The sequence below is a fragment of the Salmo trutta genome, unplaced genomic scaffold, assembly GCF_901001165.1.
Source record: "Salmo trutta unplaced genomic scaffold, fSalTru1.1, whole genome shotgun sequence".
Classification (NCBI taxonomy): Eukaryota; Metazoa; Chordata; class Actinopteri; order Salmoniformes; family Salmonidae; genus Salmo; species Salmo trutta.
In genome coordinates, this window is record NW_021822406.1 from 333,025 (window position 1) to 477,203 (window position 144,179).

General features: G+C 41.5%; 5 protein-coding genes and 1 long non-coding RNA gene across 8 annotated transcripts; all 6 read left to right on the forward strand.

The window, feature by feature from the left end:
• The first annotated feature begins 528 nt into the window (after positions 1-528).
• Positions 529-37,017, forward strand: LOC115182222 (zinc finger protein 883-like). The gene is made up of 4 exons (XM_029743845.1): positions 529-1,126; positions 10,077-10,269; positions 28,116-28,147; positions 35,347-37,017. The coding sequence occupies exons 1-4, from the start codon at positions 529-531 to the stop codon at positions 36,597-36,599; spliced, it is 2,076 nt and encodes a 691-aa protein (XP_029599705.1). The 3' UTR covers positions 36,600-37,017.
• Positions 37,018-40,039: 3,022 nt separating this feature from the next.
• LOC115182233 (gastrula zinc finger protein XlCGF7.1-like) lies at positions 40,040-62,179 on the forward strand. 3 transcript variants are annotated; one of them, XM_029743858.1, is made up of 3 exons: positions 40,040-40,119; positions 53,915-53,998; positions 61,247-62,179. In XM_029743858.1, exons 1-3 carry the CDS (start codon positions 40,092-40,094, stop codon positions 62,116-62,118), a joined length of 984 nt encoding a protein of 327 aa, XP_029599718.1. In that variant the 5' UTR covers positions 40,040-40,091; the 3' UTR covers positions 62,119-62,179. The 3 variants fall into 3 exon arrangements, with proteins under 3 accessions (XP_029599718.1, XP_029599720.1, XP_029599719.1); XM_029743860.1 differs by having other exon boundaries at positions 40,061-40,091; positions 53,887-53,998; XM_029743859.1 differs by lacking the exon at positions 40,040-40,119 and having other exon boundaries at positions 53,835-53,998.
• LOC115182234 (uncharacterized) lies at positions 40,161-46,915 on the forward strand. The gene is made up of 2 exons (XR_003873685.1): positions 40,161-40,200; positions 45,625-46,915. It is a non-coding gene; the product is annotated as an uncharacterized LOC115182234 (long non-coding RNA).
• Positions 62,180-63,000: 821 nt separating the features above from the next.
• Positions 63,001-83,852, forward strand: LOC115182223 (zinc finger protein 239-like). The gene is made up of 2 exons (XM_029743846.1): positions 63,001-63,037; positions 82,969-83,852. Exons 1-2 carry the CDS (start codon positions 63,001-63,003, stop codon positions 83,841-83,843), a joined length of 912 nt encoding a protein of 303 aa, XP_029599706.1. The 3' UTR covers positions 83,844-83,852.
• An 11,788-nt stretch (positions 83,853-95,640) lies between these two features.
• Positions 95,641-104,870, forward strand: LOC115182224 (zinc finger protein 850-like). Its single transcript, XM_029743847.1, has 2 exons — positions 95,641-95,647; positions 102,988-104,870. Exons 1-2 carry the CDS (start codon positions 95,641-95,643, stop codon positions 104,838-104,840), a joined length of 1,860 nt encoding a protein of 619 aa, XP_029599707.1. The 3' UTR covers positions 104,841-104,870.
• A 20,670-nt stretch (positions 104,871-125,540) lies between these two features.
• LOC115182225 (gastrula zinc finger protein XlCGF17.1-like) lies at positions 125,541-130,311 on the forward strand. The gene is made up of 2 exons (XM_029743849.1): positions 125,541-125,673; positions 129,463-130,311. The coding sequence occupies exons 1-2, from the start codon at positions 125,541-125,543 to the stop codon at positions 130,308-130,310; spliced, it is 981 nt and encodes a 326-aa protein (XP_029599709.1). The 3' UTR covers position 130,311.
• The last annotated feature ends 13,868 nt before the right edge of the window (positions 130,312-144,179 follow it).

Genomic DNA, 144,179 nt, shown 5'->3' on the forward strand with positions numbered 1-144,179 from the left:
TGGTGGTGGTGTGTAGCATCTATATACTGGGTGGTGGTGGTGGTGTGTAGCATCTATATACTGGGTGGTGGTGGTGGTGTGTAGCATCTATATACTGGGTGGTGGTGGTGGTGTGTAGCATCTATATACTGGGTGGTGGTGGTGGTGTGTAGCATCTATATACTGGGTGGTGGTGGTGGTGTGTAGCATCTATATACTGGGTGGTGGTGGTGGTGTGTAGCATCTATATACTGGGTGGTGGTGGTGGTGTGTAGCATCTATATACTGGGTGGTGGTGGTGGTGATGTTAGCATCTATATACTGGGTGGTGGTGGTGGTGTGTAGCATCTATATACTGGGTGGTGGTGGTGGTGTGTAGCATCTATATACTGGGTGGTGGTGGTGGTGTGTAGCATCTATATACTGGGTGGTGGTGGTATGTAGCATTTTCACTTTATAGCCTTTATTGGTTTTTACTGTCATAAAACAATTGTCAGAGATTTGAGGGCTGTCGGTGTCCACTGTATGATGTTAATAGGAGTCCACGGTATGACGTTAATAGGAGTCCACGGTATGAAGTTAATAGGAGTCCACGGTATGACGTTAATAGGAGTCCACGGTATGACGTTAATAGGAGTCCACGGTATGACGTTAATAGGAGTCCACGGTATGACGTTAATAGGAGTCCACGGTATGACGTTAATAGGAGTCCACGTTATGACGTTAATAGGAGTCCACGGTATGACGTTAATAGGAGTCCACGGTATGACGTTAATAGGAGTCCACGGTATGACGTTAATAGGAGTCCACGGTATGACGTTAATAGGAGTCCACGGTATGACGTTAATAGGAGTCCACGGTATGACGTTAATAGGAGTCCACGGTATGACGTTAATAGGAGTCCACGGTATGACGTTAATAGGAGTCCACGGTATGACGTTAATAGGAGTCCACGGTATGACGTTAATAGGAGTCCACGGTATGACGTTAATAGGAGTCCACGGTATGACGTTAATAGGAGTCCACGGTATGACGTTAATAGGAGTCCACGGTATGACGTTAATAGGAGTCCACGGTATGACGTTAATAGGAGTCCACGGTATGACGTTAATAGGAGTCCACGGTATGACGTTAATAGGAGTCCACGGTATGACGTTAATAGGAGTCCACGGTATGACGTTAATAGGAGTCCACGGTATGATGTTAACCTCTCTAGGACCGGCGGGACGAATTCGTCCCACCTACGTAACAGCCAGTTGAATCCTGTGGCGCGATTTTCAAAACCTTTGAAATGCTATTACTTCAATTTCTCAAACATATGACTATTTTACAGCTATTTAAAGACAAGACTCTCGTTAATCTAACCACACTGTCCGATTTCAAAAAGGCTTTACAACGAAAGCAAAACATTAGATTATGTCAGCAGAGTACCCAGCCAGAAATAATCAGACACCCATTTTTCAAGCTAGCATATAATGTCACAAAAACCCAGAAGACAGCTAAATGCAGCACTAACCTTTGATGATCTTCATCAGATGACACACCTAGGACATTATGTTATACAATGCATGCATGTTTTGTTCAATCAAGTTCATATTTATATCAAAAACCAGCTTTTTACATTAGCATGTGACGTTCAGAAAAAGCATACCCCCCGCAAACTTCCGGGGAATTTACTAACAATTTACTAAATTACTCACGATAAACGTTCACAAAAAGCATAACAATTATTTTAAGAATTATAGATACATTACTCCTCTATGCACTCGATATGTCCGATTTTAAAATAGCTTTTCGGATGAAGCACATTTTGCAATATAGTAGATAGCCCGGCATCACAGGGCTAGCTATTTAGACACCCGGCAAGTTTAGCCTTCACCAAAATCACATTTACTATAAGAAAAATGGTTTTACCTTTCCTGTTCTTCGTCAGAATGCACTCCCAGGACTTCTACTTCAATAACAAATGTAGGTTTGGTCCAAAATAATCCATAGTTATGTTCCAACAGCGACGTTTTGTTCGTGCGTTCTAGACACTATCCCAATGGTAAATAACGGTCATGCGCACGGCGCATTTTGTGACAAAAGATTTCTAAATATTTCATTACCGTACTTCGGCTGTTTAAAATCAATTTTTATGCCATTATTCTCGTAAAAAAGCGATAATATTCCGACCGGGAATCTGCAATTAGCTAAACAGCCGAAGGAAAATACTGCACGGGGTCGAATCGGGCACGCGCCTAATTCCATTGTCCTCTGATGGGCCACTTGGAAAAGGCGATCATGTGTTTCAGCCTGAGGCTGCCTCGTCATCGTTCAGGTTTTTCCCGGGCTCTGAGAGCCTATTGGAGCCGTAGGAAGTGTCACGTTACAGCTAAGATCCTGACTCTTCAATAAACAGAAGCAAGAACAACAACACCTTGTCAGACAGGCCACTTCCTGCATGAAATCTTCTCAGGTTTTTGCCTGCCATAGGAGTTCTGTTATACTCACAGACACCATTCAAACAGTTTTAGAAACTTTAGGGTGTTTTCTATCCAAAGCCAATAATTATATGCATATTCTAGTTACTGGGCAGGAGTCGTAACCAGATTAAATCGGGTACGTTTTTTATCCGGATGTGAAAATACTGCCCCCTAGCCCAAAGAAGTTAATAGGGTATGATGTTAACAACCCATCCTGGTCATGTTAACAACCCATCCTGGTCATGTTAACAACCCATCCTGGTCATGTTAACAACCCATCCTGGTCATGTTAAAACCTGTTGAGGATAGACGTTCCGCCATCGGGACCCCTCGCCAACAGCCAATGGAATAGCAGGGTGCGAAATACATTACAGAGGGAAAAAGAAGGAACGGCACGCCTGCGTGACCGCGCAGTAAAATACTCATTGGCCTCAGCCTAGCCCACTTGTTGAGTCCCCTCTTATTCTCTCCCCATTCACAGTAGACGCATGAAACAAGGTTCTAAAGACTGTTGACATCTAGTGGAAGCCTTAGGAAGTGCAAAATTACCCCACAGACACTGTAGTTTGGATAGGCAATCACTTGAAAAATTACAAACCTCAGATTTTCCACTTCCTAGTTGGATTTTTCTCAGGTTTTTGCCTGCCATATGAGTTCTGTTATACTCACAGACATCATTCAAACAGTTTTAGAAACTTCAGAGTGTTTTCTATCCAAATCTACTAATAATATGCAAATATTTGACTCTGGGCCCGAGTAGCAGGCAGTTTACTCTGGGCACGCTTTTCATCCGAACGTGAAAATACTGCCCTCTGTCCCAAATAGGTTCAACCCATCCTGGTCATGTTAGCAACCCATCCTTGTCATGTTAGCAACCCATCCTTGTCATGCATCCTTCACTCATGCTGCCAAACATACCCTCGTAAAACTGACCATCCTACCGATCCTCGACTTCGGCGATGTCATTTACAAAATAGCCTCCGACACTCTACTCAACAAATTCGATGCAGTCTATCACAGTGCCATCCGTTTTGTCACCAAAGCCCCATACACTACCCACCACTGCGACCTGTATGATCTCGTTGGCTGGCCCTCACTTCATACTCATCACCAAACCCACTGGCTCCAGGTCATCTACAAGTCTCTGCTATGTAAAGCCCCGCCTTATCTCAGCTCACTGGTCACCATAGCAGCACCCACCCGTAGCACGCGCTCCAGCAAGTATATCTCTCTGGTCACCCCCAAAGCCAATTCTTCCTTTGGCCGCCTCTCCTTCCAGTTCTCTGCTGCCAATGACTGGAACGAACTGCAAACATCTCTGAAGCTGGAGACTCTTACCTCCCTCGCTAGCTTTAAGCACCAGCTGTCAGAGCAGCTCACAGATCACTGCACCTGTACATAGCTCATCTGTAAATAGCCCATCCAATCTACCTCATCCCCATACTGTATTTATTTATTTATCTTGCTCCTTTGCACCCCAGTTTCTCTACTTGCACGTTCATCTTCTGCACATCCTACCATCCCAGTGTTTAATTGTTAAATTGTAATTACTTTGCCACCATGGCCTATTTATTGCTTTACCTCTTATCCTCCCTCACTTGCACATGCTGTATATAGATTTTTCTACTATATTATTGACTGTATGTTTGTTTATTCCATGTGTAACACTGTGTTGTTGTATGTGTCGAACTGCTTTGCTTTATTTTGGCCAGGTCGCAGTTGCAAATGAGAACTTGTTCTCAACTAGCCTACCTGGTTAAATAAAGGTGAAATAAATGTAAAAAAATTGTTAGTAACCCATCCTGGTAATGTTAGTAACCCATCCTGGTCATGTTAGTAACCCATCCTGGTCATGTTAGCATCCCAACCTAGTTGTTACTATTAGATTCCCCCTCTTTCTAAGTTTCTAGAGGAGATTTTCATCTTTGTCACATATTGAAATGCTCACAGAAAGTACCACAGTATGAGTCATAATACCCATAAAACCTAGCGGTCAAACAGGGGGAATGATTCCAGTCGTTTTTTCCCATAAGGGATTTTAGAAACTTAAAATAAGGGCTGTGTTTATGTAGGCTTATCCTGGCGTGACGTTCTGATAACTGTGTACATTTCTCTTGGACAAGGTAAGGTGTGTGTGCGTGTGTGTGTGCGTGTGTGTGTGTGCGTGTGTGTGTGTGTGTGTGAGAACTCAACAACAAAAAAGAACCGTCCTCTCACTGTCAACTGTTTTATTTTCAGCAAACTTAACAGGTGTAAATATTTGTATGAACCTAAGATTCAACAACTGAGACATAAACTGAACAAGTTCCACAGACATGTGACTAATAAAAATTGAATAATGTGTCCCTGAACAAAAGGGGGGGGGGGGGTCAAAATCAAAAGTAACAGTCAGTATCTGGTGTGGCCACCAGCTGCATTAACCTGTCTGGGGTATGTGGGACGATTTCGTCCCACCTACGTAACAGCTACTGAAATTCCAGTGGCGCGATTTTTGAATCGTTAGAAATACTATTACTTCAATTTCTCAAACATATGACTATTTTACAGCTATTTAAAGACAAGAATCTCGTTAATCTAACCCCACTGTCCGATTTCAAAAAGGCTTTACAACGAAAGCAAAACATTAGATTATGTCAGCAGAGTGCCCAGCCAGAAAAAATCAGACAGCCATTTTTCAAGCTAGCATATCATGTCACATAAACCCAAACCACAGCTAAATGCAGCACTAACCTTTGATGATCTTCATCAGATGACACACCTAGGACATTGTGTTATACAATACATGCATGTCTGTTCAATCAAGTTCATATTTATATCAAAAAACAGCTTTTTGCATTAGCATGTGACGTTCAGAAAACGCATAACCCCCGGCAAACTTCCGTTGAATTTACTAACAGTTTGCTAAATTACTCACGATAAACGTTCACAAAAAGCATAACAATTATTTTAAGAATTATAGATACATTACTCCTCTATGCACTCGATATGTCCGATTTTAAAATAGCTTTTCGGATGAAGCACATTTTGCAATAATCTAAGTACATAGCCCGGCATTACAGGGCTAGCTATTTAGATACCCACCCAGGTCAGCCTCCACCAAAATCACATTTCCTATAAGAAAAATGTTCTTACCTTGCTTGTTCTTCATCAGAATACACTGCCAGGACTTCTACTTCAATAACAAATGTAGGTTTGGTCCCAAATAATCCATCGTTATATCCAAACAGCGACGTTTTGTTCGTGAGTTCTAGAATGCTTCTTCCCGGTCTCGCGCATGGCGCATTGGCGTGTCAAAAATGTCTAAATATTCCATTACCGTACTTCGAAGCATGTCAACCGCTGTTTAAAACCAATTTTTATGCCATTTATGTCGTAGAGAAGTGATAATATTCCGACCGGGAGTATGCATTGAGCCTAAACAGCCGAATAAAATTTCTCCTCAGAAGCGACTCATGCACGCGCATCATTCAAAGGTCCTCGGAGCATCCACTTACAAAAGGCGATAATCTGTTTCAACCTGAGGCTCCCTCGTAAACCTTCAGTTATTTCGCGGGCTCTGAGAGCCTATTGGAGCCCTGGGAATTGTCACGTTACAGCTAAGATCCTTACTTTTCAATAAAAAGATGCAAGACGCACGACTCCTTGTCAGACAGGGTACTTCCTGCTTGAAACCTTGTCAGGTTTTTGCCTGCCATAGGAGTTCTGTTATACTCACAGACACCATTCAAACAGTTTTAGAAAATTCAGAGTGTTTTCTATCCAAACCTGAACAATAATATGCATATTCTAGCTTCTGAGTTGGTGTAGGAGGCAGTTAAAAATGGGAACATATTTTTTCCAAAATTCTCAATACTGCCCCCTACCCCAAACAGGTTAAGTACTGCAGTCCATCTCCTCATGGACTGCACCAGATTTGCCAGTTCTTGCTGTGAGATGTTACCCCACTCTTCCACCAAGGCACCTGCAAGTTCCCAGACATTTTTGGGGGGAATGGCCCTAGCCCTCATCCTCAGATCCAACAACGCCCCAGACCATGACGGACCCTCCAAATCGATCCCGCTCCAGAGTACAGGCCTCGGGGTAACGCTCATTCCTTCGACGATAAACGCGAATCCGACCATCACCCCTGGTGAGACGAAACTGCTCCTCGTCAGTGAAGAGTACTTTTTGCCAGTCCTGTCTGGTCCAGTGACAGTGGGTTTGTGCCTATTGGCGACGTTGTTGCCAGTGATGTCTGGTGAGGACCTGCCTTACAACAGGCCTACAAGCCCTCAGTCCAGCCTCTCTCAGCCTATTGCGGACAATCTGAGCACTGATGGAGGGATTGTGCATTTCTGGTGTAACTCAGGCAGTTGTTGTTACCATCCTGTACCTGTCCCGCAGGTGTGATGTTCGAATGTACCGATCCTGTGCAGGTGTTGTTACACGTGGCCTGCCACTGCGAAGACGATCAGCTGTCCGCCCTGTCTCCCTGTAGCGCTGTCTTAGGCGTCTCACAGTACGGACATTGCAATTTATTGCCCTGGCCACATCTGCAGTCCTCATGCCTCCTTGCAGCATGCATAAGGCACGCTCACGCAGATGAGCAGGGCCCCTGGGCGTCTTTCTTTTTGTGTTTTTCAGAGTCAGTAGTAAGGCCTTTTTAGTGTCCTAAGTTTTCATAACTGTGGCCTCAATTGCCAACCTTCTGTAAGCTGTTAGTGTCTTAACGACCGTTCCACAGGTGCATGTTCATTAATTGTTTATGGTTCATTGAACAAGCATGGGAAACAGTGTTTAAACCCTTTACAATTCTCACGTCCTGACCAGCAGAGGGCGTAATTGTATTAGTTTTGGTCAGGACGTGGCAGAGTTTTTGTTTTTCTATGTTTAGTTAATTGAGGTTGGACTCCCAATTGAAGGCAGGTGGGTTGAGTTGCCTTTGATTGGGAGTCCTATATAGTAGTGTGTGTTTTGGGCAGCACGGTTCACACTATTCAACAGCCAGTGAAAAATCAGAGCGCCACATTTAAAACCACAAATGTCATAATTCAAAGTTCTCAAACAAAGGACTATTTTTACACCATTTTAAAGGTACACGTCTCCTTAATTTAACCACATTGTCCGATTTCAAAAAGGCTTTACGGCGAAAGCATAAAGTTAGATTATGTTAGGACAGTTCCAACACAAGAAAAAGCACCCAGCCATTTTCCTAGAAAGGACAGGCGTCACAAAAACCAGAAAACCAGCTAAAATTATGCACTAACCTTTGACGATCTTCATCAGATGACACTCCTAGGACATCATGTTACACAATACATGCATTTTTTGTTCGATCAAGTTCATATTTATATCCATAAACCCCATTTTTACATTGGCGCGTGATGTTCAGAAAATATTTTACCTCCAATACTGCCGGTGAATCAGCACAACAATTTACAAAAATACTCACCATAAACGTTGATAAAATATTAAACTGTTATTCAAAGAATTATAGATGAACATCTCCTTTATGCAAACGCTGTGACAGATTTCAAAAAAGCTTCACGAGGAAAGCACACTTTGCAATAATCTGAGTATTGCGCTCAGAAAAATACACTAGGCAATACAGATACCCGCCATTTTGGAGTCATCTAAAATCATACATAGCATTAGAAATATTCACTTACCTTTGATGATCTTCATCAGAAGGCACTTCCAGGAATCCCAGGTCCACAATAAATGTTGTTTTGTTCGATAAAGTCCATAATTTATGTCCAAATAGCTCCTTGTTGTTAGCACGTTCAGTTAGCTACTCCAAGTGTAGGAAGCGCGCAGAAAATGTCACGACGAAAGTAAAAAAAAGTTATATTTACGTTTGTTCAAACATGTCAAACGTTGTATAGCATCAATCTTTAGGGCCTTTATCACTTAGAACTTCAATAATATTCCAACCGGACGATTCCATTGTCTTGAAAAACGTTTTGGAACACAGCTAACTCTCATGTCAATGCGCGCCAATGAACGCCAGTACCTTCCTGAGTCAACAACTTCCAACTTCCTCTGTTCGCTCTCTGTTCATCATAGACACCTCAAACAACTTTCTAACGACTGTTGACATCTAGTGGAAGCCTTAGGAAGTGACAAATGAACCCTAAGTCACTGTGTGTTCGATAGGCAATTACTTGAAAAGACTACAAGCACCAGAATTCTCACTTCCTGGTTAGATTTTTCTCAGGTTTTTGCCTGCCATATGAGTTCTGTTATACTCACAGACATCATTCAAACAGTTTTAGAAACTTCAGAGTGTTTTCTATCCAAATCTACTAATAATATGCATATTCTAGTTCCTGGGCCCGAGTAGTAGGCCATTTAATTTGGGTACGTTTTTCATCCGGCCGTGAAAATACTGCCCCCTACCCTAGAGAGGTTAAACCCTTTACAATGAAGATTTGTGAAGTTATTTGGATTTTTATGAATTGTCTGTCATAGACAGGTTCCTGAAAAAGGGACGTTTTCTTTTTTTGCTGAGTTTATGTATGTGTATACAGTACCAGTCAAAAGTTTGGACACACCTACTCATTCAACGGTTTTTCTTTATTTTTACTATTTTCTACATTGTAGAATAATAGTAGTGAATAATAGTGAAGACATCAAAACTATGAAAATAACACATGGAATCATGTTGTAACGAAAAAGTGTTAAAGAAAATAATATAAAATAATATTTTAGGTTCTCTGAAGTAGCCACACTTTGCCTTGATGACAGCTTTGCACACTCTTGGCATTCTCTCAACCAGCTTCACCTGGAATGCTCTTCCAACAGTCTTGAAGGAGTTCCTACACATGCTGAGCACTTGTTGGCTGCTTTTCCTTCACTCTGCAGTCCAACTCATCCTAAACCATCTCACTCGGGTTGAGGTCGGGTGATTGCGGAAACCAGGTCATCTGATGCAGCTCTCATCACTCTGTAGTAAAACAAGCCTGTAATGAGTAGGTGTGTCCAAACTTTTGACTGGTACTGTATATACAAAACCAACTCTTTCCAGGGTTTTTCTTTATTTTGACTATTTTCTACATTGTAGAATAACGTTGAAGACATTGGTGTTTACATGTCCTAATAATTATGTACCGTTCTAGTAACAACCCAACAATTGGCCACTATCTGTCTTTATAGCAAGTAAAGGGAGATTACATTTGAATAAATACATATTTTCATACATTTCTATTGAATAATAAATCTCAAGTTCTATACATATTTTCTGTACAAAAAGAATGCAGAGGTTAGATAGAAAGGTTTAGAACAAGCCCTTCTGTTACAAACCAAATGCTGGACTAGAAGCATGGGGTAATAATGTTGAGTTTTTTCCAGTGGAGATTAGTTTATGAACTGCCTGGCTGGGCTGTGGGACAGTGGAGATTAGTTGATGAATTTCCTGGCTGGGCTGTGGGACAGTGGATGTGTAGGAATGATTCAAATGGACCTGATAACAGCCATTTCCCAGGTAGTATTGTGAATAACTAATGGCTATTAACCAATCGGCATCCAGGATCCAAATGTACGGTTTTATAATGAGGGGATCTAGTCTAGATTAAATCTCATAGGAAGGACGTTTTATCATGTGGAGGTTTCATTCAGGTCTCTCTGTTTAACCGAATGCTCTGTCTTTGGCAGGAGAGAGACCAGACTCTCACTCTGACAGCAGTAAGAGTCCTTCAGAGGAACCAGACCCAGAGACTCCCAAACCAGTGAGACGACTCAACTGCTCTCAGTGTAATAAGAGTTTCAAGTTGTCATGGAACCTAAAAGAGCATGAGAGGGCACACACGGGAGAAAAGCCTTTCCACTGCTCCCAGTGTGGAAAGAGGTTTCCACGATCACAGAACCTAAAAATACATCAGAGGACACACACAGGGGAGAAACCTTTTCTCTGCTCCCAGTGTGGAAAGTGTTTTACCCAGTTATGGAGCCTGAACAAACATAATAGAATACACACAGGAGAAAAACCTTACCACTGTTCCCACTGTGGAAAGAATTTTAGGTTGTTGGATAAGCTGAAGGAGCATGAGAGGACACACACAGGGGAGAAACCTTACCATTGCTCTTTGTGTGAAAAGAGTTTTACCCAATTAGCTTACCGAAAAGAGCATGAAAGGAAACACACTGAAGAAAAGACTTACCAATGTTCCCAGTGTGGAAAGAGATTTTCACGATCACAGGAACTAAATTCACATGAGAGGACACACACAGGGGAGAAACTTCACCACTGCTCCCATTGTAAAAAGTGTTTTATGCACTTAGGGAGCCTGAACAAACATAATAGAATACACACAGGAGAAAAGCCTTACCCCTGTGCCCATTGTGGAAAGAGATTTTCTAGGTCACAGGACCAAAAATCACATGAGAGGACACACACAGGGGAGAAACCTTACCATTGCTCCCTATGCGAAAAGGATTTTACCCATTTAGGGAGCCTGAACAAACATAAGAAGAGAATACACTCTGGAGTGAGGCCTTACTCATGTTCCCATTGCCTAATGAATTTCAGGTTGTTAAATAACCTTAAGGAGCATGAGAGGACACACACATCTTACCATGGTCCCAGTGGAAAATATTTGACCAATTTAGGGAAACAATAAGATCATGAGAGGACACACGGGAGAAATCACGCAGTTGTTCCCAGTGTGGAAAGAGTTTTACCCAGTTAGGGAGCCTGAAAAGGCATGAGAACACACACACACACACAGGGGAGGATAAGCTCACAGCTTGGAAAGAGTTCTAGTTAGGGAACCTAATTGTGGGAAGACATTTTCCTAGACGGAGGACCTGAATTCACATGACAGAATGGACAGGCTGTGTTCTGACTTATAATGATTGTTGTTTTATGCTTTTTCCTCTGGAGACATGATTATGTCTAAAATCAGATAATTTTAAAATGTATTTTGTTTTGATTCTAGACTTTGATAGATTGGATACATGTAAGAACCCTTAGATGTTCATGACATGATTTGGATATGTTAAAATGTAAATTATTAATTGGATGAATATAGTGTGTATTTCTTGATTCTAACCTTGAAACCTCAGGAAATGTATTTTTGTTTCATTTAGTTCATTTGTGTTCTAGTCTCCAAGCTAAAGATGTATGAAAATGTCTTCAAAAAGAAAGGAGGACCAAGGCATCTTCATATAATTAATTAAAATGCCTTTATTAGTATGGCATGTTCAATAGAAACAATGTTTTTAAAAAACCGACGCTTTTCGGCTGCATGGCCTTCATCAGGGTGTACAAAGAAATAATACAATGTTCTCTGTTTAACAGCTTTTCCAATTAACCCTAATTAGAAGGGGGAGTGGTTAAAATTGATTGGAAAAGCTGTTAAACAGAGCACTCTGTAGGGTAGCACCATGGTGTAGCGTGCTCTCTCTCGTAGAGGGGGAATTTCATGACTCTCCTGTGAAGATCAAAAGGATTAGGTTACATAGGGTCCTCTACAGCATGCTCTCTCTCGTAGAGGGGGGGAGAGCGAGAAGTCGACTGTTTTATGGTCGGTCATAAAATACACTGCCCCTATGCTCTGTAGTGTTCGAGATTGGAATGTAAACTGTGAAACACGGAGAGACCCTTGGACAATAATTAAACAATATTTATATTTTTGAGAATATGGGAGTGGTCCGTGGACACTTAAGGGTCAGTCATGACGAGTGTGCTTTATTTAGTGATCTCATGAAGGACAGGAAACACTCCTTACTGTGTCTTTGGTTGTGTACACTTTTTAATTATTGGGGTTACATCTACATATTGTGAAACATATGTGATTAAACATGAAACTTTTTGTGAAAAGATGTAATGTGATGTTAACCTTCTAAATGAGAAAATATGGGTTTTCATGTAAAGTTTACCAAACCAGGGGCCACGGCCATGTGAGCATAGACATCATGTCGGCATCATGGACCACCCTTTTCTCAGAAGTATATAAAACCCACTCCTGACGAAATTTACATCAGACCACGCAAACGTAAGCTACGGTTGCAAATTGTTGAATTTCTAAGACCAGAAAATAAGAAGCGGTAGCTACAAGTTCAAATGGTTGCACTACAACTCTACCAAAGGACAAGACTATACAGCGTGGAGCATTGGCTACACGGCTGGAAATGGTTCAACTCTGAGACTATCGATTCACTACAGAAGTAAGAAGTCCTAGGCTGTCAACCTACCAGTCTGCAGCCAGAAATGTACGAAGCCTAGGACAAGAATACCGACAACCGCCGAAACATCTACAGTATTCTATGCGACAACCATGCCTGACGTATCCATTATGAACACAACCAGAGACTTTGTCGATTGACTCTCCAGCAGATGGACCGGCGACCACAGAGAGAGACAACAAGACAGTCATAAATATGTCAATTTCATTTATTTTCAAATGGGCGGTAGTTCATGTTAACTTCTTTTGGCTCAAATCCCGTTAACGGGATCGATTTGACAACAGCCAGTGAAATTGCAGGGCGCCAAATTCAAACAACAGAAATCTCATAGTTAAAATTCCTCAAACATACAAGTATTATACACCATTTTAAAGATAAACTTCTTGTTAATTATATGCAACGCAGGACACGTTAGATAAACAAACTAGTAATATCATCAACCATGTGTAGTTAACTAGTGATTATGTTAAGATTGATAGTTTTTTATAAGATAAGTTTAATGCTAGCTAGCAACTTACCTTGGCTTCTTGCTGCCCTCGCGTAACAGGTAGTCAGCCTGCCATGCAGGCTCCTCGTGGATTGCAATGTAAGGCAGGTGGTTAGAGCGTTGGACTAGTAACCGGAAGGTTGTAAAAACGAATCCCCGAATCCCCCCTTAACAAGGCAGTTAACCCACGTTCCTAGGCCGTCATTGAAAATAAGAATGTGTTCTTAATCTGACTTGCCTAGTTAAATAAAGGTGTAAAAAAAAAAAATGTAAAAAATACATATAAATCGGTGGCCAAAAATACCGATTACCGATTGTTATGAAAACTTGAAATCGGCCCTAATTAATCGGCCATTCCGATTAATCGGTCGACCTCTAGTCTACACCCCCTTTCCTTTGACTACCAAGCCGTCATATCAGTTTCGTCCACTAGGGACTTTTTCTTTGTATCATGTAATACCCCATGTATGAACTAATTGTGTGTGTTTTCATGTATTTCTGTGACTTGATTAGTTAGTTAGTAAATAAATAATTTTAACCAATTTGTATATAGCTGATTCATAATTTATGCTAGGGTTCATGCAGATATCCAAGGGTTTGCGACGTTCAGTAATCAGAACTGATGAGGTACAATTCATTAATAAGTGACTCTTTTGATAAGATATGAAAAGAGTTGATTTGGGAAATAGAGACTCTATAAACATTTTCTCGTGGTGCCCCGACTTCCTAGTTAATTAAAGTTTAAATGATTCGTATAATCACGTAATAATAATTACACAGAGAATTGATTTGATAAAATAACAGTCTTCACATTTTTAATGATAGTCACGGAATGACACTACCATGACATTTTGTCTTCTACAGTGGTCCTCCTTTATGGGATAAACCAGTCCTTTATGGTTATGGGTTTAACTGTATAGGATAAACCAGTCCTTTATGGGTATGGGTTCAGCTGTATAGAATAAACCAGTCCTTTATGGTTATGGGTTCAGCTGTATAGGATAAACCAGTCCTTTATGGGTATGGGTTCAGCTGTATAGGATAAACCAGTCCTTTATGGGTATGGGTTCAGCTGTATAGGATAAACCAGTTCTTTATGGTTATGGATTCAGCTGTATAGGATAATCCAGTCCTTTATGGTCATGGGTTCAGCTGTATAGGATAAACCAGTCCTTTATGGTTATGGGTTCAGCTGTATAGGATAAACCAGTCCTTTATGGGTATGGGTTCAGCTGTATAGGATAAACCAGACCTTTATGGTTATGGGTTCAGCTGTATAGGATAAACCAGTCCTTTATGGTTATGGGTTCAACTGTATAGGATAAACCAGTCCTTTATGGGTATGGGTTCAGCTGTATAGAATAAACCAGTCCTTTATGGTTATGGGTTCAGCTGTATAGGATAAACCAGTCCTTTATGGGTATGGGTTCAGCTGTATAGGATAAACCAGTCCTTTATGGGTATGGGTTCAGCTGTATAGGATAAACCAGTTCTTTATGGTTATGGATTCAGCTGTATAGGATAATCCAGTCCTTTATGGTCATGGGTTCAGCTGTATAGGATAAACCAGTCCTTTATGGTTATGGGTTCAGCTGTATAGGATAAACCAGTTCTTTATGGTTATGGATTCAGCTGTATAGGATAATCCAGTCCTTTATGGGTATGGGTTCAGCTGTATAGGATAAACCAGTCCTTTATGGTTATGGATTCAGCTGTATAGGATAATCCAGTCCTTTATGGTTATGGGTTCAGCTGTATAGGATAAACCAGTCCTTTATGGGTATGGGTTCAGCTGTATAGGATAAACCAGTCCTTTATGGTTATGGGTTCAGCTGTATAGGATAAACCAGTTCTTTATGGTTATGGATTCAGCTGTATAGGATAAACCAGTCCTTTATGGTTATGGGTTCAGCTGTATAGGATAAAATAGTCCTTTATGGTTATGGGTTCAGCTGTATAGGATAAACCAGTCCTTTATGGTTATGGGTTCAGCTGTATAGGATAAACCAGTCCTTTATGGGTATGGGTTCAGCTGTATAGGATAAACCAGTCCTTTATGGTTGTGGGTTCAGCTGTATAGGATAAACCAGTCCTTTATGGGTATGGGTTCAGCTGTATAGGATAAACCAGTCCTTTATGGGTATGGGTTCAGCTGTATAGGATAAACCAGTCCTTTATGGTTATGGGTTCAGCTGTATAGGATAATACGTGTTGACTCACCCCGTCGGCATCTCCGAGTTCCATCGGTCACTCACAGAGGCTTCGGTATGAAACCGCTACCCAGCTTACCAGCTTCACTTGCAGTCAGATCACTTCTTCCTGTGGAGAACACAATGTTCAGGACTTCAAACAAATGTCTATAGAGCTCAGCCTCCGGCATCTAGCCAGGAGCCCCCCCCCCCCCCCGTACTGAACTAAAACATCCCCTTAAATTTCCCAGGTGTGTTGTTCATTCTATAGTTTCTAGCCAAGCACACTGGTTGTTCATTCTATAGTTTCTAGCCAAGCACACTGGTTGTTCATTCTATAGTTTCTAGCTAATCGCACTGGTTGTTCATTCTATAGTTTTTCACCAATCACACTGGTTGTTCATTCAATAGTTTCTAGCCAATCACACTGGTTGTTCATTCTATATTTTCTAGCCAATCACACTGGTTGTTCATTCTATAGTTTTTCACCAATCACACTGGTTGTTCATTCTAAACAGAAATGGTTGCTATGCAGGCTGACGAACATTCTTCTCCCTGCTAGCTAGCCAACTAAAGCTAATAGTCATATCCGGCCAGGTGGACTGGGGACAGCAAGGAGTCATCATGCCAGGTAGTCCCGAGGCATGGTCCTAGGGCTCAGGTCCTCCGAGAGAAAGAGAGAATTAGAGAGAGCATATTTAAATTCACACAGGACACCGGATAAGACAAGAGAATACTCCAGATGAAACAGACTGACCCTAGCCCTCCGGCACATAAACTACTGCAGCATAAATACTGGAGGCTGAGACAGGAGGGATCAGAAGACACTGTGGCCCCATCCGATGATACCCCCGGACACGGCCAAACAGGCAGGATATAACCCCACCCACTTTGCCAAAGCACAGCCCCCACACCACTAGAGGGATGTCTACAACCACCAACTTACCGTCCGAAGACAAGGCCGAGTATAGCCCACAAAAATCTCCGCCATGGCACAACCCAAGGGGGGGGCGCCAACCCAGACAGGAAGACCACGTCAGTGACTCAACCAACTCAAGTGACGCACCCCTCCCATGGACGGAGATCACATTCGTTCCCTATGGCAGGGCAGAGATCACGTTTGTTCCCTATGGCAGGGCAGAGATCACGTTCGTTCCCTATGGCAGGGCAGAGATCACGTTTCAAAATGTCAACATTGTTTCTGTAGTGGCTTCAAACAACGTCCCAATATTCTAATTAGCCTCTTCCTTTAGACCTTTACAAGGATGTTTTAGCACGTCTCCATGTGTCCAAGAAAATGTCTAAGATAACAAAATCACATTCATTATACTTAAGGGTTTGTCACAGTTATTTTGTTGTTGAATGGTAAAGAAAACAATTTGTCCAGGTAAACATAGACCGGTCCCAGTTGGTAATGATGGTAAACACAGACCGGTTCCAGTTGGTAATGATGGTAAACACAGACCGGTTCCAGTTGATAATGATGGTAAACACAGACCGGTCCCAGTTGATAATGATGGTAAACACAGACCGGTCCCAGTTGATAATGATGGTAAACACAGACCGGTTCCAGTTGATAATGATGGTAAACACAGACCGATCCCAGTTGGTAATGATGGTAAACACAGACCGATCCCAGTTGGTAATGATGGTAAACACAGACCGGTTCCAGTTGATAATGATGGTAAACACAGACCGGTTCCAGTTGATAATGATGGTAAACACAGACCGATCCCAGTTGATAATGATGGTAAACACAGACCGGTCCCAGTTGATAATGATGGTAAACACAGACCGATCCCAGTTGATAATGATGGTAAACACAGACCGGTTCCAGTTGATAATGATGGTAAACACAGACCGGTTCCAGTTGATAATGATGGTAAACACAGACCGGTTCCAGTTGATAATGATGGTAAACACAGACCGGTCCCAGTTGATAATGATGGTAAACACAGACCGATCCCAGTTGATAATGATGGTAAACACAGACCGGTTCCAGTTGATAATGATGGTAAACACAGACCGGTTCCAGTTGATAATGATGGTAAACACAGACCGGTCCCAGTTGATAATGATGTTAAACACAGACCGGTCCCAGTTGATAATGATGGTAAACACAGACCGGTCCCAGTTGATAATGATGGTAAACACAGACCGGTCCTAGTTGATAATGATGGTAAACACAGACCGACCGGTTCCAGTTGATAATGATGGTAAAACAGGTTGTAATTGATGTTGATGGTAAAACAGGTTGTAATTGATGTTGATGGTAAAACAGGTTGTAATTGATGTTGATAGTAAAACAGGTTGTAATTGATATTGATGGTAAAACAGGTTGTAATTGATATTGATGGTAAAACAGGTTGTAATTGATATTGATGGTAAAACAGGTTGTAATTGATATTGATGGTAAAACAGGTTGTAATTGATATTGATGGTAAAACAGGTTGTAATTGATGTTGATGGTAAAACAGGTTGTAATTGATGGTAAAACAGGTTCTAATTGATGTTGATGGTAAAACAGGTTGTAATTGATGTTGATGGTAAAACAGGTTGTAATTGATGTTGATGGTAAAACAGGTTGTAATTGATATTGATGGTAAAACAGGTTGTAATTGATGTTGATGGTAAAACAGGTTGTAATTGATATTGATGGTAAAACAGGTTGTAATTGATATTGATGGTAAAACAGGTTGTAATTGATGTTGATGGTAAAACAGGTTGTAATTGATATTGATGGTAAAACAGGTTGTAATTGATATTGATGGTAAAACAGGTTGTAATTGATGTTGATGGTAAAACAGGTTGTAATTGATGTTGATGGTAAAACAGGTTGTAATTGATATTGATGGTAAAACAGGTTGTAATTGATATTGATGGTAAAACAGGTTGTAATTGATGTTGATGGTAAAACAGGTTGTAATTGATATTGATGGTAAAACAGGTTGTAATTGATGTTGATGGTAAAACAGGTCCCAGTTGATATTGTTGGTAACCCCTTATGTACCAATCTAGCCTCATCTTAACTTAACCCGTTATGCACCACTGGGGTAACCCATCTTAACTTAACCCGTTATGCACCACTGGGGTAACCCATCTTAACTTAACCCGTTATGTACCACTGGGGTAACCCATCTTAACTTAACCCGTTATGCACCACTGGGGTAACCCATCTTAACTTAACCCGTTATGTACCACTGGGGTAACCCATCTTAACTTAACCCGTTATGTACCACTGGGGTAACCCATCTTAACTTAACCCGTTATGTACCACTGGGGTAACCCATCTTAACTTAACCCGTTATGTACCACTGGGGTAACCCATCTTAACTTAACCCGTTATGTACCACTGGGGTAACCCATCTTAACTTAACCCGTTATGTACCACTGGGGTAACCCATCTTAACTTAACCCGTTATGTACCACTGGGGTAACCCATCTTAACTTAACCCGTTATGTACCACTGGGGTAACCCATCTTAACTTAACCCGTTATGTACCATTCTAACCCCATCTTAACCCTATATGTACCATTCTAACCCCATCTTAACCCCTAATGTACCATTCTAGCCCCATCTTAACCCGTTATGTACCATTCTAACCCCATCTTAACCCCTAATGTACCATTCTAGCCCCATCTTAACCCCTAATGTACCATTCTAGCCCCATCTTAACCCCTTATGTACCATTCTAGCCCCATCTTAACCCGTTATGTACCATTCTAGCCCCATCTTAACCCCTAATGTACCATTCTAGCCCCATCTTAACCCGTTATGTACCACTGGGGTAACCCATCTTAACTTAACCCGTTATGTACCACTGGGGTAACCCATCTTAACTTAACCCGTTATGTACCATTCTAACCCCATCTTAACCCTATATGTACCATTCTAACCCCATCTTAACCCCTAATGTACCATTCTAGCCCCATCTTAACCCGTTATGTACCATTCTAACCCCATCTTAACCCCTAATGTACCATTCTACCCCATCTTAACCCCTAATGTACCATTCTAGCCCCATCTTAACCCCTAATGTACCATTCTAACCCCATCTTAACCCCTAATGTACCATTCTAGCCCCATCTTAACCCGTTATGTACCATTCTAACCCCATCTTAACCCCTAATGTACCATTCTAGCCCCATCTTAACCCCTAATGTACCATTCTAGCCCCATCTTAACCCCTAATGTACCATTCTAACCCCATCTTAACCCCTAATGTACCATTCTAGCCCCATCTTAACCCCTAATGTACCATTCTAGCCCCATCTTAACCCCTAATGTACCATTCTAGCCCCATCTTAACCCCTAATGTACCATTCTAGCCCCATCTTAACCCCTAATGTACCATTCTAACCCCATCTTAACCCCTAATGTACCATTCTAGCCCCATCTTAACCCCTAATGTACCATTCTAACCCCATCTTAACCCCTTATGTACCATTCATCCCCCATCTTAACCCCTTATGTACCACTGGGGTAACCCATCTTAACTTAACTCTTTATGTACCAATCTAGTAGCAAACCAACAATTAGCCACTAAGTGTCATTATAGTAATTAAAGAGATTACACATAAATATATAAACATGTTCCATACATTGCTGTTTAATAATGAGTCACCAAAATAAGTTATATACATATTTTCTTTTACATACAAAATGTGTAACAATTGCCGAGGTTGGAGAGGCAAATAGCACGATTTGTACAAATCCCCTTTTTTGTAAACCAAATGCTAGTCTGTAAGCATGGGGTAATAATGGCTAAATGAGTCTTTGTAGTGGACATTAGTTAATGAATTGCCTGGCAGGGCTGTGGGACAGTGGAGATTAGTTGATGAATTGCCTGGCAGGGCTGTGGGACAGTGGATAATAGTTGATGAATTGCCTGGCAGGGCTGTGGGACAGTGGAGATTAGTTGATGAATTGCCTGGCAGGGCTGTGGGACAGTGGATGTGTAGGAATAATTCAAATGGAACTGCTAACAGCCATTACCCGGGATTAACATGAATAACTAACAGCTATCAACCAATCAGCATCAAGGATCCACATTTTGTGTTTCATAATAAGGGATCTAGTCTGGATTAAACCTCATAGGAAAACAGTTTTATAATGGAGGTTTCATTCAGGTCTCTGTGTTTAACTAAATACTCTGTTTAACAAAATAATCTGTTTGTTTTTGGCAGGAGAGAGTCTAGACTCTCAATCTGACAGCAGAAAGAGTCCTTCAGGGGAACCAGACCCTGAGACGCCCAATCCAGCGATGCAACACCACTGCTTCCAGTGTAATATGAGTTTTAAGTGGTCATGGAAGCTGAAAGAGCATGAAAGGAAACACACAGGAGAAAAGCCCTTCCAATGCTCCCAGTGTGGAAATAGATTCTCACGAGCACATGACCTAAAATCACACGAGAGGACACACACAGGGGAAAAACCACACAATTGCTCACAGTGTGGAAAGCTTTTTTCCCATTTAGGGAATCTGAACAAACATAAGAGAATACACTCTGGAGAGAAGCCTTACCCCTGTTCTCATTGTGGAAAGAATTTTAGGTTGTCAGGTAACCTGAAAACGCATGAGAGGACACACACAGGGGAGAAACCTTACCATTGCTCCCTGTGTGGAAAGGATTTTACCAAGTTAGGAAACCTGAAAGATCATGAGAAGAAACACACAGGAGAAAAGCCTTACCACTGCTCCAATTGTGGAAAGAGATTTTCAACATCATCGGACTTAAAAAAGCATGAGATGACGCACACAGGGGAAAAATCTTACCATTGCTCTCAGTGTGGAAATAGTTTTTTACGATCACATGACCTAAAATCACATGAGCGGACACACACAGGGGAAAAACCACACAGTTGCCCCCAGTGTGGAAAGTGTTTTTTGCATTTAGGGAACCTGAACAAACATAAGAAAATACACTCTGGAGAGAAGCCTTATCCCTGTTCCCATTGTGGAAAGTTTTTTAGGTCGTTAGATAACATGAAGGAGCATGAAAAGACACACAGAGGTAAGAAGCTTTACCATTGCGCCTTGTGCGGAAAGAGATATTCACGATCACATGACCTAAAATCACATAAAAGGAAACACACAGGGGAAGAAAACACACAATTACACACACAGGGGAAAAATCACACAATTGGTCCCAGTGTGGAAAGAATTTAACGCAGTTAGAGAACCGTTCCCATTGTGTAACTATATTTTCCTGATCACATTACCTAATTTCACCTCAAATCAAACCAAGCTATATTTATACAGCACATTTCAGACATGGAGTGCAACACAATGGGCTTCACAGGAAAAAATAATTGAAAAAAAAACCCTGAAATATTTACGACACAACAAACATAAGAGGATAAAAAAAAGAAGATTTGCAATAAAAACATTTGTGCCCAACTGTGGATAAAAACACTGTTGGGCTAGCACTGCTAGCATTTGTCTGCTCCGTTTTCATGATGGCTAGCAGCTAATTGCTACTTAACAGGAATCCAGGTCACAAACTTGCGGTGCCAGCCGTAAAGGCTGACTGCATTGCGGAACCAGTAGCAATTGCTACTGGTTCCCACAGGACCCACAGGAGCAACCAGGGTCAAGCATCCCGCCCATAGGGATGTCAACAGATCTCCCACCAAGTCAAATCGAGGACTCAAACCATTTATATATTTTGTGAAATTAATACCAAGTATGTCTACTTCACCATCAGCCCATTTTATAGGTAAACTACAGGGTCATGTATAAGCTGTATTTTTTAAAGATCCAATTCGTAATATTGTACACTTATCATAATTAGGAGTCCAGAAAAGTTATCAGATCTTCAATAAGATATTGCAGGGATCTAGCTTGCAGGCTTAATATAAAACGTGAGTCATTGGCATACATGGACACCTTGTTGTTTTTAAGCCTTGGATTTCTAATCGTCTAATGTTGTTGTTAGAGCCAATTTGGACATATTAGTATAAAAGACAGAACATACAGAGCTCCATGTATGTTTGTGTAAATATATTATATATTTATGTATATGATGAAATATCAGGTACCTTTATGATTTATATTGACCTGATTGAGATATATTCCTTTATTAGTGGAACTTCATTAGTGGAACAAGTTTTTGTTCCCCCTCTTGCCCATTCATTGTACTGTGGTAAGTGTGTTAGTGATAGGATAAAGGCAGGAAGTTGGGACTTCGGGGGAGGAGAGTCCTAGCTAGACACGGGTGCGGTATAGTCTTTTGACCATACAAACAGGCCATTTTATGTATTTTTCACATCAAGTAATCTATGCTTTAAGTTGATTGGAGAATAATTTTTTGTTAGATATAAAAAGAATAAACCTTTTTGTTGCACCATATCCCTGGATCTCATTGAATGTTTTTGCCATTTGGGAACTTTGAATGTGGACTGTATGCGTCCGAAACAACCCCGCTTCAGGCTTGGGCTGTGGCTGTGGTGAATTGGTAAGGAAGCCACTACAGTTGTTATCTGATTTTAAAAGCAAGCATTTCGATGGCCATAACGAATAGATATGTTGACAGCGGACACCCTTGTTTAACTCCTCTTGACAATTCAAAACTCTCTGAGAAGAAGCCGCTGTTTACTATTTTACACCTGCCGTTGTTATACATAACTTTTACCTATTGAATAAGAGACTCAACAAAAAAAATTAAATCCAGGCATGTATATATAAAATCCAGTCTTGCTTTATCAAAGGCCTTTTCAAAATCTGCTATAAATACCAGGCCTGACTTCTTAGATGTTTCATGGTGTCCTATTATTTCAAGTAGTATATTATATCCCAATGTATCGTCCATGTAAAAAACCTGTCTGATCAGGATGGACAATACCTGGTAAAACCTTTTTAATTCTGAGTGCTTTTCATTTTGCTAGTATTTTTGCATCAACATTGATGTGTAAGGGGCCTCCAGTTTTTTTAAATAGACTGGGTCTTTATATTTGCCATCTGGGTCTTGTTTTAATAATAGAGAAATCATACCTTCCTGCTGAGTACCTGACAGACTACCATTTCTATAGGAGTAGTTAAAACAAGCTAATAATGGAGCTTTGAGTATGTGAAAAAAGGCCTGATATACCTCTACCTGTATGCCATCAAGCCCTGGGGTTTTTCCAGACAGAAACGATTTAATAGCCTCAAAAAGTTATTCCTCTGTAATTTGGCCCTCGCAATGGTCTTTCTGTGCATTTGTTAATTTTCCATTTTATTTTTTAATATCTGCTTAAAATATTTAGCTTCCTCTTTTAAAATATCATTCAGAGAATCATAGATGACTTTGTCTTTAATAAGTTTCTTCCAATTATTTTGGTAGCGTTTCTGTGTTGGAGATTCAGAAAGAATTTGGTGCATTTTTCTCCATATTCCATCGTTTGCTTTTTTTGTAATAGATTACATTAGATCGTTCTTGAATAAGTTCCTCCAGTTCTTCTTGTTTTTCCTCTAACTTATTTTGTATCTCTGTAGTATCATTTCTATTGCTATCTACCTGAACTATAGGTTCATGTATTTCCATTGTTACTCTTGTCTCTTTAGACAGAAACTACTTTTTTTATTATTGATGAATATTGAATTGAATGATCTCTGAAGGTACATTTAAAGGTATCCCAAACAATAAGGGGATTTGCTGAACCTATATTGTACTGGAAAAAATCTGTTATAAATTATTTAGTCTTAGTTACGAATAAATTGTCCTGCAGTAGACTTTGATAAAATGTCAATATCCCCGTCCACATGAAAATTCTGTAAGAGTTAAGTGAAGGCCAATTAGATGATGGTCTGATCACATTCTGTCTCCTATCAGTAGTTGTTTAACCTTTGATGCGAGAGAGAAAGAGACAAGAAAGTAGTCAAGACGACTAGCTTAATTATGTCTCCTCCAAGTATATCGCAATAGGTCAGGGGTTGTTAGTCTCTAAATATCCACTATTTCTAATGAGTTCATAATATTTGTGATCTCCGTAAGGGCACGGTGATGAGTGATTAGCTTTACGGTCCATTGAGGTACTTAAAACTGTGTTATAGTCTACTAGCATAATAATATGATAATTTGTTGCCTGTAAGTTCAATAAATTGCTATAAATGTTTTCTATTAAGTATGGATCATCCTGATTTGGACCATATAGATTAATACCATATAGATTAATGAGCCAAATCTGTTTTTCCATCCACTTTCATATTCAAAAGGAGCCACCTTCCTTGCGAATCATTCTTGACTGTTTACACATTCGGATCGACATTTTTGATAATTAATATCATCACACCTTTTGAGTTCCTTTGTCCATGACAGAACATTTTTTCACCACCCCGTTTCTTTTGCCACGCAACTTCATCTCAGGATGTAGATTGAGTTTCCTGTAAATAGTATATGTTATATTCCTTTTCTTTCAGCCGCATAAAGACTGATCTTTTCCTATAATCTCTTAAGCCGTTACAATTATAACTGGCTATACTTATTGTAGCCCTTACTGTAACTATATACTATTCTCAGTCTAAATGGACCATAATTAGTGCTTGTAAAGTTACCGCCGTAAGAGGTATTATGACGATCAAAAATAGAGATTTCAAATGTCTGATGTTTAGAATTCAAGAAACAGGTTCTAGCAACATTTGTTTGGATCTGTTTGCCTGTGAGCCAATGCCACAGATGTTAGAAAATTGAGTCAAGATATTACGTGTGTAGTAGATCTGTGTAGGTTGATGTGTATGATACTGGATGTGATTTAGTGAGAGTGTGTACGATGTCTGGATTAGAGTAAGACTATAATGTGTGATGTCTAAATAAAGAATAACCCAGCCAGTTTGCATGGTTGAGTGTCTGTGTGTGTTTTTAATTATTTATTTTTTTAACTATTATTTTTACCAGGTAAGTTGACTGAGAACACATTCTCATTTACAGAAACAACCTGGGGAATAATTACAGGGGAGAGGAGGGGGATGAATGAGCCAATTGTAAGCTGGGGATGATTAGGTGTAACATGGAGTGTAGCCTTAATATTCATGATGATGATTGTAAACCGTATCGTATAATCGTCATAGTTACATTAAACTTCATTGTCATAGAAAAACACATCCCAGCATTTCGATAGTAATTGACGTTTCACATGATTATGAAAGAGACCTTGCATTACTATAGAGACGGCCTCACTACAGTACAAATGTATCCTGTACAATATGTTATTATTCCCCAACGTGTCTGTTCTGATATCTTCCCCTTGCTTGTTGTAAACATAAATAAACATGTAGACAAAGACACAAAAGATAGACAAACAAAAATCATATTTAATTACAGAAAAGTTCTCGACAATAGAGAGAGACAGAGTGAGAGAAGAAAAGAGAGGGGAGAGGAGAGAGAGAAGCTACTGGGGAATCCTCCACAAGCTACTGGGGAATCATCCACAAGCTACTGGGGAATCCTCCACAAGCTACTGGGGAATCCTCCACAAGCAACTGGGGAATCCTCCACAAGCTACTGGGGAATCCTCCACAAGCTACTGGGGAATCCTCCACAAGCTACTGGGGAATCCTCCACAAGCTACTGGGGAATCATCCACAAGCTACTGGGGAATCCTCCACAAGCAACTGGGGAATCCTCCACAAGCTACTGGGGAATCCTCCACAAGCTACTGGGGAATCCTCCACAAGCTACTGGGGAATCATCCACAAGCTACTGGGGAATCCTCCACAAGCTACTGGGGAATCCTCCACAAGCTACTGGGGAATCCTCCACAAGCTACTGGGGAATCCTCCACAAGCTACTGGGGAATCCTCCACAAGCTACTGGGGAATCCTCCACAAGCTACTGGGGAATCCTCCACAAGCTACTGGGGAATCCTCCACAAGCTACTGGGGAATCATCCACAAGCCAAGAGTGTGCAAAGCTGTCATCAAGGCAAAGGGTGGCTACTTTGAAGAATCTCAAATATAAAATAGATTTTGATTTGTTTAGCACTTTTTTGGTTACTACATGATTCCATATGTGTTATTTCATAGTGTTGATGTCTTCACTATTAAAGAAATAAAGAAATACCCTGGAATGAGTAGGTGCAACGTTTGACTGGTCCTGTGTGTTGGGTTGGTAACATGTGGAAAGACCCAACATATCAGTTAGTACTCACAGTAGTAGACATCTGTTGGGTTGGTAACATGTGGAAAGACCCAACATATCGGTTCGTACTCACAGTAGTAGACATCTGTTGGGTTGGTAACATGTGGAAAGACCCAACATATCGGTTCGTACTCACAGTAGTAGACATCTGTTGGGTTGGTAACATGTGGAAAGACCCAACATATCAGTTCGTACTCACAGTAGTAGACATCTGTTGGGTTGGTAGGATGTGGAAAGACCCAACATATCGGTTCGTACTCACAGTAGTAGACATCTGTTGGGTTGGTAGGATGTGGAAAGACCCACCACAGTCCACACACCACAATGGTTAGTTTTCTCCGGGTAATGAGTAATGCAGTTTAAGGGCAGTGGTGCATTTTGAAGCCACAACCCAGTCCCTCCCTGTTTTTCAACTAGACGCTCAGTACAGGACTGTTGACGTTTAATTGAATGTTCTACTACTTTTTTGTACTCAACATAGCTCAGTACTGTCACACCATGTAGGAGCAGTTTGGACCTACTCAGTACTTTCACGCCGTGTAGGAGCAGTTTGGACCTACTCAGTACTGTTACACCGTGTAGGAGCAGTTTGGACCTACTCAGTACTGTTACACCATGTAGGAGCAGTTTGGACCTACTCAGTACTGTCACACCGTGTAGGAGCAGTTTGGCCCTACTCAGTACTGTTACACCGTGTAGGGGCAGTTTGGACCTACTCAGTACTGTTACACCGTGTAGGAGCAGTTTGGACCCACTCAGTCCTGTTACACTGTGTAGGAACAGTTTGGACCTACTCAGTACTGTTATACCATTTGGACCTAGCTACCTTATTGGGATATTATCTGTTTGTTTGATTTCCTAAATGCAGATGTGCAGTAGTAAATTGTTTTAAATTCTCACTCATTAAAGATATTCACTAATCAACATATGCTTTTCTTTGTACGTCTCACTATAATAGTACTATATAATTAAATATAGGAAAAATCTAATTAAGTGTTTCAAAATAAAATGAGAATTTCCCTCGACTGTGTTACCCTTCCAGCCAGCAGATGGCGATGTGCCTGTTTCAGGCAATGCTGCCAGTGTGACGTATAATCTAATGGACGGGACGCTTCTTCAACAACAAAAGCGAGTTATTCACCTCGGTAGCTTCGAGCCAACATAGCCGAACATTTCAGCTCTTTAAATGCTTTCGTTGTATATTAGCCACTGTTTTTTAAACACACTTGTCGTATCTACTAGCTAGTTACACCATTTAATTTGATATTTACGTTGTTGTTAGTCAGCTAGCTAGCTGGGTAAATTAGCAGTAGTACTAGTCTAGTCACTAATGCTAACTAGCTATCTAGCTAACATCCCGACCATGAGCTCACTAAACGACTCCCCTTCTGAAGAGGGGATCTGCTGGACGGAGAAAGAAGCTCTGGGGCTGAACGTTGTCGTGAACGAGGAGAAGGAAGAGGAGGATGTCACAGTAAAAAAAGAAGCAGAGATTGAGGCTGTTACAGTGAAAGAAGAAGAGAAAGACGTTAAATTGACAGAAGATGAAGAATCTTTCAGAGTGAAAGAGGAGGAGGATGTTACAGTAAAAGAAGAGGAGAAAGAGGAGGATGCAGTATTTGGATTGGGGGAGATGACTGTCACAGTGAAAGAAGAGGCAGATATTTTTGGAATGAAGGAAGTGGGGGAGATTACTGTCACATTGGAAGAAGAAGAGGAGGAGACAGGAGATCTGATTAACAACAGTGAGTAATATCTTAAAAACAGGGGTACAAACTCTGCAGTTGTTGAACCGATGTGTGGTTTTAAAGGGGCATTCTACTGAAGTTCTACACTTTACTAGTTCTGTACTGTAGGAATTGTGAAAGCTACAAATAGTGGGGGGCGGCCAACAAAACGTTTATGGATCAAATGCTTCCCATTATATTTTTTCACAACATTTGTAAACATGTGAATATCTCTTTCTGTAGTGCTTTGCTCAGTGTCTATGCTTGACATCACATTAATGCAAAAATCAACTCATGTCTGATTTCAAATGATGAAGAGGACAGAATCAAGACAAGGAAGCGTAATTTTGATCAGGATGAAATGTAAAAAATTAAATGTATAAAAACAAAGATGACCCCAGGTTATTTAAAATCCTTAATAGTATTTTGACGCGTCCTTGCATCAATCTAAGTAACATAATAAAAATAAGAAAAAAAATATGATTTAATTAATATTTTAATAATAAAATAATCCACATGAGAATCCGTCAGTTTAAACTAGAGATATTGAGATGCGAGTCTTAATCCACCGCTTCCCCAATATAAGCATATATTTAAAAAAATGTATACTTTTGTTTGTCAAATGATATGTTTACAAATATGTTTTTGTATGTTTTGAAAAGTTATTTTGATAAATTTCATCCATTCCATGTTATTCATTCACAGTTTTGAGTTTCTGTGATACTCAGGCAGCTGAGCTAATCTGAGGACCTAAAATACCTTGATTAGATGAGGGCACTTCCACCGTAACGGAATTGTGCTGAGACTCACTTAAAATGTATGCCTAACAGAAACCATTGATTTCAGAGTTTAACAAACCATACAACTCTTTACACAAGGACTACTTTTAGTGCCCTACAAACCACTCGCACCCCTAGGGGGGCATGCCCCACAGTTTGGGAACCACTGCTGTAGCTTGCTGACAACGTTACTAGCGTGATTCATAAATCAGGGAGAGAAATGTTTAATTAGTGAAGAATGTATTCACTTTTTCAATGATAGTTAAGAATACTACAGTTAAACGTTTCACATTGGATTTATTAACTACAAAAAGGTAAGATGTGTTTTTAATTCTGGTGCTGCTCTGCACACACGATCTGGTTAGCTAGTAGCTCGGGCCCAACGGGAGGCCACCAGACATTCAAAGCTGTTCCTCCTAGGTATAATTCTGTGGGCCTCATTCAGATAATGTCATAACAAGATGCCCAGCTCTTCAAGACAAGTTTCCTCCATCCTCTCGTGCTCACTCCCCACCTGCAACATTTCAGTCACATCTCACTTCCTACGCTGGTCTGTCCATAGTGGCTGGCAGCTCACTCACAGGTCTGTCCATAGTGACTGGCAGCTCACTGGTCTGTCCATAGTGACTGGCAGCTCACTGGTCTGTCCATAGTGACTGGCAGAGCTCACAGGTCTGTCCATAGTGACTGGCAGAGCTCACTGGTCTGTCCATAGTGACTGGCAGCTCACTGGTCTGTCCATAGTGACTGGCAGAGCTCACTGGTCTGTCCATAGTGGCTGGCAACTCACTGGTCTGTCCATAGTGACTGGCAGCTCACTGGTCTGTCCATAGTGACTGGCAACTCACTGGTCTGTCCATAGTGACTGGCAGCTCACTGGTCTGTCCATAGTGACTGGCAGCTCACTCACTGGTCTGTCCATAGTGACTGGCAGCTCACTCACTGGTCTGTCCATAGTGACTGGCAGAGCTCACTGGTCTGTCCATAGTGACTGGCAGAGCTCACTGGTCTGTCCATAGTGACTGGCAGAGCTCACTGGTCTGTCCATAGTGACTGGCAGCTCACTGGTCTGTCCATAGTGGCTGGCAGAGCTCACTGGTCTGTCCATAGTGGCTGGCAGAGCTCACTGGTCTGTCCATAGTGACTGGCAGAGCTCACTGGTCTGTCCATAGTGACTGGCAGAGCTCACTGGTCTGTCCATAGTGACTGGCAGAGCTCACTGGTCTGTCCATAGTGACTGGCAGCTCACTGGTCTGTCCATAGTGGCTGGCAGCTCACTCACAGGTCTGTCCATAGTGACTGGCAGCTCACTGGTCTGTCCATAGTGGCTGGCAACTCACTGGTCTGTCCATAGTGACTGGCAGCTCACTCACTGGTCTGTCCATAGTGACTGGCAGCTCACTGGTCTGTCCATAGTGACTGGCAGCTCACTGGTCTGTCCATAGTGGCTGGCTGCTCACTCACTGGTCTGTCCATAGTGGCTGGCAGCTCACTCACTGGTCTGTCCATAGTGGCTGGCAGCTCACTCACTGGTCTGTCCATAGTGGCTGGCAACTCACTGGTCTGTCAATAGTGACTGGCAACTCACTGGTCTGTCAATAGTGACTGGCAGCTCACTGGTCTGTCCATAGTGGCTGGCAGCTCACTCACTGGTCTGTCCATAGTGGCTGGCAGCTCACTCACTGGTCTGTCCATAGTGGCTGGCAGCTCACTCACTGGTCTGTCCATAGTGGCTGGCAACTCACTGGTCTGTCCATAGTGACTGGCAGCTCACTCACTGGTCTGTCCATAGGGACTGGCAGCTCACTCACTGGTCTGTCCATAGTGACTGGCAGCTCACTCACTGGTCTGTCCATAGTGACTGGCAGCTCACTCACTGGTCTGTCCATAGTGGCTGGCAGCTCACTCACTGGTCTGTCCATAGTGGCTGGCAGCTCACTCACTGGTCTGTCCATAGTGGCTGGCAGCTCACTCACTGGTCTGTCCATAGTGACTGGCAGCTCACTCACTGGTCTGTCCCTAGTGACTCGCAGCTCACTCACTGGTCTGTCCATAGTGACTGGCAGCTCACTCACTGGTCTGTCCATAGTGACTGGCAGCTCACTCACTGGTCTGTCCCTAGTGACTCGCAGCTCACTCACTGGTCTGTCCATAGTGACTGGCAGCTCACTCACTGGTCTGTCCATAGTGGCTGGCAGCTCACTCACTGGTCTGTCCATAGTGGCTGGCAGCTCACTCACTGGTCTGTCCATAGTGACTGGCAGAGCTCACTGGTCTGTCCATAGTGACTGGCAGCTCACTCACTGGTCTGTCCATAGTGACTGGCAGCTCACTGGTCTGTCCATAGTGACTGGCAGCATTATGATAACACCATGCTGTTACAGAAAAATACAGTTAGCTCTTAACGACGTTCCTATACAGATTAAATAGCTTACCAGCTCCATAGAAAGCTGCTCTATCTGATTGGTGAAAAACTGTAATGTCAAGCTAAATGTTAAAAATAAAATAAAACATGTAGATTTCAGAGGTTTGAAAAGTAACAGAAAGGAACAATATGAGCTGTTACTTTTTATGGGGATTCGAACCGGTTCAGAACTTTATTTTGCTAGTCAGTTCAGTGGAACGGAGCGGGAAAAAAATCTGAATGGAACTACGACAAAATCGGTTGTATTTTATTATTTGCCTGATGATGTTTTGTGCCTTCTCAAATTATCCAGGTTTCAGTTTTTCCCAGTATATTTTCAGTTTTTTTCTCTCAAAATTACCCTTTTTCTTTTAATAACAAAATAAGACTTTATGATTTAAGTACACAACGATGCTTAAACCACATCAGGAGACCACTTTTGAGGTCTGGGAAAATTTTTCGAAATTACAATTTTTGGCTGTAGGTACCCTTTTAATTAATGTGTGCACCTAACAAGAGGCTATTTATTTAGCTGTGTCTTTGTAGCGCAATTGATGGTAGAGTTAGTGAAACAAATACCCACTGGATTGATGACAATAATCATGATACCATTCTGCCGCGTAAGCAGAGGCTACTTTTGAACTAAACATTTAATTAAGAAGGTTTTTGGGAAAGCCTTTCCATCTACCAGAAGACGTCAGCATCATCGCTAACGGCTATACAAAGTGGTAGACGTGCGGACCACACACACACACAGACATTCTACCAGAAGACTGTTTTCATTAACGTTAGCATCATCGCTAACGGCTATACAAAGTGGTAGATGTGCGGACCACACACACACGTTGCCTCTTCAGAAAGTTACAGGAAATACGAATCACTGATGCATTCTGTTCATGTCTTGTGATCAACTTGGGCAAATTAATACATTTTATATACATTTAGTTGATTCCCTACTGGATTTCAAATCATCATTACCACTTCTATGACATGGGACGTTGAAGCTCTCTCCCTCCTCTGTCTACAGAGCACACAGATTGTACCGGGAGGGGATACAGACTACGATTCCCTGTCAACATTCACTTTGTGAGGTGCCTCTCCTCTCAATAGATGACTAGAATATGCATATTGTTCATTCTAGCAGGAGAGGGCTCGACAGACTAGCCAGTTAAAACTGTTAGATGAAAAGTATACCTAGTAATATGAAGTGGGTAAAATAGTGGGCTGAAAATGAGTGGTAACTGGCTGATTAGCCGACGGCCAGCGATGATGGAAAACAGAGTTTAGTACAATAGAGCTCAGTACGGTACAATAACACACATTATAGTGTGTTCAACTCTAGTGTGTAATGAACTCTACTCAACTCTACTATACTGAGCTATACTCCACTTTTCTGTACTGCACTCTACTGTACAGAAAAGATTTGTAAATCTTAATACTCTGAACAAAAATATAAACGCAACATGTAAAGTGTTGGTCCCATGTTTCATGAGCTGAAATAAAAGATCCCAGAAATGTTCCATATGCACAAAAAGCTTCTCAAATTTAGTGCACAAATTTGTTTACATCCCTGTTAGTGAGCTTTTCTCCTTTGCCAAGATAATCTATCCACCGGACAGGTGTTGCATATCAAGAAGGTGGTTAAACAGCATGATCATTACACAGATGCACCTTGTGCTGGGGACAATAAAAGGCCACTCCACAGATGTCTAAAGTTTTGAGGGAGTGTGCAATTGGCATGCTGACTACAGGAAAGTCCACCAGGGTGTTTGCCAAAAATGTTATGTTAATTTCTCTGCTATAAGCCGCCTCCAACATCGTTTTAGAGAATTTGGCAGTATGCAAATTCCGCAGACAACCGTAACCACGCCAGCCCAGGACCTCCACATCCAGCGATCGTCTGAGACCAGCCACCGGACAGCTGATGAACTGTGGGATTGCACAACCAAAGACCACTGGCATGCTGGCATGCTGGAGAAGTGTGCTCTTCACGGATAAATTCCGGTTTCAACTGTACCAGGTAGATGGTAAATCCCAGGTATGGCGTCGTGTGGACGAGCGGTTTGCTGATGTCAACTAATTGCATTTTATCAATGGCAATTTTAATGCACAGAGATACCGTGACAAGATCCTGAGGCCCATTGTCGTGCCATTCATCCGCCGCCATCACCTCATGTTTCAGCATGATAATGCATGGCCCCATGTCTCAAGGATCTGTACACAATTACTTTAAGCTGAAAATGTCCCAGTTCTTCCATGGCCTGCAGAATCACCAGACATGTCACCCATTGAATATGTTTAGGATGCTCTGGATCGACATGTTCGACAGTGTCTTTCAGTTCCCACCCATTTCCAGCAACTCTTGCAAAGCCATTGAGGAGGAGTGGGACAACCTTCCACAGGCCAAAATCAACAGCCTGATCAACTCTATGTGAAGGAGATGTGTAGCGCTGCATGAGGCAAATGGTGGTCACACCAGATACTGACTGGTTCTCTGATCCACGCCTCTACCCTTTTTTTTTAGGTATCTGTGAACAACAGATGCATATCTGTATTCCCAGTCATGGGAAATCCATAGATTAGGGCCTAATGCATTTATTTCAATTGGCTGATTTCCTTCTATGAACTGTAACTCAGTAAAATCTTTGAAATTGTTGCATGTTGCGTTTATATTTTTGTTAAGTCTATTCAAATTCTACAGCACAACGGCAGAGTCATGTCTTAAGTGGAAACTAACAGCATAAGGTGTTTACATGTCCTGATAACAAACTTAACCCCTAATGTACCATTCTAGCCCCATCTTAACCCCTTATGTACCATTCTAGCCCCATCTTAACCCCTAATGTACCATTCTAACCCCATCTTAACCCCTAATGTACCATTCTAGCCCCATCTTAACCCCTAATGTACCATTCTAGCCCCATCTTAACCCCTAATGTACCATTCTAGCCCCATCTTAACCCCTAATGTACCACTCTAACCCCATCTTAACCCCTAATGTACCATTCTAGCCCCATCTTAACCCCTAATGTACCATTCTAGCCCCATCTTAACCCCTTATGTACCATTCTAACCCCATCTTAACCCCTTATGTACCATTCTAGCCCCATCTTAACCCCTAATGTACCATTCTAACCCCATCTTAACCCCCTTATGTACCATTCTAGCCCCATCTTAACCCCTAATGTACCATTCTAACCCCATCTTAACCCCTAATGTACCATTCTAGCCCCATCTTAACCCCTTATGTACCATTCTAGCCCCATCTTAACCCCTAATGTACCATTCTAGCCCCATCTTAACCCCCTTATGTACCATTCTAGTAACAACCCAACAATTAGACACTAGCTGTCATTATAGCAGGTAAAGGGAGATTACATATGAATAGATACATATTTTCCATACATTTCTATTAAATAATAAATCACCAGAGTAAGTTCTATACATATTTTCTGTACATACAAAATGCAAAGGTCAGATAGAAAGGTTTAGAACAAGTCCCTTCTGTTACAAACCAAATGCTGGACTAGAAGCTTGGGGTAATAATGTTGAGTTTCTTTTTTCCGAGTGGTTAGTTGATGAATTACCTGGCAGGGTTGTGGGACAGTGGAGATTAGTTGATGAATTGCCTGGCTGGGCTGTGGGACAGTGGAGATTAGTTGATGAATTGCCTGGCTGGGCTGTGGGACAGTGGATAATAGTTGATGAATTGCCTGGCTGGGCTGTGGGACAGTGGTGATTAGTTGATGAATTTCCTGGCTGGGCTGTGGGACAGTGGAGATTAGTTGATGAATTTCCTGGCTGGGCTGTGGGACAGTGGAAGTGTAGGAATGATTCAAATGGAACTGTTAACAGCATTACCCAGGTAGTATTGTGAATAACTAATGGCTATTAACCAATCGGCATCCAGGATCCAAATGTACGGTTTTATAATGAGGGATCTAGTCTAGATTAAATCTCATAGGAAGAGAGTTTTATCATGTGGAGGTTTCATTCAGATCTCTCTGTTTAACCAAATGCTCTGTCTTTGGCAGGAGAGAGACCAGACTCTCACTCTGACAGCAGTAAGAGTCCTTCAGAGGAACAAGACCCAGAGACTCCCAAACCGGTGACACGACTCGACTGCTCCAAGTGTAATAAGAGTTTTAATTTGTCATGGAACCTAAAAGAGCATGAGAGAAAACACACAGGTGGGAAGCCTTTCCACTGCTCCCAGTGTGGAAAGAGATTTTCACGATCACAGAACCTAAAAAAACATAGTAGAATACACACAGGAGAAAAGCCGTACCACTGTTCCCATTGTGGAAAGAATTTTAGGTTGTTGGATAAGCTGAAGGAGCATGAGAGGACACACACCGGGGAGAAACCTTACCATTGCTCCGTGTGTGCAAAAAGTTTTACTCAGTTAGCTAACCAAAAAGAGCATGAAAGGAAACACACCGAAGAAAAGCCTTTCCAATGTTCCCAGTGTGGAAAGAGATTTTCCCGATCACAGAACCTAAAAATACATCAGAGGACACACACAAGGGAGAAAACGTATCTCTGCTCCCATTGTGGAAAGTGTTTTACCCAGTTATGGAGCCTGAACAAACATAATAGAATACACACAGGAGAAAAACCTTTCCACTGTTCCCATTGTGGAAAGAGTTTTAGGTTGTTAGGTAACCTAAAAGAGCATGAAAGGAAACACACAGGAGAAAAGCCTTTCCAATGTTCCCATTGTGGAAAGAGATTTACACGATCACAGCAACTAAAATCACACGAGAGGACACACACAGGGGAGAAACCATACCACTGCTCCCAGTGTGAAAAAAGTTTTGCACAGTTAGCGAGCCTGAACAATCATAAGAGAATACACACAGGAGAAACGCCTTACCCCTGTGCCCATTGTGAAAAGAGATTTTCACGACCACAGGAACTAAAATCACATGAGAGGACACACACAGGAGAGAAACCATACCATTGCTCCCAGTGTAAAAAGAATTTTTCGCTGTTAGGGAGCCTGAACAAACATAATAGAATACACACAGGAGAAAAGCCTTACCACTGTGCCCATTGTGAAAAGACGTTTTCCCGATCACAGGACCTAAAATCACATGAGAGGACACACACAGGAGAAAAGCCTTACCCCTGTGCCCATTGTGGAAAGAGATTTCCACGATCGCAGGAACTAAAATCACATGAGAGGACACACACCGGGGAGAAACCTTACCATTGCTCCCTGTGTGGAAAGGATTTTTCCCATTTAGGGAGCCTGAACAAACATAAGAAGAGAATGCACTCTTGAGTGAATTCTTATCCATGTTCCCATTCCCAGGCTGTGTTCTGACTTATGTTTGACTGTTGTTTTATGCCACATTAAATCATATTGTTCATATTAAATCTTAATCAACAATAGGCCTGTTTTATTTTTTTCTTCTGGAGACATGATTATGTCTAAAATCTGATTATAATTTTAAAATGTATTTTGTTTTGATTCTAAACTTTGATAGATTGGATACATGTTACAATCCTTAGATGTTCATGACATGATTTGGATATTTTAAAATGTAAATTGTTAATTGGATGAATATTGTGTGTATGTAGTTGTTTGGTTTAATTTAGTTCATTTGTGTTCTAGTCTCCAAGCTAAAGATGTATGAAAATGTGGTGATGTTCTGATAACGTTAACATGAAAAACATTCACCACATCTTGACTGTTCCCATCAGTATTATTCCACTATGTTAGAGAATACACAGCTGCTGATTGTAAAACACATTTGATTAATGCAACATTTTTATCTGAATAGAAGTATAATGAATATTTTTAACTGTGTTAGCCACTAGTGGACATTCATTATATACATGTACAATTGAAGTCAGAAGTTTACATGCACTTAGGTTGGAGTCATTAAAACTTTTCAACCACTCCACAAAGTTCTTGTTAACAAACTATAGTTTTGGCAAGTCAGTTAGGACATCTACTTTGTGCATGACACTTGTAATTCTTCCAACAATTGTTTACAGACAGATTATTTCATTTAAAATTCACTGTATCACAATTCCAGTGGGTCAGAAGTTCACATACAATAAGTTGACTGTGCCCTTAAACAGCTTGATGAATTCCAGAAAATTATGTCATGGCTTTAGAAGCATCTGATAGGCTAAATGACAACATTTGAGTCAATTGGAGGTGTACCTGTGGATGTATTTCAAAGCCTACCTTCAAACTCAGTGCCTCTTTGCTTGACATAATGGGAAAATCAAAAGAAATCAGCCAAGACCTCAGAAAAAAATGTAGACCTCCACAAGTCTGGTTCATCCCTGGGAGCAATTTCCAAACACCTGAAGGTACCACGTTCATCTGTACAAACAATAGTATGCAAGTATAAACACCATGGGACCACACAGCTGTCATACTTCTCAGGAAGGAGACGCTTTCTGTCTCCTAGAGACGAACGTACTTTGGTGCGAAAAGTGCAAGTCAATCCCAGAACAACAGCAAAGGACCTTGTGAAGATGCTGTAGGAAACAGGTACAAAAGTATCTATATCCACAGTAAAACGAGTCCTATATCGACATAACCTGAAAGGCTGCTCAGCAAGGAAGAAGCCACTGCTCCAAAACTGCCATAAAAAAGCCAGACTACGGTTTGCAACTGCACATGTGGATAAAGATCGTACTTTTTGGAGAAATGTCCTCTGGTCTGATGAAACAAAAAAGAACTGGTTGGCCATAATGACCATTGTTATGTTTGGAGGGAAAAGGGAGGGGAGGGGGCTTGCAAGCCGAAGAACACCATCCCAGTCGTGAAGCACGGGGGTGACAGCATCATGTTGTGGGGGTGCTTTGCTGCAGGAGGGTCTGGTGCACTTCACAAAATAGATGACATGATGAGGAGGAAAATGATGTGGATATATTGAAGCAACCTCTGAAGACATCAGTCAGGAAGTTAAAGCTTGGTCGCAAATTTGTCTTCCAAATGGACAATGACCCCAAGCATACTTCCAAAGTTGTAGCGAAATGGCTTAAGGTATTGGAGTGGCCATCACAAAGCCTTGAACTCAATCCTATAGAACATTTGTGGGCAGAACTGAAAAAGCGTAGGCGAGCAAGGAGGCCTACAAACCTGACTCGGTTACACCAGCTCTGTCAGGAGTAATGGGCCAAAATTCACCCAATTTATTGTGGAAAGCTTGTGGAAGGCTACCCTAAATGTTTGACCCAAGTTAAACAATTTAATGGCATTGCTACCAAATACTAATTGAGTGTATGTAAACTTCTGACCCACTGGGAATGTGATGAAAGATATAAAATCTGAAATAAATCATTCTCTCTACTATTATTCTGACATTTCACATTCTTAAAATAAAGTGGTCATCCTAACTGACGTAAGACAGGGAATTTTTACTAGGATTAAATGTCAGGAATTGTGAAAAACAGAGTTTAAATGTATTTGGCTAAGGTGTATGTTAACTTCCGACTTCAACTGTACATCTAGGGACTTCCAGAAATGAGCTCTTGTGAGTGGAAGGTGGAAAACACAACATGTCAGTCAGAACATCAGGAGGGTTTTGACAGCCTTTGACCTTGTATTTAAATGACTTTGCTTCTTTAGTTTGTTCCCAGTTTAGAACAGAAAACAGGTAAACAATAAGTTGGCCTCCGTACACCACATTGGTTAGTATTCTTTGTAGTAGACACATCTGTTGGGCTGGTACTGTTACACCGTGTAGGAGCAGTTTGGACCTACTCAGTACTGTTACACCGTGTAGGAGCAGTTTGGACCTACTCAGTACTGTTACACCGTGTAGGAGCAGTTTGGACCTACTCAGTACTGTTACACCGTGTAGGAGCAGTTTGGACCTACTCAGTACTGTTACACCGTGTAGGAGCAGTTTGGACCTACTCAGTACTGTTACACCGTGTAGGAGCAGTTTGGACCTACTCAGTACTGTTACACCGTGTAGGAGCAGTTTGAACCTACTCAGTCCTGTTATACCATTTGGACCTAGCTACCTTATTGGGATATTATCTGTTTGTTTGTTTGATTTCCTAAATGCAGATGTACAGTAGTATGGTAGAGTGTTTTAAATTCTCACTAATTAAAGATATTCAATAATCAACACATAATAAAATAAATAAAAAATCTACCCTTTTGTTTCAAAATACAATGAAAATTTCCCTCGACTGTGTTACCCTCCCACCCAGCAGATGGCGATGTGCCTGTTTCAGGCAATGCTGCCGGTGTGACGTATAATCTAATGGACGGGACGCTTCTTCAACAACAAAAGCGAGTTATTCACCTCGGTAGCTTCGAGCCAACATAGCCGAAAACATTTCAGCTCTTTAAATGCGTTCGTTGTATATTAGCCACTGTGTTTTAAACACACTTGTCGTATCTACTAGCTAGTTACACCATTTAGTTTGATATTTACGTTGTTGTTAGTCAGCTAGCTAGCTGGGTAAATTAGCAGTAGTGCTAGTCTAGTCACTAATGCTAACTAGCTATCTAGCTAACATCCCGACCATGAGCTCACTAAACGACTCCCCTTCTGAAGAGGGGATCTGCTGGACGGAGAAAGAAGCTCTGGGGCTGAACATTGTCGTGAAAGAGGAGAAGGAAGAGGAGGATGTCACAGTAAAAAAAGAAGCCGAGATTGAGGCTGTTACAGTGAAAGAAGAAGAGAAAGACGTTAGTGTGAAAGAAGATGAAGACGCGTTCAGAGTGAAAGAGGAGGAGGATGTTACAGTAAAAGAAGAGGAGGAAGAGGAGGATGCAGTATTTGGATTGGGGGAGATGACTGTCACAGTGAAAGAAGAGGCAGATATTTTTGGAATGAAGGAAGTGGGGGAGATTACTGTCACATTGGAAGAAGAAGAGGAGACAGGAGATCTGATTAACAACAGTGAGTAATATCTTAAAAACAGGGGTACAAACTCTGCAGTTGTTGAACCGATGTGTGGTTTTAAAGGGGCATTCTACTGAAGTTCTACACTTTAATAGTTCTGTACTGTAGGAATTGTGAAAGATACAAAGAGTGTGTGTGGGGGGGGGCAACAAAACGTTAATGGATCAAATGCATCCCATTATATTTTTTACAACATTTGTAAACATCTGAATATCTCTTTCTGTAGTGCTTTGCTTGACATCACATTAAAACAAAAATCAACTCATGTCTGACTTCAAATGACAAAGAGGACAGAATCAAGACAAGGAAGGATAGTTTTGATCAGAATGAAATGTATACAATAATAATTTCCACAGGTTTTTTAAAAGCTGATGGAGTTAGTTTTGTGCCAACAGAAATAAAGAGTTAAATGTGTGTCATAGGGCGGCACACAATTGGCCCAGCGTCTTCCGGGTTAGGGGAGGGTTTGCTTGGGGTAGGCTGTCATTGTAAAATAAAAATGTGTTCTTAACTGGCTTGCATAGTTAAACATTTCTTTTTGCAAATTGCTAAATGATCAACGGCATAACCATCTTAAAACAATTCCATATGTTAGCTCAGTCTAAAAGCACCAACATTCCCAATGTTGGAAATTATGGAAAAATGACAATTTCTGTCAAACAGTAACACTGTTTCTTTTATTAACCTTTTGTAACACAAGTTGATGTTTTAAATTCCCCAAAAAGAGCATATATTAAAACATTTGTACACATTTTTTGTCAAATTTTGTGTTTACAAATATGTTTTTCATGTTTTAAACAGTTATTATGATATATTTCATCCATTCCATGTTATTCATTCAAGAGTTTCTGTGATAGGCTGAGAAATTGGCAATTGAGCTAATCTGATGACCTAAAATAGCCACTGATAAGGAACGCTATGTACTCTGGAACTCAACTCCGTTATGTCATGTCCTAAGTGTAAAACGAACAGTGACTCCATGATTCAGGCCTTCTGGGAGTGCTATAAAGGCCAAAAATTCTGGGCGAGAGTTAGAAAGTTGTCTGTCAGAAGTTTTACAATATGTACAACTTTTAATCCGTCTATCTTCATATTTCAAGACATGGCAAATGGGGGTGCGGTGAGATACCCAATGGGCTGAGTTGTACTTTTCTCCTCAATCATTTTGAAAAATGTTTAAAAACTGGAAATCAAATTACCCTCCATCGTTAAGACAGTGGATAAATTAATAAAAAAAAAAAAACTGAGATCCACCCGAAAAGGCCTGTGAGAAACAGAGCCAAACAGACCCGTGCTGGTTCTGATCCGAGAGACCCGTTCAGATCTGAGTAGAGAAAGAGAGAGAGAAATAAACCTCCCACTGGGTGATGCCAGGGCAATGAATATAGACCTATAGGCTTAGGAGTCCACTGTGGTATTAATAGGAGTCCACTGTGTGGTATTAATAGGAGTCCACTGTGTGGTATTAATAGGAGTCCACTGTGTGGTATTAATAGGAGTCCACTGTGTGGTATTAATAGGAGTCCACTGTGTGGTATTAATAGGAGTCCACTGTGTGGTATTAATAGGAGTCCACTGTGTGGTATTAATAGGAGTCCACTGTGTGGTATTAATAGGAGTCCACTGTGTGGTATTAATAGGAGTCCACTGTGTGGTATTAATAGGAGTCCACTGCGTGGTATTAATAGGAGTCCACTGCGTGGTATTAATAGGAGTCCACTGCGTGGTATTAATAGGAGTCCACTGCGTGGTATTAATAGGAGTCCACTGCGTGGTATTAATAGGAGTCCACTGCGTGGTATTAATAGGAGTCCACTGCGTGGTATTAATAGGGTTAGGAGTCCACTCTATGATATTAACAGATATAGGTGTACAGATAGGCTACTACTTTTAGGTTACTAGTGTTATAGATATAGGTGTCCATAAGGAGTTAAATAAATAAATACAATTGTATTAAATTTGCTGCTATATAAGTCTGTTCCAAACTTTTGTGAAGGTTTAAACCAGCTTTAAATACACTGCAACAAGTGTTTTGTTTAATTCTGTTGAGACATTTTCTGTTGTGTTTGAATGGTACATTAGGGGTTAAGATGGGGTTAGAATGGTACATTAGGGGTTAAGATGGGGCTAGAATGGTACATAAGGGGTTAAGATGGGGCTAGAATGGTACATTAGGGGTTAAGATGGGGCTAGAATGGTACATTAGGGGTTAAGATGGGGCTAGAGTGGTACATAAGGTTCGTTATCAGGACATGTAAACACCTTATGCTGTTAGTTTCCACTTAACACATGACCCTGCCGTTGTGCTGTAGAATTTGAATAGACTGAACAAAAATATAAACGCAACATGCAACAATTTCAAAGATTTTACTGAGTTACAGTTCATAGAAGGAAATCAGCCAATTGAAATAAATTCATTAGGCCCTAATCTATGGACTTCACATGACTGGGAATACAGATATGCATCTGTTGTTCACAGATACCTAAAATAAAAGGTAGGGTTGTGGATCAGAAAACCAGTCAGTATCTGGTGTGACCACCATTTGCCTCATGCAGCGAGACACATCTCCTTCCCATAGAGTTGATCAGACTGTTGATTGTGGCTTGTGGAATATTGTCCCACTCCTCTCCAATGGCTTTGCAAGAGTTGCTGGAAATGGGTGGGAACTGAAAGACGCTGTCGTACACGTCGATCCAGAGCATTCCAAGCATACTCAATGGGTGACATGTCTGGTCAGTATGCAGGCCATGGAAGAACTGGGACATTTTCAGCTTAGAGTAATTGAGTACAGATCCTTGAGACATGGGGCCGTGCATTATCACGCTGAAACATGAGGTGATGGCGGCGGATGAATGGCACGACATTGGGCCTCAGGATCTTGTCACGGTATCTCTGTCCATTCAAATTGCCATCAATAAAATGCGATTAGTTGACATCAGCAAACCGCTCGTCCACACGACGCCATACCTGGGGTTTACCATCTACATGGTACAGTTGAAACCGGAATTTATCCATGAAGAGCACACTTCTCCAGCGTGCCAGTGGCCAATGAAGGTGAGCATTATTCCACTGAAGTAGGTTACGACGCCAAACTGCAATCAGGTCAAGACCCTGTTGAGGATGACGAGCACGCAGATGAGCTTCCCTGAGACGGTTTCTGACAGTTTGTGCATAAATTCTTTGGTTGTGCAATCCCACAGTTCATCAGCTGTCCGGTGGCTGGTCTCAGACGATCGCTGGATGTGGAGGTCCTGGGCTGGCGTGGTTACGGTTGTCTGCGGAATTTGCATACTGCCAAATTCTCTAAAACGACGTTGGAGGCGGCTTATGGCAGAGAAATTAACATAACATTTTTGGCAAACACCCTGGTGGACTTTCCTGTAGTCAGCATGCCAATTGCACACTCCCTCAAAACTTTAGACATCTGTAGAGTGGCCTTTTATTGTCCCCAGCACAAGGTGCATCTGTGTAATGATCATGCTGTTTAACCAGCTTCTTGATATGCAACACCTGTCAGGTGGATGGATTATCTTGGCAAAGGAGAAATGCTCACTACCAGGGATGTAAACAAATTTGTGCACTAAATTTGAGAAGCTTTTTGTGCATATGGAACATTTCTGGGATCTTTTATTTCAGCTCATGAAACATGGGACCAACACTTTACATGTTGCGTTTATATTTTTGTTCAGAGTATTAAGATTTACAAATATTTTCTGTACAGTAGAGTACAGTACAGAAAAGTGGAGTATAGTAGAGTTGAGTAGAGTTCATTACACACTAGAGTTGAACACACTATAATGTGTGTTATTGTACCGTACTGAGCTCTATTGTACTAAACTCTGTTTTCCATCATCGCTGGCCGTCGGCTAATCAGCCAGTTACCACTCATTTTCAGCCCACTATTTTACCCACTTCATATTACTAGGTATACTTTTCATCTAACAGTTTTAACTGGCTAGTCTGTCGAGCCCTCTCCTGCTAGAATGAACAATATGCATATTCTAGCCATCTATTGAGTGGAGAGGCACCTCACAAAGTGAATGGTGACAGGGAATCGTAGTCTGTACCCCTCCCGGTACAATCCGTGTGCTCTGTAGACAGAGGAGGGAGAGAATTTGAACGTCCCATGTCATAGAAGTGGTAATGATGATTTGAAATCCAGTAGGGAATCAACTAAATGTATATAAAATGAATTAAAACAAAACATTTGTTGCATACCATTCTAGCCCCATCTTAACCCCTTATCTACCATTCTAGCCCCATCTTAACCCCTAATGTACCACTCTAACCCCATCTTAACCCCTTATGTACCATTCTAGCCCCATCTTAACCCCTAATGTACCATTCTAGCCCCATCTTAACCCCTTATCTACCATTCTAGCCCCATCTTAACCCCTAATGTACCACTCTAACCCCATCTTAACCCCTTATGTACCATTCTAGCCCCATCTTAACCCCTAATGTACCATTCTAGCCCCATCTTAACCCCTAATGTACCACTCTAGCCCCATCTTAACCCCTTATGTACCACTCTAGCCCCATCTTAACCCCTAATGTACCATTCTAGCCCCATCTTAACCCCTAATGTACCACTCTAGCCCCATCTTAACCCCTTATGTACCACTCTAGCCCCATCTTAACCCCTAATGTACCATTCTAGTAGCAAACCAACAATTGGCCACTAGGTGTAATTATAGCAAGTAAAGGGAGATAAAACATTTATATTCAATAATAAATCCCCCAAATAAGTTCTATACATATTTTATTTTACATACAAAATGGCTCAGTTGCAGAGGTCGGAGAGACAGATAGCAAGGATTAAACAAGATGCTTTTTTCCAGTGGAGATTAGTTTATGAATTGCTTGGCTGGGCTGTGGGACAGCGGAGATGAGTTGATGAATTGCTTGGCTGGGCTGTGGAACAGTGGAGATTAGTTTATGAATTTCCTGGGAGGGCTGTAGGATTGATTCAAATGGAACTGTTAACAGCCAACATTACCCGGGTAGTATTGTGAATAACTAATGGCTATTAACCAATTGATATCCAGGATCCAAATGTAAAGTTTAATAATGAGGGATCTAGTAATCAAATCAGATTTTATTTGTCACATGCACTGAATACAACAGGAATACCAAGCAGTTTTAAGAAAAATAAGAGTTAAGTAACAAATAGATAAATAAAAATAACTAATAATTAAAGAGCAGCAGTAGACGGTGGCAGAAACATTATGTACAAACTAAGTTACAAATAACGTGAAAAAACACACACAATAGCACAATTGGTTAAGAGCCTGTAAAACGGCAGCCATCTCCTCCGGCGCCACTATATATTACAACAGGGTAAGGGGTTAAACCTCATAGGAAGAGCAGGAGATTTCATTCAGGTCTCTCTGTTTAACTAAATAATCTGTCTTTGGCAGGAGAGAGACCAGACTCTCACTCTGACAGATGGAAGAAGAGTCCTTCAGGAGAACCAGACCCAGAGACGCCCAAACCAGTGAGACGACACCACTGCTCCCAGTGTAATTTGAGTTTTAAGTGGTTATGGAAGCTGAAACAGCATGAGAGGACACACATAGGGGAGAAGCCACACCACTGCTCCCAGTGTGGAAAGAGTTTTACCCTGTTAGGGAACCTGAAAAAGCATAAAGGAATACACACAGGAGAAAAGCCTTTCCAATGTTCCCAGTGTGGAAAGAGATTTTCACGATCACAGGAAAGAAAATCACATGAGATGAAACACACAGGTGATAAACCACACCACTGCTCCCATTGTGGAAAGAGTTTTACCCAGTTAGGGAGCCTGAACAAACATAAGAGAATACACACAGGAGAAAAGCCTTACCACTGCTCCCAGTGTGGAAAGAGTTTTATACAGTTAGGGAACCTGAACAACCATAATATAATACACACAGAAGAAAAGCCTTTCCAGTGTTTCTACTGTGGAAAGAGATTTTCAAGATCACAGGACCTAAAATCACATGAGATGATACACACAGGGGAGAAACCACACCACTGCTCCCATTGTGCAAAGAGTTTTACCCAGTTAGGAAGTCTGAACAAACATAAGAAGAGAATACACTCTGGAGAGAAATCTTAACATACTTTCCTGGACAGAGGACCTGAAATCACATGACAGAATAGAGAGGCTGTGTTCTGACTTATGTTTTGAGGTTGTTTTTAAATAAATGTTGATATGAAAAATATGATTTGGATATTTTAAAATTACAATTATTAAATAGATTAGTAGAATGTGCATTTCTTGATTTTTAACCTAGAAATGTTATGAATTTAGATGTGTTTCATTGAGTTAAATTGTGTAGTAGTCTTCACGCTAAAGGTGTATGAACATTTGATGACGTTGTTCTGATAACGTTGACAATTTTTTGACATGAAGAACACTCACTTCCTCATCAATGTTCCCACCAGTATTATTCCACCATGTCAGAGAAAACACAGGTGCTGATTTGATTAATGGAACATATTGTTGTCTGAATATAAATATAATGTGGAACGGCACTAGTGGACATTCATTATATACATCTGTGTATTGTTACATGTAGGACCATTATAGACCTAGGTGCTTTTTTGTTGATATACATGTTTGTTTGACTGAATTAATCAGAAATTGCCTAATGTGCATATGTGTAGTAGATGTTAAGTTTGTTTTCAACTCAACTAACTCATTAAAAATATTCACTAATCAATCAACACGTTTCTCTTTATACATCTCACTGCTTCTTGACACACTGCTCACTTAATCCGGAAGTCAGCCACACCAATGTGTCTTTGGAAACACAGTACATAGCAACTAAAATCACATGAGAGGACACAGCCGGGGAGAAACCTTACCATTGCTCCCTGTGTGGAAAGGATTTTTCATATTTAGGGAGCCTGAACAAACATAAGAAGAGAATACACTCTGCAGTGAAGCCTTACTCATGTTCCCATTGCCTAATGAATTTTAGGTTGTTAAATCACCTTAAGGAGCATGAGAGGACACACACATCTTACCATGGTCCCAGTGGAAAATATTTGACCAATTTAGGGAAACAATAAGATCATGAGAGGACACACGGGAGAAATCACGCAGTTGTTCCCAGTGTGGAAAGAGTTTTACCCAGTTAGGGAGCCTGAAAAGGCATGAGAACATACACACACAGGGGAGGATAAGCTCACAGCTTGGAAAGAGTTCTAGTGAGGGAACCTAATTGTGGAAAGACATTTTCCTAGACGGAGGACCTGAATTCACATGACAGAATGGTCAGGCTGTGTTCTGACTTATAATGATTGTTGTTTTATGCCACATTAAATCTTATTGTTTATATGAAATATTCATGAAGAATAGGCCTGTTTTATTTTTTTCCTCTGGAGACATGATTATGTCTAAAATCAGATAATTTTAAAATGTATTTTGTTTTGATTCTACACTTTGATAGATTGGATACATGTAAGAACCCTTAGATGTTCATGATATGATTTAGATATTTTAAAATGTAAATTAGTAATTGGATGAATATAGTGTGTATTTCTTGATTCTAACCTTGAATCCTCAAGAAATGTAGTTGTTTTGGTTTCATTTAGTTAATTAGTGTTCTAGTCTTCAAGCTAAAGATGTATGAAAATGTGTTGATTTTCTGATAACATTGATAAGTTGTTGTCATGAAGAACATTCACGACCTCTTCAATGTTCCCATCAGTATTATTCCCCCATGTTAGAGAAAACACAGGTCCTTATCAAATCAAGTCAAATAAATGTTTATTTGTCACATGTGCCGAATACAACAGGTGTAGGTAGACCTTACAGTGAAATGCTTACTTACAAGCCCTTAACCAACAATGCAGTTTTAAGAAAAATACAAAAAGAACAAAGTAACAAATAATTAAAGAGCAGTAGTAAAATAACAATAGCGAGGCTTTATACAGGGGATACTGGTACAGAGTCAATGTGGAGACTATATACAGGGGGTACCGGGAGAGAGCCTTTGTGCAGGGGCACCGGTTAGTCGAGGTAATTGAGGTAATATGTACATGTACAGTGAGGGGGGAAAGTATTTGATCCCCTGCTGATTTTGTATGTTTGCCCACTGACAAAGAAATGATCAGTCTATAATTTTAATGGTTGGTTTGTTTATTTGAACAGTGAGAGACAGAATAACAACAAAAAATCCAGAAAAACGCATGTTACAAATGTTATAAATTGATTTGCATTTTAATGAGGGAAATAAGTATTTGACCCCCTCTCAATCAGAAAGATTTCTGGCTCCCAGGTGTCTTTTATACAGGTAACGAGCTGAGATTAGGAGCACACTCTTAAAGGGAGTGCTCCTAATCTGTTTGTTACCTGTATAAAAGACACCTGTCCACAGAAGCAATCAATCAATCAGATTCCAAACTCTCCACCATGGCCAAGACCAAAGAGCTCTCCAAGGATGTCAGGGACAAGATTGTAGACCTACACAAGGCTGGAATGGGCTACAAGACCATCGCCAAGCAGCTTGGTGAGAAGGTGACAACAGTTGGTGCGATTATTCGCAAATGGAAGAAACACAAAAGAACTGTCAATCAACCTCGGCCTGGAGCTCCATGCAAGATCTCACCTTGTGGAGTTGCAATGATCATGAGAACGGTGAGGAATCAGCCCAGAACTACACGGGAGGATCTTGTCAATGATCTCAAGGCAGCTGGGACCATAGTCACCAAGAAAACAATTGGTAACACACTACGCCGTGAAGGACTGAAATCCTGCAGCGCCCGCAAGGTCCCCCTGCTCAAGAAAGCACATATACATGCCCATCTGAAGTTTGCCAATGAACATCTGAATGATTCAGAGGACAACTGGGTGAAAGTATTGTGGTCAGATGAGACCAAAATGGAGCTCTTTGGCATCAACTCAACTCGCCGTGTTTGGAGGAGGAGGAATGCTGCCTATGACCCCAGGAACACCATCTCCACCGTCAAACATGGAGGTGGAAACATTATGCTTTGGGGGTGTTTTGCTGCTAAGGGGACAGGACAACTTCACCGCATCAAAGGGACGATGGACAGGGCCATGTACCGTCAAATCTTGGGTGAGAACCTCCTTCCCTCAGCCAGGGCATTGAAAATGGGTCGTGGATGGGTATTCCAGCATGCCAATGACCCAAAAGACACGGCCAAGGCAACAAAGGAGTGGCTCAAGAAGAAGCACATTAATATCCTGGAGTGGCCTAACCAGTCTCCAGACCTTAATCCCATAGAAAATCTGTGGAGGGAGCTGAAGGTTCGAGTTGCCAAACGTCAGCCTCGAAACCTTAATGACTTGGAGAAGATCTGCAAAGAGGAGTGGGACAAAATCCGTCCTGAGATGTGTGCAAACCTGGTGGCCAACTACAAGAAACGTCTGACCTCTGTGATTACCAACAAGGGTTTTGCCACCAAGTACTAAGTCATGTTTTGCAGAGGGGTCAAATACTTTTTTCCCTCATTAAAATGCAAATAATTTTATAACATTTTTGACATGCATTTTTCTGGATTTTTTTGTTGTTATTCTGTCTCTCACTGTTCAAGTAAACCTACCATTAAAATTATAGACTGATAATTTCTTTGTCAGTTGGCAAACGTACATAATCAGCAGGGGATCAAATACTTTTTTCCCTCGCTGTAGGTAGAGTTATTAAAGTGACTATGCATCGATAAGAACAGAGTTGCAGCAGTGTAAAAGGGGGGCAATGCAAATAGTCTGGGTAGCCATTTGATTAGATGGTCAGGAGTCTTATGGCTTGGGGGTAGAAACTGTTTAAAAGCCTCTTGGACCTAGACTTGGCGCTCCAGTACTGCTTGCCGTGCGGTAGCAGAGAGAATCATCTATGACTAGGGTGGCTGGAGTCTTTGACAATTTCTAGGACCTTCCCCTGACACCGCCTGGTATATAAGTCCTGGATGGCAGGAAGCTTGGCCCCAGTGATGTACTGCACCGTACGCACTACCCTCTGTAGTGCCTTGTGGTCGGAGGCCAAGCAGTTGCCATACCAGGCAGTGATGCAACCTGTAAGGATGCTCTCAATGGTACAGTTGTAGAACCTTTTGAGGATCCATGCCAAATATTTTCAGTCTCCTGAGGGGAATAGGTTTTGTTGTGCCCTCTTCACGACTGTCTTGGTGTGCTTGGACCATGTTAGTTTGTTTGTGATGTGGACGCCAAGGAACTTGAAGCTCTCAACCTGCTCCACTAAAGTCCCGTCAATGAGAATGGGGGCGTGCTCAGTCCTCTTTTTCCTGTAGTCCACAATCATCCCCTTCGTCTTGATCACGTTGAGGGAGAGGTTGTTGTCCTTGCACCACACGGTCAGGTCTCTGACCTCCTCCCTATAGGCTGTCTCGTCATTGTTGATGATCAGGCCTACCACTGTTGTGTCATTGGCAAACTTAATGATGGTGTTGGAGTCGTGCCTGGCCGTGCAGTCATGAGTGAACAGGTAGTACAGGAGGGGACTGAGCACGCACCCCTGATGGGCCCCCATGTTGTGGATCAGCGTGGAGGATGTGTTGTTACCTACCCTCACCACCTGGGGGCGGCCCGTCAGGAAGTCCAGGATCCAGTTGCAGAGGGATGTGTTTAGTCCCAGGGTCCTTTGCTTATTGATGAGCTTTGAGGTCACTATGGTTTTGAATGCTGAGCTGTAGTCAATGAACAGCATTCTCACATAGGTGTTCCTTTTGTCCAGGTATGAAAGGGCAGTGTGGGGTGCAATAGAGATTGCGTCATCTATGGATCTGCTGGGGCGGTATGCAAATTGGAGTGGGTCTAGGGTTTCTTGAATAATAGTGTTGATGTGAGCCATGACCAGCCTTTCAAAGCACTTCATGGCTGCAGACCGTGAGTGCTACGGGTCGGTAGTCATTTAGGCAGGTTACTTTAGTGTTCTTGGGCATAGGGACTATGGTGGTCTGCTTGAAACATGTTGGTATTACAGACTCAGTCAGGGACTGGTTGAAAATGTCAGTGAAGACACTTGCCAGTTGGTCAGCGCATGCTTAGTGTACACGTCCTGGTAACCCGTCTAGCCCTGCGGCCTTGTGAATGTTGACCTGTTCAAAGGTCTTACTCACATCGGCTGCGGAGAGCGTATTCACACAGTCGTCCGGAACAGCTGATGCTGTCATGCATGTTTCAGTGTTACTTGCCTCGAAGCGATCATAGAAGTTATTTAGCTCATCTGGTAGTCTCGTGTCACTGGGCAGCTCTCGGCTGTGCTTCCCTTTGTAGCCTGTAATAGTTTGCAAGCCCTGCCACATCCGACAAGCGTCGGAGCAGGTGTAGTAAGATTCGACCTTAGTCCTGTATCAATGCTTTGCCTGTTTGATGGTTTGTCGGAGAGCATTACGGGATTTAGAGTCCCGCTCCTTGAAAGCGGCAGCTCAGTGCGAATGTTGCCTGTAATTCATGGCTTCTAGTTGGGGTATGTACGTACAGTCACTGTGGGGACGACGTCATCAATACACTTATTGATGAAGCCAGTGACTGATGTGGTGCACTCAATGCCATCGGAAGAATCCTGGAACATATTCCAGTCTGTTCTAGGAAAACAGTCCTGTAGCTTAGCATCTGCTTCATCTGACCACTTTCTTATTGACTGAGTCACTGGTGCTTCCTGCTTTAGTTTTTGCTTGTAAGCAGGTATCAGGAGGATATAATTATGGTCAGATTTGCCAAATGGAGGGTGAGGGAGAGCATTGTACGCGTCGCTATATTTGGAGTAAAGGTGGACTAGAGTTTTTTTCCCCCTCTGGTTCCACATTTAACATGCTGGCAGAAATGAGGTAAAACGTATTTGAGTTTCCCTGCATTAAAGTCCCCGGCCACTTGGAGCGCCACCTCTGGATGATCATTTTTCTGTTTGCTTATGACCTTATACAGCTCATTGAGTGCGGTCTTAGTGCCAGCATCGGTTTGCGGTGGTAAATAGTTAGCTACGAAGAATATAGATGAAAACTATCTAGGTAGATAGTGTAGTCTACAGCTTATCATGAGATACTCTACCTCAGGCGAGCAAACCTTGAGACTTCCTTAGATATCGTGCACCCAGCTGTTGTTTACAAATATACATAGATCGCCACCCCTTGTCTTACCAGAGGCTGCTGTTCTATCCTGCCGATACAGTGTATCCCGCCAGCTGTATGTTATTCATGTCGTCGTTCAGTCACGACTCGGTGAAACATAAGATATTACAGTTTTTAATGTCCTGTGGTAGGATATACGTGCTTGTAGTTCGTCCACTTTATTACCCAGTGATTGTACGTTGGCCAATAGTACCGATGGCAAAGGCAGATTAGCCACTCGTCGCCGGATCCTCACAAGGCACCCCGATCTGCTTCCGCGAAACCTCCGTCGAGTAACAATTAAACAATTAGTAACAATTAAACATAGTTAGTTTGATAAAATAAGTAACAGTCATCAGATTAATGATAGTCACATCACAACAATTTTTATCTGAATAAGAAGAAAATGAATATTTTTAACTGTGTTAGCCACTAGTGGACATTGATTATGTACATGTACATCTATGTACTTACAGAAATGAGCTCTTCTGAGCGGGTGATTGGATGGCTGGAAGGTAGACAACACAACACAACGTGTCAGTCAGAACATCACTAGAGGTCTTCTGAGTGGGTGAATGGATGGCTGGAAGGTAGATAACACAACATGTCAGTCAGAACATCACTAGAGGTCTTCTGAGTGGGTGAATGGATGGCTGGAAGGTAGATAACACAACATGTCAGACAGAACATCACTAGAGGTCTTCTGAGTGGGTGAATGGATGGCTGGAAGGTAGATAACACAACATGTCAGTCAGAACATCAGGAGTATTTTTCCAGGTTAGGACAGATGTTTCTACTATAGTGAATATTAACCAATGAGGTGGGTCTTTCTACATTCTACCAACCCAACAGATGTTTCTACTACAGTGAATATTAACCAATGAGGTGGGTCTTTCCACATTATACCAACCCGACAAATGTTTCTACAACTGGGATTACTAACCAATGAGGTGGGTCGTTCCACATCCTACCAACCCAACAGATGTCTACTACAGTAAGTATTAACCAAAATTGAAACTTCCCTCGACTGTGTTACCCTTCCAGCCAGCAGATGGCGATGTGCCTGTTTCAGGCAATGCTGCCAGTGTGACGTATAATCTAATGGACGGGACGCTTCTTCAACACTTCTTATCCATCTCTGTATCTTTCTAGCCAACATAGCCGAAAACATTCAAGCTCTTTATAAGCTTTCGGTGTATATTAGACACAGTGTTATAAACACACTTGTCGTATCTACTAGCTAGTTATCCAATTTAATTGAATATTTACGTTGTTGTTAGTCAGCTAGCTAGCTGGGTAAATTAGCAGTAGTACTAGTCTAGTCACTAATGCTAACTAGCTATCTAGCTAACATCCCGACCATGAGCTCACTAAACGACTCCCCTTCTGAAGAGGGGATCTGCTGGACGGAGAAAGAAGCTCTGGGGCTGAACGTTGTCGTGAAAGAGGAGAAGGAAGAAGAGGATGTCACAGTAAAAAAAGAAGCCGAGATTGAGGCTGTTACAGTGAAAGAAGTTAAATTGGCAGAAGATGAAGACGCGTTCAGAGTGAAAGAGGAGGAGGATGTTACAGTAAAAGAGGAGGAGGAAGAGAAAGAGGAGGTGACTGTCACAGTGAAAGAAGAGGCAGATATTTTTGGAATGAAGGAAGTGGGGGAGATCACTGTCACATTGGAAGAAGAAGAGGAGGAGACAGGAGATCTGATTAACAACAGTGAGTAATATCTTAAAAACAGGGGTACAAACTCTGCAGTTGTTGAACCGATGTGTGGTTTTAAAGGGGCATTCTACTGAAGTTCTACACTTTAATAGTTCTGTACTGTAGGAATTGTGAAAGCTACAAAGAGTGGGGGGGCGGCCAACAAAACGTTTATGGATCAAATGCTTCCCATTATATTTTTTCACAACATTTGTAAACATGTGAATATCTCTTTCTGTAGTGCTTTGCTCAGTGTCTATGCTTGACATCACATTAATGCAAAAATCAACTCATGTCTGACTTCAAATGATGAAGAGGACAGAATCAAGACAAGGAAGGATCATTTTGATCAGGATGAAATGTAAAAAAGAAATGACCACAGGTTATTTAAAAGCCGATGGAGTTAGTTTTGTGCCAACAGAAATAAGGGGTTAAATGTGTGTCCAAAAAAACAAAAAATATTTCCTTATCTTTTTTTATATCTGCTAGATCAAGGACAGACTTCAAAACCTTAGTCAAAATGTTGATTAATAAGGAATGTCTTTTTTGCCATTTATGAATGTGTTATTAAAATGCGTTTCTATGGGCTATAGTAGTAAAGGACAAATAAAAGATTTTATCAAATGTTTAAATATTTTTGTGGGGATACCTAAAGGGATCCTACAATTCTTAATCTAATAGCTAAATGATTAACAGCATAACCATCTTAAAACAATTCCATATGTTATCTTAGTCTAAAAGCACCAACATTCCCAATGTTGGAAATTATGGAAAAATGACCATTTCTGTCAAACAGTTACACTGTTTCTTTTATTAACCTTTTGTAACACAAGTTGATGATTTAAAATCCCCAAAAAGAGCATATATTAAAACATTTGTACACATTTATTGTAAAATGTTGTGTTTACAAATATGTTTTTCATGTTTTGAACAGTTATTTTGATACATTCCATTCCATGTTATTCATTCAAAAGTTGTGAGTTTCTGTGATAGTCAGGCTGAGAAATTGGCAATTGAGCTAATCTGACGACCTAAAATGGTCACCGATATGGCCGTTATAGGCAATGGAACGCTATTGACTCTGGAACTCTACTCCGTTATAGGCAATGGAACGCTATGGACTCTGGAACTCAACTCCATTATAGGCAATGGAACGCTATGGACTCTGGAACTCAACTCCTTTATAGGCAATGGAACACTATGGACTATCAACTCTGGAAGCTTAATTGGAATTTACATATTTGCGTTCTTTTTTATGTTATAGTGGCTGTTACTCTCCCCAGGGGCCAAATGTGGGGTGTCTCCACATCTGTATTTGTTCATACAGTACCAATAGAAAGCCTTCACCCCTCTTGGATTTATTTTCTTCAGTTTATTACAATTCTACAGCACAACGGCAGAGTCATGTCCTAAGTGTAAAACAAACAGTGACTCCATGAATCAGGCCTTCTGGGAGTGCTATAAAGTCCAACAATTATATTGTTAGATTAAAGGAGTAACTCTGTTAGACTTAAAACATTTTTCCCCACCTCAAGTTCAACTGTCAGAGTCAGTTGGAACACATAGCTAAGCCCAATAATATCCACACCAAACCATAGCTAAACCCAATAATATCCACACCAAACCATAGCTAAACCCAATAATATCCACACCAAACCATAGCTAAACCCAATAATATCCACACCAAACCATAGCTAAACCCAATAATATCCACACCAAACCATAGCTAAACCCAATAATATCCACACCAAACCATAGCTAAACCCAATAATATCCACACCAAACCATAGCTAAGCCCAATAATATCCACACCAAACCATAGCTAAACTCAATAATATCCACACCAAACCATAGCTAAGCCCTATAATATCCACACCAAACCATAGCCAAACCCTGTAATATCCACACCAAACCATAGCTAAGCCCTATAATATCCACACCAAACCATAGCTAAACCCAATAATATCCACACAGCTAAACCAAATAATATCCAAACACATAATACCCAAACACATAGCTAAACCCAATAATATCCACACCAAACCATAGCTAAGCCCAGTAATATCCACACCAAACCACAGCTAAACCAATAATATCCACACCAAACCATAGCTAAGCCCTATAATATCCACACCAAACCATAGCTAAGCCCTGTAATATCCACACCAAACCATAGCTAAGCCCTATAATATCCACACCAAACCATAGCTAAACCCAATAATATCCACACCAAACCATAGCTAAACCCAATAATATCCACACCAAACCATAGCTAAACCCAATAATATCCACACCAAACCATAGCTAAACCCAATAATATCCACACCAAACCATAGCTAAACCCAGTAATATCCACACCAAACCATAGCTAAACCCTATAATATCCACACCAAACCATAGCTAAACCCTATAATATCCACACCAAACCATAGCTAAGCCCAATAATATCCACACCAAACCATAGCTAAACCCAATAATATCCACACCAAACCATAGCTAAACTCAATAATATCCACACCAAACCATAGCTAAACCCAATAATATCCACACCAAACCATAGCTAAACCCAGTAATATCCACACCAAACCATAGCTAAACCCAATAATATCCACACCAAACCATAGCTAAACCCTATAATATCCACACCAAACCATAGCTAAACCCTATAATATCCACACCAAACCATAGCTAAACCCTATAATATCCAAACCAAACCATAGCTAAACCCAATAATATCCACACCAAACCATAGCTAAACCCAATAATATCCACACCAAACCATAGCTAAGCCCAATAATATCCACACCAAACCATAGCTAAACCCTGTAATATCCACACCAAACCATAGCCAAACCCAATAATATCCACACCAAACCATAGCTAAACCCAATAATATCCACACCAAACCATAGCTAAACCCAATAATATCCACACCAAACCATAGCTAAACCCAATAATATCCACACCAAACCATAGCTAAACCCAATAATATCCACACCAAACCATAGCTAAACCCTATAATATCCACACCAAACCATAGCTAAACCGAATAATATCCACACCAAACCATAGCTAAACCCAATAATATCCACACCAAACCATAGCTAAACCCAATAATATCCACACCAAACCATAGCTAAGCCCAATAATATCCACACCAAACCATAGCTAAGCCCAATAATATCCACACAGCTAAACCCAATAATATCCACACCAAACCATAGCTAAACCCAATAATATCCACACCAAACCATAGCTAAGCCCAATAATATCCACACCAAACCATAGCTAAACCCTGTAATATCCACACCAAACCATAGCTAAACCCAATAATATCCACACCAAACCATAGCTAAACCCAATAATATCCACGCCAAACCATAGCTAAGCCCAATAATATCCACACCAAACCATAGCTAAACCCAATAATATCCACACCAAACCATAGCTAAACCCAATAATATCCACACCAAACCACAGCTAAACCCTGTAATATCCACACCAAACCATAGCTAAACCCAATAATATCCACACCAAACCATAGCTAAGCCCAATAATATCCACACCAAACCATAGCTAAGCCCAATAATATCCACACCAAACCATAGCTAAACCCAATAATATCCACACCAAACCATAGCTAAACCCTATAATATCCACACCAAACCATAGCTAAACCCAATAATATCCACACCAAACCATAGCTAAACCCAAAAATATCCACACCAAACCATAGCTAAGCCCAATAATATCCACACCAAACCATAGCTAAACCCAATAATATCCACACCAAACCATAGCTAAGCCCAATAATATCCACACCAAACCATAGCTAAACCCTGTAATATCCACACCAAACCATAGCTAAACCCAATAATATCCACACCAAACCATAGCTAAACCCAATAATATCCACACCAAACCATAGCTAAACCCAATAATATCCACACCAAACCATAGCTAAACCCAATAATATCCACACCAAACCATAGCTAAGCCCTGTAATATCCACACCAAACCATAGCTAAACCCTGTAATATCCACACCAAACCATAGCTAAACCCTATAATATCCACACCAAACCATAGCTAAACCCTATAATATCCACACCAAACCATAGCTAAACCCTATAATATCCACACCAAACCATAGCTAAACCCTATAATATCCACACCAAACCATAGCCAAACCCTATAATATCCACACCAAACCATAGCTAAACCCAATAATATCCACACCAAACCATAGCTAAACCCAATAATATCCACACCAAACCATAGCTAAACCCAATAATATCCACACCAAACCATAGCTAAGCCCAATAATATCCACACCAAACCATAGCTAAACCCAATAATATCCACACCAAACCATAGCTAAGCCAAATAATATCCACACCAAACCATAGCTAAACCCAATAATATCCACACCAAACCATAGCTAAGCCCAATAATATCCACACCAAACCATAGCTAAACCCAATAATATCCACACCAAACCATAGCTAAGCCCAATAATATCCACACCAAACCATAGCTAAGCCCAATAATATCCACACCAAACCATAGCTAAACCCAATAATATCCACACCAAACCATAGCTAAACCCAATAATATCCACACCAAACCATAGCTAAACCCAATAATATCCACACCAAACCATAGCTAAACCCTATAATATCCACACCAAACCATAGCTAAACCCTATAATATCCAAACCATAGCTAAACCCAATAATATCCACACCAAACCATAGCTAAACCCTGTAATATCCACACCAAACCATAGCTAAACCCAATAATATCCACACCAAACCGAAACAAAAGTTTCTAAACTTTATTAGGGTAATATCAAACGTAGGCCTGAGTCAAGTCATTGTTTATGGGGAAAATGTGAACAGGTTTTTATATTGCAGCATTAAATGAAGTTTAGCATCTGTCATTAAATTACGTTTAGCATCTCACACTTTTTCCGTTTCATGGTTTGAGTGAGTAGCCCTATAGGCCTACTGGTAATTACATTATGTTGCAGAAAACACAACAGTAACTTAATTTTTAAAACAGAATTAAACAAAACACTTGTTGCATACCATTCTAGCCCCATCTTAACCCCTAATGTACCATTCTAGCCCCATCTTAACCCCTCATGTACCATTCTAGCCCCATCTTAACCCCTAATGTACCATTCTAGCCCCATCTTAACCCCTAATGTACCATTCTAGCCCCATCTTAACCCCTAATGTACCATTCTAGCCCCATCTTAACCCCTAATGTACCATTCTAGCCCCATCTTAACCCCTAATGTACCATTCTAGCCCCATCTTAACCCCTCATGTACCATTCTAGCCCCATCTTAACCCCTAATGTACCATTCTAGCCCCATCTAACCCCTAATGTACCATTCTAGCCCCATCTTAACCCCTTATGTACCATTCTAGCCCCATCTTAACCCCTAATGTACCATTCTAGCCCCATCTTAACCCCTAATGTACCATTCTAACCCCATCTTAACCCCTAATGTACCATTCTAGCCCCATCTTAACCCCTAATGTACCACTCTAGCCCCATCTTAACCCCTTATGTACCACTATAGCCCCATCTTAACCCCTTATGTACCATTCTAGCCCCATCTTAACCCCTAATGTACCACTCTAGCCCCATCTTAACCCCTAATGTACCATTCTAGCCCCATCTTAACCCCTAATGTACCATTCTAACCCCATCTTAACCCCTAATGTACCATTCTAGCCCCATCTTAACCCCTTATGTACCATTCTAGCCCCATCTAAACCCCTCATGTACCATTCTAGCCCCATCTAAACCCCTCATGTACCATTCTAGCCCCATCTTAACCCCTAATGTACCATTCTAGCCCCATCTTAACCCCTAATGTACCATTCTAACCCCATCTAAACCCCTAATGTACCATTCTAGCCCCATCTTAACCCCTAATGTACCATTCTAGCCCCATCTTAACCCCTAATGTACCATTCTAGCCCCATCTTAACCCCTAATGTACCATTCTAGCCCCATCTTAACCCCTAATGTACCATTCTAGCCCCATCTTAACCCCTAATGTACCATTCTAGCCCCATCTTAACCCCTTATGTACCATTCTAGCCCCATCTTAACCCCTTATGTACCATTCTAGCCCCAACTTAACCCCTATGTACCATTCTAGCCCCATCTTAACCCCTATGTACCATTCTAGCCCCATCTTAACCCCTTATGTACCATTCTAGCCCCATCTTAACCCCTAATGTACCATTCTAGCCCCATCTTAACCCCTAATGTACCATTCTAGCCCCATCTTAACCCCTTATGTACCATTCTAGCCCCATCTTAACCCCTAATGTACCATTCTAGTAGCAAACCAACAATTGGCCACTAGGTGTAATTATAGCAAGTAAAGGGAGATAAAACATATCTATGCAATAATAAATCCCCCAAATAAGTTCTATACATATTTTATTTTACATACAAAATGGCTCGGTTGCAGAGGTCGGAGAGACAGATAGCAAGGATTAAACAAGATGCTTTTTTCCAGTGGAGATTAGTTTATGAATTGCCTGGCTGGGCTGTGGGACAGTGGAGATTAGTTGATGAATTACCTGGCAGGGTTGTGGGACAGTGGAGATTAGTTGATGAATTTCCTGGCTGGGCAGTGGAACAGTGGAGATTAGTTGATGAATTGCCTGGCTGGGCTGTGGAACAGTGGAGATTAGTTGATGAATTTCCTGGCTGGGCAGTGGAACAGTGGAGATTAGTTGATGAATTACCTGGCTGGGCTGTGGGACAGTGTATGCATAGGATTGATTCAAATGGAACTGTTAACATTACCCAGGTAGTATTGTGAATAACTTATGGCTATTAACCAATCGGCATCCAGGATCCAAATGCAAGTTGAATAATGAGTGATCTCGTAATCAAATAAATAAAAAATACAACTGGAATACAGCAGGAATACAACAAGCCCTTAACCAACAATGAAGTTTTAACACTTATTTTTCTTAAGTAACAAATAGATAAATAAAAACAAATAAAGAGCAGCAGTAGACTGTGGCAGAAACTTTATGTACAAACTAAGTTACAAATAATGCGAGAAAACACACACAATAGCACAATTGGTTAAGAGCCTGTAAAACGGCAGCCATCTCCTCCAGCGCCACTATATATTACAACAGGGTAATGGATTAAACCTCATAGGAAGAGCAGGAGATTTCATTCAGATCTCTCTGTTTAACTAAATACTCTGTCTTTGGCAGGAGAGAGACCAGACTCTCACTCTGACAGATGGAAGAAGAGTCCTTCAGGAGAACCAGACCCAGAGACGCCCAAACCAGTGAGACGACACCACTGCTCCCAGTGTAATTTGAGTTTTAAGTGGTTATGGAAGCTGAAACAGCATGAGAGGACACACATAGGGGAGAAGCCACACCACTGCTCCCAGTGTGGAAAGAGTTTTACCCTGTTAGGGAACCTGAAAAAGCATAAAGGAATACACACAGGAGAAAAGCCTTTCCAATGTTCCCAGTGTGGAAAGAGATTTTCACGATCACAGCACCTAAAATCACATGAGAGGACACACACAGGTGATAAACCACACCACTGCTCCCAGTGTGGAAAGAGATTTACCCAGTTAGGGAGCCTGAAAAAGCATAAAGGAATACACACAGGAGAAAAACCTTTCCAATGTTCCCAGTGTGGAAAGAGATTTTCAGGATTGCAGCACCTAAAATCACACGAGAGGACACACACAGGGGAGAAGCCACACCATTGTGCCCTGTGTGGAAAGGATTTTACTCAGTTAGGGAACCTAAAAAAACATCAGATGAAACACACAGGAGAAAAGCCTTACCACTGCTCCCAGTGTGGAAAGAGTTTTACCCAGTTAGGGAACCTGAACAACCATAATATAATACACACAGAAGAAAAGCCGTTCCAATGTTCCCACTGTGGAAAGAGATTTTCACGATCACAGGACCTAAAATCACATGAAAGGACACACACGGGGGAGAAACCACACCACTGCTCACATTGTGGAAAGAGTTTTACCCAGTTAGGAAGCCTGAACAAACATAAGAAGAGAATACACTCTGGAGAGATCTTAACACACTTTCCTGGACAGAGGACCTGAGATCACATGACAGAATAGAGAGGCTGTGTTCTGACGTCTGTTTTTTTATTAAATGTTGATATGAAAAATATGATTTGGATATTTTTAAATTACAGTTATTAAATAGATTAGTAGAATGTGCATTTCTTGATTTTAGCCTAGAAATGTTATGAATTTAGTAAAAAGCATTTCATTAAAGCAACATATCTTTTAATATAAATCTGAATATCAATTAAATATGGAACACCACTAGTGGACATTCATTATATACATCTGTGTATTGTTACTTGTAGGCGTATTATAGACCTAGATGCTTATTTAGAAATATTTTGATATTATCTGTTTATTTGACTGAATAAATCAGAAATTGCCTAAATACAGATGTGTAGTAGATGTAAAGTTTGTTTTCATTTCTCACTCATAAAAATGTTTCACTAATCAATCAACACATGCTTATCTTTATACATCTCAATATAATATTGTTAGCTTTCTAGTAAAAAAAAAAATTATACTTTTGGTCTGAAAACAAAAATATATTTTTTTGTACCCCTTATTCTCCCCAATTTAGTGATATCCAATTGGTAGTTACAGTCTTGACCCATCGCTGCAACTCCCGTGCAGCCTCGGGAGAGGCGAAGGTCGAGAGCCGTGCGTCCTCTGAAACACGACCCTGCCGCACTGCTTCTTGACACACTAACCCAGAAGCCAGCCGCACCCAATGTGTCTTAGGAAACACTGTACAACTGGCGACCGTGTCAACGTGCACCTGGCCCGCCACAGGAGTTGCTAGACTGACACTCACAAGTGGCTGAATGATTTATTGCCATCATTGCCACCTTTGTCTACACCTCCCAGGGCATTTGAACTGGCATTTGAACTGATTCCAGAGGCCGACCCAAAACAATGCCGCCGGAGAAGAGGGTGCCGGAGCGGCCTTCTAGTGAGGCTTCGGATGCGCGCACACCACCCACCGCTCCTAGTATATTACTCGCTAATGTTCAGTCCCTAGTTAACAAAGTCAACGAAATCTGGGCAAGAGTTGCTTTCCAAAGAGATATCCGGGATTGTAACATACTCTGTTTCATGGAAACATGGCTAGCTGGGAACGTGCTGTCGGAGTCCCTACAGCCAACGGGATTCTCAGTGCATCGTGCCGACAGGAATAAACATCTCTCCGGTAAGAAGAAGGGAGGGGGTGTATGTTTGATGATTAACGACTCATGGTGTATTTGTAACAACATACAGGAACTCAAGTCCTTTTGTTCACTTGACCTAGAATTCCTCACAATCAAATGCCGACCGTATTATCTCCCAAGAGAACTCTCCTCGGTTATCGTCACTGCCGTGTACATCGACGTCTTGCTTCCAGACAAATTAAACAACTTCTTTACGTGCTTGAGGACAATACAGTGCCACCGACGTGGCCCGCTACCAAAGACTGTGGGCTCTCCATCTCCGTTGCAGACATGAGTAAAACATTTTAAACCTGTTAACCCTCGCAAGGCTGCTGTCCCAGACGGCATCCCTAGCCGCATCCTCAGAGCATGCGCAGACCAGCTGGCTGGTGCGTTTACGGACATATTCAATCAATACCTATCCCACTCTGCTGTCCCCACATGCTTCAAGATGGCCACCATTGTTCCTGTTCCCAAGAAAGCCAAGGCAACTGAACTAAACCATGAAGTGCTTTGAGAGACTAGTCAAGGATCATATCACCTCCACCCTACCTGCTTACCGCCCCAATAGGTCCACAGACAATGCAATTGCCATCACACTGCACACTGCCCTTTCCCATCTGGACAAGAATGCTGTTCATTGACTACAGCTCAGCATTCAACACCATAGTACCCTCCAAACTCATTATTAAGCTTGAGACCATGGGTCTCAACCCGGACCTGTGCAACTGGGTCCTGTACTTCCTGATGGGCCGCCCCCAGGTGGTGAAGGCAGGAAACAATATCTCCACTTCGCTGATCCTCAACACTGGGGCCCCACAAGGGTGTGTTCTCAGCCCCCTCCTGTACTCCCTGTTCACCCAAGACTGCGTGGCCATGCATGCCTCTAACTCAATCATCAAGTTTGCAGATGACACAACAGTGGTAGGCTTGATTACCAACAACTATGAGACATCCTACAAGGAGAAGGTGAGGGCCCTTGGAGTGTGGTGTCAGGAAAATAACCTCTCACTCAATGTCAGCAAAAACAAAAGAGATGATCGTGGACTTCAGGAAACAGCAAAGGGAGCACCCCCTATCCACATTGACGGGACAGCAGTGGAGAAGGTGGAAAGTTTTAAGTTCCTCTGTGTTCAAATCACCGACAAACTGAAATGGTCCACGCACAAAGGCAGTGTGGTGAAGAAGGTGCAACAGCGCCTCTTCAACCTCAGGAGGCTGAAAAATTGTGACTTGTCACCGAAAACCCTCACTAACTTTTACAGGTGCACATTTGAGAGCATCCTGTCGGGCTGTATCACCGCCTGGTACGGCAACTGCACCGCCCACAACCGCAAGGCTCTCCAGAGGGTGGTGCGGTATGCACAACGCATCACCGGGGGCAAACTACCTGCCCTCCAGGACACCTACAACACCCGATGTCACAGGAAGGGATAAAAGATCAAGGACAATAACCACCTGAGCCACTGCCTGTTCACCCCGCTATCATCCAGAAGGCGAGGTCAGTACAGGTGCATCAAAGCTGGGACAGAGAGATTTAAAAACAGCTTCTACCTACAGACTTGATATCATTGGCCACTATAATAAATGGAACTCTAGTCACTTTAATAATGCCACTTTAAGAATGTTTACATATCTCGCATTACTCATCTCATATGTATATAATGTATACTGTATTCTTCATCTAGGTTAGCACCAGCTGTTCTGGATGACTGTGTGATAACGCTCTCGGTAGCCGATGTGAGCAAGACCTTTAACCAGGTCAACATTCACAAAGCCGCTGGGCCAGACGGATTACCAGGACGTGTACTCAAAGCATGCGCTGACCAACTGGCAAGTGTCTTCACCGACATTTTCAACCTCTCCCTGACTGAGTCTGTAATACCTACATGTTTCAAGCAGACCACCATAGTCCCTGTGCAGGTGGTAAGGGTAGGCAACAACACGTCTGCCATGCTGATCCTCAACACGGGGGCCCCTCAGGGGTGTGTACTTCGTCCCCTCCTGTACTCCCTATTCACCCACGACTGTGTGGCCAAACACGACTCCAACACCATCATTAAGTTTGCTGACGACACAACAGTGGTAGGCCTGATCACCGACAACGATGAGACAGACTATTTGGAGGAGGTCAGAGAACTGGCAGTGTGGTGCCAGGACAACAACCTCTCCCTCAATGTGAGCAAGACAAAGGAGCTGATCGTGGACTACAGGAAAAGGCGGGCCGAACAGGCCCCCTTTAACATCAACGGGGCTGTAGTGGAGCGGGGTCGAGAGTTTCAAGTTCCTTGGTGTCCACATCACCAACGAACTATCATGGTCCAAACACACCAAGACAGTTGTGAAGAGGGCACGACAAAACCTTTTCCCCCTCAGGAGACTGAAAAGATTTGGCATGGGTCCCGAGATCCTCAAAAAGTTCTACAGCTGCACCATGGAGAGCATCCTGACCGGTTGCATCACCGCCTGGTATGGCAACTGCTTGGCATCTGACCATAAGGCGTTACAGAGGGTAGAGCGTACGGCCCAGTACATCACTGGGGCCAAGCTTCCTGACATCCAGGACCTATATACTAGGTGGTGTCAGAGGAAGGCCCATAAAATTGTCAGAGACTCCAGTCACCTGAGTCATAGACTGTTTTCTCTGCTACTACATGGCAAGCAGTACCGGAGCGCCAAGTCTAGGACCAAAAGGCTCCTTAACAGCTTCTACCCCCAAGCCATAAGACTGCTGAACAACTAATCAAATGGCTGCCGGACTATTACATTGACCCCCTTGTTTTTTACACTGCTGCTACTCACTGTTTATTTTCTATGCATAGTCACTTCACCCTACCTACATGTACAAATTACCTCTAACCTGTACCCCCGCACACTGACTCGATACCGGTACCCCCTGTATATAGCCCCGTTATTGTTATGTTATTGTGTTACTTTTCATAATTTTTTACTTTAGTTTTTTTGGTAAATATTTTCTTTACTCTTCTTGAACTGCACTGTTGGTTATGGGCTTGTAAGTAAGCATTTCACGGTAAGGTCTACACATGTTGCATTCGTCGCATGTGACAAATAAAGTTTGATTTGATTTACTATCTATTGCTTCAGCCGCTCTAACACTGCTCATCCATATATTTATATGTATATATTCTTATCCCATTCCTTTACTAGATTGTGTGTATTAGGTTTTGTTGTGGAATTGTTAGATATTACCTGTTAGATACTGCTGCACTGTCGGATCTAGAAGCATAAGCATTTCACTACACTCACAATAACATCTGCTAACCATGTGTATGTGACCAATAACATCTGCTAACCATGTGTATGTGACCAATAACATCTACTAACATGTGTATGTGACCAATAACATCTGCTAACCATGTGTATGTCACCAATAACATCTGCTTACCATGTGTATGGACCAATAACATCTGCTAACCATGTGTATGTCACCAATAACATCTGCTAACCATGTGTATGTGACCAATAACATCTGCTAACCATGTGTATGTCACAAATAACATCTGATTTGATTTGAAGTGCTAAATGTGATTATGTTCTTTTTTTAATAATGTAGGAATTGTAAAAACGACACTATGTAGGCTAATAATGGACTGAACGAGCCTGACGGCTTACAGGAGATGTTGAATATGGAGATTCTCCTTTTCAAGCTTAATAATGTCAAAATACATTTTGGACTTTTAACAAAAAAATGGAGTTTCACTGAACAACTATGATCATTACTGCTGTCCCAACCAGTATGTACTTCCAAAAAAATGTTTAAGAAAAAGTTACATGCAACCTAAAATAACACCTTTAAATAACTTGTCTGGGAAATAAGTGTCCATTTTTAGGCCCAAATCCACCTCCGGCACACCAGGAGGATAAAAATGTAGATGTTCTCTGTGTGTACCCATAATGATTACGCCCTCTCCTGGTGAGAATACGTTAGTGTAGGCTATCTTTAGTATAGTGTTATGTAGGCCTACAGTGTTTTACAGGCTATGCATTATTATTATAATGCTCCACTATCGTCACATGCGTTTTGAATGGAGCATTAAAGACCGTCAATGAACAGTTGATGGGAGAGGGGGCTCTAAACCCATGGTTAAAGTGCTCTATTGATTTAATCAACAGCTTTAGCAGTGTGTACCACTTAGAAGTGATGATGATAACAGTAGCCTACATGACTGCTATCTGACAAATTCAGAAGGCTCTTTGTTTGTTGTAAATACCTCATTTATCTTTTTTCCATAAAAGCACATGGATGTGTGAAACAGATAAACAAAAATTAAAATGTTGTCCAAAGTTAGTAGTAGCTGGTAGTCTAGTCAACGTTAGCAGTACCTAGTAGTCTAGTCAACGTTAGCAGTAGCTAGTAGTCTAGTCAACGTTAGCAGTAGCTAGTAGTCTAGTCAACGTTAGCAGTAGCTGGTAGTCTAGTCAACGTTAGCAGTAGCTGGTAGTCTAGTCAACGTTAGCAGTAGCTGGTAGTCTAGTCAACGTTAGCAGTAGCTAGTAGTCTAGTCAACGTTAGCAGTAGCTAGTAGTCTAGTCAACGTTAGCAGTAGCTAGTAGTCTAGGTAGTCTAGTCAACGTTAGCAGTAGCTGGTAGTCTAGTCAACGTTAGCAGTAGCTAGTAGTCTAGTCAACGTTAGCAGTAGCTGGTAGTCTAGTCAACGTTAGCAGTAGCTAGTAGTCTAGTCAACGTTAGCAGTAGCTGGTAGTCTAGTCAACGTTAGCAGTAGCTAGTAGTCTAGTCAACGTTAGCAGTAGCTAGTAGTCTAGTCAACGTTAGCAGTAGCTGGTAGTCTAGTCAACGTTAGCAGTAGCTGGTAGTCTAGTCAACGTTAGCAGTAGCTGGTAGTCTAGTCAACGTTAGCAGTAGCTGGTAGTCTAGTCAACGTTAGCAGTAGCTAGTAGTATAGTCAACGTTAGCAGTAGCTAGTAGTCTAGTCAACGTTAGCAGTAGCTGGTAGTCTAGTCAACGTTAGCAGTAGCTGGTAGTCTAGTCAACGTTAGCAGTAGCTGGTAGTCTAGTCAACGTTAGCAGTAGCTAGTAGTAGTCTAGTCAACGTTAGCAGTAGCTGGTAGTCTAGTCAACGTTAGCAGTAGCTGGTAGTCTAGTCAACGTTAGCAGTAGCTGGTAGTCTAGTCAACGTTAGCAGTAGCTGGTAGTCTAGTCAACGTTAGCAGTAGCTGGTAGTCTAGTCAACGTTAGCAGTAGCTGGTAGTCTAGTCAACGTTAGCAGTAGCTAGTAGTCTAGTCAACGTTAGCAGTAGCTAGTAGTCTAGTCAACGTTAGCAGTAGCTGGTAGTCTAGTCAACGTTAGCAGTAGCTGGTAGTCTAGTCAACGTTAGCAGTAGCTGGTAGTCTAGTCAACGTTAGCAGTAGCTGGTAGTCTAGTCAACGTTAGCAGTAGCTGGTAGTCTAGTCAACGTTAGCAGTAGCTGGTAGTCTAGTCAACGTTAGCAGTAGCTGGTAGTCTAGTCAACGTTAGCAGTAGCTGGTAGTCTAGTCAACGTTAGCAGTAGCTGGTAGTCTAGTCAACGTTAGCAGTAGCTGGTAGTCTAGTCAACGTTAGCAGTAGCTGGTAGTCTAGTCAACGTTAGCAGTAGCTGGTAGTCTAGTCAACGTTAGCAGTAGCTGGTAGTCTAGTCAACGTTAGCAGTAGCTGGTAGTCTAGTCAACGTTAGCAGTAGCTGGTAGTCTAGTCAACGTTAGCAGTAGCTAGTAGTCTAGTCAACGTTAGCAGTAGCTAGTAGTCTAGTCAACGTTAGCAGTAGCTGGTAGTCTAGTCAACGTTAGCAGTAGCTGGTAGTCTAGTCAACGTTAGCAGTAGCTGGTAGTCTAGTCAACGTTAGCAGTAGCTAGTAGTCTAGTCAACGTTAGCAGTAGCTAGTAGTCTAGTCAACGTTAGCAGTAGCTGGTAGTCTAGTCAACGTTAGCAGTAGCTGGTAGTCTAGTCAACGTTAGCAGTAGCTGGTAGTCTAGTCAACGTTAGCAGTAGCTGGTAGTCTAGTCAACGTTAGCAGTAGCTGGTAGTCTAGTCAACGTTAGCAGTAGCTGGTAGTCTATTCAACGTTAGTAGTAGCTGGTAGTCTAGTCAACGTTAGCAGTAGCTGGTAGTCTAGTCAACGTTAGCAGTAGTTAGTAGTCTAGTCAACGTTAGCAGTAGCTGGTAGTCTAGTCAACGTTAGCAGTAGCTGGTAGTCTAGTCAACGTTAGCAGTAGCTAGTAGTCTAGTCAACGTTAGCAGTAGCTGGTAGTCTAGTCAACGTTAGCAGTAGCTAGTAGTCTAGTCAACGTTAGCAGTAGCTAGTAGTCTAATCAACGTTAGCAGTAGCTGGTAGTCTAGTCAACGTTAGCAGTAGCTGGTAGTCTAGTCAACGTTAGCAGTAGCTAGTAGTCTAGTCAACGTTAGCAGTAGCTGGTAGTCTAGTCAAGGATGCATCAGTTCAATATTGAAACACAACATTTTGTTACAGAGCAACGGAACAAAAGGAAACATTGAATTTGTAGGTTTAAAATATCCCTCTAGTGTCCAGGGTTGACCTATTTTAAGAAATGCCATGTGGATCTAAAGTCTAAGATCTTTGATAGGCTGAAGAATTTGCAACATGATATAAATCACTGCCTCCTGGTTAGGTTAGCATAATGCTAACTTGTGCCATGTTATCTGATGGGACCAGCTACAATTTAGCGTTCTGTCACGTGCAAGTAAATCAACTATTTTAATGTTGAGCAGGAGAACCTGTTTAAAATTAAATGTTTGCTTATTGTTAGCTAGTGGTGCTAGACTGTTCGCAAGTATGGCCCCTGTGAGTTTGTTAGTCTTCAAAACATGAATATGACATGACATCATCTATTATTATAGAGCTCTGCTCAGCCTAAAGACATGACATTATCTATTATTATAGACCTCTGCTCAGCCTAAAGACATGACATTATCTATTATTATAGAGCTCTGCTCAGCCTAAACATTACATTATCTATTACTATAGAGCTCTGCTCAGCCTATAAACATGACATTATCTATTATTATAGAGCTCTGCTCAGCCTAAATATTACATTATCTATTATTATAGAGCTCTGCTCAGCCTAAAACATGACATGATCTATTATTATAGAGCTCTGCTCAGCCTATAAACATGACATTATCTATTATTATAGAGCTATTATAGAGCTCTGCTCAGCCTATAAACATGACATTATCTATTATTATAGAGCTCTGCTCAGCCTAAACATTACATTATCTATTATTATAGAGCTCTGCTCAGCCTAAACATGACATTATCTATTATTATAGAGCTCTGCTCAGCCTATAAACATGACATTATCTATTATTATAGAGCTCTGTTCAGCCTATAAACAAGACATTCCATGAGAGCAGGATTACATTTTTTACATTTTACATTTTAGTCATTTAGCAGACGCTCTTATCCAGAGTGACTTACAGTAGTGAATGCATACATTTCAATTCATACATTCTTTTTTTTATTTTTTCGTACTGGCCCCCCGTGGGAATCGAACCCACAACCCTGGCGTTGCAAACACCATTGAGCAACAGGGACGCCGGATTAGATTTGCATCTCTACATCATTAAATCTCACCAAGTTTATTTTGTATTATGAAATGTTGTGAAGACTGATCTCTGCCTATTGTGGGATATAGTCTGGATTAAACCTCAGAGGAAGACCGTTTTATCATGTGTAGGTTTCCTTCAGTTCTCTGTTTAATTAAATGATATGTTTGTCTTTGGTAGGGGAGAGACCAGACCCTCACTCTGACAGCAGGAAGAGTCCTTCAGGGGAACCAGACCGAGAGATGTCCAAACCAACAGGACAACACCACTGTTCCCACTGTGGAAAGAATTTTACTCATTTACGGAATCTGAAAATGCACAAGAGAATACATACAGGAGAAAAGCCTTACCACTGTTCCCACTGTGGAAAGAGTTTTAGGTGGTACGGGAGCCTGAAGGAGCATGAGAGAATACACGCAGGAGAAAAGCCTTTCCAATGTTCCCATTGTGAAAAGAAGTTTACCTATCGAGGGAACCTGAAAATGCAGGAGAGAATACACACAGGAGAAAAGCCTTACCAATGTTTCCAGTGTGAAAAGAGTTTTACCCAATCATGGAACCTGAAAAAGCATGAGAGGACACACACAGGAGAAAAGTCTTTCCAACATACTAACACACAGGAGGAGAAGACATACCACTGCTCTCATCGTGAAAAGACATTTTCACAGTCGGAGGATCACATGAGAGAATAGAGAGGCTGTGTTCTGACTTATGTTTTTGATTAAAAATGTGTTTTTATGACCATTAAATAAAATGGCATGTATGAAAGTTAAAAAAAAAGACCTACTTGAGAAATTAAATAAAATGTGTTAAATGTTAAAATGTGTATTTTGTTGAAAATAATTAAGTAGATGAATAGAATGTGCATTTCTTCTTTCCAACCTTGAAACCTCTTTAATTTGTTTCATTGAGTTAATTTGTGTTTCTAGTCTAGTAGCTAAAAGTGTATGAAAATGTGATGTTCTGATAACGTTGCTAAATTCTTGACATTAAAAAAACATTCACTACCTCGTGAATTGTTCCCATCAGTATTTTTCCACCATGTCAGAGTGCTGATTTATAAAGGATGTAGTTAACGTAACATATTTTTGTCTGAATAGAATTCAAATTTGGAACGTCACTAGTGGACTTTATACAGCTACATCAATGTATTCTTACATTATATAGAAGCAGTACTGACTGAATAATATATTGCCTTAAATGTAGCTGTGCAGTTGATTATTTATTTATTTAACCTTTATTTAATTAAGTAATCATAATACATTGAGACATACAAAAATAAACATATGTTGGTTCAGACTTTTAATGAGAATTGAAAACATACTAAGTGGCGAGTGGTGCAGCGGTCTAAGGCACTGCATCTCAGTGCTAGAGGTGTCACTACAGACACCCTGGTTCGAATCCAGGCTGTATTACAACCGGCCGTGATTGGGAGTCCCATAGGGCGGCGCACAATTGGCCCAGCGTCATCCGGGTTTGGTTGGTGTAGGCCGTCATTGTAAATAAGAATTTGTCCTTAACTGACTTGCCTAGTTAAATAAATGAAGAAAAAAAAGGTTTTGTCTGAATGTAAAATAAACATTTTCCTAAACTGCGTTGCCCAGTCAGCAGATGGCGATGTGCATCTTTCAAATCAAATCAAATCAAATGTATTTGTCACATACACATGGTTAGCAGATGTTAATGCGAGTGTAGCAAAATGTTTGTGCTTCTAGTTCCGACCATGCAGTAATATCTAACAAGTAATATAACCCAACAATTTCACAACAACACCTTATACACACAAGTGTAAAGGAATGAATAAGAATATGTATATAAAAATATATGAATGAGTGATGCCCGAACTGCATAGACAAGATGCAGTAGATGGTATATAGTACAGTATATACATATGAGATGAGTAATGTAGGGTATGAAAACATTATATAAAGTGGCATTGTTTAAAGAGGCTAGTGATACATTTAATTACATCAAGATGACAAGATGCAGTAGATGGTATAGCGTACAGTATATACATATGAGATGAGTAATATAGGGTATGTAAGCATTATATAAAGTGGCTAGTGATAAATTGATTACAAGTTGCACAGGGCGGGGTCGAGACCCAGGGCCTCCAGCTTAATGACGAGTTTGGAGGGTACTATGGTGTTAAATGCTGAGCTGTCGATGAACAGCATTCTTACACAGGTATTCCTCTTGTCCAGATGGGTTAGGGCAGTGTGCAGTGTGATTGCGATTTCTTCGTCTGTGGACCTATTGGGGCAGTAAGCAAATTGGAGTGGGTCTAGGGTGTCAGGTAGGGTGGAGGTGATATGGTCCTTGACTAGTCTCTCAAAGCACTTCATGATGACAGAAGTGAGTGCTACGGGGCGGTAGTCATTTAGCTCAGTTCCCATATTTTCTTAAATATTTTCCAACCTCACATTTTAAAGGCTACTAGGATATGAACTTAGTAGCACAGACTAGATCCATATAACGTTGAGAAATAGTGCATTGTGGGAAGTTAAGAAGATACCCTGGAAATAAGTTAATAAATACGTAATAACGCAAAAACATAATTGTTTGTACTTAATAAGTAACCAGATCGTGACCACAACTAAGTTACTAAGTCTTTAACCACACTGTGTTGTTACATTGGTGAGTAAAAACCCATGCTTCCTACGCTTTAACATTTTGTCTGAAAATAAATATACATTTTGTTCAACTGCGTTACCCACTCCAGTCAACAGATGGCGAAGTCAGACTTTAAGGCAACACTGCTAGTGTGACGTATAATGTAGTGGACGGAACGCTTCTTTCAACAGCAACAACAGTTCGTCAGCCACCTCGGTAGCTTGATAGACAAAATAGCCGAACCAATAAAGCTCTTTAGACGCTTTCGTGTATATTAGCCACTGTGTTTTAAACCCATTTCTGTCGTCTAGTTAGTTATCCGATTTAATTTCATATTTACATTGTTGTTGTTATTAGTCAGCTAGCGGGCTGGTTAAGTTAGCATTAGCCTAGCTAGCTAACATCCCCGAACATGAGTTCACTAAGCTACTCTCCTCCTGCTAAAAAAGAGGTCTGCTGGACGGAGAAAGAAGCTCTCGTTAAAGAGGAGGAGGAAGAGGAGGCTGTTACAGTGAAAGAAGAAGAGAAAGACGTTTCCGTTAAAGAAGAGGAAGACGCGTTCAGAGTGAAAGAGGAGGAGGATGTTACAGTAAAAGAAGAGGAGGAGGGGGAGATGACTGTCACATCGAAAAAGGAGGAGGAGGAAACTGGATATCTGGGCCCGGTTTCCCAAAGGCATCTTAAGGCGTCCAATGGTTCTAATGATGAACATAGCAGTAAGATGGTTTTGAGAAACCGTTCCCTGATTAACACTAGTAAGTACTGCCTTAAATACAGAGGCACAAACTCTGCAGTTGTTGAACTGATGTTTGGTGTTAAAGGGGAAATCGGCAGTTGCTACATCCATATTTGGACTTTTAAATGATTTATATATAGCCATTGATTCTTGAAGAATATAACACATGCCTCATGAGCTTAGTTCAACTGTTGTACCCCATCAGTACCCCAAATAAGCTTTTTTTACTCCAATGTTTAGAAACAATGTAAATCAACACTGTATAGCCTCAACATGGTTAAAACTATAATGTTGATATCATGGATGGTCAGTCCTTGCGTCCATAGGTCTGTCTATGAATTTGAGAGTAGTTACATTTCTCCAGCCCCATCCATCATCTTATTACCTAAACAGTGGCAGAGTGACGCTTTGTTATTGTTTGAACTGCAGATTGGTTGATTTGATTGTGTGGCTTTTTTAAAGGAACAACCTAGGATTTAAACAGCAACAAAATGGCTCCCCAGAGACTTGGTTTGGTAAACAGCTGAGGGATGGGGGGTGGAGAAATGTAACCACTCTCACATTCATAGAGAAAGATATTGTAGCAACCTTAACCCCAAACCTAGCGACCTCGTCAAGAAGTTCAGACATCTTGGCGTAACAGTTATAAGGTGTTGGCTTGACAGTCACTGGACCCAGGTTTGAGTTCAGCTCAGGGCTACCCCCTGAATTCACTACACTATGAATACAAGGACTTGCCATCCATAAGGTTAAAATGATAGTTTTAACATGGTTTTGAAGCTATACCATGTTTGTTTATAAACAGTGGCGTTATACAAGCTTATGTTTTGGTTTCTGATAGGGAAATACATTTGAGGCATTTATAAGTGATTCTTGAAGAATATAAATGGTTATATAGTAAATGTGTCTTTCTATAACTGCCAGTGATGATTTCCTGTGGCGGTCAAATTGTTAGAGCTGTTGATAAGTCATTGTATAACATTCAGCCAATTGTTTTAGGGCTGACCGTAGTCGACTGGTCGATTGTTCTGTCGATAGGCTGTTTTGTTGACCGTGATTTATTTTTGTGGAGCAGTCGTAAATACGCTATATATACAACATTTTGTGGACACCCCTTCAAATTAGTGGGTTCAGCTATTTCAGCCACATCCGTTGCTGACTGGTGTATAAAATTGAGCACAAGAGTGCAATTTCCGTAGACAAACATTGGCAGTAGAATGGCCTTACTGAAGAGCTCTTACTTTAAACGTAGCACCATCATAGGATGCCACCTTTCCAACAAGTCAGTTCGTCAAATTTCTGCCCTGCTAGAGCTTCCCCAGTAAACTGTATGTGCTGTTATTGTGAAGTGGAAACCTCTAGGAGCAACAACGGCTCAGCCGCACAAGCTCACAGGACGGGACCGCCGAGTGCTGAGCACATTCCAAGCTGCCTCTGGATGCCAGCACAAGAACTGTTCGTTGGGAGCTTCATGAAATGGGTTTCCATGGCCCAGCAGTCGCACACAAGCCTAAGATTAGAGGTCGACCGATTATTTAAAAAAATCAACGCCGATACCGATTATTGGGGGGCCAAAAAAACCCGCTGCCGATTAATCGGCTGATATTTTTTTTCATTTATTTAATTTATTTATTTGTAATAATGACATTTACAACAATACTGAATGAACACTTATTTTAATTTAATATAATACATCAATAAAATCAATTTAGCCTCAAATAAATAATGAAACATGTTCAATTTGGTTTAAATAATGCAAAACAAAGCGTTGGAGAAGAATATCATAAGGTGAATGCACCAATTTGTAAGTCGCTCTGAATAAGAGCGTCTGGTAAATGACGTAAATGTAAATGTGGAACGTTCCACAAATTATATTAAATTATAGTTGATATTCTTGAAGTCATAAACAGCGCAATGCTTGAAGCACAGCGAAGAGCTGCTGGAAAAACGCACAAAAGTGCTGTTTGAATGAATGCTTACGAGCCTGCTGGTGCCTACCACCGCTCAGTCAGACTGCTCTATCAAATCATATACTTAATTATAATATAATAAACACACAGAAATACGAGCCTTAGGTCATTAATATGGTCGAATCCGGAAACTATCATCTCATTTTTCTTTCAGTGAAATACGGAACCGTTCTGTATTTTACCTAACGGGTGGCATCCCTAAGTCTAAATATTCCTGTTACATTGCACAACCTTCAATGTTATGTCATAATTACGTAAAATTCAGGCAAATTAGTTCGCAACGAGCCAGGCGGCCCAAACTGTTGCATATACCCTGACTGCGTGCAATGAACGCAAGAGAAGTGACACAATTTCATGTTAGCAGGCAATATTAACTAAATATGCAGGTTTAAAAATATATACTTGTGTATTGATTTTAAAGAAAGGCATTGATGTTTATGGTTAGGTACATTGGTGCAACGACAGTGCTTTTTTCGCAAATGCGCTTAAATCAACACCCGTGTGTCGAAGTAGGCTGTGATTCAATGAGAAATTAACAGGCACCGCATTGATTATATGCAACGCAGGACACGTTAGATAAACTAGTAATATCATCAACCATGTGTAGTTAACTAGTGATTATGTTAAGATGGATATTTTTTTATAAGATAAGTTTAATGCTAGCTAGAAACTTACTTTGGCTTCTTGCTGCCCTCGTGTAACAGGTAGTCAGCCTGCCATGCAGGCTCCTCGTGGAGTGTAATGTAAGGCAGGTGTTTAGAGCGTTGGACTAGTAACCGGAAAGTTGCAAAAACGAATCCCCGAATCCCCCCTGGACAAGGCAGTTAACCCCCGTTCCTAGGCCGTCATTGAAAATAAGAATGTGTTCTTAATCTGACTTGCCTAGTTAAATAAAGGTGTAAAAAAAAATGGCAAATCGGTGGCCAAAAATACCTATTACCGATTGTTATGAATACTTGAAATCGGCCCTAATTAATCGGCCGACCTCTATCTAAGATCACCATGCGCAATGCCAAACGTTGGCTTGGTGTAAAGCTCGCCGCCATGGGACTCTGGAGCAGTGGAAACACATGTTTTCTGGAGCGATGAATCCAACTTCACCATCTGGCAGTCCGACGGATGAATCTGGGTTTAGCGGATGCCCGGAGAACACTACCTGTCTGAATGCATAGTGCCAACTGTAAAGTTTGGTGGAAGAGAAATAATAATCTGGGGCTGTTTTTTCATGGTTCGGGCACCTTAGTTCCAGTGAAGGGAAATTTTAACACTACATACAATGACATTCTAGAATATTCTGTGCTTCCAACAGTTTGGGGAATAGTTTGGGGAATAGTTTGGCTCTTTCCTGTTGCAGCACGACAATGTCCCTCTGTCTGTCTGTTTTCTACCTGTCTGCCTCTGCCTGTCACTGTGGCAACAGTTTGTGGAAGGCTCTTAACTGTTGCAGCATGACAGTGCATAAAGCGAAGTCCAAACAGAAATGGTTTGTCGAGATTGGTGTGGAACAACTTGACTTGCCTGCACAGAGCCCTGACCTCAACCCCATCGAACACCTTAGGGATAAATTGGTCTGAGCTTAATTGTCTAAGAAAATTGAGGAGAGAGCAAACCGCAACTTAATTAGGTCTATAATCAATAGCTTAACTGTTGAATATGCCTGGCTTTATAAATCAGCACCAGTCAAAAGTTTGGACGCTCCTACTCATTCAAGGCTTTTTCTTTATTTTGACAATTTTCTACATTGTAGAATAATAGTGAAGACATCAAAACTATTAAATAACACATATGGAATCATGTAGTAACCAAAAAAGTGTTAAACAAACCAACATTTATTTTATATTTGAGATTCTTCAAATAGCCACCCTTTGCCTTGATGACAGCTTTGCACACTCTTGGCTTTCTCTCAACCAGCTTCATGAGGTAGTCACCTGGAATGCATTTCAATTAACAGGTGTTCCTTGTTAAGTTCATTTGTGGAATTTCTTCCCTTCTTAATGTGTTTGAGCCTATCAGTTGTGTTGTGAAAAGGTAGGGGTGGTATAGCCCTATTTGGTAAAAGACCAAGTCCATATTATGGCAAGAACAGCTCAAATAAGCAAAGAGAAACGACAGTCCATCATTACTTTAAGACATGAAGGTCAATCAATCTGGAAAATTTCTAAACTTTGTAAGTTTCTTCAAGTACAGTCGCAAAAACCATCAGGCGCTACGATGAAACTGGCTCTCATGAGGACTGCCACAGGAAAGGAAGACCCAGAGTTACCTCTGCTGCAGAGGATAAGTTCATTAGCGTTATCAGCCTCAGAAATTGGCAAATAACTGCACCTCAGATTGCAGCCCAAATACATTTTTCACAGAGTTCAAGTAACATACTTGAACTCTCAACATCAACTGTTCAGAGGAGACTGCGTGAAATCAGGCCTTCGTGGTTGAATTGCTGCAAAGAAACCGCTACTAAAGGACATCAATAACAAGAAGAAGAGACTTACTTTGGCCAAGAAACACGAGCAATGGACATTAGACCGGTGAAAATCTGTCCTTTGGTCTGATGAGTCCAAATTTTAGATTTTTGGTTCCAACCGTTGTGTCTTTGTGAGATGCAGAGTAGGTGAATGGATGATCTCCGCATGTGTGGTTCCCACTGTGAAGCATGGAGGAGGAGGTGTGATGGAGTGGGGGTGCTTTGCTTGTGACACTGTTGGAGATGTATTTAGAATTCAATGCACACTTAACAGCATGGCTAGGAAGTGACTTCCTCGTGAAGCTGGATAACAGAATGCAAAGCTGTCATCAAGGCAAAGGGTGGCTACTTTGAAGAATCTAAAATATAAAATAAATGTTGTTTTGTTTAACTTCACTAGGGTAGGGGGCAGTATTTTCACGGCCGGATGAAAAACATACCCAAATTAAACGAAGTTTCTAAAACTGTTTGAATGATGTCTGTGAGTTTAACCTCTTATGGCTAGGGGGCAGTATTTTCACGGCTGGATAAAAAACGTACCCGATTTAATCTGATTATTAGTCCTGCCCAGAAACTAGAATATGCATATAATTATTAGCTTTGGAGAGAAAACACTCCAAAGTTTCTGAAACTGTTTGAATGGTGTCTGTGAGTATAACAGAACTCCTATGGCAGGCAAAAACCTGAGATGCTTCTGTTCAGGAAGTACCCTGTCTGAACATTTCTTGCCCTTCTTTATTATCTCTATCTTTTACAAAGGATCTCTGCTCTTACGTGACACTTCGCACGTCAACAATGGAGTCTCAGAGCCCGGGAAAAACAGGAATGACGTAATTCAAAGCCCTGGCTGAAGCACACGAGAGCAAAAGCTGAGTGGTCACTCAATGGACTGAGCCTTACGCTCGCGACCCGCCCCGCCCCCGGCTTTCGGTTTTTCCCTCAGTTTACAGACAGGCAGATTCCCGGTCGGAATATTATCGCTTCTCTACGAGATAAATTGCATAAAAATTGGTTTTAAACAGCGGTTGACATGCTTCGAAGTACGGTAATGGAATATTTAGAATTTTTTTGTCATATTTTGCGTCATGCTCGTGGCCGAGATTTAGCGTTGGGATAGTGTCTAGAACGCACGAACAAAACGTCTTGATGGAACATAACGATGGATTATTTGGGACCAAACCTACATTTGTTATTGAAGTAGAAGTCCTGGCAGTGTATTCTGACGAAGAACAAGCAAGGTAAGAACATTTTTCTTATAGGAAATGTGATTTTGGTGAAGGCTAAACTTGCAGGGTGTCTAAATAGCTAGCCCTGTAATGCCGGGCTATGTACTTAGATTATTGCAAAATGTGCTTCATCCGAAAAGCTATTTTAAAATCGGACATATCGAGTGCATAGAGGAGTTCTGTATCTATAATTCTTAAAATAATTGTTATGCTTTTTGTGAACGTTTATCGTGAGTAATTTAGTAAAATCACCGGAAGTGTTCGGTGGGAATGCTAGTTCTGAACGTCACATGCTAATGTAAAAAGCTGGTTTTTGATATAAATATGAACTTGATTGAACAGACATGCATGTATTGTATAACATAATGTCCTAGGTGTGTCATCTGATGAAGATCATAAAAGGTTAGTGCTGCATTTAGCTATGGTTTGGGTTTATGTGACATGATATGCTAGCTTGAAAAATGGCTGTGTGATTATTTCTGGCTGGGTACTCTGCTGACATAATCTAATGTTTTGCTTTCGCTGTAAAGCCTTTTTGAAATCGGACAGTTTGGTTAGATAAAGGAGAGTCTTGTCTTTAAATAGCTGTAAAATAGTCATATGTTTGAAAAGTGTAAGTTTTCGGATTTAGAGGAGTTTGAATTTCGCGCCCCGCCCATCATTGGATATTGGAGCAGACGTTCCGCTAGCGGAACGTGTAGATGTAAGAGGATAACAGAACTCATATGGCAGGCAAAATCCTGAGAAAAATCTAAGCAGGAAGTGAGAATTTTGGTGCTTGTAGTCCTTTCAAGTCATTGCCAATCGAACACACGGTGAGTTAGGGTTCATTTTGCACTTCCTAAGGCTTCCACTAGATGTCAACAGTCTTTAAAAAGTTGTTTGAAGCTTCTACGATGAACAGACACCGAATGACAAGGAGGGGAACTTGTTGAGGCAAGGAATGACATCACTTCTTGGAGCGCGTTCATGAGGATGGATCCTCCCGTTCCAAAACCTTTTTCAAGACACAGGAACCGTCCGGTTGAAATATTACTGAATCTTCACGTTCTGAAGGCCCTAAAGATTGATGTTTTACAACGTTTGACATGTTTGAACGAACGTAAATACAACTTTTTTTTAACTTTTCGTCGCGACATCGTCCGTGCACTTTCTACATTTGAAGTAGCTTACTGAACGCGCGAACAACAAGGAGTTATTTGGACATAAATTATGGACTTTATCGAACAAAACAACATTTGTTGTGGACCTGGGATTCCTGATGAAGATCATCAAAGGTAAGGCAATATTTCTAATGCAAATTATGATTTTAGATGACTCCAAGATGGCGGCTATCTGTATAGCCTAGTGTATTTTTCTGAGCGCAGTACTCAGATTATAGCAGAGTGCTTTCCTCGTGAAGCTTTTTTGAAATCTTTCATAGCGTTTGCATAAAGGAGATGTTCATCTATAATTCTTTGAATGACAGTTTCATTTTGTATCAACGTTTATGACAAGTATATTTGTAAATTGTGGCGCTCATTCACCGGCAGTATTTGAGGGAAAATATTTTCTGAACGTCACGCGCCGATGTAAAATGCTGTTTTTAGATATAAATATGAACTTTACCGAACAACAAAAATGCATGTATTGTATAACATGGTGTCCTAGGAGTGTCATCTGATGATGATCGTCAAAGATTAGTGCTTCATTTAGCTGTGTTTTGGGTATTTGTGATGAATGCTATTTGCTTAGAAAATGGCTGTGTGGTTATTGTGTCGATGTACTCTCCTAACATAATCTAATGTTTTGCTTTCGCTGTAAAGCATTTTGGAAATCGGACAACGTGGTTCGATTCAGGAGAAGTGTATCTATAAAATGGTGTAAAATAGTCCTATGTTTGAGAACTTTAAATTTGGCGCTCTGATTTCTCACTGGCTGTTGAATAGGGTGGGACGATTTCGTCCCACATACCCGAGAGAGGTTAACACTTTTTTGGTTACTACATGATTCCATATGTGTTATTTCATAGTTTTGATGTCTTCACTATTATTCTACGATGTAGAAAACAGTAAATATAAAGAAAAACACTTGAATGAGTAGGTAGGTGTGTTCAAACTTTTGACTGGTACTGTACTTTTGAGGAAAAAAGGCAGCGTTCTCGACTCAAGCCCTGACTTTTATAAGGGATTTTCTGACGATTAGCTTAGCAATCACGTGACGCAGCGTGACAACCTGAACATGATTGGTCGACAGTCTGTTGGACGTGCGTTAGACGTTTGTTTACTAGCCTGTTTACTTTGGATCACGTGATGCGGCCTCAGTTAGCCCCGGGCTTGTGGCTGTTTAAATTCCTGCTGTTTGTTTTGGCAACAAACTGTAAATCACCGTGAGATGACATCATCACTGTCTGTGAATTATTATTTCAGATGACATCATCACTGTCTGTGAATTAAATGTCTGGCTTCAAAATAAACTGCTGTTCACCATCTGGGACCATTCAACAGTCTAGATTTACCAGGTTGTTACTTTTTGGGGTTCTCATAGGCTTACAATTGTTGTCTTGATTGTTGCTTGAACATGATCTTGCTCTGATAATGTGTAGAAATATTCGGAATACATTGTGAAAAACGAAGATCTTTGCTCACCATTTCTGCCCACGCAGATATACTGCAACTAAATAACAGATGTACTGCAACTAGATAACAGATGTACTGCAACTAGATAACAGATGTACTGCAACTAGATAACAGATGTACTGCATATTGGTGACCAAGAATCTGCTTAGGGTTTCAACCACTATATTAACTTATTTCTACAATCATCCACTTTACTACTGTAAAGTGGATGATTGTAAGACTAAATATGAGTGTTGTTGCTTACTTGACTGTGTTATTAAGACAATAGTCAAAGTTTGTAAAAGCTTTTAAACATTCATTACAATCATAAAAATCATGGGCATCACCTTTTAGCTCATATAAACAGTGGATTTCTGCTGTTGTGGGCCTTTAACTGTCTGTCTGACTTTGTTGTTCACACAGGAGAGAGACTTGACTATCGTGGATCCTCTGGAGAGCCTCAACAACCTCATGGTGCTGACGAGGCAGAGAAGAGTCCCCCCAGATCAGAACACCTCAAGAAACACCAGCGGAAACCCACAAGGAAGAAATCTCACCACTGCTCTGACTGTGGGAAGAGATTCACCTCTTCAACAGACCTTAAAAGACATCAGAGAATCCATACAGGAGAGAAACCATATAGCTGTGATCGGTGTGGGAAGAGTTTTACTACATCTAGCCAGCTGACTATACACCAGAGAATACACACAGGAGAGAAACCTTACCACTGCGCTGACTGTGGAACAAGTTTTGTTTCTTCCCAATATTTAAAATCACACAAGAGAACACACACAATAGCGAAACCTTACCACTGCTCTGACTGTGGGAAGTGTTTTGTTTCGTCACAATATTTAAAATCACACCAGAAAACACACACAGGAGAGAAGCCTTATAGCTGTGATCAATGTGGGAAGAGATTTAGTCACTCAAGCAACCTGATGGTACATTTGAGAACGCACACTGGAGAGAAACCTTATTGCTGTGATCAATGTGGGAAGAGTTTTACTTCATCTAGCCAGCTGACTATACACAAGAGAACACACACAGGAGATAAACCGTACCACTGCTCTGACTGTGGAAAGAGTTTTGTTTCATCCCAATATTTAAAATCACACCAGAAAACACACAAAGGAGAGAAGCCTTATAGCTGTGATCAATGTGGGAGGAGTTTTACTCACTCAAGCAACATGATATCACACCAGAGAACACACACAGGAGAGAAACCTTATAGCTGTGATCAATGTGGGAAGAGGTTTACTCAGCCAAACATCCTGATAGCCCACCAGGAAACACACACAGGAGAGAAATCTTATAGCTGTGATTACTGTGGCAAGAATTACGCTGGTAAAAGAGCTCTGATTAAACATCAGAAAATACATGCATGAAGGAGTTGTTACATGATATCAATGAAATAATGTCACAATGTAGAATGTTTTAACATTGTAGTAGGAGTATTTTAATGATGTCACAATGTAGAACCCTAAACATTTACCCCCCTGTTCTATTGATTTCAGCATGATATGGATATTACCCTCATTGGAAAAATACAGGCTCTGAAATGGAAGAGTACTATTTATGTGATTAACATAAACACAAATGAAGTGTTGTGTTTCACTTCCCGCGTTTGCGACCTACTTGAATCAAACTGCAACACTTTAAAATTGCTTACTGTCTTCTGCAGGTTGTCGTCTAACCAGTGAGGTAAAAGATATCTCCCATTTCCATGTGTTTGTTTTAGTTGTTAGTTTCAACAGCACGTACAACCTGATTTCCCCCCTAATTGATATCAGTGATTTCTTGCTACTTGTCAAAACAACAGTGTTTTTGGTCCTTGTGCAATGTATAAGGTGCTCGTTTAAAAAAATATAAGTAATATGCTAAATGACTTAAATGTAAATGTAAATGTAAATATGATTACTATTGTGTTTGTGTATATAGTACATTTTATGTTTAGGTTTTCAATATATCACAAACCATTTCTGCATATTGGTTATTGATTTGGACAAGTTAAAACTGTTTTGACATTGGGCTATCCCACCTAGGAAAATGTTGTTGAAAAGACGTTGAAAATAATAAGCCCGACGTCCAATCTACGTTCGGTTGTTGAAAATACTTATTTTTCAGGTCAATGACTTCAAAGCAACTCAATTTCAACGTACTTGCATTCTATGCATATGGATGCAGTATAAAAAAAATGAACTTGGACTAACTGATTAACAATTTTATTAACAATGAACAGTTTTATTAACAATGAACAGTTTTATTAACAATCCTACAACACTCCAGTATTTCTTTACAACATTCAACTGCTAATTGTCTTTATTCCACTACTGAAGAATCATGACTCAAATCACCTCATATTTCAAACATCCAGCCTGACAAAAGATACATGTTTTATTATTCCATGCCTCACCATTAAGTGAATTATTGCCAATACATATTAACAAAGGGGTGTACATTCGGTTTTTATATTTTCATGTAATAATATTTCAATGTAATGTAACATTTAGTAATCACAATAATTTATGAGACTAACTGAGTTTTATTGGCACAATTATATCGTTATTAACAATGTTGTAAAACAAGCGTATATTTTTGGTTGGATATTACATCCTATTCTTACTATTTTAATCAATGTCATTTCCTTAGAATGCTCATTAGTCTTTCAGTTGGTTATTCTTTAGTTTTTTTATCCTCTTATGTTTGTTGTGTTGTAAATGTTTCCGTTTTTATTTTCATAGTTTTTTATTACGTTTGAAGAGCATTGTGTTCATCCATGTCTGAAATGTGCATTGTAAATTTGAACATATTGCAAAACAAATGAACCCAATGACTGACCAATCATCACTCTTGCAAAACCAAAAACCAAAATCAACACATATCTTGATCCATCTTAGTATCAGTTTTCAACCAATCCAGTACATTTTTGTTGAACTTTTTTTTTTTTAAATCAACAATACGTCAAAAGATTCAACTACTGAAAACTGAAACAAACAAATGGATCAAACAGATCAATCCCACTTTTCCAGCCTGCTGAAGGCGTGGTGGAGTGGTAAACACCAACCTCATCTCTACCAGGGGCTTCAAGTGGTCTCCCACAGATTTAATATCATGTTCTAACAGAATGTAAACTTTCTGCACCCTCTTTCTCACTCAGTAGATTTCCTCTAGTTCTAATATGTTAACATGAATAAGTACATTTCAAGTTATAATTCAACACCATGTTCTGTGGCCTTGCTGTTCCATTTCTTGACTGCCCCTGCAACACAGAAACACATTTAGTCATATTATATAAAACACTCGAAGTATCTACTGTATTATTGACTGTATGTTTGTTTATTCCATGTGTAACTGTGTTGTATGTATCAAACTGCTTTACTTTATCTTGGCCAGGTTGCAGTTGTAAATGAGAACTTGTTTTCAACTGGCCTACCTGGTTAAATAAAGGTGAAATAAAATTAAAAAATGAAATCTGCGGCCTCAAATCCAATGTACTCATAAAGCCCTTCTTACATCACCAGATGTCACAAAGTGCTATACAGAAACCCAGCCTAAAACCCCAAACAGCAAGCAATGCAGATGTAGAAGCACAGTGGCTAGAAAAAACTCCCTAGAAAGGCAGCAACCTAGGAAGAAACCTAGAGAGGAACCAGGCTATGAGGGGAGGCCAGTCCCCTTCTGATTGTGCCTGGTGGATTTTATAAGAGTACATGGCCATTAAGGCCAGATCGTTCTTCAAGATGTTCAAACGTTCATAGAAGAACAGCAGGGTCAAATAATAATCACAGTGTTTGTAGAGGGTGCCTCAGGAGTAAATGTCAGTTGGCTTTAATTTTTTACCCCTTTTTCTCCCCAATTTAGTGATTTCCAATTGGTAGTTACAATCTTGTCCCATTGCAGCAACTCCCGTACGGACTCGGGAGAGGCGAAGGTCGAGAGCCGTGCGTCCTCCGAAACACAACCCTCCAAGCCTCACTGCTTCTTGACACACTGACCCAGAAGCCAGCAGCACCAATGTGTCGGAGGAAACACCGTACACCTGGCGACCATGTCAGCATGCATGTGCCCGGCCTGCCATAGGAGTCGCTGGAGCACAATGGGACAAGGACATCCCAGCCAGCCAAACCCTCCCCTAAACCGGATGAAGCTGGGCCAATTGTGTGTCGCCTCATGGGTCTCCCGGTCGCGTCCGGCTGCGGCACAGCCCTGTATCGAACCAGTATTTGTAGTTAGCTGAGCCTTCTGAGGTCGAAACAACAGGTAAGGTAGAGAGAGGGTCGAAAACAGCAGGTCTGGGACAAGGTAGCACATTTGGTGAACAGGTCAGGGTTCCATAGCCGCAGGAAGAACAGTTCAAACTGGAGCAGCAGCACGACCAGGTGGACTGGGGACAGCCAGGAGTCATCAGGGCAGGTAGTCCTGAGGCAAGGCATGGTCCTAGAGCTCAGGTCCTCTTAAAGATAGAGAGAGTGCGAGATGGAAGAACTATAGGGAGCATACTTAAGATCACACAGGACCCCAGAGAATTGTGTGACCTCTCACCTCTCTGGCTGTAGATGTGTTCTTCCTAACCAGTCCCTCAACAGCTCTGACTGAGCTCCACCCTCACTGGGTCTTCAGAGGAGAGGATGGCTAAGGAGGGATGGAAGGATGAATGGATCAGTCAGTCAACAAGTCAGTAATATAAAAAGAGTGTTGATCATCTTAAATGTCCATCTCCCACCCATGGAGAGACCTATATACTGTATCCAGGGTTGGGTAAGTTACTTTCTAAATGTAATCTGTTAGTTACTTGTCCAACATTGTAATCAGTAACATAACCTTTGGATTACCCAAACTCTAACGTAATCTGATTACTTTCAGATTACTTTCCCCTTAAGAGGCACAGGTTTGTACCACAGTCATAAAATCTGATTTCACTTTAACCATACTGCTAACCCTAATGCCTAACCCTAACCTTAAATAACCCCAACTTTAGCCATACTGCTATCCCTAATGCCTAAACTTAGATGATTTTTTACAATATAGCACATTTTGACTGCAGCTGTCCCTTTTAGCGGAAATCGATCAGTTCTGCGGAGCTATATCCAACAAAAGTGTCATACTTCTCGTGCTTCGCAGAGCAGAGCAGAGCTGTTGTGAAGAAAGTTGTCAAGGAAGTGAGTTTGTGTTTATACAGGACCTCCCCACCCTCACCTATCTTAAACAAATCATGTCAAAGCGGAGCAATATGTAGCCTTCCGCATAGATACAATAATTTGAGAGGCACACATCAATGCGGAACGGAGCTCAATTTGGCCTCTGCATGACTCCGGAGACTCCGCTTCCTTGACTAATTCCTTCACAACAGCTCTGTGCTGCTCGGCGAAGCACAAGAAGTATGAAATCTTCGCCATGGTTTGTTGGACAAAACCTATGGGGAAACAAATGCCGTTTTTGGATAAACACTGAAAATAAGGTATGTGGTGAATACAGGCTTAGGAGATCTTATAAGTTTTGTTTGTTTTGTTTTACCTTGTCTCGATCAATTCAAATCAAATCTGGATCAATCTGAATGTTCTCGGCTGCGATGACGTATCCCAGAAGGGAGATAGTGGAGCGATGAATTTCACACTCTGCCTTTTGACAAACAACTGGTTCTCCAGGAGATGCTGGAGAACTTGTAGGACATGGAGAACATGTTCCTGAACCGAACTGGAAAAGACAAGGATGTCGTCAAGGTAGACAAACACAAACCGGTTCAACAAATCACAGAGCACATCAGTCGGAATGGCATAACCAGATACGCGTAATGCCTGCTAGCTGTGTGAAAGACTGTCTTCCATTTGTCTCCTTCCCGTATCCAAATCAGATGGTTTGCATTCCGAAGGTCCAACTTCGAGAATACTGTCGCCCCCTGGAGAGGCTCGAAAGCCGAGGAGAGGAGTGGTAGCGGTTAAGGCCCTGGTAGTCGATACACGGGAAACTTGTGTCCTTCTCCACAAAGAAGAACCCTGCTCCCAGAGAGTCCTCAATGTACCCGTTGTCTTGGTTTCCGGACCAGACAGAGAATAAAGCTGCCCCGAGGCAGTGTAGTACCAGGCAGGAGGTCAATGGCACAGTCATAGGGTCGATGCTGAGGAAGATATGTGGCGTGGGCATTGTTGAAAACCTCCCCGGAGGTCCTGATACTCCGCTGGAACGGCGGAGAGATTCGAGGCTTTACCCAATCCCGCAGGAGGACGTCCTTGTGCGGGCTGTGCCGCCTTGAGGCAAGGCACAGAGCAGAACGGGTTCCAACACAGGATTGAACCAGTAACCCAGTTGATCAGGGAGTTGTGCCTCTGGAGTTATGACAATCCCAAAACCACAGGTCCATGAGGAGATTCAATGAGCAGGAACTGCATGGACTCACTGTGGTTACCTGACACTCGCAGGTTGATAGGAATCATACTGTGAGTGACCCTGAGTGCCAATTGAGCGTCCATCCAATGCCTTGGCGTCCATGGGAACGGAGAGAAGTTGTGTGGAGATACGCAGCTCCGACACCAGGGTAGTGTCCATTAAGCTCTCGTCGGCCCCAGAATCCAGAAGCACCTGGAGAGATTTAGACCGGTCACCCAACAACAAGATAGCATTTTTTTATTTCACCTTTATTTAACCAGGTAGGCTAGTTGAGAACAAGTACTAATTTGCAACTGCGACCTGGCCATGATAAAGTTACACATAGAATAAACAAAACATACAGTTAATGATACAGTAGAAAAAATAAAACAAAAAGTCTATAAACAGTGAGTGCAAATGAGGTAAGATAAGGAAGTTAAGGCAATAAATAGTCCATGGTGGTGAAGTAATTACAATATAGCAATTAAACACTGGAATGGTAGATGTGAAGATGATGAACGTGCAAGTAGAGATACTGGGGTGCAAAGGAGCAAGATAAATAAATAAATACAGTATGGGGATGAGGTAAATAGATGGGCTGTTTACAGATGGGCTATGTACAGGTGCAGTGATCTGTGAGCTGCTCTGACAGCTGGTACTTAAAGCTAGTGAGGGAGATATGAGTCTCCAGCTTCAGTGATTTTTGCAGTTCGTTCCAGTCATTAGCAGCAGACAACTGGAAGGAAACGGGGCCAAATGAGGAATTGGCTTTGGGGGTGACCAGTGAGATATACCTGATGGAGCGTGTGCTGCTATGGTGAGCAGTGAGCTGAGATAAGGCGGGTCTTTACCTAGCAGAGACTTGTAGATAACCTGTAGCCAGTGGGTTTGGCGACGAGTACTAAGCGAGGGCCAACCAACGAGAGCGTACAGGTCGCAGTGGTGGGTAGTGTATGGGGCTTTGGTGACAAAACGGATGGCACTGTGATAGACTGCATCCAATTTGTTGAGTAGAGTGTTGAAGGCTATTTTATAGATGACATCACCGAAGCCGAGGATCGGTAGGAGTAGTGATGCTGAACGGGCGGGCAGGTGCGGGCAGTGATCGATTGAATAGCATGCATTTAGTTTAACTTGCATTTAAGAGCAGTTGGAGGCCACGGAAGGAGAGTTGTATGGCATTGAAGCTCGCCTGGAGGTTAGTTAACACAGTGTCCAAAGAAAGGCCAGAAGTATACAGAATGGTGTCGTCTGCTTAGAGGTGGATCAGAGAATCACCAGCAGCAAGAGTGACATCATTTATGTATACAGAGAAGAGAGTCGGCCTGAGAATTGAACCCTGTGGCACCCCCATAGAGACTGCCAGAGGTCCGGACAACAGGCCCTCCGATTTGACACACTGAGCTCTATCAGAGAAATAGTTGGTAAACCAGGCGAGGCAATCATTTGAGAAACCAAGGCTGTCGAGTCTGCCAATAAGAATGTGGTGATTGACAGAGTCGAAAGCCTTGGCCAGGTCGATGAATACGGCTGCACAGTATTGTCTCTTATTGATGGCGGTTATGATGTTGTTTAGGACCTTGAGCATGGCTGAGGTGCACCCATGACCAGCTCTGAAACCAGATTGCATAGCGGAGAAGGTACGGTGGGAATCGAAATGGTCAGTAATCTCTTTGTTATCTTTACCTTAGAAAGACAGGGTAGGATAGATGTAGGTATGTAGCAGTTTGGGTCTAGAGTATCACCCCCTTTAAAGAGGGGGATGACCGCGGCAGCTTTCCAATCTTTGGGAATCTCAGACGATACGAAAGAGAGATTGAACAGGCTAGTAATAGGGGTTGCAACAATTTCAGCAGATAATTTTAGAAAGAGAGGCTCCAGATTGTCTAGCCTGGCTGATTTGTAGGGGTCCAGATTTTTCAGCTCTTTCAGAACATCAGCTGACTGGATTTGGGAGAAGGAGAAATGGGGAAGGCTTGGGCGAGTTGCTGTGGGGGGGTGCAGTGCTGTTGACCGGGGTAGGGGTAGGCAGGTGGAAAGCATGGCCAGCCGTAGAGAAATGCTTATTGAAATTCTCAATTATAGTGGATTTATCGGTGGTGACAGTGTTTCCTATCCTCAGAGCAGTGGGCAGCTGGGAGGAGGTGCTCTTATTTTCCATGGACTTTACAGTGTCCCAAAACTTCTTTGAGTTTGTACTACAAGATGCACATTTCTGTTTGAAAAAGCTAGCCTTAGCTTTCCTAACTGCCTGTGTATATTTGTTCCTAACTTCCGTGAAAAGTTGCATATCACGGGGTTTATTCGATGCTAATGCAGAACGCCACAGGATGTTTTTGTGCTGGTCAAGGGCAGACAGGTCTGGAGAGAACCAAGGACTATATCTATTCCTAGTTTAAAAAAAAATGAATGGGGCATGCTTATTTAAGATGGTTAGGAAGGCACTTTTAAAGAATAACCAGGCATCATCTACTGACGGGATGAGGTCAATGTCATTCCAGGATACCCCGGCCAGGTAGATTTGAAAGGCCTGCTTGCAGAAGTGTTTTAGCGAGCGTTTGACAGTGATGAGGGGTGGTCGTTTGGTCTCAGACCCATTACAGATGCAGGCAATGAGGCAGTGATTGCTGAGATCTTGATTGAAAACAGAAGAGGAGTATTTGGAGGGTGAGTTAGTTAGGGTGATATTATGAGGGTGCCCGTGTTTACGGATTTGGGGTTGTACCTGGTAGGTTCATTGATCATTTGTGTGAGATTGAGGGCATCAAGCTTAGATTGTAGGATGGCCGGGGTGCTAAGCATGTCCCAGTTTAGGTCACCTAGTAGCACGAGCTCAGAAGATAGATGGGGGGCAATCAATTCACATATGTTGTCGAGGGCACAGCTGGGGACAGAGGGTGGTCTATAGCAAGCGGCAACAGTTAGAGACTTGTTTCTGGAAAGGTGCATTTTTACAAGTAGAAGCTTGAATTGTTTGGGTATCGACTTGGAAAGTAATACAGAACTCTGCAGGCTATCATTGCAGTAGATTGCAACACCGCCCCTTTGGCAGTTCTATCTTGGCGGAAAATGTTATAGTTAGAGATGGAGATTTCCGGGTTTTTGGTGGATTCAGACACAGCTAGGACATCCGGGTGGGCAGAGTGTGCTAAAGCAGTGAATAAAACAAACTTAGGGAGGAGGCTTCTAATGTTAACATGCATGAAACCAAGGCTTTTACGGTTACAGAAGTCAACAAATGAGAGCACCTGGGGAGTAGGAGTGGAGCTAGGCACTGCAGGACCTGGATTGACCTCTACATCACCAGAGGAACAGAGGAGAAGTAGGATAAGGGTACGGCTAAAGGCTACAGGGACTGGTCGTCTAGGACGTCCGGAACAGAGAGTAAAAGGAGCAGGTTTCTGGGGGCGATAAAATAGATTCAAGGCATAATGTATAGACAAAGGTATGGTAGGATGTGAATACAGTGTAGGTAAACCTAGGCATTGAGGGATGATGAGAGAGATATTGTCTCTAGAAACATCATTTAAACCAGGTGATGTTATCGCATGTCTGGGTGGTGGAACTGAAGGGTTGGATATGGTATTTTGAGCAGGGCTAGAGACTACAGTGAAATAAGACAATAAACACTAACCAGAACAGCAATGGACAAGGCATATTGACATTAACGCGAGGCATGCATAGCTTAGTGATCACAAGGGTACAATATCACATTACATAAGGACCTTAAGGGACATACATACATTTATAATTCAACAGATTTTTTGTTAGTAGAGTATTTAATTGTCTGAAACTACAGTTCAATTTCTTTTTGTACAGTAAGAAAATGGGGTGTTTCGTTTGTAAATTTACATTTGGGAATATGAAATTTGGCCAAAAGAATAATTAAATTCATTACATAAAATTGTTTCAGCTTATTTCTATCCTAGGTAAGCAATACATCTCTCCACAATGGTGTAACATCTTCATAAATGTGTTCAATTATGAATCTACTGATGTTTTGCCGCAGATTCTTACATGAATACATTGCCAAAAAAGATGCAACACTGTTTCTGGGTGGTCATTACAAAAGGTACAATTTGAGTTGATGTTTTCCTTAAACTTCTTCATATAGTGGTTGGCAGGATAATGTCTATGAATCATTTTAAAGGAAACTTCCTTAATTTTGTTAATAAGTAGTTGTGTGTGTGGCAAAATCCAAACTTTTTCCCAACAGATATTATCAATAAATCCGTTCCAACAAGGAATGACATAAGGTATGGATACAGCATCCTGCTGAAACAAGGTTTGTATCGCTCTGTTGTTGAATGGACCAAAAGAGAAACAAATCTATCCTACTGATGAGTCAACACGGTCAATGGAAGGTAGGCTCTAAGGGTCAGGTCTTGACACGTTCCTGAATACTAAAACAACACCTGAGGGAATGGCATCTAAAATAATTGCAAAATCTTTAGGTGTTACAGGGACCTTGTAAAGTGATAAGAATTCCTTATAACTGAGTAAAAGACCCTCTGCATTTACCAGTTGGCTCACCAATAGGATATTATTTACCAGTTGGCTCACCAATAGGATATTATTTACCAGTTGGCTCACCAATAGGATATTATTTACCAGTTGGCTCACCAATAGGATATTATTTACCAGTTGGCTCACCAATAGGATATTATTTACCAGTTGGCTCACCAATAGGATATTATTTACCAGTTGGCTCACCAATAGGATATTATTTACCAGTTGGCTCACCAATAGGATATTATTTACCAGTTGGCTCACCAATAGGATATTATTTCGGAACCAATATTATGAAAACAAAGAAGTATTTTCATACAATATGTCCCGATTATTCCATATATAATCTGTGTGGAGAAAAATGATGCTTATAAATGAAGGACCATGACAAGAAAACCTGCCGATGAAAAGCAGAAAGTTTCACTGGAACTTTGTCAATATTATAATTACAAACCAACATGAAGTTAAGGCCACTGGAACTTTATCAATATTATAATTACAAACCAACATGAAGTTAAAGCCACTGGAACTTTATCAATATTATAATTACAAACCAACATGAAGTTAAGGCCACTGGAACTTTATCAATATTATAATTACAAACCAACATGAAGTTAAGGCCACTGGAACTTTATCAATATTATAATTACAAACCAACATGAAGTTAAAGCCACTGGAACTTTATCAATATTATAACTACAAACCAACATGAAGTTAAGGCCACTGGAACTTTATCAATATTATAATTACAAACCAACATGAAGTTAAAGCCACCAAAAGTAGAGACATGATGAGGAATAAAATTCCACATAGAAGTGGGTCTAAGGAATTGTTTTATCCAATTGATCTTATTAGTATTATTTAAGGTAGTAAAGTCCAGAAAATTCAGCCCACCATTCTCATAAGTGTTCATTACAACAGTTTTCCTAATGTAATGGGTACGGTTTACTCGGATATGAACTCAGTAGCACAGACTAGATCCATGTGACGTTGAGAAATAGTGACTAGTGGGAAGTTTAGAAGATACCCTGGAAATAAGTTAATAAAAATGTAATATCGCAAAACATAATTGTTTGTACTTAATAGGTAACCAGATCGTGACCACAACTAAGTTACCAAGTCTTTAACCACACTGTGTTGTTACATTGGTGAGTAAAAAGTCATGCTTCCTACGCTTGAACATTTTGTCTGAAAATAAAATATTTATTTACTCAACTGCGTTACCCACTCCAGTCAACAGTTGGCGAAGTAAGACTTTAAGGTAATGCTGTTAGTGTGACGTATAATCTAGTGGACGGAACGCTTCATTCAACAGCATCAACAGTTAGTCAGCCACCTCGGTAGCTTGCTAGACAAAATAACCGAACCAATAAAGCTTTTTAGACGCCTCGTGTATATTAGGCACTGTGTTTGAAACATTCTGTCGTCTTGTTAGTTATCCGATTTACGGCGTTGTTATTGGTCAGCTAGCTGGCTAAGTTAGCAGTAGCCTAGCTAGCTAACATTTCCGACCATGAGTTCACTAAGCTACTCTCCTCCTGCTGAAGAAGAGGAGGCCTGCTGGACGGAGAAAGAAGCTCTGGTGAAAGAGGAGGAGGAGGAGGAGGAGGAAGAGGAGTCTGTTACGATACAAAAACAAGTAGAGGGTGAGGCTGTTACAGTGAAAGAAGAAGAGAAAGACGTTTCAGTTAAAGAAGAGGAAGACACGTTCAGAGTGAAAGAGGAGGAGGAAGAGGAAGCTGTTACAATACAACAACAAGTAGAGGGTGAAGCTGTTACCGTGAAAGAGGAAGAGAAAGACGTTTCAGTGAAAGAGGAGGAAGAGAAAGACGTTACAGTGAAAGAAGAGGAGGATGCAGTTTTTGGAGTGAAAGAGGAGGAGGGGGAGATGGCTGTCACATCGAAAAAGGAGGAGGAGGAAACTGGATATCTGAGCCCGGTTTCCCAAACGCATCTTAAGGCGTCCAATGGTTCTAATGATGAACTTAGCCGTAAGATGGTTTTGAGAAACCGTTCCCTGATTAACACTAGTAAGTACTGTCTTAAATACAGAGGCACAACCTCTGCAGTTGTTGAACTGATGTTTGGTGTTAAAGGGGAAATCTGCAGTTGCTACATTCATATTTGGACATTTAAATGATTTATTTATAGCCATTGATTCTTGAAGAATGTAACACATGCATCATGAGCTTAGTTCAACTGTTGTACCCCATCAGATCCCCAAATAAGCTTTCTTTACTCCAATGTTTAGAAACAATGTAAATCAACACTGTATATCCTCAACATGGTTAAAACTATAATGTTGATATCATGGATGGTGAGTCCTTGCATCATTTGGTCTGTCTGAATTTGAGAGCAGTTACATTTCTCCAGCCACATCCATCATCTTATTACCAAAACAGTGGTGGAATGACAGACTTGTTATTGTTTCAATTGCAGATTGATTGATGTGGCTTTTTTAAAGGAACAATTTAGGTTTTAAACAGCAGCAAAATGGATGCCCAGAGACTTGATTTAGTAAACAGCTGAGGGATGGTGGCTTGAGAAATGTAACCACTCTCAAATTCATAGAGAAAGCTATTTTAGAAACCTTGAGCCAAAACCTAGCGACCTCGTCAAGAAGTTCAGACATCTTGGCGTAACAGTTATAAGGTGTTGGCTTGACAGTCACTGGACCCAGGTTTGAGTTCAGCTCAGGGATACCCCCTGAATTCACTACACTATGAATACAAGGACTGGCCATCCTTGATGTCATAATTATAGTTTAACCAGGTTTCAAGGATATATAGTATATTCTAGAATTCATCCATGATGTCATAATGATAGTTTAACCAGGTTTCTAGGATATTCTAGAATTCATCCATGATGTCATAATGATAGTTTAACCAGGTTTCTAGGCTATATAGTATATTCTAGAATTCATCCATGATGTCATAATGATAGTTTAACCAGGTTTCTAGGCTATATAGTATATTCTAGAATTCATCCATGATGTCATAATGATAGTTTAACCAGGTTTCTAGGCTATATAGTATATTCTAGAATTCATCCATGATGTCATAATGATAGTTTAACCAGGTTTCTAGGCTATATAGTATATTCTAGAATCCACCCATGATGTCATAATGATAGTTTAACCAGGTTTCTAGGCTATATAGTATATTCTAGAATCCACCCATGAGGTCATAATGATAGTTTAACCAGATTGAGGCTATACAGTGTTAGTTTACAAACAGTGGCGTTATACAAGGTTACGTTTTGGTTTCTGGTGGGATAATACATTTGAGGCATTTATAAGTTATATTCTTCAAGAATCAATGGTTATTTAGTAAATGGGTCTTTCTATAACTGCCAGTGAAGATTTTCTGTGGGGTTCAAATTGTTAGAGCTTTTGATAAGTCATTGTATAATATTCAGCCAATTGTTTTAGAGCTGACCGTAGTCGACTGGTCGATTGTTCTGTCGATAGGCTGTTTTGTTGACCGTGATTTATTTTTGTGGAGCAGTCGTAAATACGCTATATATACAACATTTTGTGGACACCCCTTCAAATTAGTGGGTTCAGCTATTTCAGCCACATCCGTTGCTGACTGGTGTATAAAATTGAGCACACAGCTGTGCAATTTCCATAGACAAACATTGGCAGTAGAATGGCCTTACTGAAGAGCTCTTGCTTTCAATGTAGCACCATCATAGGATGCAACCTTACCAACGGGACCGCAGAGTGCTGAAACGCATTCCAAACTGCCTCTGGAAGCAACGTCAGCACAAGAACTGTTCGTCGGGAGCTTCATGAAATGGGTTTCCATGGCCGAGCAGTCACACACAAGCCTAAGATCACCATGCACAATGCCAAGCGTTGGCTTGCTGTAAAGCTCGCCGCCATTGGACTCTGGAGCAGGGGAAACGCGTGATCTCTGGAGTGATGAATCCTCCTTCACCATCTGGCAGTCCGACGGATGAATCTGGGTTTAGCGGATGCCCGGAGAACACTACCTGCCTGAATGCATAGTTCATTAAACTGGGTTTAGCGGATGCCAGGGGAACACTACCTGCCTGAATGCATAGTTCATTAAACTGTAAAGTTTGGTGGAAGAGGAATAATGATCTGTGGCTGTTTTTTCATGGTTCGGGCCCCTTAGTTCCAGTGAAGGGAAATCTTAGTGCTACAGCATACAGTGACATTCTAGATGATTCTGTGCTTCCAACAGTTTGGGGAACAGTTTGTGGAAGGCTCTTTCCTGTTGCAGCATGACAATGCCCCTCTGTCTGTCTGTTTGTTTTCTACCTGTCTGCTTCTGCCTGTCACTGTGGCAACAGTTTGTGGAAGGCTCTTAACTGTTGCAGCATGACAATGCCCCTGTGCATAAAGCGAAGTCCAAACAGAATTGGTTTGGTGTGGATGACTTGCCTGCACAGAGCCCTGATCTCAACTCCATCGAACACCTTAGGAATGAATTGGTCTTAGCTTAATTGTCTAAGAAAATTGAGGAGAGAGCAAACCCCAACTTAATTAGGTCTATAATCAATTGCCTAGCTGTTGAATATGCCTGGCTTTTTAAATCAGTACCAGTCAAAAGTTTGGACACCTACTCATTCAAGGGTTTTAATTTATTTTTACTATTTTCTACATTGTAAAATAATAGTGAAGACATCAATACTTTGAAATAACACATGGAATCATGTAGTAACCAAATAGTGTTAAACACATCAAAATATATTTATATTTTAGACTCTTCAAAGTAGCCACCCTTTGCCTTGATGACAGCTTTGCACACTCTTGGCATTCTCTCAACCAGCTTCATGAGGTACTCACCTGGAATGCATTTCAATTAACAGGTGTGCCTTAAGTTCATTTGTGGAATTTCTTTCCTTCTTAATGTGTTTGAGCCAATCAGTTGTGTTGTGAAAAGGTAGGGGTGGTATACAGAAGATAGCCCTATTTTGTAAACGACCAAGTCCATATTATGGCAAGAACAGCTCAAATAAGCAAAGAGAAATGACAGTCCATCATTACTTTACTTTAAGACATGAAAGTCAGTCAATCCGGAAAACTTAAAATGTTTGTAAGTTTCTTCAAGTGCAGTCGCAAAAACCATCAAGCGCAATGATGAAACTGGCTCTCATGAGGACCGCCACAGGAAAGGAAGACCCAGAGTTACCTCTGCTGCAGAGGATAAGTTCATTAGAGTTACCAGCCTCAGAAATGGGCAAATAAATGCACCTCAGATTGCAGCCCAGATATATTTTTCACAGAGTTCAAGTAACATACTTGAACTCTCAACATCAACTGTTCAGAGGAGACTGCGTGAAATCAGGCCTTCGTGGTTGTATTGCTGCAAAGAAACCACTACTAAAGGACATCAATAAGAAGAAGAGACTTGCTTGGGCCAAGAAACACGAGCAATGGACATTAGACCGGTGGAAACTTGTGATTCCAAATTTGAGATTTTTGGTTCCAACCGCTGTGTCTTTGTGAGATGCAGAGTAGGTGAATGGATGATCTCTGCATGTGTGGTTCCCACTGTGAAGCATGGAGGAGGAGGTGTGATGGAGTCGGGGTGCTTTGCTGGTGACACTATTGGGGATTTATTTAGAATTCAATGCACACTTAACAGCATGGCTACCACAGCAATGCACCATCCCAGCTGGTTTGTGCTTAGTGGGACTATAATTTGTTTTTCAACAGGACAATGACCCAAAACACACCTCCAGGCTGTGTAAGGGCTATTTGACCAGGAAGGAGAGTGGTGGAGTGCTGCATCAGATGACCTGGCCTCCATAATCACCCGACTTCAACACAATTGAGATGGTTTGGTATGAGTTGGACCGCAGAGTGAAGGAAAAGCCGCCAACAAGTGCTCAGCATATGTGGGAACTTCTTCAAGACTGTTGGAAAAGCATTCCAGGTGAAGATGGTTGAGAGAATGCAAAGCTGTCATCAAGGCAAAGGGTGGCTACTTTGAAGAATATAAAATATAAGATAAATGTTGGTTTGGTCATTACGTGATTCCATATGTGTTATTTCATAGTTTTGATGCCTTCACTATTATTCTACAATGTAGAAAATAGTAAAAATAAAGAAAAACTCTTGAATGAGTAGGTGCGTTCAAACTTTTGACTGGTACTGTACTTTTGAGGAAAATAGGCAGTGTTCTCGACTCAAACCCTGACTTTTATAAGGGATTTTCTGACGATTAGCTTAGCAACCACGTGACAGAATGTGACAATCTGAACATGATTGGTCGACAGTCTGTTGGACGGGCGTTAGACATTTGTTTTCTAGCCTGTTTACTTTGGATCACGTGATGCGGCCTCAGTTAGCCCCGGGCTTGTGGCTGTTTAAATTCCTGCTGTTTGTTTTGGCAACAAACTGTAAATCACCGTGAGATGACATCATCACTGTATGTGAATTATTATTTCAGATGACATCATCACTGTCTGTGAATTATTATTTCAGATGACATCATCACTGTCTGAATTATTATTATTATTACAGATGACATCATCACTGTCTGAATTATTATTATTACAGATGACATCATCACTGTCTGAATTATTATTATTACAGATGACATCATCACTGGGGAAGCAGACTATCTAGAGCACGTCCCCGTGAGATGACATCATCACTGTCTGTGAATTAAATGTCTGGCTTCTAAATAAACTGCTGTTCACCATCTGGGACCATTCAACACTCTAGATTTACCAGGTTATTACTTTTGGGGTTCTCATAGGCTTACAATTGTTGTTTTGATTGTTGCTTGAACAGTCGCTAAGATAATATTTGGTTGCGATAGTTGCAAAATACCTATTTTTGATGCAGCAGTTGTTAGCTAGAATGCTAACGCTCATTGACCGGCTGGTAGCAAAGCTAGCCAAAGAGCATTTTCCTCAAACATGATATTTAGCAGGACATTCAAACGAGCCTGTGAAATGCACTCACAAGCAACCTGTAAATGGAGGCTATTTTTGCTGTCAGCCTATGAGAACCCCGCAGAGCTTTCCCCCACAGTGTGGAATTAGTGAATAGCGACACAGAGCTTAATGTGATTTTCCTTGAGTAGATCTGATCTTGCTCTGATAATGTGTTGAATACAATTCGGAATACAATGTGAAAAACAAAGATCTTCGCTTACCATTTCTGCCCACGCAGATATACTGCAACTAGATAACAGATATACTACATCCATAACTAGATAACAGATATTCTGCATCCATAACTAGATAACAGATATACTGCATCTTTGACTACATAACAGATATACTGCATCTTTGACTAGATAACAGATATACTGCATCTTTGACTACATAACAGATATACTGCATCTTTAATTAGATAACAGATATACTGCATCCATAACTAGATAACACATATATATATAGACACATATAGACACAGATACACATATAGACATCCATAACTAGATAACACATATATATAGACACATATAGACACAGATACACATATAGTGGAACTAGATAACAGATTTACTGCCTCCATAACTAGATTAAAGATATATTACAACTAGATAACAGATTTACTGCCTCCATAACTAGAAAGCAGATATACTGCATTCATAACTAGATAACAGATATACTGCATCCATAACTAGATGACAGATATAGTGGAACTAGATAACAGATATACTGCATCCATATATGTAAATACTACATCCATAACTAGATATCAGATGTACTGCAACTAGGTAACAGATATACTGCAACTAGATAACAGATATACTGCATCCATAACTAGATAACAGATATACTGCATCCATAACTAGATAACAGATATACTGCATCCATAACTAGATGACAGATATAGTGGAACTAGATAACAGATATACTGCATCCATATATGTAAATACTACATCCATAACTAGATATCAGATGTACTGCAACTAGGTAACAGATATACTGCAACTAGATAACAGATATACTGCATCCATAACTAGATAACAGATTTACTGCATCCATAACTAGATAACAGATATTCTGCAACTAGATAACAGATATACTACATCCATAACTAAATAACAGATATACTTCATTCATAACTAGATAACAGATATACTGCATCCATAACTAGATAACAGATATACTGCAACTAGATAACAGATATACTACATCCATAACTAAATAACAGATATACTTCATTCATAACTAGATAACAGATATTCTGCATTCATAACTAGATAACAGATATACTGCATCCATAACTAGATAACAGATATACTGCATCCATAACTAGATAACAGATATAGTGGAACTAGATAACAGATATACTACAACCAGATAACAGATATACTGCATCCATACCTAGCTAACAGATATACTACAACAGGATAACAGATATACTGCATCCATACCTAGCTAACAGATATACTACAACAGGATAACAGATATACTGCATCCATACCTAGCTAACAGATATTCTACAACGGGATAACAGATATACTGCATATTGGTGACCAAGAGTCATCTGCTTAGGGTTTCAACAACTGTAATAACTTATTTCTACAATCATCCGCTTTACTACTGTGAAAAAATAATACTAAATATGACTGTTGTTGCTCACTTGACTGTGTTAACCTCTCTTGGGTAGGGGGCAGTATTTTCACGTCCGGATGAAAAGCGTGTTACTCAGGCCCAGAAGCTAGGATATGCATAGAATTGGTAGATTTGGATAGAAAACACTCTAATATTTCTAAAACTGTTAAAATTCTGTCTGTGAGTATAACAGAACTGATATGGCAGGCGAAACCCGGAGGACAAACCATCCCCCCCCAAAAAAAAAATTCAGCCTACCACTGTTTTCAATGGCTGTCACTTTTATTTTAAGGCAAAATCATCGCAGATTGCAGTTCCTAGGGCTTCCACTAGATGTCAAAAGTCTGTAGAAAGAGTTTCATGCTGGTTTTTGGAAAAATGAGCCAGAAATTGTAGTTTTTCTAGGTGGCTCCCATTTTGGCTGTAGTGTTTGATGAGATGAGAGCACGTTCTTTGGTATTTTTCTCCGGTAAAGACAATAACGATTCTATGTCTTACATTTTATTAATTATTTACATATTAGGGTACCTAAAGTTTGATTATAAACGTTGTTTGACTTGTTTGGAAAAGTTTATTAGTAACGTTTGGGATTCATTTTGTATGCATTTTGATGGAGGGAAACTGGGTGGATTATTGACTGAAGCGTGCCAGCTAAACTGAGTTTTTATGGATATAAAGGACATTATCGAACAAAAGTACCATTTGTGATGAATCTGGGACCTTTTGGAGTGCCAACAGAAGAAGATTATCAAAGGTAAGGCATTTATTATTTCGCAATTTCTGACTTTCGTGGCGCACCTGCCTGGTTGAAATATGTTTTTCATGCTTTTGTGTCTTCAGTTTGAATTTCGCGCTCTGCAATTTCACCGGATGTTGGCCAGGTGGGACTCTACCATCCCACCTGCCCATAAGAAGTTAAGAAAATAGTCAAAGTTTGTGAAAGCTTTTAAACATTCATTACAGACGTAAATTGTTGTATACAATCATGGGCATCACCTTTAGCTCATACAAACAGTGGATGTCTGCTGTTGTGGGCCTTTAACCATCTGTCTGACTTTGTTGTTCACACAGGAGAGAGACTTGACTATCGTGGATCCTCTGGAGAGCCTCAACAACATCATGAAGCTGCTGAGGCAGAGAAGAGTCTCTCCACATCAGAACACCTCAAGAAACACCAGCGGAAACCCACAAGGAAGAAATCTCACCACAGCTCTGACTGTGGGAAGAGATTCACCTCTTCAACAGACCTTAAAAGACATCAGAGAATCCATACAGGAGAGAAATCTAATAGCTGTGATGAATGTGGGAAGAGTTTTAGTGTTACAAGCAGCCTGAAAGCACACCAGAAAACACGCACAACAGAGAATTCTTATAGCTGTGATCGGTGTGGGAAGAGTTTTACTACATCTAATCAGCTGACTATACACCAGAGAATACACACAGGAGAGAAATCTTACCACTGCTCTGACTGTGGAAGGAGTTTTGTTTCTTCCCAATATTTAAAATCACACAAGAGAACACACAAAATAGCAAAACCTTACCACTGCTCTGACTGTGGAAAGTGTTATGTTTCGTCACGATATTTAAAATCACACCAGAAAACACACACAGGAGAGAAGCCTTATAGCTGTGATCAATGTGGGAAGAGTTTTAGTGTTACAAGCAGCCTGAAAGCACACCAGAAAACGCACACAAGAGAGAAATCTTATAGCTGTGATCAATGTGGGAAGAGTTTTGTTACATCTAGCATTCTGACTGTACACCAGAGAACACACACAGGAGAGAAACCTTATAGCTGTTATCGGTGTGGGAAGAGTTTTACTACATCTAACAAGCTGACTATACACCAAAGAATACACACAGGAGAGAAACCTTACCACTGCGCTGACTGTGGAATGAGTTTTGTTTCTTCCCAATATTTAAAATCACACACGAGAACACACACAATAGCAAAACCTTACCACTGCTCTGACTGTGGAAAGTGTTTTGTTTCCTCACGATATTTAAAATCACACCAGAAAACACACACAGGAGAGAAGCCTTATAGCTGTGATCAATGTGGGAAGAGTTTTAGTGTTACAAGCAGCCTGAAAGCACACCAGAAAACACACACAAGAGAGAAATCTTATAGCTGTGATCAATGTGGGAAGAGTTTTGTTACATCTAGCATTCTGACTGTACACCAGAGAACACACACAGGAGAGAAACCTTATAGCTGTGATCGGTGTGGGAAGAGTTTTACTACATCTAACAAGCTGACTATACACCAAAGAATACACACAGGAGAGAAACCTTACCACTGCGCTGACTGTGGAATGAGTTTTATTTCTTCCCAATATTTAAAATCACACATGAGAATACACACAATAGCAAAACCTTACCACTGCTCTGACTGTGGAAAGTGTTTTGTTTCGTCACAATGTTTAAAATCACACCAGAAAACACACACAGGAGAGAAGCCTTATAGCTGTGATCAATGTGGGAAGAGATTTAGTCACTCAACCAACCTGATGGTACATTTGAGAACGCACACTGGAGAGAAACCTTATAGCTGTGATCAATGCGGGAAGAGTTTTACTACATCTAGCCAGCTGACTATACACAAGAGAACACACACAGGAGATAAACCGTACCACTGCTCTGACTGTGGAAGGAGTTTTGTTTCGTCCCAATATTTAAAATCACACCAGAAAACACACACAGGAGAGAAACCTTATAGCTGTGATCAATGTGGGAGGAGTTTTACTCACTCAAGCAACATGATATCACACCAGAGAACACACACAGGAGAGAAACCTTATAGCTGTGATCAATGTGGGAAGAGGTTTACTCAGCCAAACATCCTGATAGCCCACCAGAAAACGCACACAGGAGAGAAATCTTATAGCTGTGATTGCTGTGGCAAGAATTACGCTGGTAAAAGAGCTCTGATTAAACATCAGAAAATACATACATGAAGGATTTGTTTCATGAAATCAATGAAATAATGTCACAATGTAGAATGTTGTAACATTGCAGTAGGAGTATTTTAATGATGTCACAATGTAGAATGTTTTAACATTGTAGTAGCAGTATTTTAATGATGTCACAATGTAGAATGTTTTAACATTGTAGAAGGAGTATTTTAATGATGTCACAATGTAGAATGTTTTAACGTTGTAGAAGGAGTTTTTTAATGATGTCACAATGTAGAACCTTAAACATTTGCCCCCCTGTTCTATTGATTTCAGCATGATATGGATATTACCCTCATTGGAAAAATACAGGCTCTGAAATGGAAGAGTACTATTTATGTGATTAACATAAACACAAATGAAGTGTTTGCGACCTACTTGAATCAAACTGCAACACTTTAAAATGTAGCTGACTGTCTTCTGCAGGTTGTCGTCTAACCAGTGAGGTAAAAGATATCTCCCATTTCCATGTGTTTTTTTAGTTGTGTTAGTTTCAACAGCACGTACAACCTGATTCCCCCCCTAATTGATATCAGTGATTTCTTGCTACTTGTCAAAACAACAGTGTTTTTGGTCCTTGTGCAGTTTATAAGGAGCTCGTTTAAAGAAATATAAGTAATATGATTACTATTGTGTTTGTGTAGATAGTACATTTTATGTTTAGGTTTTCAATATATCACAAACCATTTCTGCATATTGGTTATTGATTTGGACAAGTTAAAACTGTTTTGACATTGGGCTATCCCACCTAGGAAAATGTTGTTGAAAAGACGTTGAAAATAATAAGCCCGACGTCCAATCTACGTTCGGTTGTTGAAAATACTTATTTTTCAGGTCAATGACTTCAAAGCAACTCAATTTCAACGTACTTGCATTCTATGCATATGGATGCAGTATAAAAAAAATGAACTTGGACTAACTGATTAACAATTTTATTAACAATGAACAGTTTTATTAACAATCCTACATCACTCCTGTATTTATTGACAGCATCCAAATGCTATTTGTCTTTATTCCACTACTGAAGAAGCATGACTCAAATCACCTCATATTTCAAACATTCAGCCTGACAAAAGATACGTTTTATTATTCCATGCTTCACCATTAAGTTAATTATTGCCAACACATATTAACAAAGGGGTGTACATTCGGTTTTTATATTTTCATAATCTTTCAATGTAATGTAACATTTAGTAATCACAATAATTTATGAGACTAACTGAATTTTATTGGCACAATTATATCGTTATTAACAATGTTGTAAAACAAGCGTATATTTTGGGTTGGATATTACATCCTATTCTTACTATTTTAATCAATGTCATTTCATTAGAATGCTCATTAGTCTTTCAGTTCGTTATTCTTTAGCTTTTTATCCTCTTATGTTTGTTGTGTTGTAAATATTTCCGTTTTTTATTTTCATAGTTTTTTTATTACGTTTTCCTTGTGAAGCGCATTGTGTTGCATTTATGTCTGAAATGTGCTGTATAAATAAAGCTTGATTTGATTTGAACATATTGCAAAACAAATGAATCCAATGACCGACCAATCAACAAATATGTGCAAAATCAACACATCTTGGTCCATCGTATTACGATAAACCATATCAATTCAGTACATCTTCCACCGTGTTAAAATAGTATACAACTTTAGTATCAGTTTTCAACCAATCCCGTACATTTTTGTTGAAAATATAAAGTGTTGAAATCAACAATACGTCAAAGGATTCAACTACTGAAAACTGAAACAAACAAATGGATCAAACAGATCAATCCCACGTTTCCAGCCTGCTGAAGGCGTGGTGGAGTGGTAAACCTTTATTTATTTAACCTTTATTTAACCAGGAAGGGCTCATTGAGATTTAAAATCTCTTTTTCAAGAGCGTCCTGGCCAAGATAGGCAGCACCAAGTCATTACAAAAATTACAGACAAACAACATGAAAAACTACAAGTAATCTAGTAAAAACCATAGAATTCCAAAGAGTATAACAAAATCAAAAACAGCAAATTAAAAACATTGACATGTCAGGGAATCAGACTCAAGATCATTCATCAGTGATTTAAAAATACCAATCGGGACAAGTTCTTCCAGTTTAAAAGTATTTTGTAAGGTGTTCCAAGACGATGGCGCAGAGTACATAAAAGCCCTTTTACCAAATTCAGTTCGGACATTTGGAAGTTAGCCGGATAAAGTCCAGCGAACGAAGAGAGTACCCTCCACATTTCTGAACAATAAAAATGCCCAAATAAAAAGGTAGTAAACCCAACATGGCTTTGTAAATAAAAGTATACCAGTGACTGAGCCTACGAGTGACTAGAGAAGGCCAGCCAACCCTGGTATACAAAGTGCATTGGTGCGTAAGGGTTTTGCAGTTTAAAATAAACCTCAAAGTGCCATGGTAAAGGGTGACAATTTAAACACCACCCTCGGCTCTACCAGGGGCTTCAAGTGGTCTCCCACAGATTTAACAATAACATGTTCTAACAGAATGTAAACTTTCTTCACCACCAGTTCTAATATGTTAACATGAATAAGTACATTTCAAGTTACAATTCAACACCATGTTCTGTGGGCTTGCTGTTCCATTTCTTGACTGCCCCTGCAACACAGAAACACATTTAGTCATATTATATAAAACACTCAAAGTATCTGGGCCTCAAATCAAATGTATTTATAAAGCCCTTTTTACATCAGCCGATGTCACAAAGTGCTGTACAGAAACCCAGCCTAAAACCCCAAACAGCAAGCAATGCAGATGTAGAAGCACGGTGGCTAGGAAAAACTCCCTGGAAAGGCCGGAACCTAGGCAGAAACATAGAGAGGACTCAGGCTTTGAGGGGTGGCCAGTCCCCTTCTCATTGTGCCGGGTGGAGTTTATAAGAGTACATGGCCAGATCGTTCTTCAAGATGTTCAAAAGTTCATAGATGACCAGCAGGGTCAAATAATAATCACAGTGGTTGTCGAGGGTGCAACAGGTCAGCACCTCAGGAGTAAATGTCAGCTGGCTTTTCATAGCCGAGCATTCTTTTATTTTTTACCCCTTCTCCCCAATTTCGTGGTATCCAATTGGTAGTTACAGTCTTGTCCCATCGCTTCAACTCCCGTACGGACTTGGGAGAGGCGAAGGTCGAGAGCCATGCGTCCTCCGAAACACAACCCCGCCAAGCCTTACTGCTTTTTGACACACTAACCTGGAAGCCATCTGTACCAATGTGTCGGAGGAAACACCAAACCAGTATCTGTAGTTAGCTGAGCCTTCTGAGGTCGAAACAACAGGTAAGGTAGAGAGAGGGTCGAAAACAGCAGGTCCGGGACAAGGTAACACATTTGGTGAACAGTTCAGGGTTGCATAGCCGCAGCCAGATCAGTTGAAATTGGAGCAGCAGCACGACCAGGTGGACTGGGGACAGCCAGGAGTCATCAGGCCAAGTAGTCCTGAGGCATGGTCCTAGGGCTCAGGTCCTCAGAGAGAGAGAGAGCACGAGAGAGGAGAGTTAGAGGGAGCATACTTTAAGTTCACACAGGACACCAGATAAGACAGGAGAATTGTGTGACCTCTCACCTTTCTGGCTGTAGAAGTGTTCTTCCTAACCAGTCTCTCAACAGCTCTCAGACTGAGCTCCACCCTCACTGGGTCTTCAGAGGAGAGGAAGGATGAATGGGTTAATCAGTCAACAAGTCAGTAATACAAAGAGAGTGTTGATCATCTTAAATGTCCATCTCCCACCCATGGAGAGACCTATATACTGTATCCAGGGTTGGGTAGGTTACTTTCTAAATGTAATCTGTTAGTTACTAGTTACCTGTCCAACATTGCAATCAGTAACATAACCTTTGGATTACCCAAACTCAGTAATGTAATCTGATTACTTTCAGATTACTTTCCCCTAAAGAGGCACAGGCTAGTACCACAGTCATAAAATCTGATTTAACTTTAACCATACTGCTAACCCTAATGCCTAACCTTACATTTTTGTTTTCATGATATATTAACAATATAACACATTGACTGCAGCTGTCCCTTCTAGTGGAAATCGATCAGTTCTGTGGAGCTATATCCAACAAAAGTGTCATACTTCTCGTGCTTCGCAGAGCAGCGCAGAGCTGTTGTGAAGAAAGTTGTCAAGGAAGTGAGTTTGTGTTTATACAGGACCTCCCCACCCTCACCTATCTTAAACCAATCATGTCAATGCGGAGCTATATGTAGCCTTCCGCATAGATACAAGAATTTGAGAGGCACACATCAATGCGGAACGGAGCTCAATTTGGCCTCTGCATGACTCCGGAGACTCCGCTTCCTTGACTAATTCCTTCACAACAGCTCTGCGCTGCTCGGCGAAGCACATGAAGTATGAAAACTTCGCCATGGTTTGTTGGACAAAACCTATGGGGGAAATGAATTGCGTTTTTGTAGGGTTTTTGAATAAACACTGAAAATAAGGTCTGTGGTGAACACAGGCTTAGGAGATCTTATAAGTTTTGTTGGTTTTGTTTTACCTTGTCTGGATCAAAATCAAATCAAATGTATTTGTCACATACACATGGTTAGCAGATGTTAATGCGAGTGCAGCGAAATGCTTGTGCTTCTAGTTCCGACCATGCAGTAATATCTAACAAGCAATATAACCTAACAATTTCCCAACTACCTTATACACATACAAATATATGAATGAGTGATGCCCGAACTGCATAGGCAAGATGCAGTAGATGGTATAGAGTACGGTATATACATATGAGATGAGTAATGTAGGGTACAGTGGGGGAAAAAGTATTTGATCCCCTGCTGATTTTGTATGTTTGCCCACTGACAAAGAAAGGATCAGTCTATAATTTTAATGGTAGGTTTATTTGAACAGTGAGAGACAGAATAACAACAACAAAAAATCCAGAAAAACATTTCAAAAATGTTATAAAATGATTTGCATTTTAATGACGGAAATAAGTATTTGACCCCCTCTCAATCAGAAAGATTTCTGGCTCCCAGGTGTCTTTTATACAGGTAACGAGCTGAGATTAGGAGCACACTCTTAAAGGGAGTGCTCCTAACCGCAGCTTGTTACCTGTAAAAAAGACACCAGTCCACAGAAGCAATCAATCAGATTCGAAACTCTCCACCATGGCCAAGACCAAAGAGCTCTCCAAGGATGTCAGGGACAAGATTGTAGACCTACACAAGGCTGGAATGGGCTACAAGACCATCACCAAGCAGCTTGGTGAGAAGGAGACAACATTTGGTGCGATTATTCGCAAATGGAAGAAACACAAAAGAACTGTCAATATCCCTCGGCCTGGGGCTCCATGCAAGATCTCACCTCGTGGAGTTGCAATGATCATGAGAACGGTGAGGAATCAGCTCAGAACTACACGGGAGGATCTTGTCAATGATCTCAAGGCAGCTGGGACCATAGTCACCAAGAAAACAATTGGTAACACACTACGCCGTGACGGACTGAAATCCTGCAGCGCCCGCAAGGTCCCCCTGCTCAAGAATACATATACATGCCCGTCTGAAGTTTGCTAATGAACATCTGAATGATTCAGAGGACAACTGGGTGAAAGTGTTGTGGTCAGATGAGACCAAAATGGAGCTCTTTGACATCAACTCAACTCGCCGTGTTTGAAGGAGGAGGAATGCTGCCTATGACCCCAAGAACACCATCTCCACCGTCAAACATGGAGGTGGAAACATTATGCTTTGGGGGTGTTTTTCTGCTAAGGGGACAGGACAACTTCACCACATCAAAAGGACGATGGACGGGGCCATGTACCGTCAAATCTTGGGTGAGAACCTCCTTCCCTCAGCCAGGGCATTGAAAATGGGTCGTGGATGGGTATTCCAGCATGACAATTAACCAAAACACACGGCCAAGGCAACAAAGGAGTGGCTCAAGAAGAAACACATTAAGGTCCTGGAGTGGCCTAGCCAGTCTCCAGACCTTAATCCCATTGAAAATCTGTGGAGGGAGCTGAAGGTTCGAGTTGCCAAACGTCAGTCTCGAAACCTTAATAACTTCTATGATCTGCAAAGAGGAGTGGGACAAAATCCCTCCTGAGATGTGTGCAAACCTGGTGGCCAACTACAAGAAACGTCTGACCTCTGTGATTGCCAACAAGGGTTTTGCCACCAAGTACTAAGTCATGTTTTGCAGAGCGGTCAAATACTTATTTCCCTCATTAAAATGCAAATCCTTTTATAACATTTTTGACATGCGTTTTTGAGAATTTTTTTGTTGTTATTCTGTCTCTCACTGTTCAAATAAACCTACCATTAAAATTATAGACTGATCATTTCTTTGTAAGTGGGCAAACGTACAAAATCAGCAGGGGTTCAAATTCTTTTTCCCCCACTGTATGTAAGCATTATATAAAGTGGCTAGTGATAAATTGATTATATCAATTTTTCCATTATTAAAGTGGCTAGAGTTGAGTCAGTATGTTGGCAGCAGCCACTCAATGTTAGTGATGGCTGTTTAACAGTCTGATGGCCTTGGGATAGAAGCTGTTTTTCAGTCTCTCGGTCCCCGCTTTGATGCACCTGTACTGACCTCGCCTTCTGGATGATAGCGGAGTGAACAGTTAGTGGCTCGGGTGGTTGTTGTCCTTGATGATCTTTTTGGCCTTCCTGTGACATCGGGTGGTGTCGGTGTCCTGGAGGGCAGGTAGTTTGCACCCGGTGATGCGTTGTGCAGACCTCACTACCCTCTGGAGAGCCTTCCGGTTATGGGCGGAGCAGCTGCCATACCAGGCGGTGATACAGCCCGACAAGATGCTCTCGATTGTGAAGAAGTTGCGCCTTCTTCACCACGTTGTCTGTGTGGGTGCACCATTTCAGTTTGTCCGTGATGTGTACGCCGAGGAACTTAAAACTTTCCACCCTCTCCACTACTGTCCCGTCAATGTAGATAGGGGGCTGCTCCCTCTGCTTTTTCCTGAAGTCCACGATCATCTCCTTTGTTTTGTTGACATTGAGTGTGAGGTTATTGTCCTGACACCACACTCCGAGGGCCCTCACCTCCTCCCTGTAGGCCATCTCGTCGTTGTTGGTAATCAAGCCTACCACTGTAGTGTCGTCTGCAAACTTGATGATTGAGTTGGAGGCGTGCATGGCCACGCAGTCGTGGGTGAACAGGGAGTACAGGAGAGGGCTGAGAACGTACCCTTGTGGGGACCCAGTGTTGAGGATCAGCGGGGTGGAGATGTTGTTACCTACCCTCACCACCTGGGGGCGACCCGTCAGGAAGTCCAGGACCCAGTTGCACACAACGGGGTCGAGTTTGGAGGGTACTATAGTGTTAAATGCTGAGTTGTAGTCGATGAACAGCATTCTTACATAGGTATTCCTCTTGTCCAGATGGGAGAGGGCAGTGTGCAGTGTGATGGCGATTGCGTCGTCTGTGGACCTATTGGGGTGGTAAGGAAATTGGAGTGGGTCTAGGGTGTCAGGTAGGGTGGAGGTGATATGGCCCTTGACTAGTCTCTCAAAGCACTTCATGATGGCGGAAGTGAGTGCTACGGGGCGGTAGTCATTTAGCTCAGTTACCTTAGCTTTCTTGGGAACAGGAACAATGGTGGCCCTCTTGAAGCATGTGGGAACAGCAGACTGAGATAGGGATTGATTGAATATGTCCGTAAACACACCAGCCAGCTGGTCTGCGCATCCTCTAAGGATGCGGCCGGGGATGCCGTCTGGGCCTGCAGCCTTGCGAAGGTTAACACGTTTAAATGTTTTACTCACGTTGGCTACAGTTAAGGAGAGCCCGCAGGTTTTGGTAGCGGGCCGTGTCAGTGGCACTGTATTGTCCTCAAAGCGAGCAAAAAAGTTGTTTAGTCTGTCTGGGAGCAAGGCATCGTGGTCCATGACTGTTTTTTCTTTTTGTAGTCCATGATTGACTGTAGACCCCGCCACATACCTCTCATGTCTGAGCCGTTGAATTGCTACTCTACTTTGTCTCTATACTGACGCTTCGCTTGTTTGATTGCCTTGCGGAGGGAATAGCTACACTGTTTGTATTCGGTCATGTTTCCGGTCACCTTGCTCTGATTAAAAGCAGTGGGTCGCGGGTTCAGTTTTGCGCGAATGCTGCCATCAATCCACGGTTTCTGGTTGGGGAATGTTTTAATAGATGCTGTGGGTACAACATCACCGATACACTTGCTAATTAACTCGCTCACCGAATCAGCGTATTCGTCAATGTTGTTGTTCGCCGCAATGCGGAACATATCCCAGTCCACGTGATCGAAGCAATCTTGAAGCGTGGAATCCGATTGGTCAGACCAGCATTGAACAGACCTGAGCGCGGGTGCTTTCTGTTTTAGTTTCTGTCTATAGGCTGGGAGCAACAAAATGGAGTCGTGGTCAGCTTTTCCGAAGGGAGGGCAGGGGAGGGCCTTATATGCGTCGCGGAAGTTAGAATAACAGTGATCTAGGGTTTTGCCAGCCCTGGTAGCACAATCGATATGCTGATAGAATTTGGGGAGCCTTGTTTTCAGATTAGCCTTGTTAAAATCCCGAGCTACAATGAATGCAGCATCAGGATATGTCGTTTCCAGTTTACATAGAGTCAAATGAAGTTCTTTCAGGGCCGTCGATGTGGCTGCTTGAGGGGGAATATACCCGACTGTGATTATGATCGAAGAGAATTCTCTTGGTAGATAATGCGGTCAGCATTTGATTGTGAGGAATTCTAAGTCAGGTGAACAAAAGGACTTGAGTTCCTGTATGTTGTTATGATCACACCACGTCTCGTTAATCACAAGGCATACACCCCCGCCCTTCTTCATACCAGAGAGATGCTTGTTTCTGTCAGCGCGATGCGTGAAGAAGCCAGGTGGCTGTACCGACTCAGATAGCATGTCTCGAGTGAGCCATGTTTCCATGAAACAAAGAACGTTAGTCTCTGATGTCTCTCTGGAAGGCAACTCTTGCTCGGATTTCGTCTACCTTGTTGTCAAGAGACTGGACATTGGAGAGTAGTATGCTGGGGAGCGGTGCGCGATGTGCCCGTCTACGGAGCCTGACCAGAAGACCGCTCCGTCTGCCCCATCATCGGCGCCGTTGTTTTGGGTCGCCGGCTGGGATCCGATCCATTGTCCTGGGTGGTAGGCCAAACAGAGGATCCACTTCGGGAAAGTCGTATTACTGAGCATAATGTTGGTGAGTTGACGTTGCTCTTATATCGAATAGTTCCTCCCGACTGTATGTAATAAAACCTAAGACTTTCTAGGGTAGCATTGTAAGAAATAACACATAAAAAAACAAAATACTGCATAGTTTCCTAGGAACGTGAAGCAAGTCGGCCATCTCTGTCGGCGCCGGATCAATCTGAATGTTCCCAGCCATGATGACGTATCCCAGAATGGAGGTAGTGGAGCGATGAATTTCACAGTTCTTCTCAGCCTTGACAAACAACTGGTTCTCCAGGAGGCGCTGGAGGACTTGTGGGACGTGGAGAACATGCTCCTGAACCGAACTGGAAAAGACAAGGATGTCGTCAAGGTAGACAAACATGAACTGGTTCAACATGTCACAGAGCACATCACTGACCAGAGCCTGGAAAACTGCAGGAGCGTTGGTCAGTCCAAATGGCATAACCAGATACTCGTAGTGCCCGCTAGCTGTGTTAAAGACTGTCTTCCATTCGTTTCTTTCCTGTATCCGAACCAGATGGAAGGCATTCCGAAGGTCCAACTTCGAGAATACAGTCACCCCCTGGAGAGGCTCGAAAGCCGAAGAGAGGAGTGGTGGCGGGAAAGGCCCCGGTAGTCGATACATGGGTGACTTTTGTGTCCTTCTCCACAAAGAATAACCCTGTGCCCAGAGAGTCCTCAATGTACCCATGGTCTTGGTCTCCGGACCAGACAGGGAATGAAGCCGCCCCCGAGGCGGTGTAGTGCCAGGGAGGAGGTCAATGGCACAGTCATAGGGTCGATGCAGAGGAAGAGATGTGGCGCCGTCCTTGTTGAAAACCTCTCTGAGGTCCTGATACTCCACTGGAACGGCGGAGAGATCCGAGGCTTTACCCAAGCCCACAGAAGGACGTCCTGGGGCGGGCTGCGCCGCTTTGAGGCAATGCATGTGGCAGAACGGTATCCAACCCAGGATTGAACCAGTAGCCCAGTTGATCAGGGGGTTGTGCCTCTGGAGTTATGACAATCCCAAAACCACAGGTGCATGAAGAGATTCAATGAGCAGGAACTGCATGGACTCACTGTGGTTACCTGGCACTCGCAGATAGGAATCATATTGTGAGTGACCCTGCCAATAGAGCATCCTTCCAATACTCTGACGTCCATGGGAACGGAGAGGAGTTGTGTGGTGATACCCAGTTCTGACACCAGGGTAGTGTCCATAAATCTCTTATTAAAGCACCCGGAGAGATTTAGACCGGTCACCCCACAGCAGGATACCATGGAGAGGAGTATGAGTAATGGGAGATGGGAGACTCCCTGTATGGTCAACCAGCATTTATTTGTTTTTTTCCTCTCTTGAATCTACACATAATACCCCATGATGAAAAGCAAAAACAGTTTTTTTATACATTTTTGCAAATTTATAAAAAATAATTCAACTTTAATATTACATTTACATAAGTATTAAGAAACTTTACTCAGTATTTTGTTGAAGCACCTTTTGGCAGCGATTACAGCATAGATTCTTCTTGTGTATGACGCCACAAGCTTGGCATACCTGTATTTGGGGAGTTTCTCCCATTCTTCTCTGCAGATCCTCTCAAGTCCTGTCAGGTTGGATGGGGAGCGTTGCTGCACAGCCATTTTCAGTTCTATCCAGAGACGGTTGATCGAGTTCAAGTCCGGGCTCCGGCTGGACCAGTCAAGGACATTCAGAGACTTGTCCCGAAGCCACTCCTGCATTGACTTGGCAATGTGAGTAATTTTCCTGTTGGAAGGTGAACCTACGCCCCAGTCTGAGGACCTGAGCGCTCTGGAACAGGTTTTCATCAAGGATCTCTCTGTACTTTGCTCCGTTCATCTTTCCCTCATCCTGACTAGTCTCCCAGTCACTGAAAAGCATCCCCACGGTATGATGCTGCCACCACTATACTTCACCGTTGGGATGGTGCCAGGTTTCCTCAAGACGTGACGCTTGGCATTCAGGCCAAGGAGTTTCATCTTGGTTTCATCAGACCAGAGAAGCTTGTTTCTCATGGTCTGAGAGTCTTCAGGTGTCTTTTGACAAACTCCAAGCAGGCTGTCATGTGCCTTTTACTGAGGAGTGGCTTCTGTCTGGCCACTCTACCATAACGGCCTGATTGGTGGAGTGCTGCAGAGATGGTTGTCCTTCTGGAAGGTTCTCCCATCTCCACAGAGGAACTCTAGAGCTCTGTCAGAGTTACCATCGGGTTCTTGGTCACCCCCCTGATCGGCCCTTCTCCCCCGATTGCTCAGTTTGGCCGAGCGGCCAGCTATAGGAAGAGTCTTGGTGGTTCCAAACATTTTTTGGACGCCAATTATCAATGAGTAACAAGTATTTTTTAGGTTTAGGAATTTGAGTAATTAAACCTTGCGTTAGAGAGGCTAGCATACAAACTCGGTAGCACAGACTAGATTCATTTGATGTTGAGAAATCGTGCATTGTGGGTATTTTAGAAGATATCCGGAAACAAGTTAATAAATATGTAATAACCCAACAACATAACTGTTTGTACTTAATAGGTAACCAGATCGTGACTACAACTAAAGTACTAAGTCTTTAACCACATTGTGTTGTTACATTGGTGAGTAAAAACTCATGCTTCCTACAGTTTAACTTTTTGTCTGAAAATAAACTACATTTTACTCAACTGCGTTACCCACTCCAGTCAGCAGATGGCGGTATGGTACTTTAAGGCAATGCTGTTGGTGTGACGTATAATCTAATGGACGGAACGTTACTTTCAACAGCAGTAACAGTCAGCCACCTCGGTAGTTTGCTAGACAAAATTGCGGAAACAATAAAGCTCTTTAGACGCCTTAGTGTATATTAGCCACTGTGTTTTAAACCCACTTCTGACGTCTAGTTAGTTATCCCATCTAATTTCATATTTACGGTGTTGTTGTTATTAGTCAGCTAGCTGGCTGGTTAAGTTAGCATTAGCCTAGCTAGCTAACATCTCCGACAATGAGCTCATTAAGCTACTCTCCTCCTGCTAAAGAAGAGATCTGCTGGACGGAGAAAGAGGGTCTGTGGCTGAACATTGTTGTGAAAGAGGAGAAGGAAGATGAGGATGTCACGATACAAAAACAAGTAGAGGGTGAGGCTGTTACCGTGAAAGAAGAAGAGAAAGACGTTACAGTGAAAGAAGAGGAAGACGCGTTCAGAGTGAAAGAGGAGGAGGAAGAGAAAGAGGAGGATGCAGTTTTTGGAGTGAAGGAGGAGGAGGGGGAGATGACTGTCACATCGAAAAAGGAGGAGGAGGAAGAGGAGGAAACTGGATATCTGGGCCCGGTTTCCCAAAGGCAACTTAAGGCGTCCAATGGTTCAAACAATGAACTTAGCAGTAAGATTGTTTTGAGAAACCGTTCCCTGATTAACACTAGTAAGTACTGTCTTAAATACAGAGGCACAAACTCTGCAGTTGTTGAACTGATGTGTGGTGTTAAAGGGGAAATATGCAGTTGCTACATCCATATTTTGACTTTTAAATGATTTATATATAGCCATTGATTCTCGAATAATATAACACATGCCTCATGAGCTTAGTTAAACTGTTGTACCCCATCAGAACCCCAAATAAGCTTTTTTTACTCCAATGTTTAGAAACAATGTAAATCAACACTGTATATCCTCAACATGGTTAAAACTATAATGGTGCTATCATGGATGGTCAGTGCTTGCATCCATAGGTCTGTCTATGAATTTGAGAGTAGTTATTTTTCCAGACCCATCATCATCTTATTACCAAACTAGTGGTGGAATTTGTTATTGTTTGAACTGCAGGTTGGTTGATGTGTGACTTTTTTAAAGTGGCAACCCAGTATTTAAACAGCAACAAAATGGCTTCACAGAGACTTGGCAAACAGCTGAGGGATGGGGTCTGGAGAAATGTAACCACTCTCAAATTCATAGAGAAAGCTTTTGTAGCAACCTTAACCCAAAACCTAGCGACCTCGTCAAGAAGTTCAGACATCTTGGCGTAACAGTTATAAGGCGTTGAGTGTTGGCTTGACAGTCGCTTCTATATCTATATATATCTATATATGTACGTACATACATACATAAATACATACAAACAAACAAACAAACAAACAAACAAACAAACAAACACTGGACATCCAGAAGGTCAAAATGGCCGTTTTAACCAGATTTTGAGGCTATGCGGTGTTTGTTTGGTCCCGTGTGGCTCAGTTGGTAGAGCATGGTGTTTGCAATGCCAGGGTTATGGGTTCGATTCCCACAGGGGACCAGTATGAAAAGAAGAAAACAAATCTATGAAATGTATGCATTCACTACTGTAAGTCGTTCTGGATAAGAATGTCTGCTAAATGACTAAAATTTAAATGTTTATAAACAGTGGTGTTATAGGAGCTCATGTTTTGGTTTCTGGTGGGATAATACAGTTGACACTTGAGGCATTTATAAGTTATATTTTTCAAGAATTATATAGTAAATGGGTATTTTTATAACTGCCAGTGTAGATTTCTTGTGGGGGTAAAATTGTTACAGCTGTTAAGTCAAATTGTATAATATTCTGCCAAATTATTTCCACTTTTTTTTAGGACTGACCCGTAGTCGGCTGGCCGATTGTTTGGTCGATGGGCTGTTTTGTTGACTAATAGTTTTTGGTCAAGCAGTTGCAAATACACTACATATGCAAATGTGAAAACCCCTTCAAATTAGTGGATTCAGCTATTTCAGCCACACCCATTGCTGACAGGTGTATAAAATTGAGCACACCGCCATGCAATCTCATAGACAAACATTGGCAGTAGAATGACCTTACTGAAGAGCTCAGTGACTTTAAACGTAGCACCGTCATAGGATGCCACCTTTCCAACAAGTCAGTTTGTCAAATTTCTGCCCTGCTAGAGCTTCCCCTGTCAACTGTAAGTGTTGTTATTTTGAAGTGGAAACGTCTAAGAGCAACAACAGCTCAGCTGCAAAGTGGTAGGCCACACAAGCTCACAGAACGGGACGGCCGCGTGCTGAAGCGTGTTCCAAACTGCCTCGCACTGTAAACTGCCTCGGACAGCCGAGCAGCCGTACTAAAGCCCCAAGATCACCATGCGCAATGCCATGCATCATGGGCTGGAGTGGTGTAAAGGTTGCCGCCATTGGACTCTGGAGCATCGGACTGCCAGATGGTGAAGTGTGATTCATTCCGACGGACAAATCTGGGTTTAGCGGGTGCTACCTGCCAGAATGCATAGTTCCAACTGTAAAGTTTGGTGGAAGAGGAATAATGATCTGGGGCTGTTTTTTCATGGTGTGGGCCCCTTAGTTCCAGTGAAGGGAAATTGTAATGCTACAGCATACAATGACATTCTAGAACATTCTGTGCTTCCAACTCCGTAGCAACAGTTTGTCCCTTTCCTGTTTCAGCATGACAATTCTCTCGTGCATAAAGCCAAGTCCAAACAGAAATGGTTCGTTGAGGTTCGGTGTGGAAGAACTTGACTTGCCTGCACGAACTGCATATTAATGCCCATGATTTTGGAATGAGATGTTCGATGAGCAGGTGTTCCCATACTTTTGGCCATGTAGTGTATCATAACGTTTTGCTACCGTTATATTCCCGTGGTACCGTGCAACACTAGTAGTGTATGTGGGTTGGAGTGTCAGTGTAGGCTGTGCGGGCAGAGTCTAGTGAGTGTGCGGGCAGAGTCTAGTGAGTGTGCGGGCAGAGTCTAGTGAGTGTGCGGGCAGAGTCTAGTGAGTGTGCGGGCAGAGTCTAGTGAGTGTGCGGGCAGAGTCAGTGGAGCATTTTTGGGGGATAAATAAATAATAAAGGGGAGTCAGCGAGTTAAGAAGAAAAAAAGGGTGGGGATCAATGTAAATAGTCCGGGTGGCCATTGATTAGATGTTCAGCAGTCTTATGGTTTGGGGGTAGAAGCTGTTGAGGAGCCTTTTGGTCCCAGGCTTGGCATTCTGGTACTGCTTGCCATGCGGTAGCAGAGAGTACGGTCTATCGCTTGGGTGGCTGGAGTCTTTTGACAATTTTTGGAGCCTTCCTCTGACACCGCCTGGTATAGAGGTCCTGGATGACGGTGATGCAGCCGGCCAAGATTCTCTTCAAATCAAATCAAATTTCATTGGTCACATATTTAGCAGATGTTATTGCGGGTGTAGAGAAAATGCTTGTGTTCCTAGCTCCAACAGTGCAGTTGTATCTAACAATACACACACATCTAAAAGTAAAATAATGGAATTAATAAATATCACTGTTAGGATGTCGGAGTGGCATTGACTAAAATACAGTAGCATAGAATACAGTATATACATATGAGATGAGTAAAGCAGTATGTAAACATTATTAAAGTGACTAGTGTTCCATTGTTAAAGTGACCAGTGATTCCATGTCTATGTATATAGGGCAGCAGCCTCTTAAGGTGCAGGGTTGAGTAACCGGGTGGTAGCCGGCTAGTGATGGCTATTTAACAGTCTGATGGCCTTGAGATAGAAGCTGTTTTTCAGTCTCTCTGTCCCAGCTTTGATTTACCTGTACTGACCTCACCTTCTGGATGATAGCGGGGTGAACAGGCAGTGGCTCGGGTGGTTATTGTTCTTGATGATCTTTTTGGCCTTCCTGTGACATCGGGTGCTGTAGGTGTCCTGGAGGGCAGGTAGTTTGCCCCCGGTGATGCGTTGTGCAGACTGCACCACCCTCTGGAGAGCCCTGCTGTTGCGGACGGTGCAGTTGCCGTACCAGGCGGTGATACAGCCCAACAGGATGCTCTCAATTGTGCATCTGTATAAGTTAGTGAGGGTTTTTGGTGACAAGCCAAATTTCTTCAGCCTCCTGAGGTTGAAGAGGCGCTGTTGCGCCTTCTTCACCACGCTGTCTGTGTGGGTGGACCATTTCAGTTTGTCCGTGATGTGTACGCTGAGGAACTTAAAACTTTCCACCATTTCAATGGGGCACCTGTAGAACCTTTTTGAGGATCTGAGGGCCGATGACAAATCTTTTCATTTTCCCTAAAGGGGGGAAGAGGCGTTGTCGTGCCCTCTTCACTGTGTTGGTGTGTTTGGAACATGAAGCACTCGACACGCTTCACTAATCAAATCAAAAGCAAATTGTATTCGTCACATGTCCTGAAGACAACAGGTCTAGTAGACCTTACAGTGAAATGCTTACTTACAAGCCCTTAACCAACAATGCAGTTTTAATAAAATACCTAAAAAATAAGAGATAAGAATAACAAATAATGAAAGAGCAGCAGTAAATAACAACAGCGAGGCGATATACAGGGTATTACGGTACAGAGTCAATGTGGAGGCTATATACAGGGTATTACGGTACAGAGTCAATGTGGAGACTATATACAGGGTATTACGGTACAGAGTCAATGTGGAGGCGATATACAGGGTATTACGGTACAGAGTCAATGTGGAGGCTATATACAGGGTATTACGGTACAGAGTCAATGTGGAGACTATATACAGGGTATTACGGTACAGAGTCAATGTGGAGACTATATACAGGGTATTACGGTACAGAGTCAATGTGGAGACTATATACAGGGTATTACGGTACAGAGTCAATGTGGAGGCTATATACAGGGTATTACGGTACAGAGTCAATGTGGAGACTATATACAGGGTATTACGGTACAGAGTCAATGTGGAGACTATATACAGGGTATTACGGTACAGAGTCAATGTGGAGACTATATACAGGGTATTACGGTACAGAGTCAATGTGGAGACTATATACAGGGTATTACGGTACAGAGTCAATGTGGAGACTATATACAGGGTATTACGGTACAGAGTCAATGTGGAGGCTATATACAGGGTATTACGGTACAGAGTCAATGTGGAGACTATATACAGGGTATTACGGTACAGAGTCAATGTGGAGACTATATACAGGGTATTACGGTACAGAGTCAATGTGGAGACTATATACAGGGTATTACGGTACAGAGTCAATGTGGAGGCTATATACAGGGTATTACGGTACAGAGTCAATGTGGAGGCTATATACAGGGTATTACGGTACAGAGTCAATGTGGAGACTATATACAGGGTATTACGGTACAGAGTCAATGTGGAGACTATATACAGGGTATTACGGTACAGAGTCAATGTGGAGGCTATATACAGGGTATTACGGTACAGAGTCAATGTGGAGGCTATATACAGGGTATTACGGTACAGAGTCAATGTGGAGACTATATACAGGGTATTACGGTACAGAGTCAATGTGGAGGCTATATACAGGGTATTACGGTACAGAGTCAATGTGGAGACTATATACAGGGTGTTACGGTACAGAGTCAATGTGGAGACTATATACAGGGTATTACGGTACAGAGTCAATGTGGAGGCTATATACAGGGTATTACGGTACAGAGTCAATGTGGAGGCTATATACAGGGTATTACGGTACAGAGTCAATGTGGAGGCTATATACAGGGTATTACGGTACAGAGTCAATGTGGAGGCTATAAACAGGGTATTATGGTACAGAGTCAATGTGGAGACTTTATACAGGGTATTACGGTACAGAGTCAATGTGGAGACTTTATACAGGGTATTACGGTACAGAGTCAATGTGGAGTCTATATACAGGGTATTACGGTACAGAGTCAATGTGGAGACTATATACAGGGTATTACGGTACAGAGTCAATGTGGAGACTATATACAGGGTATTACGGTACAGAGTCAATGTGGAGACTATATACAGGGTATTACGGTACAGAGTCAATGTGGAGACTATATACAGGGTATTACGGTACAATGTGGAGACTATATACAGGGTATTACGGTACAGAGTCAATGTGGAGACTATATACAGGGTATTACGGTACAGAGTCAATGTGGAGACTATATACAGGGTATTACGGTACAGTGTCAATGTGGAGGCTTTATACAGGGTATTACGGTACAGAGTCAATGTGGAGACTATATACAGGGTATTACGGTACAGAGTCAATGTGGAGGCTTTATACAGGGTATTACGGTACAGAGTCAATGTGGAGACTATATACAGGGTATTACGGTACAGAGTCAATGTGGAGGCTATATACAGGGTATTACGGTACAGAGTCAATGTGGAGGCTATATACAGGGTATTACGGTACAGAGTCAATGTGGAGGCTATATACAGGGTATTACGGTACAGAGTCAATGTGGAGGCTATATACAGGGTATTACGGTACAGAGTCAATGTGGAGACTATATACAGGGTATTACGGTACAGAGTCAATGTGGAGGCTATATACAGGGTGTTACGGTACAGAGTCAATGTGGAGGCTATATACAGGGTATTACGGTACAGAGTCAATGTGGAGACTATATACAGGGTGTTACGGTACAGAGTCAATGTGGAGGCTATATACAGGGTGTTACGGTACAGAGTCAATGTGGAGACTTTATACAGGGTATTACGGTACAGAGTCAATGTGGAGACTATATACAGGGTATTACGGTACAGAGTCAATGTGGAGACTATATACAGGGTATTACGGTACAGAGTCAATGTGGAGACTATATACAGGGTATTACGGTACAGAGTCAATGTGGAGACTATATACAGGGTATTACGGTACAATGTGGAGACTATATACAGGGTATTACGGTACAGAGTCAATGTGGAGACTATATACAGGGTATTACGGTACAGAGTCAATGTGGAGACTATATACAGGGTATTACGGTACAGAGTCAATGTGGAGGCTTTATACAGGGTATTACGGTACAGAGTCAATGTGGAGACTATATACAGGGTATTACGGTACAGAGTCAATGTGGAGGCTTTATACAGGGTATTACGGTACAGAGTCAATGTGGAGACTATATACAGGGTATTACGGTACAGAGTCAATGTGGAGGCTATATACAGGGTATTACGGTACAGAGTCAATGTGGAGACTATATACAGGGTATTACGGTACAGAGTCAATGTGGAGGCTATATACAGGGTATTACGGTACAGAGTCAATGTGGAGGCTATATACAGGGTATTACGGTACAGAGTCAATTTGGAGGCTATATACAGGGTATTACGGTACAGAGTCAATGTGGAGACTATATACAGGGTGTTACGGTACAGAGTCAATGTGGAGGCTATATACAGGGTATTACGGTACAGAGTCAATGTGGAGACTATATACAGGGTGTTACGGTACAGAGTCAATGTGGAGGCTATATACAGGGTATTACGGTACAGAGTCAATGTGGAGACTATATACAGGGTGTTACGGTACAGAGTCAATGTGGAGGCTATATACAGGGTATTACGGTACAGAGTCAATGTGGAGACTATATACAGGGTGTTACGGTACAGAGTCAATGTGGAGGCTATATACAGGGGGGTACCGGTACAGAGTCAATGTGTGGGGGCACCGGTTAGTTGAGGTAATATGTTCATGTAGGTAGAGTTATTAAAGTGGCTATGCATAGACAATAACAGAGAGTAGCCGCAGCGTAGAAGAGGGGGGGCACACAATGCAAATAGTCTGGGTAGCCATTTCATTAGCTGTTCAGGAATCTTATGGCTTGGGGTTAGAAGCTGTTTAGAAGTCTCTTGGACCTAGACTTGGCACTCCGGTACCGCTTGCCATGCGGTAGCAGAGAGAACAGTCTATGACTAGGGTGGCTGGAGTCTGACAATTTTTAGGACCTTCCTCTGACACCCCCTGTTATAGAGGTCCTGGATGGCAGGAAGCTTGGCCCCGGTGATGTACTGGGCCGTACGCATTACCCTCTGTAGTGCCTTGCGGTTGGAGTCCAAGCAGTTGCCATACCAGGTAGTGATGCAACCATTCAGGACGCTCTCGATGGTGCAGCTGTAAAACCTTTTGAGGATCTGAGGACCCATGCCAAATCTTTTCAATCTCCTGTGGGGGGGGATAGGCTTTGTTGTGCCCTCTTCACGACTGTCTTGGTGTGTTTTGTCAATGTGAATGGGGGCGTGTTCGGCCCTCCGTTTCCTGTAGTCCACGATCAGCTCCTTTGTCTTGCCCACGTTGAGGAAGAGGTTGTTATCCTGGCACCACACTGCCAGGTCTCTGATCTCCTCCCTATAGCCTGTCTCATCGTCATCGGTGACCAGGCCTACCACCGTCTGGTTGTCAGCCAACGTAATGATGGTGTTGGAGTTGCGCTGCCATACAGTTGTGGGCGAACAGGAAGTAGAGGACGGGACTGAGTTGCGGATGATTTTTAAAATTGATTATTAAAACAAGCCGCTCAACATTTACATTACATTCAGTCATCTTGCAGACTCCCGTCCAGAGCGACCCACAGGAGCAACCAGGGTCAAGTACAGACTCTAAATACAAATGTAAAATGTAGCCTTCCCTGTAGCTCAGTTGGTAGAGCATGGTGTTTGCAACGCCAGGGTTGTGGGTTCGATTCCCACGGGGGGCCAGTACGGAAAAAATATATATAAAAAATATAAAAAATGTATGCATTCACTACTGTAAGTCGCTCTGGATAAGAGCGTCTGCTAAATGACTAAAATGTAAAATGTAACATTTACATTACATTCAGTCATCTTGCAGACTCCCGTCCAGAGCGACCCACAGGAGCAACCATGGTCAAGCGCCCCACCCACGTCGACAGATCTCTCACCAAGCTCCTATTGGCCACCGGCCCAAGCTCCCAACCACCAGGTCACAAACCATCCAAGATCCCAGAGAGCCATCCGAGAACCCCCTCGCCCCAGGGTCCTTAGCTTATTGATGAGCATTGAGGGCACTATGGTGTTGAACGCTGAGCTGTAGTCAATGAATAGCATTCCTTTTGTCCAGGTGTGAAAGGGCAGTGTGGAGTGCAGTAGAGATTGCATCATCTGTGGATCTGTTGGGGCGGTATGCAAATTGGAGTGAGTCCAGGGTTTCTGGGATGATGTTGCTGATGTGAGCCATGACCAGCCTTTCAAAGCATTTCATGGCTACAGATGTGAGTGCTACGGGGCAGTAGTCATTTAAACCAGTTACCTTGGCGTTCTTGTGCACAGGGATTATGGTGGTTTGCTTGAAACATGTAGGTATTACAGACTGGGTCAGGAAGACATTGACAGTGCGGCAGAGGCAGCAGCAGCAGAGATGAGGAAACAGCCCTTTGCCTTAAGCCCTATTCGGACGGGATTAGTTTTACTGGGGTGGTCAGGTACATTAGAGTGTCTAGTTTGAGAAACAGATGCCTCACCTCAACTGGCATCTTAAGATTAAGATGGGCAAAAGAACACAGACACTGGACAGAGGAACTCTGCCTAGAAGGCCAGCATCCCGGAGTCGCCTCTTCACTGTTGATGTTGAGACTGGTGTTTTGTGGGTACTATTTAATGAAGCTGCCAGTTGAGGACTTGTGAGACGTCTGTTTCTCAAACTAGACACTAATGTACTTGTCCTCTTGCTCAGTTGTGCACCGGGGCCTCGCACTCCTCTTTCTATTCTGGTTAGAGACAGTTTGCACTGTTCTGTGAAGGGAGTAGTACACAGCGTTGTACGAGATCTTCAGTTTTTTGGCAATTTCTCGCATTGAATAGCCTTCATTTCTCAGAACAAGAATAGACTGACGAATTTCAGAAGAAAGCTCCTTGTTTCTGGCCATTATGAGCCAGTAATCGAACCCACAAATGCTGATGCTCCAGATACTCAACTAGTTTAAAGAAGGCCAGTTTTATTGCTTCTTTAATCAAAACAACAGTTTTCAGCTGTGTGAACATAATTGCAAAAGGGTTTTCTAATGACCAATTAGCCTTTTTAAAATGATAAACTTGGATTAGCTAACACAACGTGCCATTGGAACACAGGAGTGATGGTTGCTGATAATGGGCCTCTGTACGTCAATGTAGCTATTCCATAGAAAATCTGCCTTTTCCAGCAACAATAGTCATTTACAACATTAACAATGTCTACACTGTATTTCTGATCAATTTGATGTTATTTTAATGGACAAAAAATTTGATTTTCTTTCAAAAAGAAGGACATTTCTAAGTGACCCCAAACTTTTGAACGGTAGTGTACTTTACGGAATTCAAAATTACAACGCTTGTCTTTTATAACTTGGATGTGTAAGTGGCTGGCATGTCATGTCGAAGTTTGCTAATCTTGTGCAGCCAGACCTATTTGCCATCTCTTTTGCCTCATCCCTCTCAAACATACATTTTTTTCAATTCCTCATCAATCCACTGTGATTTAACAGTTTTTACAGTAATTTTCTTACTGGGTGCTTATTAGTAACTGGGATAAGCAATTTCATAAATGTGTCAAGTGCTGTGTCTGGTTGCTCCTCATTACACACCACAGACCAACAAATATCATTAACATCAACAACATAGCAATCACTACAACACGTATTGTAACATTGTGTCTTCTAAAGCCACTAGGATAATGTTCATTTTGCTGAAGCATTATGGCGACTCAGCGACACAATGGTAGGGATCAGCTGAGCTGGACTTGGGTCATATGATTGTCTCAACGCAGCCTTATAATGCTGTGAAAGGATCCAGGAACCCACATGATTTGGATGGATCCCATCCTCCTTATAAAACAAGCTTCTGTTTCCAGAAGGTATCAGAATTGTCAGATGCTACACCCACAGAGTCAGTAGTCTCGTAGCCAGTTAGGGAGGCTTAAAAGGTCTGCTGAACCGTTCAGTGCCAGATATTATGGGGAGTTTGTTGGTGTCAAGTAAACGAAAGGTTGCTAGATCGAATCCCCGAGCTGACAAGGTAAAACATCTGTGGTTCTGCCCCTGAACAAGGCAGTTAACCCACTGTTTAAAAATGTTAAATAAGAATTTGTTCTTAGCTGACTTGCCTAGTTAAGTAAAGATAAAGTAAAACAAAAAGTAGTGACCCAATCAGTTCTTTTAAAATCCCTCTTCAGCTGTTCTGAGCTTCCCTTCATAATGTTATCCGACCCCACATGAACCATGACAGCATCAGCCCCCCCGGTGACTGACCTCGGGAAGCCACCTGGTGATATCCTGAACTTTGACCCCCCCCACATGAACCATGACAGCATCAGCCCCCCCGGTGACTGACCTCGGGAAGCCACCTGGTGATATCCTGAACTTTGACCCCCCCCACATGAACCATGACAGCATCAGCCCCCCCGGTGACTGACCTCGGGAAGCCACCTGGTGATATCCTGAACTTTGACCCCCCCCCCCCACATGAACCATGACAGCATCAGCCCCCCCGGTGACTGACCTCGGGAAGCCACCTGGTGATATCCTGAACTTTGACCCCCCCCCCCCCACATGAACCATGACAGCATCAGCCCCCCCCGGTGACTGACCTCGGGAAGCCACCTGGTGATATCCTGAACTTTGACCCCCCCCCCCCCCACATGAACCATGACAGCATCAGCCCCCCCGGTGACTGACCTCGGGAAGCCACCTGGTGATATCCTGAACTTTGACCCCCCCCACATGAACCATGACAGCATCAGCCCCCCCCGGTGACTGACCTCGGGAAGCCACCTGGTGATATCCTGAACTTTGCCCCCCCCCCCCCCACATGAACCATGACAGCATCAGCCCCCCCGGTGACTGACCTCGGGAAGCCACCTGGTGATATCCTGAACTTTGACCCCCCCCCACATGAACCATGACAGCATCAGCCCCACCGGTGACTGACCTCGGGAAGCCACCTGGTGATATCCTGACAAAGTCTTTGCCCCAGGTACAGATATATGCCTCACCGTCGAACTCCCTATCACAATCGCCGGAATGATCCGGCCTCTGCCATGTCTCGAAGCTGATTGCAAGGCCAGAGCCACAGAACTCACCTGAGAAAAAGGCTGTTGAGACGCCGGCTGTCTGATCCAGAGAGCACAGCCCAGCGGAGGGGGGCCTCGGTGGACCAGGTTGTGTCCAGGCAGTTGATTGACTAGGACAGGGTGAGGTAGCTGGAGTGGCATCCACAGCCATGGAGGGAACAACCAAGCTCCTGGCAGAAGACAGCTGCTATGAGACTTGAAATTGAGCTCAGGTGCATCCTGTTTCGATTGAGCATCCTTGAGATGCTTCTACCAACTTCATTGGACCCCACCAGTAGTAAATTCAATTGATTGGACATGGTTTGGAAAGGCACACACCTGTCTATATAAGGTCCCACAGTTGACAGTGTATGTCAGCTCAAAAACCAAGCCATGAGGTCGAAGGAATTGTCCGTAGAGCTCTGAGACAAGATTGTGTTGAGACACAGATCTGGGGGAGTGTACCAAAACATTTCTGCAACATTGAAGGTCCCCAAGAACACAGTGGCCTCCATCATTCTTATATGAAACAAGTTTAGAACCACAAAGACTCTTCCTAGAGCTGGCCGCTCAAGGATGCTCAATTTCACTTCTGTCTTAAGACAATTGTTAAATAAGTTTGGACACAACATCATGGGCATCACCTTTTAGTTAAAATAAACAGTGGATTACTGCTGTTGTGGGCCTTTAACCATCTGTCTGACTTTGTCGTTCATACAGGAGAGAGACGTGATTGTTGTGGATCCTCTGGGGAGCCTCAACAACATGAAGCTGAGGAGGCAGAGAAGAGTATCTCCACATCAGAACACCTCAAACACCAGCGGAGACCCACCGGGAAGAAATCTCACCACTGCTCTGACTGTGGGAAGAGATTCCCCTCTTCAGCAGACCTCAAAAGACATCTGAGAATCCATACTGGAGAGAAACCTAATAGCTGTGATCAATGTGGGAAGAGTTTTAGTGTTACAAGCAGCCTGAAAGCACACCAGAAAACACACACAGGAGAGAAACCGTATAGCTGTGATCAATGTGGGAAGAGTTTTGTTACATCTAGCAGTCTGACTATACACCAGAGAATACACACTGGAGAGAAACCTTATAGCTGTGGTCAATGTGGGAAGAGTTTTAATGTTCCAAGCAGCCTGAAAACACACCAGAGAACACACACAGGAGATAGACCTTATAGCTGTAGTCAATGTGGGAAGAGTTTTACTTCATCTAGCCAGCTGACTATTCATGAGAGAACACACACAGGAGAGAAACCTTATAGCTGTAGTCAATGTGAGAAGAGGTTTACTCACTCAAGCAACCTGATGGTACATTTGAGAACACACACTGGAGAGAAACCTTATAGCTGTGATCAATGTGGCAAGAGTTTTGTTACATCTAGCTGTCTGACTATGCACCAGAGAACACACACAGGAGAGAAACCTTTTAGCTGCACTCAATGTGGGAAGAGTTTCACTCAGGCAAACATCCTCATAGCACACCGGAGAACTCACACAGGAGAGAAACCTTATAGCTGTGATCAATGTGGCAAGAGTTACTCTGGTAAAAGAGCTCTGATTAAACATCAGAAAATACATACATGAAGGAGTTGTTTCATGATATCAATGAAATAATGTCACAATGTAGAATGTTTTAACATTGTAGTAGGAGTATTTTAATGGTGTCACAATGTAGAACCCTAAACGTTTACCCCCTGTTCTATTGATTTCAACATGATATGGATATTACCCTCATTGGGAAAAATGCAGGGTCTGAAATGAAAGAGTAGTATTTATGTGATTAACATCAAGTGTTGTGTTAGACTTACCTCATTGGTGACCCATTTGAATCAAAATGTAGATAGCTCTTTTCTACAAATTGTCTTCTAACCAATGATGTACACATTTTTCCCAGATTCTGTGTGGTTTTTGAGTTGTTTTAACAGGACGTGCCACCTCATCTCCTCCCTCTCACACAATTGATTTCAACTTGATATCGATATGAGTATTGACAATAAGTGTTGCGTTTCTCTTCGTTTTGGGGACCTCTACATTTAAATGCATCACTCTAAAATGTAGCTGACTGTCTTCTGCAGGTTGTCGTCTAACCAGTGAGGTAAAAGATTTCTCCCATTTCCATGTGTTTTTTAGTTGTGTTAGTTTCAACATCACGTACAACCTGATTTCCCCCCTAATAGATATCAGTGATTTATTGCCTCTTGTTGTTTCTGGAAATTGGTTATTGATTTGGACAGGTTAAAACTGTGGTTTGACATTCGTGCTATCTCACCTAGCAAAGACTATTCTGACATCCAATCTATGTTCGATTTTGGTTGAAGTTGACATTTATTTTGAAAGTACGTATTTTTCAACAACTTAGTTTCAACGAACTTGCAGCATTGAGGCAGTATAAAAAAAATTGTCTATGAACAGTTTTATTAACAATCATACATCATTCCAGTTTTTACCCAGTTTTTATTTACATCATTCAAGTGCTAATTGTCATTTTTTTCACTACTAAAGAAGCATGACTCAAATCACCTACTCATATTTCAAACATTCGGCCTGACAAAAGATAGTTTTTGTTATTCAATGCCTCTGCCCGACGTCCAATCTACGCTCGGTTTTGTCCAATCAGTCAGGCCACTGAATATGCATAAGCAATGTAAAGAGATGTGGGGAAAAGTATGTTTTACACAAATTGCCTTCATAATAACAAAGAACAAATGTATGTGCATGAGGGGATATTAACTTTTCATACAGCCAAGAGGGGTGAGAAATTACACCAATATCAGTGGACAATTTGCACTAATGTAAATAAACATAGATGATGGAACATATTCCCTTTTGCTTATGTGATGAACCACTAAGGGGACATAAATATTTACTATCTAAACCATGTGTGACCTCTCACCTCTCTGGCTGTAGAAGTGTTCTTCCTAACCAGTCCCTCAACAGCTCTCTGACTGAGCTCCACCCTCACTGGGTCCTCAGAGGAGAGGAAGGCTGAGGAGGGATGGAAGGATGAATGGATCAATCAGTCAACAAGTCAGTAATATAAAGAGAGTGTTGATCATCTTAAATGTCCATCTCCCACCCATGGAGAGACCTATATACTATATCCAAGGTTGGGTAGGTTACTTTCTAAATCTACAATTACTAGTTGCCTATCCAGAATTGTCATCATTAAGTAATCTGATTACTTTTAGATGATCCTTTCCTGAAGAGCACAGGTTAGTACTAAAAATCTGATTTGAAACCTAACCTTAACCACACTGCTAACCCTAACATTAAATTACCTTAACTTTAACCATACTGCTAATACCTAACCCTTACTTTAACCATACTGTTAACCCTAATGCCTAATCCTAACCTTACATTTGTTTTTTCAAACATTTTTACAATATAGCACATTTTGACTGCAGCTGGTCCGTCTAGCGGAAATCCGTCAGTTCTGTCTCTAGGACAAGACTCATCACAATAAAAATCACAAATTTTATCATTGCAATGTGATACAAAAACTGGCAAAGGTGTGCTTGAGGACCAAGCGGATGGCTCAGAGCGGTCTTTTTGGAGTTTTTAACTGGCTGGATTTAGGACTGAGCAGACACCACAGAGCAGGCAGACAGGCTGTGTGAAAAGGAAAGCTAATTATGAAAACCACCTAAATAGACTCACATTCACTGAACATTTAGTGTAGCAGTCAGGTTAAATGTTATAAAATAAAATAAAACATTTTTTTTAACCTTTATTTAACCAGGCAAGTCAGTTAAGAACATATTCTTATTTACAATGACGGTCTACTCCGGCCAAACCCAGACGACGCAATTGTGCACCGCCCTATGGGACTCCCAATCACGGCCGGATGTGATACAGCCTGGATTTGAACCAGGGATTGTATTGACACCTCTTGACCTGAGATGCAGTGCCTAAGACTGCTGCACCATATGGGAGCAGATAGCCTAGCAGTTAAGAGTGTTGGGTCAGTAACCGAAAGGTTACTGGTTCGACTCCCTGAGCCGACAGATTCATACATTAGGTGAAAAATCTGCCGGTGTGCCATTGAGCAAGGCACTTAACCCTAATAGAACAATGAGCCAGACATTTCACCCGATGTATGAATCTGAAGCATCCAGTTGGCGTTCCACTCACTACCAAATATGGTGATGAGAGGAAGCCCAGTAGGAGAAATAGTAGCCAATTTTCTCATTGATGAAACGTTTGGTCTCTATACAGTTTTTGGTTTCCATGACTAAAATCTGTAACAAACAGTGTACTACGTTTTGTAGACTTTACCCTTTGCCAAAATGTAAATAAAAAAATGGTAATTTAGGAGTGCAAGGGCGAAGTTAGTTATTGCAACAGCGCAATTCACAGAGTGGGCGTTCCCTAATGTAAATATGCAAATAAATGCCAGAACGCGCCAATAGGATCTCTCTAGCTCCTGCTTGGCTCTGCCCACTTCCCTGCTTGTTCTGTCCACTATGATTAATTTGCTCCCTTTGGAAACGATAAGCTCTGGTCTATCTTGGGTTAGTTATACAAATCTTTGCCCACACAGTCCGTGAAAAGGTGTGGCTGACGATAGCCAGCTTGAGCTAGCATACGTACTCGGTAGAACAGAGTAGATCAATTTGATGTTGAGAAATAGTGCATTGTGGGAAGTTTAGAAGATATCCGGAAATAAGTTCATAATTATATAATAACCCCAAAACATAACTATGTTTGTACATATAGGTAATCAGGTCGTGACTACAACTACATTACTAAGTCTTTAAAACGACGTTGCTACATTGGTGAGTAAAAACTCATGCTTCTTACCGTTCAACTTTTTTTCTGAAAATAAAATATAATTTTCTCTCAATTGCGTTACCCACTCCAGTCGGCAGATGGCGATGGGGGGCTTTAAGGCTAGGCTGTTAGTGTAACATAATCTAGTGGACGGAAAGCTTTCAGTAACAGCAAGTCAGCAACCTCGGTAGCTTGCTAGCCAAAATAACCGAACCAATAAAGCTCTTTAAACGCTTTCGTGTATATTCGCCACTGTTTTAAACCCGTTTCTGTCGTCTAGTAAGTTATCCCATTTAATTTCACATTATGATGTTGTTGTTTTTGGTCAGCAAGCTGGGTGGTTAAGTTATCACTAGCCCAGGTAGCTAACATCCCTGACCATGAGGTCACTAAGCTACTCTCCTGCTAAAGAAGAGGAGGTCTGCTGGATGGAGAAAGAAGCTCTCGTGAAAGAGGAGGAGGAAGAGGAGGCTGTTACAGTAAAAGAAGAGGAGGATGCAGTTTTTGGAGTGAAAGAGGAGGAGGAGGAGATGACTGTCACATTGAAAAAAGAGGAGGAGGAAGAAGAGGAGGAAACTGGATATCTGGGCCCGGTTTCCCAAAGGCATCTTAAAGCGTCCAATGGTTCTAACAATGAACTTAGCCGTAAGATGGTTTTGAGAAACCGTTCCCTGATTAACACTAGTAAGTACTGTCTTAAATACAGAGGTACAAACTCTGCAGTTGTTGAACTGATGTGTGTTGTTAAAGGGGAAATCGGCTGTTGCTACATCCATATACATCCAATGTTTAGAAACAATGTAAATGTAAACCAACACTCTATAGCCTCAACATGGTTATAACTATAATATTGATATCATGGATGGTCAGTCCTTGCATCCATAGGTCTGTTTCTGATGGGGTAATACAGTTTAAACATTTGAGGCATTTATAAGTTGTATTCTTAAAGAATCAATGGTTATATAGTAAATGGGTCTTTCTATAACTGCCAGTGTAGATTTCATGTGGGGGTCAAATTGTTAGAGCTGTTGATAAGTCATTGTATAATATTCAGGCAATTTTTCCCCCATTTTTTTTTTAGGGCTGACTCTAATCGACTGATCAATTGTTTTGTTCAGGGAACAGTAGTTATCATCATAATGTTACACTTTTCATATGATGTATTCAGCGTATAACAGTTAAATTAGGCCTGGACATTGAACTACACTGAGCAACATGTATTGGTAACTAGGGCCTGTAGGACCTGCTTTGTTGATATTGTTGTTAAGAAGGCAGAGAAACACTTTATTATGGACAGACTTCTCCCCATCTTAGCTACTATTTTATCAACATGTTTTGACCATGACAGTTTACAATCCAGGCTTACTCCAAGCAGTTTAGTCATCTCAACTTGCTGAATTTCCACATTATTCATTACAAGATTTAGTTGAGGTTTAGGGTTTAGTGAATACAATGCTTTTAGTATTTAAAATATTTGTGACTAACTTATTCCTTGCCACAAAACTAACTGCAGCTCTTTAAGTGTTGCAGTCATTTCAGTCACTGTAGTAGCTGACGTGTATAGTGTTGTCATCCACATACATAGACACACTGGCTTTACTCAAATTTCCATTTATTACAAGATTTAGTTTAGATTTAGGGTTTAGTGAATGTTTTGTCCCAAATACAATGCTTTTAGTTTTAGAAATATTTAGGGCTAACTTATTCCTTGCCACCCACTCTGAAACGAACTGCAACTCTTTGTTAAGTTTTGTAGTTATTTCAGTTGCTGTAGTAGCTGATGTGTATAGTGTTGAGTCATCCGTGGCATGTCGTTAGTAAAGATTGAAAAAAGTAAGGGGCCTAGACAGCTGCCCTGGGGAATTCCTGGCTCTACCTGGATTATGTTTGAGAGGCTTCCATTAAAGAACATCCTCTGTGTTCTGTTAGACAAGTAACTTTTTATCCACAATATAGCAGAGGGTGTAAAGCCATAAAATATACACGTTTTTCCATCAGCAGACTATGATTGATAATGTCAATAGCCGCACTGAAGTCTAACGAAACATACATTTCTCTTAGCCAATCATCACATATTTATGTAAATGCTGTGCTTGTTGAATGTCCATTCCTATAAGCATGCTGAAAGTCTGTTGTCAATTTGTTTATGGTAAAATAGAGTATCTGGTAAAACACTTTTTTCCAGAAGTTTACAGGCTGATTGATCGGCTATTTGTGGCACTAAAGTGTGTTTTACTATTACTGGGTAGCGGAATTACTATTTACTATTACTATTTACTATTACTGGGTAGCGGAATTACTTTCGCTTCCCTCCAGCCCTGAGGGCACACACTTTGTAGTAGACTTAAATTGAAGATATGACAAATAGGAGTGGAAATATCGTCTGCTATTATCCTCAGTAATTTTCCATCCAAGTTGCCAGACCCGGTGGCTTGTCATTGTTTATAGACAACAATATTTTTTTCACTTCTTCCACACCCAATAAAGAAGCCACTGCTCCAAAACCGCCATAAAAAAGATAGACTACGATTTGCAACTGCACACGGGGACAAAGATTGTACTTTTTGGAGAAATGCCCTCTTGTCTGATGAAACAAAAATAGAACTGTTTGGCCATAATGACCATCGTTATGTTTGGAGGAAAAAGGGGGACGCTTGCAAGCTGAAGAACACCATCCCAACCGTGAAGCACGGGGGTGGCAGCATCATGTTGTGGAGGTGCTTTGCTGCAGGAGGGACTGGTGTACGTCACAAAATAGATGGCATCATGAGAAGGAAAATCATGTGGATATATTGAAGCAACATCTCAAGACATCAGTCAGGAAGTTTAAGCTTGGTCACCAATGGGTCTTCCAAATGGACAATGACCCCAAACATACTTCCAAAGTTGTGGCAAAATGGCTTATGGACAACAAAGTCAAGGTATTGGAGTGTCCATCATAAATACCTGACCTCCGTCCTATAGAACATTTGTGGGCAGAACTGAAAATGAGTTTGCGAGCAAGGAGGCCTACAAACCTGACTCAGTTACACCAGCTATGTGAGCAGGAATGGGCCAAAATTCACCCAACTTATTGTGGGAAGCTTGTGGAAGGCTACCCAAAACGTTTGACCCAAATTAAACAATTTAAAGGCTATGCTACCAAATACTAATTGAGTGTATGTAAACTTCTGACCCACTGGGAACCTTATGAAAGAAATAAAAGCTGAAATAAATCATTCTCTCTACTATTATTCTGACATTTCACATTCTTAAAATAAAGTGGTGATCCTAACTGACCTAAGAAAGGGAATTATTACTAGGATTAAATGTCAGGAATTGTGAAAAACTGAGTTTAAATGTATTTGGCTAAGGTGTCTTTAAACTTCTGACTTCAAATGTACATACATATCCCAACAAGAAGCCAAGGATTACAGGCAACATCAAGAATACCAAGCTAAAGACTAAAGAACTAACACTTTCAAGGAGTGGGACACTAATCTGGACGCTTATAAGAAATCGCTCTATGCCCTCAGACGAACCATCAAACAGGCAAAGCGTCAATAAAGGACTAAGATTGTATTCTACTACACTGTTGTGTCAGGGCAAACTATTACGGACTACAAAGGGAAACCCAGCCGCGAGCTGCCCAGTGACGCGAGCCTACCAGACGGGCTAAATGTCTTTTTATGCTCGCTTCGAGGTAAGCAACACTGAAGCATGTTTGAGAGCACCAGCTGTTCCGGACGACTGTCAACATTCACAAGGCCGCGGGGCCAGACGGATTACCAGGACGTGTAATCAAGTAACCTGCCTAAATGACTACTGCCCCGTATCACTCATGTCGGTAGCCATGAAGTGCTTTGAAAGGCTGGTCATGGCTCCCATCAACACCATCATCCCAGAAACGACATACTCAATTCGCATTCCGCCCCAAGAGATCAACAGATAACGCGATCTCCATTGCACTCCTCATTGCCCTTTCACACCTGAACAAAAGAAACACCTACGTGAAAACGCTGTTCATTTACAACAGCTCAGCATTCAACACCATAGTGCCCACAAAGCACCGCAAAGCACTACAGAGGGTAGTGCGTACGGCCCAGTACATCACTGGGGCCAAGCTTCCTGCCATCCAGGACCTCTATAACAGGCGGTGTCAGAGGAAGGCCCTAAAAATCATCAAAGCCTCCAATCACCCTAGTCATAGACTGTTCTCTCCGCTACCGCACGGCAAGCGGTACCGGAGCGCCAAGTCTAGGTCCAAGAGACTTCTAAACAGCGTCTAACCCCAAGCCATAAGACTCCTTAACAGCTAATCAAATGGTTACCCGGACTATTTGCATTGACTCCCCCCTTCCCCCCTTTTTTACTTTAGTATATTTGGTAACTATTTTTTTAACTCTTATTTTCTTAAAACGGCATTGTTGGTTACGGACTTGTAAGTAAGCATTTCACGGTAAGGTCTACCTACACCTGTTGTATTCGGCGCATGTGACAAATAAAATTTGATTTGAAATATGACAAAAGCTATTGTTGGTCACTTGACTGTCCATATTAGGACAATTGTCAAATACATTTGTAAAAGCATTTAAACATTCATTACAGATGTAAATTGTTGTACAACATCATGAGCATCACCTTTTAGCTAAAATAAACAGTGGATTTCTGCTGTTGTGGTCTTTAACCATCTGTCTGACTTTGTTGTTCACACAGGAAAGACATGACTATCGTGGATCCTCTGGAGAGCCTCAACAACATCATGAAGCTGAAGAGACAGAGAAGAGTCTCTCCACATCAGAACGCCTCAAGAAACACCAGCGGAAACCCACAAGGAAGAAATCTCACCACTGCTCTGACTGTGGGAAGAGTTACTCAAGACTAGATTCACTAACAGTGCACCAGAGAATTCACACAGGCGATACAGCTCACTGCTCTGACTGTGGGAAGAGATTCACCTCTTCAGCAGACCTAAAAAGACATGAGAGAATCCATACAGGAGAGAAGCCTTATAGCTGTGATCAATGTGGGAAGAGATTTACTCACTCAAGCTGTCTGAAGGTACATCAGAGAACACACACTGGAGAGAAGCCTTATAGCTGTGATCAATGTGAGAAGAGATTTGTTACATCTAGCCGTCTGACTATACACCTGAGAACACACACACTGCTCACTGCTCTGACTGCGGAAAGAGTTTTATTTCGTCAGGATGTTTAAAATCACACCAGAGAACACACAGGAGACAAATTGCATAGCTGTGATCAATGTGACAAGAGATACTCTGATAAAAGATCTCTGATTAAACATCAGAAAATACATACATGAAGGAGTTATTCCATAAAATGAAATAATGTGCAATGTTTTAACATTGTAGTAGGAGTATTTTAATGATGTCACAATGTAGAATGTTTTAACATTGTAGTAGCAGTATTTTAATGATGTCACAATGTAGAACCTTAAACGTTTGTCCCCTGTTCTATTGATTTCAGCATGATGTGGATATTAGCCTCAGTATGGGACTGAAGTGAAGGAGTACTATTTATGTGATTAACAAAAAAGCTTTGCCGACATTCTTGAATCAAAATACAACTCAACACTTTGAAATGTAGCTAGCTGTTTTCTACAAATTGTCCTCCCAGATTCCGTGTGTTCTTTTGAGCTGTTAGATTTGACAGGACATGTAATTGGTTTCAACGTGAAATCAATATTAGTGATGACATATAAGTGTTGCGTTTCTACTGAATTTAAATGCATCACTCCAAAATGTAGCTGACTGTCTTCTGCAGGTTGTCCTCTGACCAGTGAGGTAAAAGATTTCTCCCGTTTCCGTGTTTTTTTTTGTTTACTTTTTTAAACTTCAATACGACACCGTTTTTGGTGCAGTTTATAAGGTGCTCATAAAAAAAGTATATGTATGTTTTGACATTGGGCTTATTTATTATTTTTCGTTGAAAAGAAGACCATGCCCAACGTCCATTATATGCTCGGTGTTGGTTGAAAGTGAAAGTTGAAAAGACGTGTTTTTCAGGTCGTTGTTCTCAGCGACTTGAAAACAACTTAATTTCAACGTATTTGCAGCCTATACACATGGACTATCAAACATTGGTCTAAGAACAATTTTGTTAACAATCATACATCACTCCCGTATTAATTGTCTTTATTCCACTACTGAAGAAGCATGACTCAAATCACCTCATATTTCAAACATCCAGCCTGACAAAATATACATTTTTAATGCCTCAACATTAAGTGAATCATTGCCCATACATATTAAGGAAGGAGTGTACATTCGGTTTTGATATTTAATATTTTACATTTAATGTAACATTTTCAACCAACTGACTTTTTTTGTACAATGTTTACAAAACAATGTAATAAAACAAGCTTATATTTTTGGGATATTACATAATATTCTGACTATTTAGTCAATGATATTTCCTTAGAATGCTCATTTTATGTTGTGTATTAAATATTAATTTTTTTAAATAAAAAAAATTATTAATTCTGTGAAGCCATTGCGTTGCATCCATTTTTTTAAAACTAATTTTGTACATAATATTGCTGCTACTGTCTCTTATGACCGAAAATAACTTCTGGATATTAGAACAGCGACTCCTCACCTCGTACTGGAAGAAGCTTTTTCCGTTAACGAGTCAGACAAGAAGGAAATACTGCTTTCCCGGGAACAGGCCCAAATAAGGAGCGCCAATTCTAGGACCAAAAGGCTCCTTAACAGCTTCTCCCCCCAAGCCATAAGACTGCTGAAATAATGACTTACATTTACTTAAATTACTTACATTTGTTTTGTATACTGCTGCTACTCGCTGTTTATTATATATGCATAGTCACTTCACCCTACCTATATGTACAAATTACCTCAACTAACCTGTACCCACGCACATTGACTTGGTACCAGTACCGTACCCTGTATATAGCCTCGTTATTGTTGTTTTATTGTGTTACTTTTTATTATTTTTAACTTTAGTTTATTTGATAAATATTTTCTTAACTCTTCTTGAACTGCACTGTTGGTTAAGGGCTTGTAAGTAAGCATTTCACGGTAAACTCTACACTTGTTGTATTTGGGGCATGTGACAAATAAAGTTTGATTTGATTTGTCTGAAATGTGCTGTATAAATAAAGCCTGATTTGATTTGAACATCAGATTAGTTTTACTGGAGGTGGTCGGGTAATGTAATTATATGCAGTGCCATGTCAGTAATTTGTGCAGGAGAGTAACAATTCCAGCCAGAATAACCTACTATTTTTTGGCGAACTGTGCGAATCGACATCCCTGTGTTTTGAGAGAAATGTCTGAGTTTGACAGGTATTGTTCACGGTTTGAGCAATGAAAACAATAACTGATTCAATAAATTGAACGAAGTGCTGCTCATAGCCTGTATAAGAAGGGCCTACATGCATTAACTTCCACCGGTCTAAGGCACTGTATGCCAGTGCCAGTATGTATGCCAGTGCAGTGCTAGAGGCATCACTACATTCCTTGATTCGATTCCATGCTGTATCACAACCGGTCGTGATTGGGAGTCCCATAGGGCGGCGCACAATTGGCCCAGCGTCGTCCGAGTTAGGCCGGTGTCAGCCATCATTGTAAATATGAATTTGTTCTGAAGTGACTTGACTAGTTAAATAAAGGTTAAAAAAAGAATATAACAAAAAAATTGTCGAGTAGTTTAGATGATATCCGGAAATAAGTTAATCAATATGTAATAACCTAAAAACATAAATATGTTTGTATATATAGGTAATCAGGTGTAGCTGTACACAGCCCATCTGTACATAGCCCATCTGTAAATAGCCCATCCAACTACCTCATCCCCATATTGTTCTATTTACTTTTTTGCTCACTAGTATTTCCAGTATTTCTACTTGCACATCATCATCTGCACATCTATCACTCCAGTGTTAATTTGCTAAATTGTAATTACTTCGCTACTATGGCCTATTTATTGCCTTACCTTCTTACGCCATTTGCACACACTGTATATACACTTTTTCTATTGTGTTATTAACTGTACGTTTGTTTATTCCATGTGTAACTCTGTGTTGTTGTTTGTATCACACTGCTTTGCTTTATCTTGGCCAGGTCGAAGTTGTAAATGATAACTTGTTCTCAACTAGCCTACCTGGTTAAATAAAGGACTTGTTCTCTACTGGCCACCTGGTTAATAAGGAATAAAATAAATAAAAAGGTCGTGACTACAACTACATTACTAAGTCTTTAAAACGACACTGTGTCGCTACATTGGCGAGTAAAACTCGTGTTTTCTACCGTTTAACTTTCTGTCTGAAAAATAAAATATTATTTTCTCTCAACTGCGTTACCCACTCCAGTCAGCAGATGGCGGTATGAGGCTTTAAGGCGATGCTGTTAGTGTGACGTATAATCTAGTGGACGGAACGCTTCTTTCAACAGCAGTAACAGTCAGCCACCTCGGTAGCTTGCTAGCCAAAATAGCCGAACCAATAAAGCTCTTTAGACGCTTTCGTGTATATTAGGCACTGTGTTTTAAACCCACTTCTGTCGTCTAGTTAGTTATCCGGTTTAATTTCACATTACGCAGTGGTTACTGGTCAGCTAGCTGGCTTGATAATTTAGCATAGCACTAGGCTAGTCGCTAATGCTAGCTAGCTAACATCCCCGACCATGAGCTCACGAAGCTACTCTCCTCCTGCTGAAGAAGAGGAGGCCTGCTGGACGGAGAAAGAAGCTCTCGTGAAAGAGGAGGAGGAAGAGGAGGATGTTACAGTGAAAGAAGAAGAGAAAGACGTTTCAGTGAAAGAAGAGGAAGACGCGTTCAGAGTGAAAGAGGAGGAGGATGTTACAGTAAAAGAAGAGGAGGAGGAGGAGATGACTGTCACATCGAAAAAGGAGGAGGAAGAAGAGGAGGAAACTGGATATCTGGGCCCGGTTTCCCAAAGGCATCTTAATGCGTCCAATGGTTCTAATGATGAACTTAGCTGTAAGATGGTTTTGAGAAACCGTTCCCTGATTAACACTAGTAAGTACTGTCTTAAATACAGAGGCACAAACTCTGCAGTTGTTGAACTGATGTTTGGTGTTAAAGGGGAAATCTGCAATTGCTTCATCCATATTTGGACTTTTAAATGATTTATATATAGCCATTGATTCTTGAAGAATGTAACACATGCCTCATGAGCTTAGTTCAACTGTTGTACCCCATCAGATCCCCAAATAAGCTTATTTTACTCCAATGTTTAGAAACAATGTAAATGTAAACCAACACTGTATATCTTCAAAACATGGTTAAAACTATAATGGTCAGTCCTTGCATCCATAGGTCTGTCTATGAATTTGAGAGTAGTTACATTTCTCCAGCCCCATCCATCATCTTATTACCAAAACAGTGGTGGAATGACAGCTTTGTTATTGTTTCAACTGTAGATTGGTTGATTGATTGATTTGGCTTTTTTAAAGGGACAATCTTGTATTTAAACAGCAACAAAATGTCAGCGCAGAGACTTGATTTAGTAAACAGCTGAGGAATGGGGCTGGAGAAATGTAACCACTCTCAAATTCATAGAGAAAGCTATTGTTGGAACCTTAACCCAAAACCTAGTGACCTCGTCAAGAAGTTCAGACATCTTGCGTATAAGGTGTTGGTTTGACAGTCACTGGACCCAGGTTTGAGTTCAGCTCAGGGATACCCCCTGAATTCACTACACTATGAATACAAGAACTGGCCATCCATGAGTTAAAAATGAGAGTTTTAACCTACTTTTAAAGCTATACAGTGGTTGTTTACAAACAGTGGCATTATACAGGTGTATATTTTGGTTTCAGATGGGGTGAGACAGTTGAAACATATGAGGCATTTATAAGTTCTATTCTTCAAGAATCAATGGTTATATAGTAAATGGGTCTTTCTATAACTGCCAGTGTAGATTTCATGTGGGGGTCAAATTGTTAGAACTGTTGATAAGTCATTGTATAATATTCAGGCAATTTTCCCCCCATTTTTGTTTTTTCTAGAGCTGACTCTAGTCGACTGGTCGATTGTTTTGTCAGTAGGCTGTTTGTCGACCGAGATTTTTAAAATATATTTTTTTGTAGACCGAGATTTTTTAAGTCTTTTTTGGGTCGAGCAGTCGCAAATACACTAAAACACTAAATAAACAAAAGTATGTGTTCACCCCTTCAAATTAGTGGTTTCGGCTATTTCAGCCACACCCGTTGCTGACGGGTGTATAAAATCGAGCACACAGCCTTGCAATCTCCTTAGCCCAACATTGGCAGTAGAATGACCTTAGTGAAGAGCTCAGTGACTTTTAACGTGGCATCGTCATAGGATGCCACCTTTCCAACAAGTCAGTTTGTCAAATTTCTGCACTGCTAGAGCTTCCCCTGTCAACTGTAAGTGCTGTTATTGTGAAGTGGAACGTTAAGGAGCCTTTTGGGCCTAGAGAGAACAGTCTATGACATGGGTGGCTGGCATCTGACAATTTTTAGTGCCTTCCTCTGACACCGCCTGGTATAGAGGCCCTGAATGGCAGGGAGTTCGGCTCCAGTGGTGTGCTTAGCAGTACGCACCACCCTCTATAGCACCTTGCTGTCAGATGCCAAGCAGTTGCCATACCAGGTGGTGATGCAGCCAGTCAAGATGCTATCAATGGTGCAGCTGTATAACCTTTTGAGATCGGAAGGCCCATGCCAAATCTTTTTAT

Coding starts and splice junctions, on each gene's coding strand:
- LOC115182222 (XM_029743845.1), top strand. CDS start 529: ATGACGTTAATAGGAGTCCACGGTATGAAGTTAATAGGAGTCCACGGT. Junction 1,127..10,076: donor GACGTTAATAGGAGTCCACG/GTATGACGTTAA, acceptor TGTCTTTGGCAG/GAGAGAGACCAGACTCTCAC. Junction 28,148..35,346: donor AGGAGATCTGATTAACAACA/GTGAGTAATATC, acceptor TGTCTTTGGCAG/GAGAGAGACCAGACTCTCAC.
- LOC115182233 (XM_029743858.1), top strand. CDS start 40,092: ATGACTGTCACAGTGAAAGAAGAGGCAG. Junction 40,120..53,914: donor CACAGTGAAAGAAGAGGCAG/ATATTTTTGGAA, acceptor AAGAAGAGGCAG/ATATTTTTGGAATGAAGGAA. Junction 53,999..61,246: donor AGGAGATCTGATTAACAACA/GTGAGTAATATC, acceptor TGTCTTTGGCAG/GAGAGAGACCAGACTCTCAC.
- LOC115182223 (XM_029743846.1), top strand. CDS start 63,001: ATGCCGCCGGAGAAGAGGGTGCCGGAGCGGCCTTCTA. Junction 63,038..82,968: donor GGTGCCGGAGCGGCCTTCTA/GTGAGGCTTCGG, acceptor CCCCCAGATCAG/AACACCTCAAGAAACACCAG.
- LOC115182225 (XM_029743849.1), top strand. CDS start 125,541: ATGGTCAAGCGCCCCACCCACGTCGACAGATCTCTCACCAAGCTCCTA. Junction 125,674..129,462: donor GAGAACCCCCTCGCCCCAGG/GTCCTTAGCTTA, acceptor ATTGTTGTGGAT/CCTCTGGGGAGCCTCAACAA.